Source organism: Rana temporaria, chromosome 2 (genome assembly GCF_905171775.1).
Source record: "Rana temporaria chromosome 2, aRanTem1.1, whole genome shotgun sequence".
NCBI classification, from domain to species: Eukaryota; Metazoa; Chordata; class Amphibia; order Anura; family Ranidae; genus Rana; species Rana temporaria.
The window spans coordinates 20371335-20515513 of NC_053490.1; the positions used below are offsets into that span (position 1 = coordinate 20371335).

At 46.0% G+C, this 144179-nt stretch overlaps 2 protein-coding genes across 2 annotated transcripts; one reads left to right on the plus strand and one right to left on the minus strand.

The window, feature by feature from the left end:
* Positions 1-15631: 15631 nt before the first annotated feature.
* RSF1 (remodeling and spacing factor 1) lies at positions 15632-104149 on the minus strand. Its single transcript, XM_040339951.1, has 16 exons — positions 103734-104149; positions 87697-87788; positions 76429-76521; positions 73320-73525; positions 68948-69093; positions 65599-67661; positions 57471-57674; positions 56879-56983; positions 41818-41897; positions 40696-40750; positions 36191-36297; positions 30597-30667; positions 25140-25419; positions 24811-25022; positions 19129-19341; positions 15632-16823 (listed from the first exon to the last, which is right to left on the minus strand). The coding sequence occupies exons 1-16, from the start codon at positions 103975-103977 to the stop codon at positions 16252-16254; spliced, it is 4743 nt and encodes a 1580-aa protein (XP_040195885.1). The 5' UTR covers positions 103978-104149; the 3' UTR covers positions 15632-16251.
* On the plus strand, positions 45656-48627 carry LOC120928890. Its single transcript, XM_040339952.1, has 2 exons — positions 45656-46076; positions 46227-48627. Exons 1-2 carry the CDS (start codon positions 45677-45679, stop codon positions 47249-47251), a joined length of 1425 nt encoding a protein of 474 aa, XP_040195886.1. The 5' UTR covers positions 45656-45676; the 3' UTR covers positions 47252-48627.
* Positions 104150-144179: the final 40030 nt, after the last annotated feature.

Genomic DNA, 144179 nt, shown 5'->3' on the forward strand with positions numbered 1-144179 from the left:
AAGTGGGACTGCATTAATATACAAAAGTGGGGCTGCGTTCATATGTACAGTGAGGCTGCAATGATGGGCAATGAGGCTGCATTGATCTCTTGTACCATGTCTTCAGTCTATGACCATCTCTTGTACCACGTCTGCAGTCTCTGACCATCCCTTGTACCATGTCTGCAGTCTCTGACGATCCCTTGTACCATGTCTGCAGTCTCTGACCATCTCTTGTACCATGTCTGCAGTCTCTGACCATCTCTTGTACCATGTCTGCAGTCTCTGACCATCCCTTGTACCACGTCTGCAGTCTCTGACCATCTCCTGTATCATGTCTGCAGTCTCTGACCATCTCTTGTACCACGTCTGCAGTCTCTGACCATCTCTTGTACCATGTCTGCAGTCTCTGACCATCTCTTGTACCATGTCTGCAGTCCCTGACCATCTCTTGTACCATGTCTGCAGTCTCTGACCATCCCTTATACCACGTCTGCAGTCTCTGACCATCTCCTGTATCATGTCTGCATTCTCTGACCATCTCTTGTACCACGTCTGCAGTCTCTGACCATCTCTTGTACCATGTCTGCAGTCCCTGACCATCTCTTGTACCATGTCTGCAGTCTCTGACCATCCCTTGTACCACGTCTGCAGTCTCTGACCATCTCCTGTATCATGTCTGCATTCTCTGACCATCTCTTGTACCACGTCTGCAGTCTCTGACCATCTCCTGTATCATGTCTGCATTCTCTGACCATCTCTTGTACCATGTCTGCAGTCTCTGACCATCCCTTGTACCACGTCTGCAGTCTCTGACCATCTCCTGTATCATGTCTGCATTCTCTGACCATCTCTTGTACCACGTCTGCAGTCTCTGACCATCTCTTGTACCATGTCTGCAGTCCCTGACCATCTCCTGTATCATGTCTGCATTCTCTGACCATCTCTTGTACCATGTCTGCAGTCTCTGACCATCCCTTGTACCACGTCTGCAGTCTCTGACCATCTCCTGTATCATGTCTGCATTCTCTGACCATCTCTTGTACCACGTCTGCAGTCTCTGACCATCTCTTGTACCATGTCTGCAGTCCCTGACAATCGTCTACAAACTATGGGATAGACTTATGGCATTTATATTTAAATATTTTTTACTAGTAATGCCGGTGATCATTGATTTTTTAGCGGTACTGCAACATTGCAGCGGACACACCAGACACCTAATTGATTTCTGTAAGCATTACCTTATTTTCTGGCAGTGCCCCTCCCGAGACTAGACTCTGGATCCGCCCTTGAGTAGTAGCAAGGAACTTGATGGACTTGTGTCTTTTTTCAACCTGACTAACTATATGTAACTATGTATAATAACATGATAAGTTCATAATTGACACAATGCAACAGGGCCAGTTCATAGGTGTATCTCCATAATGGATAGGTCAATCAGGGTGCCATTGTGAAGCCTGTAGAGGTCTGTGCGTCCCTCCATGGATATGCCTCCCCAGACCATCACTGACCCACCACCAAACCGCTCATGCTGAACGACGTTACAGGCAGCATAAAGTTCTCCACAACTTCTCCAGACCCTTTCACGTCTGTCACATGTGCTCAGGGTGAACCTGCTCTCATCTGTGAACAGCATGGGGCACCAGCGGCGGACCTACCAATTCTGGTGTTCAATGGAAAATGCCAATCGAGCTCCACAGTGTCCGGCAGTGAGCACACTAGAGGACGTCGGGCCCTCAGGCCACCCCCATAAAGTCTGTTTCTGATTGTTTGGTCAGAGACATTCACACCGGTGGCCTGCTGGAGGTCATTTTGTAGGGCTCTGGCAGTGCTCATCCTGTTCCTCCTTGCACAAAGGAGCAGATACCGGTCCTGCTGATGAGTTAAGGACCTTCTACGGCTCTCCTAGAGTAACTGCCTGTCTCCTGGAATCTCCTCCATGCTCTTTAGACTGTGCTGGGAGACACGGCAAACCTTCTGGCAATAACACGTATTGAAGCGCCATCCTGGAGGAGTTGGACTGCCTGTGCAAACATTATAGGGTCCGAGTATCGCCTTGTGCTACCAGTAGTGACACTGACCCTAGCCAAATGCAAAACTAGTGAAAAAACATCAGTAAAGATGAGTAGGGGAAAAAAAATGTCAAACCAAATGAAAAACCATTTTGGAGGTCGTCTAGAGCACCTGTTGTTAATTTCAATTAACAGCAAAGCAGCTGCGGCTCGGGCCTATCACATCGCCTGAGCCCGCGATACCAGGATGTAACTCCGGGAGTGATGTCAGCGGCCGGTGCTGTGTACAGGCACGGCTATGGGGGCTTCGACCAAGGAGAGTATTACATAATGAGCTAGTATGCTATGCATACTACAGTAGCTCATTGTGCCTTTGTCTTGCAGATATTTTTATTTATTTTTTCTCACTGAGGGATTCCAACCACTTTAAAATCTTACTATTCAAAAGGGGTGTACTCTTTTATGTTGAGCACTGTACATGTTGTATGATCTTTTAAAGGGGTTGTAAAGGTTCGTTTTTTATTTTCTAAAAAGGTTCCTTTAAGCTAGTGCATTGTTGGTTCACTTACCTTTTCCTTCGACGGATCGTAAATGATCCGTGATCCGAACGGGTCACCATATGCGGATCAGCACACCACGTGATCCGCGGAGCTCCGCTGCTGCCTCTGCCATAGGCAAGGCTGAGGCTTCGTCCTAGCTCCCAGAGTGGCAGCCATCTTGGTCCACCGGCGGCAGCCTAGAGCGGCGTGCTGACGTCATCACCCGGCCTCAACTGCTCGTGTTCGGCCGGCTTCTCTGGTAAGACTAAGCAAGCTCTAATCTTCTTATACAGTGGGGGAGATGTCTGTGGATATTACAGTGGGGGAGATGTCTGTGGATATTACAGTGGGGGAGATGTCTGTGGATATTACAGTGGGGGAGATGTCTGTGGATATTACAGTGGGGGGAGATGTCTGTGGATATTACAGTGGGGGGAGATGTCTGTGGATATTACAGTGGGGGGAGATGTCTGTGGATATTACAGTGGGGAGATGTCTGTGGATATTACAGTGGGGGAGATGTCTGTGGATATTACAGTGGGGGAGATGTCTGTGGATATTACAGTGGGGGGAGATGTCTGTGGATATTACAGTGGGGGGAGATGTCTGTGGATATTACAGTGGGGGGAGATGTCTGTGGATATTACAGTGGGGAGATGTCTGTGGATATTACAGTGGGGAGATGTCTGTGGATATTACAGTGGGGGGAGATGTCTGTGGATATTACAGTGGGGGGAGATGTCTGTGGATATTATGCTTAATTTTGTTGAGAAATCACTTTGAACACCATCCCCTCCCCCCCAGCTTTCTTAACTGCAGCCATTTTGAGTGAGAGCAAAGGATTCATGTAGCATGCACTTCCTGAAATCCATCTGCCCTTAGCTCAGGCATGTATGCAGGAGGATGTGCTTAGCTGAGAAAACCCCTTCAAGCTAAAAGTAGAGTTCATCCAATACCGATACTAGTATCAGGACAGATACCAAGCATTTGCCTGAGTACTTGTACTCGGGCAAATGCTCCCGATGCTTCACCCGATACTTGTACTGTCAAGGGTGATCAGTGCATGGGGAAGTTACAGGCACCAATCACCACTATATAGTGTATTCCGGCGTGTATCCCACCGTGTATTCCACTCCACCCCCTGGAACTGTCAGGATGGAGAGCGGGGTAGGAGCCGGTAAATCCAGCTCCTTACTGCTCCGAATGGACAGACTCAGTGATAACTGACTCGGTCCATTCACATAACTGAAACATCGTAAACTGTGATTACAATGTTTCAGTTTATGAAACAAGAGAAGCGGCTGTCTTCTCTCCATTCATTTTCAGCGCAGCTGAGAAAGGGACAGGGGAACATGTGTCCCTAGTCCCTTTCTCTGTCTCAAAGGGGAGATGTCATAGGTCTGTTAAGACCCCCTGATATCTCACCAAATCCCCCCTGTAACGGAATGACCCGTGACACCCAAAGACTTTGTGAGGATGGAGGATACTCCTGCGTCAGCATCACTGATAACTCTTGGGTCTGAGTCCACTCTGTGCCCTTTGGGCATGGGGTGGCAAGTGAATCATAATTCATGTATTACATGAGATGGGACATCACTGATAGTTCGTATTGCAGGATTTTGAGACACTGCAAGATGTTGGTTAATTCTGACCCCAACCAGTCAATAGTGACTCATCTCTCTGTGAAGACTGTTAATATGTTAAATAAGGCTAGCTTTTGAAAGGCCTTTAATTGTGTGATAACACTGTCTAAAACCTATTGATGCTCAGAGGTGTGAATAGGTGTCAAGCTGCATGCGGAGACAAAACGTCTGCCTAGGGAACTGTGTGATGGGTTTGTTTGTTATGCTGTTAATTAAGGAATGTGCAGTGATTAGACATGATAATTATAGGCCGGTGCCGACCTGTCTAGAATGTTTAAGTAATTAGCCTTAGTGTGTGATTAGGGGGGTGGAGATCTCATTGTCCCTTTGAATACTGTCACATGGTTGTACTGTATATAAGACTGAGAAGAAACCATTAAAATTGTCTTCATTTGAAACCAGAGAACATGGAGAAAGTCTTGTTATTCTGGGAAATGGGAGGCCTGCTGGTTTGTCTGTGTGTCAGATAAGCTGTCGTGACTGGGATGGAAGGTCGTAAACGGTGGTGACCGTTAAACCCCCCAACAGGGCTAAAAAAAAAACAAAAAAAAAAAAAAAAGGAAAGAAAAATAAAAAAATTAATAAATAAAGAATAAAAAAAAAAAATTGTAGAAAATAAAAAAAAATAAAAGAAACACACTGACACGGTCCACCACCCCCCCTTAAAAAAAAAAAGAAAGCATTATTTAAAAAAATAAATATTGTAAAAAAATTAAAAACAAATAGTTAAAGATAAAAAAAAAATAAAACTACCGACACATGTGCTGTCACATGAGATTAAAAAAGGAGTATCGGTAATCGCTATCGGCAAGTACTTGAAAAAAAAGTATCGGTACTTGTACTCTGTCTTAAAAAAGTGGTATCTGGACAACCCTAGCTAAAAGAAAAAAAAATGCCCATGGAGACTCCTGGGATGCTCCAGCTGAAAACAATTTTTTTTTTAAAAAATTTGGCCTAGGCCGGGAACCAGGAAGAAAAATGTATAAAAACGAGTAAACATAATATACCTTCCTATTTATTTACAAACGCTAACAGTAAAAGGATTAAAAATAGTTAATGTTGATTTAAGAGCATTTAGTTCTACTTTAATGAGAAAGACAAGAGCAACACACAAGCTTTGCTATAGAGGTGCTTGGCTTAGTTTTAACATTTAATGATAAAAAGGATGTAATGCGTTTGACAGAAACAACGTAAAAAAAAAAAAAAATAAATAAATTGCTCATTATGAGAATGAATGACAAAGACGCATTTTAATTCCCCCTCCATTTTTACATACATCAAAGGGTCCATATTTTGGATTTATTCATGGCCTAAACAAAGTTTTAAATAAAAACTTTATAAAAAAAAACAATAAAATGAAGGTAGAAGAAATGAACACTTGAAGGCGACATGCCACTAATGATTGCTAAAAAAAAAAAAATCAATCTACAAACTACCAAAGAACAGATATTGGAACTGGTTTCTATGTACCCTCTTCAATTTGAAGCAAATACTTTTCAGTACTGCCGTATTACTGCAACCGAGAATCATTGATCCAGATTTAAATAGGCTGTACCTCTTAGGCAAACACGGGGCCTTCTATACAAGCAGAGAATAACTGTATCAGAGCGCCACAATCCAAAAATTATATTCCATTTTAAAAATACAATGCAAAATCTCCCATCCATCCATCTGTGTGCCCATGCATTATTTTGCCCCCCCCCCCCCACTTTGGCATTTCTAGCCACGGCCATTTTGAGTAAGGGCAGAGGATTCATGCAGTATTAACTTGCTGGAATCTGCCCTTAGCTCAGGCATGATGCAGGTAGGAGGGCGTGCTGAGCTGAGAAAATCACTCCTGGGATGTACGACATCTGCCTAGGCCAGAGACTAGGAAGAAACTGAAGAAATGTAAAATAAAAACAAAATCAAACAAGTAAATATGATATACGATTCGATTTACTAAGGCTCCATTCACATCTAGAGAGACAAATTCGCAGCGTTTTGTCCCGCGAATTGCGGCGGCAAATGGCGGCATTTGTACCGCGATTTGCGGCGACAAAATGCCGCGATTGTCCGCCTAGATGTGCCCCTAGATGTGTCCCTCTATGGAGATGGTTCCCGAACGCCGAAAGCCGCCTGAAAAAAAGGTCCGGGACCTTTTTTCAGGCGGCAGGCGTTCGGCGTGGAGATGTGAACCATCTCCATAGAGGGCAATGTCTTTTCATCCCTCTGGCAGCAGCGGCGTCGCACTACAGGCGACAAAACGCCTAGATGTGAATGGGGACTAATGCTTGCAGCATGAGGATTAAAAACAACCAATGTTGATTAAGAGATTGAGGCTAGGTTCACACTGCTGCGAATTCAAAATTGCGGTAAAATTGCGATTTTGCGGCTGCGGTTTTGCCGCGATTTAAGAGACATCTGTGCAGGGTTCAATGTAAATCGCTGCCCAAAATCGCAAAAAGTAGTACAGGAACTACTTTTTGAAATCGGTGCGGCGTCGCACCGATTAGGACGGTGCCATTGCCGACAAATACCGCCGATTTGAGATGCGATTTGACATGTGAAAATCGCATCTCAAATCGTACCCAGTGTGAACCTGGGCTGAAGCTCCGCTTTAAAATTTCTGTTATTCACTGGAAGACCCAGCAGGTCTATATACAACACTTTTTCCTAGTGCCAACATGGCAGCATACATGTGGTAGTATGCTGCCATGGATAGGCGCCAGGAAAGGAAAATTACAGTACTTGGTATAATTTTGCATTTTCCTGGAATCAACATGGCAGCATACTGCCACACACACGTATGCTGCCATGGATAGGCGCCAGGAAAGGCAAATCACGGTAAGTACTTAAAGGAAAACATTTTTTTTTGCTGAAATGACTGTTTACAGGGTAGAGAGACATAATAGTTAACTGATTCCTTTTAAAAATGATTAAAAACAGATAAAAATCAATCATATAAATGTGCCTACAGTTTCTAGTTTCGTTTTTGCATGCGGTTTCCTGCCTCTGTGATGTACAGAGCCACACAGCCAATACAGGGCAGTGATGGTTTGGAAAACGAAACTGATTGGTGCTGAGGGGCTTTAGACACACAGTTATCACACCTCCTTGATAAGTGACCACAGAGAGAAATCTCCCAGTACTGTGGTCATCAGGAAACAGACAACCAGGAAGTGTGGAGGTCAGAGAAGAATTACAGCAACTTGAGAGCAAAAACGAACAATGGGCCAGATTCACATATAGATACGACGGTGTATCTCCTGATACACCGTCGTATATCAGGGTTTGCGTCGGTCGTATCTATGCGACCGATTCATAGAATCAGTTACGCATAGATATGCCTAGATACGCCAATTCACGAACGTACGCGGGCCCGACGCAGTCATTTTACGTCGTTTACGTGAGGGTTTTCCCGGCGTATAGTTACCCCTGCTTCTATGAGGCGCAGCCAATGTTAAGTATGGCCGTCGTTCCCGCGAGGAAATTTGAATTTTTTACGTCGTTTGCGTAAGTCGATCACGAATACGGATGGACGTAATTTACGTAAACGTCAAAACCAATGACGTCCTTGCGACGTCATTTTGAGCAAAGCACGCTGGGAAAATTTCCGGACGGCGCATGCGCTATTCGATCGGCGCGGGGACGCGCCTGATTTGAATAGTACACTCCCCCTAGCCGCGGAATTTGAATTCCGCCGGGGGGATTACGATCCGCCGCCGCAAGTTTTGGGGTAAGTGTTTGGTGAATTGCCCACTTGCCTCAAAAACTTGCGCCGGCAGATCTTAAATCACATAGGTTACGCGGATCTAAAGATCCGCTAACCTATGTGAATCTGGCCCAATGAGGACAAGAAAACAGCACTGCATTAAGGTAAAGGAAGCTATTAAGATTAAAAAAAAAAAAAAAAAAAATCCTTTACAAACCCTTTAATACAATTTTCCATTTTGTAGTAGACCAAGAATCCTCCCAATTCATTCTCTAACTAGAACTATAAAATTAAGATTTCCGGGTATTAATTATTTGATCAGATGGTAGGCTGGGTAGGTAGGTATCCTGTATTAACTGTATGTAGTCTCAGCTATATCCAGTGGGCAGCGTTGTGTTCCGGCAGTGGGCTGGAGAGTTCTTGTTCCAACTCCTGGAACAAAATAGTCGGGCTGAGTGTTGCTCCTCTATTCATGGGAAGCTTTGAATTCTATACATGAGTACAAAGCTTCCCCTAATTGGCCGACGCATAGATTGTGATGTCATCCACCCAGCTCTTTGTCTCAGGTAAGCAGAGGAAGGTTTTTTTTTTTATTCATAGAATACAAAGCATCCTGTGAACGGCTAAGCAGAGCTCAGCCTGATGATTCGATTGTGTTCTGGGAGAGGGACAGGAAGGAAGTTCCTGTCCCAATGCCGGAACACAGTGCTGCATTAGGCTGAGGATATACACAGTTCATATAGCGTGCCCAGCAAGTGCAGGGTCGGCCCAAACAAACTTTTTAAAAGGAACATTAAACATGGTATTGGGCTTATAATTAGAACAGATTTTGGGAGGACATCTTTCCTTTAGACCAGCCCCACATCTTTGTGTGCACAAGGCACATACAGTATGAAATAATGCACCTGCCCCCGAGCACCCTACTTGGCACAGATGTGACTGCAATGAACGCCGCAGCAATGCATGCCAAAACGTGAAAAGCCACACAAAGATGTGAACACAACCTTACGGATATTTAGCGCCAAACCTAAAACTAAAGCCGAAAAACAGCTGCACATCTTAATATGCGAGATAACTTCCAAGACCATCCTAATATGTGATATGACCTCCAAGACCATCCTAGTATGTGATATGACCTCCCAGACCATCCCAATATGTGAGATAACCTCCAAGACCATCCCAATATGTGACATGACCTCCAAGACCATCCTAGTATGTGATATGAACTCCCAGACCATCCCAATATGTGATATGACGTCCCAGACCATCCTAGTATGTGAGATGACCTCCCAGACCATCCCAATATGTAAGATGACTGCCCAGACCATCTTAATATGTGGGATGACCTCCAAGACCATCTTAATATGTGGGATGACCTCCAAGACCATCTTAATATGTGGGATGACCTCCAAGACCATCTTAATATGTGGGATGACCTCCAAGACCATCTTAATATGTGGGATGACCTCCAAGACCATCTTAATATGTGGGATGACCTCCAAGACCATCCTAATATGTGAGATGACCTCCAAGACCATCCTAATATGTGAGATGATCTCCAAGACCATCCTAATATGTGAGATGATCTCCAAGACCATCCTAATATGTGAGATGATCTCCAAGACCATCCCAATATGTGAGATGATCTCCAAGACCATCCCAATATGTGAGATGATCTCCAAGACCATCCCAATATGTGAGATGACCTCCAAGACCATCCTAATATGCAAGATGACCTCCAAGACCATCCTAATATGTGATATGACCTCCAAGACCATCCTAATATGTAATATGACCTCCAAGACCATCCTAATATGTAATATGACCTCCAAGACCATCCCAATATGTGAGATGACCTCCCAGACCATCCCAATATGTGAGATGACCTTCCAAACCATCCTTGTATGTGATATGACCTTCCAGACCATCCCAATACGTGATATGATCTCCAAGACCATCTTAATATGTGATATGACCTCCCAGCCTGGAGCAGTATGGACTCTTGTATGAGTTCTATCAAATGATCTGATTAAAGCAGGAATAAAACCATCCGTAAATCCATTTCATTTCCGACACGTGCCAGAAATGTAACACTCCCATTGGTTGTGCTCTCAACCAAACTGTCAAACCATCCAATGGCTGGTGTCATAACAGATCACATGTGCAGCATCATGGCAGTTGTAGATTAAACAGAGGCAAAGATGGCACCTTCCTTGGCTTAAAACGATAGGGGGAGTTTAATTACACTTTAAATTGAAAGCCAGAAATGTAATATATTGCAGCTTAGCAATCCTTAGATGCTGTGGCTGCATTCATTTTCTTGGTTTTTAGAGCGGCCACAACTCTGGATGAAGGAACAGGGGGTCACATTTGAAGAGCAGCATTGTCAGTCTTGGGGAAGGGGAGTGTAAAGCCCCAGACACACGGTAGGACTTTTTGACAACAAACTTCAAAATTAGCAGGTTTTTCAAAAAAAATCAGACCGTGTGTACACTCCATCGGACAAACTTTTTGGGGTTTCATCGGACAAAGGTTCGCTCTGCAAACAGATAAACTTTCCGGCAACAAAAGTCCTAGGGTGCAAAGTCCTGCCGTGTGTGCAGAAATCCAATCGGACTTAAGTCCAATATACAAGCACGCATGCTCAGAACCAATCCAAAAGATCAGACAACAATACAGAAGTTGACCAGGGGGGCGGTAAAGAGCTGAAAAACCATGTGATTTTGGGAAAGTTTGCTGAAAAAGTCCTGCCGTGTGTATGCATACCAAGTTCACGGCCAACGCCCTTCGAACAAAAATCCACAGAAAAGTTTGTTTGAAGTCCGATCATGTATATGAGGCTTAAGAGCTTGTTCTTTTGAAAAACAGGCTTACTGGCCAGATCACCAGATGGAAATAGAAGAAAGCAAGCCTAAGGCCCCTTATACGCGGCCCGTACAATCAGGGCCACCTGTCAGTTTTTCAAGCAGATGTGATCGGGTAGGTCCATTCATCCCTATGAACCGACTTGTGTTTCTATTAACACCCGCCTACCTCCCGGCCTGCTTAAAAATAAAGGGAAGGGGATCTGTCCTCTTCCGTATAGGCGGCGGCGCAGATTGGAGGGTAGTTGGGTGTAAATGGACAGTAAAGTCAGAGGGGTAGATTCAAAAAGCAATTGCGTCTGCGTAACCATAGTTACGCAGCGCAATTGCTTACTTCTGCCAGCATATCGAATGCTCCTGATTCAGGAACCTCGATACGCCGACTGCAGCCTAAGATATGACTGGCATAAGGCTCCTTATGCCGTCATATCTTAGGATGCATTCTTACGCAGGCCGCTAGGTGGCGTTCCCGTTGTGGTCAGCGTAGAGTATGCAAATTGCATACTAACGCTGATACACAACCGTACGCGCGCCCTGCGTACGCAGTTTACATTGTTTGCGTACGTCGGGTTTTGCGTAAGGCTGCCCCCATTAGCAGGCGCAGCCAATGCCAAGTATCCCCGTCGTTCCCGCGTCGCGAAATTTGAAAATTACGTCGTTTGCGTAAGTTAATCGTGAATGGCGCTGGACGCCATTCACGTTCACTTTGAAGCAAATGACGTCCTTGCGACGTCATTTACCGCAATGCATGTCGGGAAAGTTTCCCGACGGAGCATGCGCACTACGCTCGGCGCGCCTAATTTAAATGAGCTACTGCTCCGCGAATCGAGCATAGCGCAGGTAATTTACGGAGGCGCAGCGGCAAAACGGTGCGCTGCGCCTCCAAAAAAAATTCGCAAATGTACCTGAATCTACCCCCGTATTCTTTGGACCACCCATACAGCAGAACAGGCTCTGTCCATGTTTGCTCTGCAGAAACCTAGTGGACACAAATGTGTCATCCGCCAGCTCTGCTCCGATCAGCAGGAGATCTGTGAAATGATCCCCTACTAATTGGAATGGAATCTGTCCCATGTGAAAGGGGGCCTGAAAAACAAAACAGCCGTCTAGGAGTTGGTAAACTACAATATATTAAAATTTTTGCTTTTGGCTTTATTACCACATTAAAAAACCCTTATTATTTCAACAGTGAAAGCTTGATGCACCAGATTGCTTAAAGGGGAGGTTCACCCTAAAAACGACTTTCTCTTATTACACTGGCCCCCCACATTAGAATACGATTATGCCTATTAGTTTTTTTTTGATGCTGTACATACCTTGGTACAGCTAATTCACCCGTGGCTTCCGGGTCCCGCGGGAACGCCCACTCCCACGGGACTCGCAACCCGGAAGCCACGGGTGAATTAGCTGTACCAAGGTATGTACAGCATCAAAAAAAAACTAATAGGCATAATCGTATTGTAATGTGGGGGGCCAGTGTAATAAGAGAAAGTCGTTTTTAGGGTGAACCTCCCCTTTAAAGTTTTGAGTTTTACTTCTGAACATGTTGAAAGCAAACCTATCATCGCTAACAGTGGGCATTCACCTAAAGGATCAAGTCATATTGCCTTGCCTCCTCCCCCCTTCCGCTCTTGTAACTGAACATGTGTGTGTATTTTTTATTTCAATACTTAAAGGAGTTGTAAAGGAAACATTTTTTTTTTTTGCTGAAATGACTGTTTACAGGGTAGAGAGACATAATAGTTAACCGATTCCTTTTAAAATTGATTAAAAAATAGATAAAAATCAATAATATAATGTGCATCTAGTTTCGTTTTTGCATTGTTTCGTCTTTGCATCTAGTTTCGTTTTTGCGTGTTATCCTGCCTCTGTGCTAGACAGAGCCATAGAGCAGTGATGGTTTGGAAAATGAAACTAGAATCTCCCAGTACTGTGGTCATCAGGAAACAGACAACCAGGAAGTGTCCAGAACAGAGAAGGATTACAGCAACATCAGAGCAAAAACTAACAATTAGGACATGAAACCAGGACTGCAGTAAGTTAAAGGAAGCTATTTAGCCAAAAAAAAAAAAAAAATTCTTTAGTGACCCTTTAAGTATGTAAGTGACAGGGAAGAGCAAGGGGAGAAGATCGCTCTCACACGCACAGGCATCGGAACTGACAGGCAGGGAGGGAGGTGAAGAAGAGACAGCATGACGACAGAGGCACGTAAACTGACCACAGTATCATAGATCAGCAGCCATGATTACCGTGGTCAACAGAGACCAGAGGACACAGAAACAGGCAGCCTGCCCAAGCGGCTGTATATTTACCTGTCGCGATGGAAACCCGTGGATGCTCGAAACGACTTTGACGCATGCGCGGTAGCTTCCAAGCCATAGGTAAGGTGTAGCAAGATGACGGCACCGAATGTGACGAGCGCATGCTCGTCACATTCGTCGTCAATGTTTTTTTCCTGACGAGATTCTGGGCCGTGTGCACAGGGCTACACTCCTAAACCTTGTGGACGGCCTTCACAGAAGAGTTGAAGCTGTTATAGCTGCAAAGGGTGGGCCAACTCAATATTGAACCCTACAGACCAAGACTGGGATGCCATTAAAGTTCATGTGTGTGTAAAGGCAGGTGTCCCAATACTGATGATTGATCAATCAGATGTAGAATATACGGCTTTTAAATGCCTAGACTACATCAGCTAGAGCAGACAGCAGAAGATAATGGCAGCGAGGACAGGGGGTGAGGGTGTAGCGCGTTAGTTCACCTCTTTATAGTTAGTGAAAAGGTGAACTAACCCTTAAACACCCGATATTGCCCTCCCAAAAGTGTCCACAATGCCTCTTGCTTCTTTTTTAACTTAATCATGCAACTTTAGTGGTCCCTAGGTTGCAATTTAGTTCTAAAATACAAAAGCACGTGCAGTCAGCCCAAAGTGTTCGCTACCAAAAGTGAATAGTTTTATGTTAAAGACCCTGTACCTGGGTACTGTATATAGTGTGCACAGACTGAGGCCAGCCAAATAGGCCTTGCTACACCCTACAAAGCACACAGCAGTTTATGTAGGTGCTGGAAGCTGACATCAAGAGGCCTGATGCAATTGTGACGAAGAAAACAACTGTATAAAATCTCAAATACTGTTATTCACAGAAAATTACCTACATTTGTTTTTTTTTTTAAATACACTCGCCAATGTTCAAATTAACCAACTGTGCATTTTCTGTGAACACTTCTCAGTCCGCCTCTATCTGAATAGTCCTCTTGGAAGTACATTCCATTCTGCGACTCCTGGGTTGTACACTGGTTCTTGAGATCTGGAGAACCAAAGCTGAATCTGTCGAGATCTAGAGAACCAAAGCAGAATCTGCTGAGATCTGGTGAAACCGAAGTGGAAACTGCCGAAACCTGGAGAACCGAAGCCGAATCTGCTGGAACCTGGAGAACCAAAAGCCGAATCTGCTGGAACTTGGAGAACCAAAGCCGAATCTGCTGGAACCTGGAGAACCAAAGCCGAATCTGCTGGAACCTGGAGAACCAAAGCCGAATCTGCTGGAACCTGGAGAACCAAAGCCGAATCTGCTGGAACCTGGAGAACCAAAGCCAAATCTGCTGGAACCTGGAGAACCAAAGCCGAATCTGCTGGAACCTGGAGAACCAAAGCCGAATCTGCTGGAACCTGGAGAACCAAAGCCGAATCTGCTGGAACCTGGAGAACCAAAGCCAAATCTGCTGGAACCTGGGAGAACCAAAGCCAAATCTGCTGGAACCTGGAGAACCAAAGCGGAATCTGCTGGAACCTGGAGAACCAAAGCCGAATCTGCTGGAACCTGGAGAACCAAAGCCGAATCTGCTGGAACCTGGAGAACCAAAGCCGAATCTGCTGGAACCTGGAGAACCAAAGCCGAATCTGCTGGAATCTGGAGAACCAAAGCCGAATCTGCTGAAATCTGGAGAACTGAAGCGGAATCTGCTGAAATCTGGAGAACAAAAGCTTAATCCGCCGAGATCTGAAGAACCAAAGGGAAATTTACTGAAATCTGGAGAACTGAAGCATAATCTGCTGAAATCTGGAGAATAGAAGCTGAATCTAGAGATCTGGAGAACTGAAGGGAAATTTGCTGAAATCTGGAGAACCAAAGGGAAATTTGCTGAAATCTGGAGAACCAAAGGGAAATTTGCTGAAATCTGGAGAACTGAAGGGAAATTTGCTGAAATCTGGAGAACTGAAGGGAAATTTGCTGAAATCTGGAGAACTGAAGCATAATCTGCTGAAATCTGGAGAATAGAAGCTGAATCTACAGAGATCTGAAGAACCGAAGGAAAATTTGCTGAAATCTGGAGAACCAAAGGGAAATTTGCTTAAATTTGGAGAACGAAAGCTTAATCTGCAGTTGAGGTCCCTTGTTAGGACGTGTCCTAAAAGGTCAAAGAGCGGTCTCAGACAAGGGAATGCACTTCTGACACATGACCCGCTAGCAGCAAACATAAAAACACATCACTAGGTAACGGGGCACCGGTAAAAGACAGTACGCACCAGGAAGAACGACCTCACAAATCCAGTTTGGTGCCAGTATAAAGTCTATAATATCACATGAGAAGGCAGAAGAGACAGGTAATACACTGTGTGGCACATCAGTAGAAAATATCTTCGACACGCGTTACAACCCCAACCCAAACCCCCCCCCCACCCCTGCGTGCACTTCGACACCCTCAAAACAAAAAGTGGAAACCATTTTCTTTTTTCTGGATCAACTTTTAGAAGTTACAGCAGCAAATTGCAACATAACGTGTAATTAGGCCTTCTGACACAGAAGTGGTTAAATATACATCTTGTGGTCACTGAATTCTAGACTATGTATACAAAAATGGGGCGACCAACCATATATAGCTAAGGACGCACAAAGCATAGTAAAGTAGTTGGTAAATTTTATTTATAACTGCCTGTTTATCGTAACCTAAGTACTGAGTATTTAAATAGAATATATATCTCATATGAAAAAAAAAAAAGGCTAAAAGCATCAAGTGCTTCTTCCCTCCCTTCTCCCATTTGTATTCTGCTTGGATTCAGCTCCCTAAAAACAAAAAATCATTTCTTTTTGGGGAATATCTGGAATGCATTTTGCACCGGCCCCACCCCTATTCACAAACTTCCCGAAGAACCTTCCCGAATAGTTTGTCGTTGATTCTCATATTAATGAACATGGTTTCAGTCAGTGAAATTACCCCATGACCACAAATGCAAAATGAGAGACATGATTTCTTTTTTTCTTTCTTTTTTTTTTTTTTTCTTTAAAAATGTACAGATATTATTTGAGAGTTCAAAAACGTTGTCACTTCACAGAAAGACTGCAGGACTGGTCAAACGTTCGCTTCTAGAAAAAGATAAAATCCAAAGTGAAGTGGGTTTAATTTTTTCCCGAGAATAAAACCGCATTTCATATAACTGGCCCGCTGGTATGAGCTACTGTGGAATAAATTAGCACAAAATATATGGAAGAGGTGGACTTTTTTTTTTTTTTTGTGTTTCTTTTATAACTGTTCGCTATTACAGACATAATCCACAAGGTCAGTTACTCTCAAGAGTTCATCCTCGTCCTCCTCCGGAACGGCCGCCTCCGGCCCGCCCCCAGTCCCGTTGGGAGCCTGGCTAACGGCGGCGGCCGTAGCCTCCTTAGAAGAAGTCTGACTCTTTTCGCTTGGTTTACCGATTAAAGTTTCGATAGTTTTGCCAGGGCTTTGTCCATTAGCGGAAGGCAAATCCACCAAGCTGTAGTCCAGAGGGCTCCCGTCTTTCGAAACATTTTCAAAGTCCTCGTCCTCGTCGCTCTCTAGCCGATAACAAGGCTTCTTAGTGTTTTCCGGGACGGTGCTCGTGGCAGGTGGCTTTTCCTCCTCGGGAGGCTTGTCGCTGCTGTCCACGGGCTTTACGTCGGCTTCTTCGTCCTCGTCGTCCGTCTCGATGCGGTTCAGACGCTTTCGGATAGGTTTCTCGGTCTCTTCCTCCGACAGCTCGTCGTTTGAACTTCGGATGCGTTTTCTCAGCAAGTTCTTTTTGAGACCTCTAGGTTTTTCATCTTCGGAATCTCCAGACTTGGCGCTTGCTGGAAAGTAAATTAAAAAGAAAAAAGGTAATTATGTTGCTGATTGAGAACAAGCATGAAGCAAAAGAAAGGACAGACCTCCATTACTGCTGCAGGTCAGTCAACTCTACCAATACAATACAATACAATACTATTTGTGCCTACAAAGTGTAAAAGTGAACCTTTGTTAAATAGGGGTTGTAAAGACAGGTTTTTTTTTTTATCTTAATGCATTCTATGCCTGTGTGTATGGCTTCTGTGGGGTGTGCATGCTGGAAAAGCAGGCGACCGACTCCCATTCAGTGCTCTCAGCCAATGGCGGAGAGGGCTGACCGGAGTGTTCTGGCGGGTAGGCTACCCCCCCCCCCCATCAGAACACAATAGCTCACCAGGGGAGAGCGCTGTACTAAAGTCTGTTAAATACAGCAGCTCCGACCAGAGGCGTCAGTTTTTTCCGTTCAGGTTGAAAGAAAAAAACAAACATAGTGTGTACGAGGCTTAAAGTGATTGTAAAGTCGTCTCTTTTTTTGGGTTTAAAATAACAAACGTTATACTTGCCTGCTCTGTGTAATGGTTTTGCACAGAGCTACCCCGATCCTCCTCTTCTCAGGTCCCTCTTTGTAGCTCTGTGCCCCCACAGTAAGCAGCTTGCTATGGTGGCACCTGAACCAAGCCACAGCTCCACGAGTCCATCCCAGGCCGTCCCCTTTCTTGCCTCATTAGCTGACTGACATTGATTGACAGCAGCAGGAGCCAATGGCATCACGCTGCCTTTATTGGCGTCAGTGGGAGGAACAGTAACCCATTGTTGGCGTCCGTGGGAGGAACAGTAACCCATTGTTGGCGTCAGTGGGAGGAACAGTAACCCATTGTTGGCGTCAGTGGGAGGAACAGTAACCCATTGTTGGCGTCAGTGGGAGGAACAGTAACCCATTGTTGGCGTCAGTGGGAGGAACAGTAACCCATTGTTGGCGTCAGTGGGAGGAACAGTAACCCATTGTTGGCGTCAGTGGGAGGAACAGTAACCCATTGTTGGCGTCAGTGGGAGGAACAGTAACCCATTGTTGGCGTCAGTGGGAGGAACAGTAACCCATTGTTGGCGTCAGTGGGAGGAACAGTAACCCATTGTTGGCGTCAGTGGGAGGAACAGTAACCCATTGTTGGCGTCAGTGGGAGGAACAGTAACCCATTGTTGGCGTCAGTGGGAGGAACAGTAACCCATTGTTGGTGTCAGTGGGAGGAATAGTAACCTATTGTTGGTGTCAGTGGGAGGAATAGTAACCTATTGTTGGTGTCAGTGGGAGGAATAGTAACCCATTATTGGCGTCAGTGGGAGGAATAGTGCCTCATATCATTGGAAGGAAAAGTGCCCTAAGGGCCAGATAAATGCTAACAAAAGGGCCACAGTTTGGATACCACTGAGGGATGGTGGTCAAAAAACTCTCATTGCAACTGCAATCCACAAATCAGTGTTGCAATGCTTTGCAGGCTCATTCACAAACAAAATAATAAATGCATATTTCCTTTTTGCTGAATATATGGGTGCATTTAAAAAAAATGTTTGGAAAAGGTTGCCATTAATCTCTATCCCTGGAAGACGCCCAGCCTGGGGTAGAGGTTTAAATGGAATTTACATGCAGAGATAACATACTTGGGCTGCCACTGGTGCACTCACATCATCTATCAGTTCCTATATTCCAGATTTTGCTTGCAGCAGTAGGAGAAGATGGATGTAGTGGCTGGTGGTGGAGAAAAGGGGCGACTACAAGTCTAAAGCTCTGACACTCCAGAAAATGATCGATATTCTGACAGATTGGCGGCTCACTTAAAGAGGAAGTAAAGTCTTCCTCTTTAACTGTACTTACAAGTAAGCATATAATAAGGCTTACCTATAGGCACAGTACTGTAAACATCTCCTGGCGGCTCCCAAGTGATGTAAATCGCGGCACCGGCCAATCGTAGCCGGAGCTCGCAAACCTGTAAGTAACTTCGGGAAACGTGTCTGCCCTGTCATCGGTGTGCTGGCGCCAATCCAGGACATCGTTCTAAGGTAAGTATTTCATAATAAGCTAGTATGCAATGCATACTAGCTCATTATGCCTTTGTCTTGCAGAGTTGGAGGTTTACATCCACTTTAAGCAGCACAAAACGCTGCTGTAGATAAAGCCAGTCTAAGTATTGTCCAGATTGCAGCCATGTGATTAGAAGACCATGCCAACGTGGTCCAAGGATTGCAGCAGGCTGATTTTCTAAGCCATTTCAAAGTGAAAGCTTTTTCTTAATACCATCCAAAACAAATATCTTACGGCTGGTGCCGTCTGCTTACCGTTGCTTTCAGAGCTGGAGAATCGACGTTTAAGTACTCGTCTCATCTCCTTCCCTCGTCCCATCTCCTTCCCTCGTGCAAGGCGAGCTCTTCTCTGTGATCCATCGCTCTCGGATTCTTCTCTGTAGTTGACTTGCCTCTTCTGATTTCTCCGTGATCGCCTCCTCCTGGTTTCCAGGTAGTCATCACTGTAAGCACTGCTGTTGTCAGTCTCTGTGGTGAAAAAAGGAAAAAGAGTCGTTACACTAAAAGTGGCAGGTCTGACTCCACAGCAACCACTCACCTGAATGTCTTTGATAACCCATTAGTAATGCCTTGACAAGGAACTACTTAAAAGCGGAACTTCTGCTTTAAGCACTCCGTGCACCCTTGCATGCCACATTTAGCATGTAATTTTTTTTGATGGGAGGGAAGTGGGTGCTTTCTTTTGAGAGGGACTTCCTGTCCCACTTCCGCCTACGGGCCGCCTAGGCGACTCCTCCTCTCCCCCTAGGTGGCCCCTCCCTCTCTGCAATCTTTTGGGACACACGACAGGTCCCAGAAGATTGCCCGTCTCCTGGGAGAGCGCAGCGCGACTAGCACATGCGCAGTGCGTGCCCGGCCGTGAAGACGCAAGCTGTCACGTCCAGGTGCCCACAGCTTCAATGGAGGCGCTGAGGAGGGGGAGAGGAACGAGGCTCAATGCGGACCCATCACTGGACCGTGGGACAGGCGAGTGTCTGTTTATTAAAAGTCAAACAGCTATACTTTTTGTAGCTGCTGACTTTTAAATAAACAGAAAAGGCCTGGAACTCCGGCTTTAAGGCTGCATTCACACCTGAGCGTTTTGTCGCCTGAAGCGCAACGCCCCAAAACGCTAGAGGGGAAAAAAATACATTATTCTCTATGGAGATAGTTCACATCTCCACTACAAAACGCCTGACGCCGAACGCCTGAAGCCCAAACAAGTTCTGGATCCTTTTTCGTCGCTCGAATTTGGGCGTTTTACATTGGTGACCTGTAAAAAATTGCGGTAAAAAACGTTGCGTTTTGTCGCGGCAAATAACGCTGCGTTTTGTCGCTGCAAATCGCGGTAAAAAACGCCGCAAAACGCTACACTCAGGTGTAAATGCAGTCTTAAAGGACAAGTATAGCCAAAGCCAATTTGGTTATACTCTGTAGGTTACATAGTTACATAGTTAGTCAGGTTGAAAAAAGACACAAGTCCATCCAGTTCAACCACAAAAAAAAAAAAAACACAATACAATCCCATACACCCAACTCCATACCCACAGTTGATCCAGAGGAAGGCAAAAAACCCCAGCAGAGCATGAGATCCAATTTGCTACAGCAGGGGAAAAAATTCCTTCCCGATCCCCCGAGAGGCAATCGGATTTTCCCCCGGATCAACTTTACCTACAAATCTTAGTACTCAGTTATTTTATGTACATTTAGGAAAGTATCCAGGCCTTTCTTAAAGCAATCTACTGAGCTGGCCAGAACCACCTCTGGAGGGAGTCTGTTCCACATTTTCACAGCTCTTACTGTGAAGAAACCTTTCCGTATTTGGAGATGAACTCTCTTTTCCTCTAGACGTAAAGAGTGCCCCCTTGTCCTCAGTGTTGACCGTAAAGTGAATAACTCAACACCAAGTTCACTATATGGACCCCTTATGTATTTGTACATGTTGATCATATCCCCCCCTAATTCTCCTCTTCTCAAGAGTGAATAAATTCAGTTCCTCTAATCTTTCCTCATAGCTGAGCTCCTCCATGCCTCTTATCAGTTTGGTTGCCCTTCTCTGCACTTTCTCCAGTTCTCCGAGGTCATAGGAGAACAGTTGGTTCTGCACTCCTGTGATCCATTTTCACCCGAGTGTGGACTAAAGTCCACCGTCATCCCTCAGCCACCCCGATGCCTGGACCAGCAGCTGGCTCAACAAAATCGCTGAGAAGCTCTCACCACTTCCACAGCCTGGTGCTACAGAGAGCTGGAGACGGACAACCATGGCTCTCTGCTCAGAGCGGAGGGGGAGAACTGCGAGATCAGCAGTGTTTGATCACTCATTTCTCACTGCAGAACCGGTGGGGGACAGATGCTGGATCAGATACAGCATTATCCCTGCCAACGCCAGATGGTTCCTCGTGGATCAGTAATATTAAACCTGGAAACAACCAAGAACCGAGGGTGGCAACCCGCTGCTTCTGAAATTGATTACTTTTATCAGAAAGCTGGCTGCCCAATATAAAAATAAATACCAGGGCTATGGCATCTAGCTGCAGCCATAACCCCAGTATTTTACGTCAAAGTGACGTATGTTTACAGTTAGGCGGACAGCAAGTGGTTAAAATTTGCCACAAGACACCACAAAAAATAAAAACTCCCCACAAGCATACATCCCCTTAACATTAGTTGCCCTCTGCTACGGCCAACTGCTGGGCACTTCTGGTAACTTCCAGGTAGTGTCAGAGCTTACTCGCACCCCTTCCACGTTCTTATGGGTTGCCTTACTGGCCAGCAGGAATTTTAGGTGGGAAAGCTTTGGCAGTACTGGCAAGTGATACCCAGAAAGCTCAGCCCAGCATTGGACTGTAGAACAGGGCAACACGATCCTCAGTAGCTACATCTAGTTGACCGCACTTTATACCCCACTCTTTTTTTTGTTTTTTTAACCACTTTCTACCCGTATGACGTCCTCGGGTTGAAGTGGCTGCACCTGCAGTCATCATGCCGGTATCAACATTTTCAGCCGACGATTCTCTAGTCAGCAGAAGTGATTAGAGTGGCTGAATGGTCACATGATCACTTATGCGGGCGGCAGAAAGGGGTCCCCCTCCTCTCACCACCACCGCCCCCTTTCTCGGGGCTCTGCCGTCCAATCACAAAGACTGAGAGCAATGCTTCTGGCGGCACTACACACAGAGAGAGGAATGGACGTTCTTCCTCAATCTCTGTGACCCCAGAAGTGACGAGGATTTCATTAGTTCCAGTTTCGGCTCCTTGCTCTCGATGCTCTCGCGTCCTTCCTGGTTCCAGGTCCGTGGAACGCGAGAGCATCGGTTTCTAGTAAGTCGGAAACACATGCAGTCAAGTTATACATTGCCTGTTGAAGCTTTGTTTTGGTACGCACATATTTATAAGGGGCTACTGTTGGGGGGGCTAGAATAAACTTTCAAAAACTGTACTGCTTTATTTGGAATTGTTTTCTTATATGTGACTGCGGACGCTATAACAAGCAAGGCTGAGTGGTGGATAGTGCAGTATCAGTGACGGATGGTCAACATGGATCTATGCCCATTTTTCCTTACCTCTGGTAAGTGTATCCCCGAAAGGGGAAGGTCTCCCCCCCCGCGTGGTGAACAGCTTTGGGTGAAAGGAGCACTGTGTACTGATGGTCTATTTCATTTCCATCTACATCACTACTACCATCTATACTTCAAGAAACACTAAAAGGCAAACTTTTTTTTTTTTAAATAACAAAACATGTTATACTTACCTCCACTATGCAGCTCGTTTTGCACAGAGTGTCCCCTAACCCTGTCTTCTGGGGTCCCTCGGCGGCTGTCTCGGCTCCTCCTCGCAAAAGCTTTCCACCTTCATGCGAGCGAGCATGGTGGAAAGCTTTTGCGAGCGCGCTCCCGTGATACAGCCGCGGGCATAGCCGCCGACTGTATCACTCGGCCCCGCCCCCCGGCGCGCCGCGTCATCCGATGTGATTGACAGCAGCGCCAGCCAATGGCTGCGCTATCAATCCGTCCAGCCTAGCCAATCAACGGCCAGGCTGGGAATCGAAGAGGATCACATGGACACGCGGGACTTTCGAGGGGTCAGGTAAGTAAAACGGGGGTTCTGGGGGGGGCGGTACAGTCGGATGTTTTTTCACCCTAATGCATAGGATGCATTAAGGTGAAAAAACATTTACCTTTACAACCCCTTTAACATCTATAGAGGATTTTCAAATGCGGGTTTGATTGGAGCGCTGCTACAGCACTATTTTTGGACTCTGGGACTTTCATAGAGTTTCTTTTGAGTTTTGAATATTACTGTTTTGTTTATATACATGTGTGTGATTGGTTCTTTTGAAAGAATACAAAATGTTCTGATTGTGAAGCCACCACCTTCTTTTGTTATTCATGATGACCATATAAACAAATAGAGCTGCTCATGCTATGAAGGATTCTAGTAAGCTCAATGTGATACCAGCATCTGTGTCTGTGTTACGTAGGCTCCATTCACACCTAGGCGTAGGGCGTACAGGCGTTTTTACAGGCGATTTTTACTGACGTTTTTGTCGCGCGTATATGCGCGTTTGCGCGCGTTTTCGCACAGTGGCGTTCGACGTTTTTGTACTTTGTCTTTTTCCATATTAGCCAATAAGAAAAATGATCATCCCTGACATCACTTGTTGCTCTCCTAGGAATTTTTTATTCCTCTTCCTGGGATTTCAGCAACACAGGCGTCAAAACGCTTGTACATGCGCGTGTTTACGCGCAATACGCGCGTATCAGGCGTTTTACATTGACTTCAATGTAAAAAAAAAAACGCTCAAATACGCGCATATCGCGCGCTAGGAGCGACAAAAAAGGGTCCGGAACTTTTTTGAGCTACAGGCTACAGGCGTTTAGGCGTTCAGATGTGAACCATCCCCATTGCCTTTCATTACTTTTCGTCCCTCTGGCATTTGTGCGCGTCGCGCTACAGGAGTAAAAACGCCTAGGTGTGAATGGAGCCTTAGGCTCCATTCACACCTAGGCGTAGGGCGTACAGGCGATTTTTATCGACGTTTTTGTCGCGCGTATATGCGCGTTTTCGCACAGTGGCGTTCGACGTTTTTGTACTTTGTCTTTTTCCATATTAGCCAATAAGAAAAATGATCATCCCTGACATCACTTGTTGCTCTCCTAGGAATTTTTTATTCCTCTTCCTGGGATTTCAGCAACACAGGCATCAAAACGCTTGTACAAGCGCGTGTTTACGCGCAATACGCGCGTATCAGGCGTTTTACATTGACTTCAATGTAAAAAAAAAACGCTCAAATACGCGCATATCGCGCGCTAGGAGCGACAAAAAAGGGTCCGGAACTTTTTTGAGCTACAGGCTACAGGCGTTTAGGCGTTCAGATGTGAACCATCCCCATTGCCTTTCATTACTTTTCGTCCCTCTGGCGTTTGTGCGCGTCGCGCTACAGGCGTAAAAACGCCTAGGTGTGAATGGAGCCTTAGAGATACACGAGCGTGCTTTTCCCGCCATTATACAAGAGAGCTGTATTTGTGCTTTTAAGCGTTCTTATTTGATTGACAGGCTTCCGACGGTCGCATACATCGTGTCACGATTTTCCGAAAGTAGCCGAACGTCGGTGCGCAGGCGCCGTATAGAGCCGCACCGACGTTCGGCTTCTTTCGGCTACTCGTGACGCGATGTATGCGACCGTCGGAAGCCTGTCAATCAAATAGGAACGCCCAGTCCCGAAGACCATACCCGGAAGCGGCAGAGAAGATCGCTCTCTAAAACGGTAAGTACTGCTTTGATTTAAAAAAAAAAAACACCCGATTCCCCTTGACAAAATGAGCATGAATCTAATGTTAAAAAAACTATTTCGGGTGAACTCCCGCTTTAAGCACAGTTATCAAAGGATACATGATTACAGAAAAAGTTATTACAAAACAGTCCAGATTCTAAAAGCAAACCAAAAAAACGTCTCACCTGACTCCCGGCGCTCCTCATCAGAGTCGTCATCATCATCGTCGTCGTCATCATCCGAATACCTTCTTACACGCTTCCTCAGCCGCGTGCTTTTCCTCACTGGCCGCTGGTAGTGCCTCCGAGGCCGCCTTGTGCCGAAGTCGCTGTCATTGGACTGCTGGTCCTCATCGCTTTCTACGTTTTCCTCAGAGACGACAAAATCTTCCTGGGAACTAGGATTTTAGAGAAAGTACAGATAAGGACAAGCCAAAACGTCCATATAATACCCAAAGATTATGTTCCACGATAAATATACGAAGGCAGGAAGTGCGCAACATTCATTCACTGACCCTTCACTGATCCGGAATTCATCTTCACTCTCGTCTTCATCAAGGTTGCTGTCACTGTCCAGATCGTTAAGTCGCCGACGTTTCTTGCGACGTGCGACAACTCTTTGCGGCCGTTTTGCTTCGGTCCCTTCTGTTCCTTCTGTCCCTTCTGTTACTTCTGTCCCTTCTGTTACTTCTGTTCCTTCTGTCTTTTCCGTCCTTTCACTCGCCAAAATGGTGGATATGTCTTTGCCGCGATGACCGATGATATTAGACATGTCTTTTCCATGGCCACCTCCACCTTTATAAAAAAAACACACAACAATAATAATAATTAACATTCTGAATCATCCACCAATCAACATGACACAATACCAGTCATGATTACATGGCATTTCTTAACAAGATTTAGGAAAATTTATGAAATAACGCAAAGTATTTTCTGCAAAAAATTAACTAATCTGCCTGGTTGCAACCCTCTGTAGAATGTACATAAAGCTGGGTAAAAGCACTGGCCAGTAGGAATGACTCCTGTGCATGGGTGGGAGTGACGTCATCTCACGCTGGCCAATCAAGATAGCCGAAGACTGGGACAAGGAAGAAGATGGGGACTAGATGCCGGTGATCTGCCGATATGGTTCCAGCTATCGTGAAAGTTCCCGCGCAGGCGCAATCTGATCTGCCGATATGGTTTCCGGCTAATGAGAAAGTTCCTTAAGGACTGCGCAGGCGCAAACTTGCCGACGGAAATCTCTGAACCTCGGCCGGCATCCAGGACAACGTGGATTTCGAGGAAAGTGGCCAGTCGGCCTCACTTCGCTCGGACGGCTTGCTCCGCTTGCTCGGCCTCCTGGCTCTTTTTTTTAACATCCTCCAATCCACGGGGATGTGAAAGAATGAGCCTGGATGCCGGGCGAGGTTCGGAGTTTTCCGTCGGCAAGTTTGCGCCTGCGCAGTCCTTGAAGGAACTTTCCCGTTCGGGGAACCTTAAGGACAAGTCATCGGCACCAGCGAGGGACCTCTCGGGTGTGTCGGACTGTTGGAGCACAGGTGAGCATTCTTGCCTTTAGTTCCATTTTAAAGCTCCATTCACACACTTGTAGGACTCCAAAGTTCCCCGACTTTGGGAGCAACTTGAATACAACTTTGGCTTCGACCAATGATAATGGACAACCATTGTATTAAAAAACATTCGGCTACGACTTTCATGCAACTTTTGAGGGTGAAGTGAAAGGCCCTCAAGTTACATGAAAGTCGGACCAAAGTAGTGCATGAACTACTTTGAAGTCGCTGTGACCAAGTCATACATATATGAACGGTTATCAGAGGAAAACATGGGGAATGACTTGTCATGCGACTTTGAGGACCACAGTCACATCATGACAAGTCGCACAAGTTTGCATGGAGCCTTAATGAATGCCAAAAATGCATGCAAAAATAATTAAGAAACAAAATTAGAATTGCTGTCAAGTTAATGCCGGTTCACACAGGGGCAACCAGACTTGCAGCGCGACTTTGCAAAACGACGTCAGCGCGATTTGGAGCAACTTAAAGTTGCCTCCAGGACAGGCGACTTTGGCTGTGGCCAATCACAGAAAAATCAGCTCTGTGGGAAGGAGGGGTTTGCCTGAGTAAACTCTTTTCCTGCAAGAGCCGGTTCACACTGGGGCGACTTGTCAGGCGACTCAGCCACCTGACAAGTCGCGTCCCATTCTATTCAATAGAACCGTTCTAATAGGAGGGACGCAAGTCGCTCCGACTTAGAAAAAGGTTCTTGTACGACTTTGGGGGCGACTTGCATTGACTTCTATACAGAAGTCATTTTGCAAGTCGCCTCTAAAGTCATCTTCAGGACGCCTTGCCAAGTCGCCCCGAAGTCGTGCCACCCCAGTGTGAACCGGCTCTAAAGTTGCTTCAGTTAAGACAGTGATCCGACTTTGGAGGCAACTTCCATTGAAATCAATGGGTACAGATTGCCTACAAGTTGCCTTGAAGTAGTACAGGAACCTTTTCTGAAGTCGGAGCGGAGTCTCTTGTCGCGCGACACAAGTCGGATCCCACGTCGCTGTAGTGTGAACCGGAACTTAATGAACGCATACAAATGTTGCTAAATTTGATCCGGTGATCTAGGGTTTAAAGTGTTACTAAACCCAGTAATATGAAAATAGTTCATCTGCCCCCCCACAGTGCCCACAGCTTATAAATCCTCTTTTTACATTAAAATACTGCCACTATATACCTTTTTGGCTGATCTGTATACCACGGTTACATGATAACCTGCAGAATTTATCCAGAGCTCCGAGTTCAGGTAGGAGGAGATTTCCACTATAGGCTGTATACACACCCACATGTGTGATGCCAACATCACGTCACCTACCTAGCTCTGAGAACAAGGAAATGTTCTCTCCAGCAATAGAGACTAAACGGAGCATGTGTAGGTTGGCATGTGTGTGTTACTAGCCAGATCACCAAATGAAAACAGAAGAAAAAAGCCCAAAAAAATAAATAAGCTCATGCAGCCACATCTAATGATTGGCAAGCTACAATATATTTTTTTGGGGGTAGAAAACTGCTTTAAAATTACCTCTGGTCATACTGTGGTGAAAATGATTATTTGAACCCAGCCGGGTTCTACCGCCCCTTCACGTCACGCCCCCCCGCTGTCTTTTGGGAAACACTGTTCGCAGGTGAGAGCGGGGACCAGTGACAGCACGCCTCGCTACTCGCGCATGAGCAGTAGGGAACCGGGCAGTGAAGCCGCAAGGCTTCACTTCCTGATTCCCTCACTGAGGATGGTGGTGGAAGCAGCCGAGGACCGAGTAATTGCTCAGCCTCATCTGCTGACATCGCGGGCGCGCTGGACAGGTAAGTGTCCATTTTTACAAGTTAGCAGCTGCAGTGTTTGTAGCTGCTGGCTTTAAAAAAAAAAAAAAAAAAAAATCGGGTGGCCCTCTGCTTTAACCACTTCCTGACAGCCGTACGACTTTATACGGCCGTAGTGTGGTTCTTAATCTGAGTGGTCGTCTATATACGGCCTCCGCTGCTCTGGGCCACTGGGGGGGCGTGCGCGTGCCCGCCGCATCACTGTGTTGCCGATGCACGTGCCTGGTGGCCGCGATATCCGCCAGGTACCCGCGATCGGTGGTTACACAGACAAGGACATGGATCTCTGTGTGTAAACACACAGATCCACGTCCTGTCAGGGAGAGAGGAGACCGATCTGTGTCCCTTGTACATAGGGACACAGATCGAACGCCCCCCACCAGTCAGTCCCCTTCCCCCACAGTTAGAACACTATGTAGGGTACATATTTAACCCCTCCCTCAACCCCTAGTGTTAACCCCTTCAATACCAGTCACATTTATACAGTAATTAGTGCATATTTTTAGCACTGGATCGCAGTATAAATGTGAAAGGTGCCAAAAATGTGTCAAAAGTGTCCGATGTGTCCTCCATAATGTCGCAGTCCCAATAAAATAAAATAAAAAAAAAAATCGCAGATCGCCGGCCTTACTAGTAAAAAAAAAAAAAATAATAATAATTCTGTCCCCTATTTTGTAGGCGCTATAACTTTTGCGCAAACCAGTCGCTTGTTGCGATTTTTTTTTACCAAAAATATGTAGAATAATACGTATTCGGCCTAGACTGAGAATTTTTATTTTTAAATTGGGATATTTATTATAGCAACAAGTAAAAAAATATTACATTTTTTTCAAAATGGTCGCTCTTTTTTTTGTTTATAGCGCAAAAAATAAAAACCGCAGAGGTGATCAAATACCACCAAAAGAAAGCTCTACTTGTGGGGGAAAAAAGGACGTCAATTTTGTTTGGGAGCCACGTCGCACGACCACGCAATTGTCAGTTAAAGCGACGCAGTGCCGGAAGCTGAAATTTCACCTGGGCAGGAGGGGGGTATATGTGCCCAGTAAGTAAGTGGTTAAACCAAGCTATTTTACTAGCGATTTAAATTGCGATTTAAATCAAATCCCCCCTGCCCCTGATATAAAAAGAGTAATAAAATTTCCTCCTTTTCCTGCAGTTTTTATAATCGTCTCTGCAACACGAAGGTGGGGTGTATTGATTTCGAAGTAGAGAATGAGGGCAAAAGAATGTATGAAAATGTCTGTGTCCCTTCTGTGTAATAGGTCATTAACCACTTACCGACCTGCCACCGCCATTATACTGCAGCAGGTCGGCTCGTTCCCACGGACCGTCGTAGCTGTACGTCGGCTCCTTTAAGCGGGATAGCAGGCACGTGTGCTCGCGGCATCGTGGGTGCGGATGCTCGGGACCGGCGGTCGCGCTAACCGCCGGCCGTGAGCAAACGTAAACACACAAATCCCTGTTCTATGAAGGAGAGACAGATAGTGAGTTCCTAATAGCTAAGAACAACAATCTGTCATGTTCTCTAGGTCACAAGTGTCAAAGACAAGACCCGCGGGCCGAATCCGGCCCTCCAGGCCATTTCATGTGGCCCTCGCACCTCCCCTGCAGCTGCAGGAGAGCTCCAGACCTTCTCTGGTCCTCCTCCAGACCCTTACTTTCTGCTTTCAAGCAATGCATCCAGCTTCTTCCCAGCAGCAGCAAAAGGAAAGGGGGGTGCACTGTGATGTAATGGAGAGTTGGGGACTAAACTACTGATGTCGGGGTGGCTCTTGTCATCTAATGTAAGGGGAGGGAATGCGCTGGACATCTAATCTTACAGATGCAACCGGCCCTTTTGAATGACATCATAATGCTGATGCGGCCCACAATGAAATTGATTGACACTCCTGCTCTAGGTCATTCCCCTCACCCTACAGTTAGAACACACAGTCAGGGAACACAGTTAACCCCTTGATCGTCCCCTTAGTGTTAACTACTTCCCTGCCAGTAACATTTTTACAGCATTCGATGCATTTTTATATTACTGATCGCTATATAAAGGACAATGGTCCCAAAAATGTTTAAAAAGTGTCCGATCTGTCCGCCATAATGTCGCAGCCCTGATAAAAATTGCAGATCGCCACCATTACTAGTTAAAAAAAAAAAAATGCCATAAATATAATCGCCTATTTTGTAGACGCTATAACTTGTGCGCAAACCAATCACTATACGCTTATTGCGATTTTTATTACCAAAAATATGTAGAATACGTATCGGCCTAAACTGAGCAAAACTTTGTTATAAAAAAAATAAAAAAATAGGGATATTATAGCAAAAAGTACAAAATATCATGTTTTGTTTTTTTTTTTTCATTTTCGCTTTTTTTTTTATTTATAGCGCAAAAAAATAGAAACCGCAGAGATGATCAAATACCACCAAAAGAAAGCTCTATTAGTGGGGGGAAAAAAAGGACGTCAATTTTGTTCGGGTGCGACGTCGCACGACCGCGCAATTGTCAGTTAATGCGACAGTACTGAATAGCACAAAACGGCCTGGTCATTCAGCAGCCAAATCTGAAGTGGTTAAAACGAATAGTAGAATTTCCTTCACTACCTCCTCCTCCATCAGCATCCCTGATGTCCTCTTCTATTGCTTCATCGATCGCCTCATCAAATTCATCAAACCTACAAAACAACAAAGTTACAGTTTTATTTAGCAGAACCGACATTAAACATTTATTCATTCCGGCAGTATACACTTTGGCTTATCACATTTAGAAAAGTACATTTTTATTTTTTATTTGCATACGTCTAACTGTTCCTACTTTAAAGTCCAAGTCTACGTTTTGTACCACGTTTTATCTTACATCAACATTTAGAGCCGGTTCACACAGAAGCAACCCGACTTAGAGCGCGACTTTTCAAGGCAACTTCAGCGCGACTTTAACCACTTAAAGCGGTGGTTCCCCCTTTTTGGGCAAAACGTCAATCAACAGCATGTGCGGAACGCCCACTCCCGCGGGACTCGCAACCCGGATGCACGGGTGAATATGCTGTAGTAAGGTATGTACAGCAGGAAAAAAAAAATATGTGCCTTAATCGTGATGGAATGTGGGGGGGGCAGTGAAATAAAAAAAAGTTGTTTTTAAGGGGGAACCACCGCTTTAAGGACCCCTTCACGCCAATATACGTCAGCAGAATGGCACGGCTGGGCACATCCACGTATATGTACGTGGCTCTTTAAGCATACGCGCGCCCGTGGCCCATTCCGAAGCTGCGGGACCTGATCGCCGCTGGAGTCCCGCGATCGGTCCCCGGAGCTGAAGAACGAGGAGAGCTGTGTGTAAACACGGCTTCCCCGTTCTTCACTGTGGCGGCGTCATCGATCGTGTGATCCCTTTTATAGGGATACACAATCGATGACATCACACCTACAGCCACACCCCCCTACAGTTGTAAACACACATGAGGTCACATATAACCCCATCAGCGCCCCCTTGTGGTTAACTCCCAAACTGCAATTGTCATTTTCACAGTAAACAATGCATTTTTAATGCATTTTTTGCTGTGAAAATGACAATGGTCCCAAAAATGTGTCAAAATTGTCCGGTGTGTCCGCCATGATGTCGCAGTCACAAAAAAAATCGCTAGTAATAAAAAAAAAAAAAAAAAAAAAAAAATTATAAAAATGCAATTAAACTATCCCCTATTTTGTAAATGCTATAAATTTTGCGCAAACCAACCGATAAAACGCTTATTGAAATTTTTTTTACCACAAAAAAGTAGAAAAATACGTATCGGCCTAAACTGAGGAAAAAAAATGTTTTTTTATACATTTTTGGGGGATATTTATTATAGCAAAAAGTAAAAAATAGATATTTTTTTCAAAATTGTCGCTCTATTTTTGTTTATAGCGCAAAAAATAAAAACCGCAGATCAAATACCACCAAAAGAAAGCTCTATTTGTGGGGAAAAAAAGGACGCCAATTTTGTTTGGGAGCCACGTCGCACGACCCCGCAATTGTCTGTTAAAGCGACGCAGTGCCGAATCGCAAAACCTGGCCGGGTCCTTTAGCTGCATTTTGGTCCGGGTCTTAAGGGGTTAAAGTTGCCTCCAGGACAGGCTGCGGCCAATCACAGAATAATCAGCTCTGTGGGAGGGAGGGGTTTGCCTGAGTAAACTATCTTTATCGCCCTGTTACACATATAATTCTCTTTGAATTCACAATTCTATATAATTTAGATATTGTTTTATTAATCTTAACTCATGATTTCATATAACATTTAAAATATCCTGTGCATATTTATATTAATTTAAAATTCCTATGACATATCAAAGTCCCATTTTATATATGCATCATTATAATGAGCATAATGTGCATGTCTAGCGCCATCTACTTGTATAACAAGTCAATTAATCTTTATACTTTAAACATATCGTTTTTGGTATTAAAACTACTGTATATTTGAATTTCTTAATAGGCATCACTCTGGCAATTGCTTTGCTGGGCTCCCCCTCCACCTGTCCGGCCCGCACTCTCTGACTGGACCTTTGGATTTTTTTCCCAGTTATACTGTGGGTCCCTGCAGGCCATTCTTGTGGGGCATCGTCGAGGCCTTTTTGGGGGTGCTAACCACCCGTATGGAGAAAAGTAACCAGGGATCCTCAGGATTATAACCTTACTCTGGTCCAAATAGAACTGAGAAACACAATCTGTGAGTTGATAACTATATACTTTAAATTTATTTTTCACCTAAATTGTACTATGTATCCATGTATTCTATTACCATATATTTATTCTCTGTTATAGTTTGTATCATATACCCTTTCCTCTGAAGAAGACCCATATGTGGGGGTCGAAATGCGTCAGGAACAACTTGACCTGAAGATCAGCCATTCATGTTGATCAGTGTCATGTAATTTTGGTGCTATATTCTCATATGTATGTGTCCTCAGTATAAACTGTACCAGAGTTCATTGTTTTACGACTTTGTACTTATTAAATAAATTTTTTTACTTTTTTACAACAAATTGGTACGTCTCTGTAATTGTTTATATAATTTTTGCTGCCTAAAAACCCCACTGGGGAGCCCTTACTTTTTCATTGCCTGAGTACACTATTTTCTCTTTCTGTAAAGTTGCTTCAGTTAAGACAGAGATCCGACTTTGGCGGCAACTTCCATTGCAATCTATGGGTACAAGTTGCCTAGAAGTCGCCATGAAGTAGTACAGGAACCTTTTCTGAAGTCGGAGCGACTACAGTAGTGTACATTAAGATGGCTCCATTCACTTCAATGGAATTTCTCATGTCGGGCGACATAATTTGGATCCCAAGTCGCGGTAGTGTGAACCAGCACTTAGGGTGGAACATCAAAACATGGTCACATACCCTGCTCCCCAAATCCCACAGTGCCCTCCATGATTTTTTCTATTACAAGGGATGTTTATATTCTTTGTACTAGGAATAAGAGTGACTCAAAAACATAAAAAAAAAAAAAAAAAAAGAAGAAGAAGGACCGTGTAAAAAGTGAAATAAATAATAAAAAAAAATTTAAGCGCGCCGCGCTAGCATGCATAAGCGAATGCTTACGCACGTCGCGCCTGCATATGAAAACGGTGTTCAAACCACATGTGAGGTATCGCCACGATCGTTAGAGCGAGAGCAATAATTCTAGCGCTAGAACTCCTCTAAACGCAAAACTGGTAACCTGTCGATATTTTTAAACGTCGCCAATGGAGATTTTTAAGTGCCAAAGCTTGTCGCCATTATCCAAGCGGGCGCAATTTTGAAGCACGACATGTTGAGTATCAATTTACTCGGCCTAACATTATCTTTCACAATATAGAAAAAGATTGGGCTAACTTTACTGTAATCTTATTTTTTTATAAGAAAAAAAGTTTTCCCCCCAAAAAATTGCGCTTGTAAGACCGATGCGCAAATACGGTGTTGACAAAGTATTGCAACGACCGCCATTTTATTCTCTAGGATGTCTGTAAAAAAATATATATAACGTTTGGGGGTTCCAAGTAAATTTCTAGCAAAAATAAATAAATAAAAACTGATTTTAACTTGTAAACCCCAGATCTCAAAAAGAGGCTCTGTCCTTAAGACCCCTTTCACACTGGGGCGTTTTTCAGGCGCTTTAGCGTTAATAAAAAGTGCCTGTAAAGCGCCTGAAAGAAGCTGCATCTGCAATCCCAATGTGAAAGCCAGAGTGCATTGTGGGTGCATCCAAAGTCTCAGGGAGAGGAAAGACAAATCCAAGGATTAATGTGCCTCTAATCTGAAGCAATTTGAACCCAGCATAGAGAAAGGAGATTAGACATTGGCACACGCCAGATACATTGTAGGAGCATCAAAACAAAAACATTTGCGAAGTCTAAGAGCCGGTTCACACTGCGGCGGCACGACTTCGGGGGCGACTCGGCAAGGCGTCCTGAAGACGACTTCAGAGGCGACTTGCAAAATTACTTCTGTATAGAAGTCAATGCAAGTCGCCCCTGAAGTCGTGCAAGAACCTTTTTCTAAGTCGGAGCGACTTGCGTCGCTCCTATTAGAACGGTTCTATTGAATAGAATAGGACACGACTTGTCAGGCAGCTGAGTCGCCCGACGAGTTGCCCCAGTGTGAACCGGCTCTTGCAGCGTTTTTTTATTTTTAACCACTTCCATACCGGGCCTATTCTGGCACTTCTCTCCTACATGCAAAAATCATCATTTGTTTGCTAGAAAATTACTCAGAACCCACAAACACTATATATGTTTTTTTAGCAGACACCCTAGGGAATAAAATGGCGGTCATTGCAACGTTTTATCTCGCACGGTATTAGTGCAATAATTTTTCAAATGCCTTTTTTGGGGGAAAAAATGGTTTCACAAATTAAAACAACACAGTAAAGTTAGCCAAATTCTTTTGTATAATGTGAAAGATGAAGTTATGCCGAGTAAATAGATACCCAACATGTCACACTTTAAATTTGCGCACATTCATGGAATGGTGCCAAACTTCCATAATTAAAAATCTTCATAGGTGTCGCTTAATTTTTTATTTATTTTTTACAGGTTACCAGTTTAGAGTTACAGAGGAGGTCTAGTGCTAGAATTATTGCTGGCGCTCTAACGCACGCGCCGATACCTCACATGTGTGGTTTGAAAAGCGTTTACATATGTGGGCGGGCAGAGCTTTTTTTCTCAGAAAATAGGTGCAGGAACTCAACCACCACCCCGTTGAGATTTCACAAACAGTAGAAGGGTCTTAAAGGGGCATTAAATACCAGGATTGCATTACATACAAAGTGCAGAGTTCAGGAAGTTACACACAGAGTGCAGAGCTGTTACGTGTAAAGACAGAAAGCGGACTTCTGTGTTTACAAGTGATTGTAGTGAGCAGGCACCAAAAGGGTCTGAGCCAAAAGGTGGTGGAACTGGGTTCCCCCTGAAAAAAAGGCCTGTGGGCGGGACTTGCGTGTGTGTCCGCTTCTCAGCGTGAGCTACCAGGGACAGGGGCATTTAAAAAAATATATATATATTTTACTTTATTTAATTTTTTTAACACTTTTTTTCACGTTTTTAATTTTTTTATCACTTTTATTCCTATTACAAGGAATGTAAACATCCCTTGTAATAGGAAAGGTGTGCGACAGGTCCTCTTTATGGAGAGATGCGGGGTCAATAAGACCCCACATCTCTCCTCCAGGCTGGAAAGCATGAGATCGTGAAAAAAAATTCACGGATCTCACATTCCGGTACCCGGACGTGACATCATAACATCGCGCCTGGGCCTCCGACGATCATAGAGATGACTCCCATCCGGCGCTCGGCAGATCGTTTCTCCGGGTCCCCAATGGCACGGGAGAGCCCGGAGAAGCACCGAATGGAGGCGGGGGGGATGGGACGTCACCTCCTGTCGCCTATAAGAATGATCAAGCAGCGGAACTGCCACTATGATCGTTCTTATGGTGCGCAGAATCGCCTGCTAAAGAGATGGATATCTGAATGATGCCTGTAGCTGCACCCATCATTCAGATATCCCCACTGATCTTTGCTAATTGCAGAACTATAGGTCAAACAAAGTACGGAGTGTGTTGAATCTCTGAAATGAGACCCCCCCCCATGGACAGCAGGGGTAATTTGTACTGTGCCCAATTTCTTTCAGGATGCAGTATCTGCTTATACAACCCGCTGCAATTTTGTAACACACGCCTCACCTGTAACTGATGAATTTCCTGGTCCTTGTTGACCGCCTTTCCAATGGTTTAGACTTTTTCTTCTTTTTTTCTTCTTTTTCTATAATTTCTGGGACCTCTTCTGTATCCTACAACAATGAAAAACATTCCATGTTTAATGCTAGTACCACCAAATCAGGCTTAAAGTGAACAATTAACCTGTTTAAAAGAAGTATGGGAATCCGGTTTTCTCCGGTAGAATACTTACATCTGTCCCCCGGCGCCTCTGCACTGAGTACTGAGCGATCAAACACTGTTGATCGCTTGGTTCTGACAGTTCCCCGAGCAAAGAACTGCTGACTGTCAGTCACAGCTCTCTGCTCTTCCACCCTCCTCGATCATAGCAACGCTGAGATGTGAGGGTGGGCGGATCTGTCGGCTCAGGCTCACCGAAAGGCTGAGATGGGAGTCGGGCCAGGCACCTGGTGGAAACCAGACTTCCATTGTCGGGATGACGCGGTACCTGGACTGACTTCTGTAGCATCAGAGAGTGGACTTCAGCCTGCTCTCTGCGCAAAACGGGTCACAGGGGTGCAAAACGGGTCACAGGGGTGCAAAACGGGTCACAGGGGTGCAAAACGGGTCAAAGCCTGGCCTGTTATTGGGCACGGGTCACAGGAGTGCAGAAACGGGTCGCACTTCTGTGATCCATAGAAGTACAGCCAAACAAGCTTTGGTTATACTTCTCCTTTAAGTTAATAGTGTTAAAAAGTAAGCACCCTGCAGTGTTTGCAGGTACCCAGTTGGAGCCCTTGGATGCTGAGCCTAGGCTGCATGAGGCTCCAACTGCTGCTCAATGTAAAATTATGCCCCCCCTGTCCTGTCCTTTCACCAATCCCTGAACGCCACTGAAGTTTTGGTATTCTACCATTTAATGACAAGGTTGGGTTTTGATGATGGGGGGGGGGGGGGGGACCTTAAAGCAGCACCCACCGCTGCAAAAAATAAAAAGCCAGCAGCTACACATGCTGCAGTTGCTGACTTTTAATAGGATACTCGCCTGTCCTGGAGTCCAGTGATGTCAGCACCACAGCTGATGTTTCCATCAGCTGTCGAGTGCCATTGCCGGTAAGGGAACATGGCAGTGAAGCATCACGGCTTCATGCCGGGTTTCTACTGCGAACGCGCATGGCACTGCAGCGCTCGCCAACTGGCCTGGCAGCAGGGGGGAGCCAAACTGTTGATGTAATGCGCCGTGGCCCAGTCTCCCAGTAGTGGGGACAGGATACCTGTAATAGGTATCTGTACCAACCCGAAAGGTGCCAAATGTGGCACCAGAGGGGAGGGGGATAAATTAGCGGAAGTTCCACTTTTGCAAGGCACTGAAAATATATATGGAGCGAGAGGGGATTAGGTGGAGGGACAGAACTGCCTTAGAGCTTGTTCACATGGGCAGCCAAGATGGCAGTAAAAGCAGGTAGTCGAGCCGTGGTTATGCGATTTAAAGCAGTGGTCATCAACCCTGTCCTCAGGGCCCACTAACAGGCCAGGTTTGCAAGATAACTGAAATACATCACAGGTGATATCATTTTCTGCTCAGTGATTGCAGTATTCTAGTCTGCATCTCGCCATGGTAATACATAAAGCCTGGCCTGTTAGTGGGCCCTGAGGACAGGGTTGATGACCACTGCTTTAAAGCACAAGATTTGATTTTTTGTTAAGGGCATTGCACCCATGATAAGCAGATCCTGGGTGTAATGCCACGGTCCTGCAGACTTCTCTGTGTATCCGCTGGCCCATACCTCCAATACGGGCAAGCAGTTACACTTCAGACAAGAAGCTCCATGAACTATCTAGAGCAGTGGTCATCAACCCTGTCCTCAGGGCCCACCAACAGGCCAGTATTACCTTAGGGAGATGCAGACTAGAATACTGCAATCACTAAAGCAGCAAATTATCTCACCTGTGATGTATTTCAGTTATCTTGCAAACCTGGCCTGTTGGTGGGCCCTGAGGACAGGAGTTGATGACCACTGATCGACAGTGCCGTGGTAGTTTACTGAGAAATACAAGCCGACAGCCGCAAAAGGCTGCCAGACCTTGTAGTTTTCCCATTGACAGAACACTGTGAATGGATGCCACGGCCAGGCTGGTGGAGCCCCACACAGCCACATCTTTTTGAACCGCTTCCGGACCAGCCGCTGCAGTTAAACTGAGGCAGGCTGGCCCCCCTGCGCGAGCCATCGTAGCTGTACGTCGGCTCTTTAAGACGCCTCCGTCGGCGTGCGCGCGCCTGCCCCTGGAGCTGATGCGAGTGTCTGGCGGTAAACACACACATCCTGGTTCTCTCAGGGGCAAAGAGACTGATCGTGTGTTCATACAATGTATAAACACCGATCAATCCCTTCCCCTAGTCGGTCCACTCCCCCTCTCAGTTAGAACACACATTAGGGAACACATTGATCGCCCCCTAGTGTTAACCCCTTCCCTGCCAATTTTACAGTAATCAGTGCATTTTTATAGCACCGATTGCTGTATGCCAATGGTTCCAAAAACGTGTCCCCCATAATGTCGCAGTCCTGATAAAAATCACAGATCACTGCCATTACTAGTAAAAAAATAAAAATTATATATATATATATGGAGAGATAGAGATAGAGATAAAATAATAAAACTTCCCTCTATTTTGTAGACGCTATAACTTTTCGCAAACCAATCAATATACGTTTATTGCGATTTTTTTTTTTACCAAAAATATGTAAAAGAATACATATCGGCCTAAACTGAGGAAAAAATGTGGGGGTATTTATTATAGCAAAAAGTACAATGTATTGCGTTTTTTTTTCTAAATTGTCACTCTTTTTTGTTTATAGCGCATAAAATAAAAAATTGCAGACACAATCAAATACCACAAAAAAAAAAAGCTCTATTTGTGAAAAAAATAAAAACACGTCAATTTTGTTTGGGTACAGCATCGCACGCAGTGCCAAATCGCAAAAAATGGCCTGGTCATTGAGCAGCTAATTTTTGGGGGGGCTGAAGTGGTTAGGATTGTGACAGCTAGCCAGGGGAGAAGCCCCCCGCTAGCTGTCAGAATGGGGGATCAGGGGAGAGCGGGGGCTGGTGCAAATGTAACATGTGACAAAAGATGAACTTATCCTTTAACCACTTGCCCACCAGGTAAATTCTGGCACTTCTCTCCTTCATGTGAAAATCACAATTTTTTTGCTAGAAAATTAATCAGAACCCCCAAACATTATATATTTTTTTTTAGCAGACATCCTAGGGAATAAAATGGCAGTCATTGCAATACTTTTTGTCACACCGTATTTGCGCAGCGGTCTTACAAGCGCACTTTTTTTTGGTAAAAATCACTTTTTTGAATTAAAAAATAAGACAACAATACATTTTGCCCAATTTTTTTATATATTGTGAAAGATAATGTTACGCCGAGTAAAATGATACCCAACATGTCACGCTTAAAAATTGCGCCCGCTCGTGGCATGGCGTCAAACTTTTACCCTTAAAAATCTCGATAGGCGACGTTTAAAAAATTCTACAGGTTGCATTTTTTGAGTTGCAGAGTAGGTCTAGGGCTAGAATTATTGCTCTCACTCTAGCGATCGCGGCGATACCTCACTTGTGTGGTTTGAATACCGTTTTCATATGCGGGCGCTACTCGCGTATGCGTTTGCTTCTGCGCGCGAGCTCGTCGGGACGGGGCGCTTTAAAAAAATTTTTTTGGGTTTTCTTATTTATTTTTATTTAGTTTTATAATTTTTTACACTGAAAAAAAAAAAAAAAAAATTGATCACTTTTATTCCTATTACAAGGAATGTAAACATCCCTTGTAATAGAAAAAAGCATGACAGGTCCTCTTAAATATGAGATCTGGGGTCAAAAAGACCTCAGATCTCATAATTAGACTTAAATGCAAAAAAAAAAAAAAAAAAAAAAAAGTCATTTTTTCAAATGACAAAAAAAAAAAAGTTTCTTTAAGAGGCTGGGCGGGACTGACGTTTTGACGTCACTTCCGCCCAGCAGAGCTATGAGGACGGGTGAAGGAGATTTCTCCTTCAGTCCCGTCCCCGCTCAGCTGCCGGACACATCCGATCCCCTCCGCCGCTACCGACGGCTCCGGTAAGCGGCGGAGGGCGCGGGAGAGCGGCGGGCCCCTCTCCCGCCACCGATAACGGCGATCTCGCGGCGAATCCGCCGCGGAGACCGCCGTTATCGTGTACACCACCGCCCCCTGAAAAGATGAATATCTCGGTTGTGGCAGCAGCTGCTGCCGTTATCGAGATATTCAACTTTAAAAAGGAGGACGTCTTTTTGACATGGGGCGGTGGTCAAGAGGTTAATCTAGACTTTGACAGGAATTAAGGCTCCAAGTCCTGCCTAAAACTAGGATCCAAAAAGGTACTGATATGGAGACAAAAAAAATAAAAAAAAGTATTTGCAGCCAATAGAATTACTTTGCAAAAAAATATAAAAAAATTGGGTCCGGTCAGGTTCACATTAAAATCATGCATGGCAATTAAACTTACTTGTGTAGGAATGATGTTTTCAATACTGATTCCAACGTAAACCAAACGCTCCTTCCTGCAAATATACAATACGCTCAGTCAGGGCATGTAAAAAAAAACAGCAGAGGGGATGGTGGAGAAGGAATATTTTAAATAGAGGTGCATTTACAAGTGATTTTCAGGAAAACTGGGAAGGCGCACTGGAGAGAACCAGGGCTAAATCTTTGAATCTGTTGAACAAAACTGCAGCCATGAACTTGCTTTAACACCTTTACAGCCTTTGGCGTACAAGAGAGGTCCAAAGAGATCAATTCATTACAGGTACTCCAATATGATGCGAGCCTGGGGAGCCTTAACAGTACAAAGTGGGATGCATTAATTTTGGAAGGAAGATTATATATAAAAAAAATTGAAAAAAAATCTAGTGATGCCCCAAATTGTCGGCCACCAAAGACTATCCGTCAAAAATACGTTTTTTTCAGCGCTGTGTTGAAAACAAAAAAGATGCCGATAATGACTGCCGAAAAGGCCTGCGATTTTGCCCCGATTTTACAATGCTTGTGGTGTGTTTCATAGGTCACGTGATTCAAAAAAAAATGTATCAAAAACACGACACGGGTGCATTTTTGATGCATTCTTGCTGCGTTTTCAATGCATTTCAATGGGGAGGTGCTGACCAAATATGCACCAAAAACACAAGCAAGCCGGATTTTTAGATCCAGCCATGCAGCATTTACTTACCTGGCACCCCTGCATTCCCCTGCAACAGTGCTGGTGCTTATGCAAATATGGCAGCCCTGATCCCCCCCCCCCCCATACATGCATTTGCCTGGCTTGTCAGTGTAGGCTGCTATGTTTGCACGGCCTCTCCAGCATCCCTACAGATGTGCATTTGCCTGCCATGTCAGTGTAGGTTGCTATGTTTGCACGGCATCCCTACAGATGTGCATTAGCCGGGCTTCTTTGCATTCTTTGCATCCCGAGCTGCATGCGGCCCGCAGGTTGGACACCCCTGGTCTAGTGGGAAACATGCTAAAACCAGGAAGCACATTTCATATTACAGATTAGACAGATGGTAGATACAATAACAGCCAAAACATGAGATACCTACAGTAGGTAACCAAGGGTGGTTAATAAGATTACCTTCTCTCTGCCCGTTCTTTCTTCTTTAGTACCACGTCTAAATTCTGTAATTGCTCATCCAGTTTTTCACACAGTAATTTCTGTTCATAAAAGAAAGATTTGATCAGCACAATCTGGATCCTGTGTAGATACAGGAAATCTGTACACACCGGGTGGAGGAGTTCTCAGTCATTCTCCACAGAGCAGTCTCTAGACAGCACCACATGATATCAGTGCATAGTATGATTACTACAAGATATGCCCTTAGTAGGGCACCTTTGTGATAGGAAACCAGGGTTACTTTATGATATCATATCATCTTTATATTAAAATATATATTCTCATTTTGCTTAGTACATAAAAAAAATATATAGATAAACTCTTATCAACTTTTAAATTACATGCAAAGGCTTGAACTGAATAAGTTTAAACAGGAAACTTAAAAGTTTGTGGCTTAGAGCAAAAGAAACCACAGGCGTTGTAAAGAAATTTCTATTTTATATCTGTCTCCAGGCGAACCTTGTACAAAAGTATACTGCAAGATACTGTAATATGATTGGTTGTTCCACAAAGGGGTGCCTCCCATGCACAGACAATAAAACCGGCCAGTATCTTATAATAAACTGTAATCTTGCAACATGATACTCGTGTTTGTGTCTTGCTGATTACCCGATCGATCGTAGGACTCCTCGCACCCAGAGCAAAGATAGCAAAACAGAATAGGAACAGAATAGGAACTTACGGGTGAACTTACAGGTGATCACAGACCATTAAATAAGAGCTGAATGATCAGATACCTGTCCTGCCCACAGCTCTGCCCATTCCCATTAGACCTTGATGGTTGTCTTTATTTTAAAAAAGGATAAATGCACTACAAATCACAGCACAAAAAACATGGATGAGCATCTGACGCGTTTCGCTAGTTGATCGTGCGAAACGTGTCAAAGTCTCATCCCTGTATTTTGTGCTGTGATTTGTAGTGCATTTTTTATTTATTTTTTTAAATAAAGACAAGCATCAAGGTTTTTTGGAGTGCGGCTGTCCATATTTTTTTTTCTACTAGTTGCCTTGTGCATTGCCAGCAGCCTTGATTTCATGAGAGGACACTGATCACTTAAACACATCCACCTGGAGCGGTAACTCCCATTCCCATTAGAGCATGTGAGGCAGTACCACACCCTGCTAGCTTTTAACCACTTAACAACCGCCGCATGTACATATACGTCCACAGAATGGCACGTACAGGGAGATGGGCGTACATGTACGTCCCTGCCTTTCCGCGGGTCAGGGGACCGATCGGGACCCCCCCACCCCCGGTACATGCGGCGGTCGGAAATCGTCTGGGAGCGATCCGGGATGAGGGCGCCCCATCGCGATCGCTCCCCGGAGCTGAAGAACGGGGAGAGCCGTATGTAAACACGGCTTCACTGTGCTTCACTGTGGAAGCTGCATCGATTGTGTCTCCCTATAAAAGGGATGACACGATCGATGACGTCAGACCTAGTCACACCCCCCTACAGTTGTAAACACACACTAGGTGAAACATAACTCCTTCAGCGCCCCCTGTGGTTAACTCCCAAACTGCAACTGTCATTTCCACAATAAACAATGCAATTTAAATGCATTTTTTGCTGTGAAAATGACAATGGTCCCAAAAATGTGTCAAAATTGTCCGAAGTGTCCACCATAATGTCGCAGTCACGAGAGAAAAAAATAAATAAATAAATAAATAGCTGATCGCCGCCATTCGTAGTAAAAAAAATGTTTTTTTATAAAAATGCAATAAAACTATCCCCTATTTTGTAAACACTATAAATGTTACACAAACCAACCGATAAACGCTTATTGCGATTTTTTTTTACCAAACATATGTAGAAGAATACGTATCGGCCTAAACGGAGGAATTTTTTTTTTTTTTTTATATATTTTTGGGGGATATTTATTATAGAAAAAAGTAAAAAATATTGATTTTTTTTCAAAACTGTCGCTCTATTTTTTTATAGCGCAAAAAAAATAATAAAAAAAAACACTAAAAACCGCTTAAATACCACCAAAAGAAAGCTCTATTTGTGGGGAAAAAAGGACGTCAATTTTTTGTTTGGGTGCCACGTCGCAGAATTGTATGTTAAAGCGACGCAGTGCCGAATCGCAAAACCTGGCCTGGGCGTTTAGCTGCATTTTGGTCCGGGGCTTAAGTGGTTCTAAAGGCAACATTTTTTTTTTTTTACTTTAATGCATTTTCTGCATTAAGGTACAAAACATTGTAGCTGCTGACCTTTAATAAGGACACTTACCTGTCCAGGGAGCACACAAACATGTCACCACCATACCCCCCTCCCCCCGTCCGATCCGTCCATCGGACCGCGTGCAGGTGCCGCCATTGTAACTAAGGAAAACCGGCAGTGGAGCTTTCAGGCTTTACAGCCGGTTTCCTACTACGCATGCACGAGTTGCGCGGCACTTTCTGAATGGCCCCAACATCTTCTGGGACCTGTGTGTGTCCCAGAAAATGTTGCCGCCATTCAGAAAGCAGGGCTCGCCGCTGAAGAGGAAATTACGCACTGCGTCTCGGCCAGGCTGGGACGGAAGTACACCTTCGTACTTTTGTAAAGGTAAGAAAAAAATACTTATCCAAAACGAGGGGTGGTCTTTACTTTAAGTCCACTAAAACACCGCTTTAAGTCCACCTGATTTAACGTATTTTGAGTTTTCTGTGATCTCCTGCAGCCAGATTCCAGAAAGCTTCCCCTAGCCTAGATCACTGGGAAACCGACTTCTTGCAGCGTGTGCGCTGCTTCATGTAATTGCTTCCACTTGCAAACTTACTAACTCTTTCCTGCCCAGGCACAGCATCCTTTTAACCACTTAAGGACTGAGCCTGTTTGAGACTTCTAACACCCTAGCTTATATTGCAGCCCTCCTGGAAAATAGTGCTAGGTCTTTTTTTTCGGGGTAGGTCTTATTTTTCGGGGAAACACGGTAAATAAAAAACAGAAAAGTTAACCCAATTTTTTTTATATTGTGAGGGGAGGGAGACAACCAGAAAAAAAAAAAAAAACAGGAGGTGCCACCGGACAAGAGGAGATTAAATTGCGGCCTGGAGTACCGCCTGCCCAAAAGCTGAATCAGCGTTCCTCCTAACGTCCATTTGATAACATTTTGCAAATGTGTGGACAGATGACCAGGTCGCTGCCCTGCAGACCTGAGCCATAGAGACCTGGTGATACGCTGCCCAAGAGGCACTCATAGCTCTAGTGGAATGAGCTTTAACTGACAAGGGTGGACTCTTCCCCTTCAGGCCATAGGCCTGTATAATTATTTGCCTGATCCACTTAGAAATAGTGGCTTTAGACGCTGCCTGGCCCCTCTTAGGCCCTTCTGGCAGAATGAACAAGACGTCAGTCTTACGAATCTGAGCTGTAGCTTTCAAGTAAATCTTTACAGCTCTAACCACATCCAAGGAATGTAGTAATCTCTCTTCCTTAGAAGAAGGTTTTGGAAAAAATGATGGAAGAATCAAATCTTGATTAAGGTGAAAATTAGACACCACCTTGGGCAGAAAGGACGGAAGCGGCCGCAAAACGACCCTGTCCTTATGCAGTAATAAATAAGGCGCCTTACATGACAAGGCTGCCAACTCCGACACTCTTCTGGCGGATGCCATGGCCACCAGAAACACTAGTTTCCTAGTCAACAGGACCAAAGGGATCTCAGACAAGGGCTCAAAGGGCTGCCTTTGCAAGGCAGACAGAACCAAATTTAAATCCCAAGGATACAGGGGAGCTTTGATCGGGGGATTAACCCGAATAACACCTTGTAAAAAGGATTTCATTAAAGAGCGGCGGTGACATCTCAGAAGACACGTCTGCTCTGTGCTGCAATGGAATTTTACCTGCGTCAGCTTATGGACAGGGCCGCAGCACCAGGCGGAGAAGAATGGATGAAACTTTGCCTTTCTCTGGCTCCTCCATCCTCGGTTTTGCAGGAAGCTGATGAGGCAGTGTGCTCAGCATCTATGTCCCTTCCTGCTACAGCTCCGCCCCCGGTTCCCGGGTTATTCCTTCCTCATGTAGATCGAGGTGACAGGCAGGTTGATCTGCCTATGGGTGTGAATGAGGTTGGACTTGCTGCGTCATCGGCCCTCCCTCCTCCAGAAGTGAATGACGATGTGCAGGTTAATGCAAATACTGTTGCTGGCAGAACTGGCAGGTCGGTTTACAAGAGGACACAGAAGCTGCGCAGATGTTATTCTCCATCACCTCCAAAGAACACTAAAAAGGGTAAGGGTGGTAAAAAAGCTCCTTCCCAAATTATTTCAGTGCAGTCTTCTCAGACCAGAGAAGATTTTCAGACAGCTTTGTGTGATGTTTTTAATCCTTTAGTTGGTACTACTGATTATCCTGCTGTCTCTAATGTTGTTTCTCATGCAGGTCGCTCTGATAACACTTTAACTGTTTCAGCACCAGCACAATGTCCTATTCCTGTGGTGACAAGTGATACTGCTCCCACACAAAGAGGTGAGTCTCTCGACTCGGCTGCTTTATCTGATATCATTTCTAACTTTTCTTTAGTGTCTGGGCAATTGCAGCAATTACTGTCTAGAACTTCATTGCCTGCTATGGATGTTTCGCACGCTTGGTCTAACCAGCAATCTGCCCAATCTACATGTGTGCCTAGCCAGGTAATGCAGGTGGAACCGATTGCTAATGTGCATGAAATTGCTAATGTTCCTGAAAGTTGTTTTAGGGAGGCTATGGCGTGTGAGTTGTCCCCGCTGGGTTTTCATTTATCTGCTAATGTCAAAGCTAAGATTTGGAAGGGGGATTATATGGATATTTTGTCCCTTTTACCAGCTGCAGAAGACAGACCTCTGAGGAGGGATCAAGAAAAGGTTGTAGATGATAAGCGTAAGATTGTGCCTAGATCCTTCAATAACTGGCTTCAGGCCTTCTGTATTTACGCTAGTGTGATGGGCGAAAAACATCCTGAGATTTGTTATAAAATGTTTCATCATGTGGAAATCATATTGGAAGCGTATAAAAATTTTCCAGGCTTGGCTTGGTTTACTTATGATGAATCTTTTCGTCAAAAACTAGCCGTTCATGGATCGTTACGATGGGGAACAAAAGACGTCGGATTGTGGCTCAATTTGTTGTTGCCTCAGAGACCGATGGTTAGATCCCCTCCGGTACAGACTGGGCCTTTTCGCAAGGGCCTTTGCTTTAGCTTCAATGAGGGCCAATGTAAGTGGCCGCATACGTGCCGTTTTAGACATGAATGTTCTAATTGTTCGGGAGTACACCCGGCTTCTAGATGTTTCAAAAAGGTGGCGTTGACCCCGCAGCCTCAGCCTAAGGATACTTTTCGTAAAAGCAGTAACCCCGGTGAAGTTGGTAGAAATGTTACCTTATCTACGCATTTGGCCGCGTCGTCAGGAGGCGGACTTATTAATTAAGGGCTTTTCGTTGGGTTTTTTACTTCCATCTTTTTCTGGAGTGGGTTGTTCGGTTGTGAATAATTTACCCTCTGTTAGCAGGTTTAAAGAGGTAGTTAGGAAAAAGATAGAGAAGGAAGTACGGGCTGGCAGGGTTGCGGGTCCTTTCAAGGACCCCCCTTTTGTCAATTTCAGGATATCTCCATTAGGCATTATTCCTAAGAAGGATACTAAGAGTTTTAGACTGATTCATCATTTGTCATTTCCTGCTGGCTCTTCTTTAAATGATGATATTGATCCTGAAGTCTGTACGGTATCTTACAGTTCGTTTGACGATGCTATTTCTTTGGTTCGTTCGGTTGGTGGTTCGGTTTTTTTGGCTAAGGCTGACATTAAATCGGCATTTCGGTTGTTACCCATCCACCCGTCTGCTTTTGATTCGCTTGGCTTTTATTTTGATGGTAATTTTTATTTCGATCGTTGCCTCCCGATGGGCTGTTCTATGTCTTGTTGCTATTTTGAGACTTTCTCGTCATTTTTGGAATGGTCGGTTTCGCATGTCACGGGTTCTCTTAATTTGGTGCATTATTTAGATGATTATCTTTTTATCGGGGCTTCTTCTGCAGATTGTTTGTTTTTGTTTACAATGTTTAGGATGCTTTGCAGGAAATTTGGAGTGCCTCTAGCGGAAGAGAAATCGGTCTGGCCTACGAAATCGTTGGAGTTCCTAGGTGTTACGATTGATGCTGAGAGAATGGAATTTCGTTTGCCTCCTGATAAGGTGTGTCGTATGCGCTTTTTGGTTTCTTTTGTCTTGAGCAAAAAGAAGGTTACACTGCGTACATTACAGGCTCTGTTGGGTCTGTTGGCCTTTGCGACCAGAGTCATAGCTGTTGGGAGGGTTTTTTCGAAGAGGTTGTACAGAGCGTTGGCAGGATTGAAGGACCCTCGGCATTTTGTCAGGATTTCCTCAGAATTAAGAGATGATTTGAAGGTTTGGGATTGTTTTTTGTTACATTTTAACGGTTGTTGTTTTTGGCAGTCTCCATTTTGTGATGCTTCGGCACTCTCTCTGTTGACAGATGCTTCGGGATCTTATGGTTATGGTGTATACTGGGATGGACATTGGTCAGCTGCTCCTTGGCCGGCGGGTTGGATGGAGAGGGGTTTGACTTCCAATATTGTATTTTTGGAAATCTTTCCCATCTTGGTGGCTCTGGAATTGTGGGGTGACAGTTTTCGTAATATGAGATTGCTTTTTCATTCGGACAACAAGGGTGTGGTTTTTTCCATCAATTGTATGTCTTCCAAGTCTCCACCTGTGGTTGCTGTTCTTCGGCACATTGTTTTTAAATGTCTCCTTTTGAATGTTTGGATTAAGGCTAAATATATACCTGGTCATGTTAATGTCGATTACAGCAGGAACGTTTCAGGACACTGGTGCCAGAAGCAGATCTTCTTGGTCTTCCGTGCCCTATCCATCTGTGGTCCATCGTCTAGAGAAGGTTCAAGTTGCTGTCCTGAACTCGTTGGCTCCTTCCACGTGGGCAAATTACAAGGCCGCGTGGGATAGCTGGCAATCTTTTTTGTTTACGCAGGGTCATCATCAGGATGAGTACAGTGAGCATCTGGTTCTTTCTTTTTTGGACTCCTTGATGGGTTCTAATTATTCATATTCGCATGTTGTTAAAATTTTGGCTGGGGTTTCTTTTTTTGTTAAATGGCGGAATTTACCGCCTTGTTCTAGTTTTTTTTCTATACAACAAGTATTGAAGGGTTACCGGAAATGTTCCTTTTCTGTCGATACTAGGGTTCCGATTACTGTGGAACTGTTGCGAGCCTTACTCTCAGTGACTGATTCGATATGTTCGTCTAATTATGAAGCCGTTCTTTTCAAAGCTTCTTTTAGTGTTTGTTTTTTTGGAGCTTTTAGGATTTCGGAATTGGTGCCCAATTCCTCCTTTGCTTGTAATGGCCTGCTCTATTCGGATTTGTCTTTTTCTGACAGTGGGGTTCAGTTTTTTTTGAGGCATAGTAAAACTGATCAACTGGGGAAGGGCCGAATTATTAGTATTGCTAAGATTTATGACAGTTCTATTTGTGCTTGTCACTTTATGTTTAAGTATTGTTCCATTCGTCCTAAGTGTGGATCTCATTTATTTGTACATGTTGATGGGCTTCCGCTTACCCGTTTTCAATTTTCTGCAGTCCTGAAGAAGTGTTTAGTCAAGCTGAATCTTGACCATTTGCATATTACCACTCACTCATTTAGAATAGGTGCAGCTACTGAAGCTTCTAGGCTTGGTTTGTCTGCATCTGCGATCCAGGACTTGGGTGGGTGGAAGTCCAATTGTTTCAAGACTTATATTAGGCCTAACCTTTGCCATTTCTGAATTCCAGGTGCATCAAAGCATAATGTCTGGATTTTAGGACATTCTTACGTGTTCTGGGCTAAGAAACGTGCTTCTATCCGTTCGTATGGTAATAATTTGGGTTTGGATGGTGAGGATGTTTTTATTTGTTGGTTTGGTAGGCGCGGAATGTCTTGGTTTGACTTGCGCCCTACTTTAAATAGATTATATTCTTCATGGCCTCCTCCGAATGCTGTAGTTTTCCATCTCGGGGGTAATGACTTAGGTCATTATAAGACACTTGATTTATTAAGTAGGATTAAAGTTGACCTCTATCAATTGCATTTAATTCTTCCTAATACAGTTTTAATATTTTCCGAAATTATTCCAATACTTTCTTGGTTTTTATCTCCAGATCTACTGTTCTTGGAGAAAATTAGAAAGAAAATTAATAGGGCCATGGCTAAATTTATGCCTTCAATTGGGGGCATGTCTTTTAGACATGTTGAATTGGAAGGTAGAATTCCAGGTTTTTATCGGTCAGACAATGTTCATTTGTCTGATGTGGCCCTGGATATATTAAATTTGGATTTGCAGACTAGTGTGGAATTGGCCGTGGCCAGGGTGGGGTGCCAGACTTGTTAATCAAGTCTGGCGGGTGGGGATATTTGTGTGTAAGTTTATGGTATATAGTTTGAGCTGTAAGGGCTAAACTAATTTATGGGAATAAGTAAGAGTATTGGCAAGTAATGTTTTGGTGATAATACGTTTATTATAAATACCAACAATGAAAGAGCTACGGCCAATTATTTCCAACAAATAAAATATTTTATCAAAATGATAATTTCTGGTTTCATAGTATTTATTTATAGAAGGTTAAAGATTTCTGTATTCATTCCCATGGGAGAGGGGAAACAATTAGTTTCCCATCAATATGGGAATGAGACAGAATCAGGTAATAAAGTTAATTAAAAAAAAAAAAAAAAAAAAAAAATATAAGATAGATTGTTATATAGGATTGGTTAATAAGGCAATAAGATGATTGGTCAGTAAATAAGCACGAGCCCTTGGTCAGTTGTTAAGCCTGGAGAGCCTATAAATACAAGTGGACATCTAGAAACCGTTAGCAGAGCGGCGGTGACATCTCAGAAGACACGCCCTCCCTCCCTCCCTTTGTCGTAGCTCTAAGTTGTGTGGTTGTTTATGTCCCTTCCTAAGAAGGGGATATTTGTGTGTAAGTTTATGGTATATAGTTTGAGCTGTAAGGGCTAAACTAATTTATGGGAATAAGTAAGAGTATTGGCAAGTAATGTTTTGGTGATAATACGTTTATTATAAATACCAACAATGAAAGAGCTACGGCCAATTATTTCCAACAAATAAAATATTTTATCAAAATGATAATTTCTGGTTTCATAGTATTTATTTATAGAAGGTTAAAGATTTCTGTATTCATTCCCATGGGCAGCCAAAGGTCTCTGGAAAAAAAACCGACAAGGCAGACACCTGCCCTTTGATTGTGCTAACTGCCAAACCTTTTTCCACTCCCAACTGTAAAAACTCAAATGGCATATTTGCGGGGGTGCCATTTCTTGGTCTCACACCAGGCAATATAGGCCTTCCACACCCTATAGTATATTAACCTGGAAACTGGCTTTCTTGCGTTGACCTGACCCGAAAGGCCTCTGTTTCTGAGAATCAGGGATTCAGCCGCCAGGCCGTTAAATTTAAGGCCTGTAAAGCAGGATGGGAGAACGGCCCTTGTGAGAGGAGGTCCGGACGTAGAGGGAGGACCCAGGGCTCCTCTACCGCCATCCTTTTTATCAAGGAGTACCAAGGCCTCCGGGGCCACGCAGGGGCCACTAGAATTGTTGGCTTGCGCTCCCTTTGAATTCTGTGAAGAAGACGGGGTAGCATCCGTAGCGGAGGGAAGGCATAGATTAGTGCAAACTGATGCCAAGGGCATACCAAGGCATCCGTCCCGTAGGCCAATGGATCCCTGGTTCGAGAGACAAACTTTGCTACCTTTGCATTGACTCTGGACGCCATAACATCTACCTCCGGAGTTCCCCACCTCTGGCAGATGTCCTGGAACACCTCGGGATGGAGGGACCATTCCCCTGGGGACATCTGTTGGCGGCTGAGGAAATCCGCCTGCCAATGGTCCACCCCGGGGATAAAGATTGCTGAGATGCAGGGGACATGGGTCTCTGCCCAAGAAAAAATGCGATCTACCTCCCTTTGGGCTGCCAGACTTCTGGTGCCGCCCTGGTGATTTATATAAGCCACGGCAGTGGCATTGTCGGATTGTACCCTTACTGGGGAGCCCTGCAAAATCTCCGTCCAGCCCAAAAGAGCCAACCGAGCCGCCCGGATCTCCAAGACATTTATGGATAGGGCTGATTCTGCCCTTGACCATTTCCCCTGTTGGGTTAATCCGTCTAGGACTGCACCCCATCCCGATAGGCTGGCATCCGTGGTTACTACCCTCCATGAGGGGGGACAGAACGACCTTCCTTTCAGAAGATTTTTTGGGACTAACCACCAGCACAGACTCTGCCTTACCGCATAGGGAAGAGAAATGGGAAGATCCAAGGCCTGGAGCCTTTTGTCCCAGGCCGTGAGAATCGCTCTCTGTAACCCCCGAGAATGGATCTGGGCATATGGCACTGCTTCGAAGGTAGCCACTAGCTTTCCCAATAGGCGCATGCAGAGGCGTATAGACGGCCTTGTGCTGCTTAGAATTATCTGGATCAACTCCTTTATTGAATCTACCCTGGACTGGGGCAGGAAGATCCTTTGTTGGCTCGTATCCAAAATTAAACCTAGATATTCCAACCTTCTTGTGGGCTGCAAGGCTGATTTGTCCCGGTTTAGGATCCAACCCAGGGACTCTAGGCAGTTTACTACCAGCCATACCGCCCGATTTAAGTCGGCCGCTGAGTGGTCGACTACCAAAAGGTCGTCTAAGTAGGCCATGACCAGAATGCCCTGTTCCCTTAGGATGGCTAACACAGGGGCCAGATCTTCGTAAAAAACAGAGGGGCCGTGGCTAGCCCGAACGGAAGGGCCATGAATTGATAATGCCGATGGTTTAGGGCAAACCGCAGGAACCTGTAATGGCTGGGGAAAATCGGAACGTGCAGGTACGCGTCCTTTATATCGATGGAGGCCAAGAACTCCCTTCCTTGAAGGGCGGCCACCACCGAGCGAATGGATTCCATTCGAAAGGAACGGACTCTTAAAAAGCGGTTTAATAACTTTAGGTCCAGTATAGGCCTGACGTCGCCGTTTGGCTTCGGGACAACGAAGAGGTTTGAGTAAAACCCTTGTCCCTGTTGCCCTGCTGGTACCTCCATAATCACTCCTTGAGATAGGAGTCGATCTAGGGCGGACAGAAGCGATGCTTGCTTTTGAGGATCGCCTGGAAGTTTTGATGCCTGAAAGTGAGGAGGGGGGAACTCCCGAAACTCTAGCTTGTATCCCTGAGCCACTGAGGACAGAACCCACTGGTCGGTGATTCTGGCCCCCCACAACTCCGAGAAATACCGGAGCCTTCCCCCCACCCGAGAGAGTGGGGGCGCCCCTTCACAAGGCCGATTTAGGGGCAGCCTTAACCGGCTTGCGATTCCATGGTCTCTTGTTCCCTGCAGCTTGCCCCTGTGGCCTGTTTGCAGCTGCGCGTCCAGGGGGCCGTCGATACTGCCTAGAGGATGAGGGCCCTGGGACTGGAGAGGTTGGGCGCTTAAAAGAGGGCCCCCAGAATCTTTTCTTAACCGGCAAGAGGGTGCTTTTACCACTAGAAATCTTTTGAATATATTTGTCAAGATCCTCTCCAAACAATCTCTCTCCCTGAAAGGAGAATCCTGTAAGGAGCTTCTTGCAGGGGGTTTCTGCAGACCAGTTTTTTAACCAAAGTAATCTTCTCATGTGAACCAGAAACAGGGATAGGCGGGAAGCTTGTTGGATCGAATCCTTGATAGCGTCTACCGCGAAACATAAAGCTCTAGGTAGGTCAGCCAAGTCCTGAGCCTGTTCAGCCGGGAGGTCCTTCAGGGCCTGCTTTGCCTGGTCCTTTAAAGCCTGGCAGACGCCAATGGCGGCTACGGCTGGCTGGACCACTGCCCCCGCTGTGGCAAAGGATGCCTTCAGTAAGGTCTCAAGTCTTTTATCCACAGGATCTTTGAACATGTGAATATTGTCCACTGGACACGTTAAAGCTTTATTGACACATGATATGGCTGCGTCAACAGTGGGGACAGCCCATTTTTTCGAAAACTCCTCCTCTAAGGGGTACATAACTGCGAACCTTTTAGGAGGCAGAAAAATCCTATCTGGCTTAGCCCAGTCCTGAAATATCAGGTCCTTTAACAAAGGATGAACCGGGAACACCAAGTTGGCTTGGGGCGCCTTCAGGGAGCCCAATGAGGATACAGCGGAAGCTAGAGGCTGAGGCAAAGGCATTTTAAAAGCTGACCGCACCATATCTGTTAGGGACTGAACCCACAGTTTTTCTGCGTGAGAAGCGGAAAAGGGTTCCTCTATAGTAGAATCCTCAGAACCTAAATGGTCCAGGTGATCCTCGGTCTGGTCTTCTGGATCTTCCAATTCCTCAGGGGAAAGGACATCTTCCTCAGGAGATTCAAACCTGGGAGACGGGGACCTAGCCCGCTTCTTCCCTGATAAAGAGGCCGTAATAAAAGCGGCCATCCTCTTTTCAAATCCACCCAAGGTGGAGGCTAACATCTCTTCCGTCACATAGGAAGGAGTTGGTTGAGTAGGGCCAGCCGTAGCACCTAGCAACCCTGATGGCTCACCCAGGGCAGCAACCTCCGGATCCTCCGGAGAGGTAGGGGCAGCTGGATTTTGAGGAATATCCTCAGAGCCCGATGGGGAACCCTTTGGCTTTTTAACACCTTTAGCATTTTTAGCGTTCCCTGCACCCTTAGGAGCCATAATAAACAAATCTGAGATACTCCGCTAATATACAACAAACTGTAATAGCTGGAGAAAAAAACACATTTAAATAAATGAGGAAAAAAATAGGCTAGGGTAATGTTAGACAGAACCTAAACTTCCCATAACCTAACAAGAGATAACAATACTGTGCCCCAAGGGCTTAACATCAAGCTTAGTATTGCTTCCCTTAATGCTGGGCTAGGAGAGCACCTAATAATGAAAAGTACTCTGACTGCTGCTTAGTACACCGGCTTTCTAGAGAAATATGAGCTAAAAGAGCTCTTTAGTAAGGTGTGTATAACAAAACGGCCACTAGGTGTCACTGTGTCAGCATAACATAGGCAAACCTATCCTGCTCAGCTCAGCATCGCTGCTCCGTGTCCCTCCACAGCCTACAGCAGACTGACAGGCTAAAAAGAGTTTTCCCCCTCTGACGTACAGAGAGGAGGGGACTCCCCGGGCTTCCCCCCGCCCCCTCCACGCAGCGTCGGCGCGCCCCGCCGTCTATTACAGTGCGCGCGCGCGCTCTCCCGACGCCGCCCAGAGGAAGCAGGAAGCCATGCGGGGAGAGAAGCCCAGGAGCTGCTGGAAAGACACAAACAGGTAACCAGGAAGTACTACTTCCAACCGTGGAATGCCCCTTTACAACTTTATGGAGCAAACACCCACCTTGTAGCAGCAGCAGCAGTTCACTAGCCCAGCCAGAGGAACACTATACCTGGGTGTCTGAGCCATCCAGTCATACAGACTTTGTGGTTTCTCTTTTTGCCCATGCACAGAGGCATAAAAAGGCTTACACCAGAGTCCCCTGTGGGGGGCCCACTGACAAACCAAGTTCCGTAGGCCCCCCGCTTACCTTTTCCACGCCGCAGGGTATTGCTCATGCAAGAGGCCCAATCTTCCCCCTTCACCGTGGGTATGGTCATAGACCTTCAGGGACCGGGGTCCAAGTCAGGAACACCACACACCTGGACCTATACAGCACTACTGGCAGCAGGTATCCATAGGTTAAAAACCCAGTCCTGGAACCCAGAGTCCAGCTCTCCAAGGAGAGGCATTATAGGCAAAACCCCATCCACGAATTGGGGACCGGGTACCGTCCACTTTGGCTATGAAGCACCTTGGACGGATCCGGTCGGCTGGCCCTGGTCCCAAGGACAAACTGCAGGCACAACCTTCAACGTGCACCAACACCTAAGACACTGGCGAAAAAACTGAGGTACTCCCACTATGGGTGGGGGTTATATAGGGAGGGAACTTCCTGTCGGAGAGTGCCAGTGTCCATCACCTGAAGGTACACTATATAACCCGTATGTAATGGCTATGCTGCTCTGTGTCCCGTGATGTACGATAAAGAAAAAGCATGACAGGACCTCTGGGGTCAAAAAGTCCATGATCTCATATTTACACTAAAATGCAATAAAAAATAAATAAAAAAAGAGCTATGGGCACAAGTGACGTTTTGACGTCGCTTCCGCCCTGCAATGTTTTGGAGCTGGGTGGGGGCCATCTTCTCCTTACTCGTCTCCATAACCAGCACAGAAGAGGACCCGATCGCCGCCTCCGCCGCTACCGACGGTTCGGGTAAGTGGTTGATGGCAGCGGCGGGAGGGGGCCCCCTCTCCCGCCGCCGATAAAAGTGATCTTGCAGCGTATCCGCCACAGGGACTACTTATCTTAAACCGGACCGCTCACTGAAGAAGGTGCCCACCTCATTTAAAGTCCCAGGGAAAATGTTTTGTTTTGTTGCTCACTGAAGAAGAGAATAGGTGGGTTATGGCAGCTAGTTGCTGCCATAACAAAGATATCCCTCTTCAAAGTGCCGACGTATATCGGCGTGAGCCTGCCCGTGAGTGGTTAATAGAGTCTGCAAAACTGATTGACTGTCCCAGTGGTCACATGGTTGCGAGCCGATCCTGCCTGTTAGTGGGTGCCAAGAGTTTGGACTCTGCAGTGAGTGCGATCTCAACACACAAACTCTGGCTGCCAATGGACGCATGTGTATGCCAAGTCCATCCTTTAACCACCACGTGTTACGTACACGCCAACAGGTTAACACCTACTGATATTTTTGCCTGCATCAAGCTTTCAGACCCGAAGGCAAGAATGCAGTGGATGCATTTGGGACATCCTCTCTTGTATTAGGTTTAGGGGTTCTAAGGTCACCAGATCAACAAAAGGGAGCGAGTGGACTGGGGAACTAAAGCAATGCCTGAATGAAAAGCTGGAACCTATAGCAGTCATACTGCATTTCCCAGGTGTGAGGCTTTTTTTTTTTTTATTCGGTCCTGAACATTAAAACGTAGAGGATAAGTAAAGAATATAATCATATACATACATGTTGGCAAGGAGGACAATACCATTCTCCATCCGGGATCAACATGAGCGGTGGGCGGAGACACGCCGTATGGTAACCGCTATCACACGAATCGCACAACAAAATCTGTAATTAGAAAAAAAAAAATCAACGACCCTGCCAGACAGATTCAGAAATGACCCTTTGCATGCTCTCTTCACTTGCTTACACTCTTACATCAGTCTTCCAAGGTACCCCAACAAGTATGTTGGTAACTTGACCAGGTGCCAATATAGTAAATGGGCCTCTTTTCACTTAGTTGAAAATGTCACATGAGTTTGCCCAGTTTTCCCCTGTTGCACTACAGAACACCTCCCCATTCATCTCCAAAACATAAGAGGAACGGGTTCTGTAGTCCACCAGAAAAAAAACACAGGGCAGGGCTAACACTACTATAGCAGTAGCACTATAGTGAAAGTGAGAGAGCAGACAGTTCTTGGCTCACTAGGGAAATTAGAGCTACAGGACACATTAGGTCAATACAGAGATGTTCAGATATGTGTACTGCATATTTGCCTTGAAATCAGTTTTAAACATATCAAATTATTTTTAGTCTAAAGTCTGATGTACTAACCAGCTCAGGGTGGTTGGGAAGTCCACACTTCTTGCAGGGTTCTTCGTCTTCCCCAGGAACCGCCTCTTTTTTTCCCTCATTTTCCGAGTCCTCCTCCGACTCTTCCTCGCTGTCCGACTCCTCAGACTCGTCCTCACTGGAGGATTTAAGTTTGCGCCGTGATCTTGTGTTGGTCCACCGTGCCCTTCGTTTTTGTTTTGGCTTCTATAGACATTATAAAAAAAAGAGGGGAAAGTAGTAAGGAAGGGTTTGTCTGCAATGTCAGATGTCCTGGATGTAAAATATTCACACATTTCAATAAGAGATCTTTAATTACTCATATTTTTACACCGAAAAGTCTTCTCTATAGACCAAGCTCATTCAACAGTCTCAGAGTTTCATTGACCACTTGCTTACTGGCCACTTATACCCCACTTCCTGCCCAGGCCAGTTTTCAGCGCTGTCACGCTTTGAATGACAATTGCGCCATCACGCAAACCTTTTTATACTTTTTTCCACACAAATATAGCTTACTTTTTGGTGGTATTTAATCACCAATCAATAAGACCAACAAAATTATAAAATTTTGCAAGCAGATCATTATTCTCCTTCGCTGATGAGGCAACACTGGTGGGAACAGATCGGTACCGATGTCCCTGTAACAGAAGACGGTTATCGGCTTTTTTTTTTTCTACTCCTGATCAGCGTGAGGAGAATATAAAAAAAAAAAAAAAAAAGGTAACCAGCATCTGTTATAGGGACATCTGTAATTGCCATTGCCGCCAATCAGAGCCTCATCAGTAGTGAAGGAGAAAAATTACCCGTTGGCAACATTTTATAACAAACTATAAAATAATTGATTTTTTTTTTCCCATTTCTTCCCAGTGGTGATTACATACCACCAAAAGAAAGCTCTATTTGTGTTAAAACCAGCTTCTGTTTACTTCCATGATCAGCTGTCATTGGCTGACAGCTGATCACGTAGTAAAGGGCTGCTGCGATTGCCCTTTACCCTGTTCTGTGATCAGCCGAGTCCAAAGACCTCGCCGGACATAGAGCGTGCTACCCACGCATGATCACTGGAGGACATCTATTGCAGCCCTCCCAGCACTGGAAGCCCGCACTGTAGCAGTCTTTCAGCTGTAGCATGGACGGAAAGTGGTTAACCACTTAAGCCCCGGACCTTTAGGCAGCTAAATGCCCAGGCCAGGTTTTGCGATTCAGCACTGCGTCGCTTTAACAAACAATTGCGCGGTCGTGCGCCGTGGCTCCCAAACAAAATTGGCGTCCATTTTTCCCCACAAATAGAGCTTTCTTTTGGTGGTATTTGATCACCTCTGCGGTTTTTAGTTTTTGCACTATAGAGCGACAATTTTGAAAAAAATTCAATATTTTTTACTTTTTGCTATAATAAATATCCCCCAAAAACATATATAAAAAAAATGTTTTCCTCAGTTTAGGCCGATACGTATTCTTCTACCTATTTTTGGTAAAAAAAAAAAAAAATCGCAATAGGCGTTTATCGATTGGTTTGCGCAAAATTTATAGCGTTTACAAAATAGGGGATAGTTTTATTGCATTTTTATTATTTTTTTTTTTTTTACTACTATTGGCGGCGATCAGCGATTTTTTTCATGACTGCGACATTATGGCGGACACTTCGGACAATTTTGACACATTTTTGGGACCATTGTCATTTTCACAGCAAAAAAGGCATTTAAATTGCATTGTTTATTGTGAAAATGACAGTTGCAGTTTGGGAGTTAACCACAGGGGGCGCTGTAGGAGTTAGTGTTCACTTAGTGTGTGTTTACAACTGTAGGGGGGTGTGGCTGTAGGACTGACGTCATCGATCGAGTCTCCCTATAAAAGGGATCACTCGATCGATGCAGCCGCCACAGTGAAGAACGTGGAAGCCGTGTTTACTTACGGCTCTCCCCGTTCTTCAGCTCCGGGGAGCGATCGCGACGGAGCGGCTATAAACGAATAGCCGTGCCGTCGGAGCTGAAGAACGGGGAGAGCCGTATGTAAACACGGCTTCCCCGTGCTTCACTATGGCGGCTGCATCGATCGAGTGATCCCTTTTATTAGGGAGACTCGATCGATGATGTCAGTCCTACAGCCACACCCCCCTACAGTTGTAAACACACACACACTGAACCCTAAATGTTACAGCGCCCCCTGTGTTTAACTCCCAAACTGCAACTGTCATTTTCACAATAAAGAATGCAATTTAAATGCATTTTTTTGCTGTGAAAATGACATTTGTCCCAAAAATGTGTCAAAATTGTCCGAAGTGTCCGCCATAATGTCGCAGTCATGAAAAAAATAGCTGATCGCCGCCATTAGTAGTAAAAAAAATAAAAATGCAATAAAACTATCCCCTATTTTGTAAACGCTATAAATTTTGCGTAAACCAACCGATAAACGATTATTGCGATTTTTTTACCAAAAATAGGTAGAAGAATACGTATCGGCCTAAACTGAGGACATTTTTTTTTTATATATATGTTTTTGGGGGATATTTATTACAGCAAAAAGTAAAAAAATAAATAGGATTTTTTGTACTCACCGTAAAATCCTTTTCTCTGAAGTCCATGGACGGACACAGCTCCTTAAATCTTGACAAGTGGGTTATGTTCCCTGTTTACAGGAGAGGACTAGGCAGAAACATGTTAAATAGTTAAATACATGTTACATTAACAGAGTTGAACAGCCCCGCCCAGGGGGCGGTCCCTCCAGACATAACCCTCCTCACTGCAGCTTGCAGCCTCAGTTCGTAACAAGCAGTACAAACCTAAAAAGGAGGGGTGGGAGCTGTGTCCGTCCATGGACTTCAGAGAAAAGGATTTTACGGTGAGTACAAAAAATCCTATTTTCTCTTATCGTCCATGGACGGACACAGCTCCTTAAATCTTGACAAGTGGGACGTCCCCAAGCAGTGTCAAAAAACGAGGGGTGGGAAATATATCAGCAAAAACAATTTTAACTTCACCCCAAAACAAGCAGAACTCCTCAACGGAGGAGGTGCAACTTTAAACAGCCGCCGGCAAAAACTAGCGGCTGAAAAAAACATCATAAGATGCACTCACAGCAACCATGTAAATTCTGGAAAAAGTGTGAACGGACGAGCAAATCGCCGCCTCGCACACCTGTGAGACCGACGCATGATGTCGAAAAAAAAAAAACCCAGGAAGCACCAATTGCCCTGGTCGAAAGTGCCGTGACCGGAAAGGGGGGCCCGCCCTTAGGAGCATAGGCCTGTATGACGGCCTGCCCGATCCACCGAGAAATGGTGGTCGACGAGACCGCCAGGCCCTTTTGTGGACCAGACACCGACACAAAAGAGAGTCAGAAGCTCCGAAATGGAGCCGTAGTAGGCTGGTATACCCGCAAAGCACGTACCACGCCTAAAGTATGAAAGGCCAAAACCTCCTTCGGAAGAAGGGAAGGTCGCGGGCGCACCATCACCTAATCCTTATGGGGGATCAAGCATGGCGAATTAAAGAGAAAACCGCCAACTCAGAAACCCCTCTAACAGAGGTAAAGGCCACTAAAGGGGCCACCTTCTGAGATAGTGTCAAGAGAAAATCTCTCTGATGTTTCCAAAAGGAAGGTTCCTGAAGAACCGAGAGCACCAGAGTCAAAACGCATGGGGGAAGAGATGGGCCAAGAGGGGAAAGTATATGACAAACCCCTTGCACACAAAAAAAGGGGACCCACCAGGGAACGGGCCGCAAAAAGGCCACTAAAAGAACACAGCCAAGGCTGAAATCTGCCCCCAAACGGTGCTTTAAGCAATTTTTAGATCCAATCCAAGCTTTAAAAACAGCAGGACCCTGGACACCGAGAGTACACCCGTGGACGTCACTCCAGCCCTTCGCACCAAGAGAGGTGCGACGGTAGATCCTCCGGAAGAAGACTACGGTGCCCTGTTGAGATGACCGAGTCAGACAGACCCTGGTCACCTAAAGTCTGGCTTCCAATAACCATGTTAAGCAAGTCAGTGACTGTACAACAGGAGGAAGTATGGGACCTTGAGAAAGGAACCTCCTGTACCAGGCGCCCGATATCAGCGTACCAAGGACGCCGAGATTAATCTGGAGCTTTTAGAATCATCGGGATCTCCTCAGCATCCACTCTGTGGAGCGGCCGAGGAAGCAACTACCATGGAGGAAGGGCAAAAAATCACCGATACAGACAACACAGGGCCACCAGCGCGACTGACGCGTCTGTACAAGATCACTAGACCTGGCCACTAACCGACACCCTTGCGGCGGAGACAAGCTGCCAGGAGATCCATGCCATGTGAGGCTCACCTCCTGTAAGGGAGCCGAAACACCCCAAGCACAAAGACCAGTCGCCCTGGTCCAGCATCTGGCGACTCCAGTAGTCCGCCTGCCGGCATACCTGATGGTAGACTGAAGCCACGGCCGTGGCGTTGTCCGGCTGAAACCAGATCGGTCGACCACAAGGAGAAGCATAGCCTGATCGCCTAAAATAGTAGGACAATGAACAGTAGACAGCACCTGGTATTCCCAGGCGGTCTCCCACCAGGCACTAGCCAGGCCCGACCCTGTGTAGCTACCGAGACCAGACACATTCAAGGAGGTGTGGTCATAGGTCCACGCAAGTCCAGCGACTCAGGGCCGACTGGACCCCCCAGTTTTGTGAACCTCCAGGTTCACAACCCGTGAGCTGGCATCCGTCGTAAACACCGACCACTGGAAGGAAGGAACAACTTCCCGGACCGAAGAGTCGGGAATCTCTGTCACCAACTCAGAGAGACTCTGACTAGGTGGCGCACAGGAATCTAATGATTTCAGAGACAAGAGATTTTTACCACCTGGACAGTAGTTCCACTGGAAAACCAGGGTGTGGAACTGGGCATACAGTACCACCTTGAAGGAGGCTACCCACAGACCCCGAACCAGCAGGCGCCCGGAGAGAAGACCGATTGCGTGATGCCAATACCTTCTCTGCAGACTGAAGAGTCTGCAATTTCTCCAGGGGAAGAAGGACCTTTGCCACTGAGGAGTCTGGATCAACACTAGATACTCCAACGCTGAGTTGGAACCTAGCATGCCCATAATTTGAACCCTGGGTCGCACACATGGAGGGCAGGCTTGCTGCCACTGAGCTACACTTTCTGGCCTAAACATTTAACATCCACCCGAATCTTCGGAGGGTCTGAATGGGAATAACCCATCCACTAGGTCGGAGACAGAAGCTGCTCTCAGAAGAAAGTCGTCAAAGTAGCCAATGAGGCAAAGCCTCGCTGTCCCAACAAAATTCAAATAAGTGCGAGCTCCTAGCTGAAAACCCATGGTGCTGACGCCAGATCAAAAGGGAGGGCCACAGGCTGACAGAGACCCTTCTCTCATCACGAAGCACAGAAAAAAACACTGTGACATGTGCAAAACGGGACATGCATGTATGCGTCCCTGATGTCCGAGGACGTCATGACATCCCCCGGATGAAGCGCAGCTACCACCGAACAAATGGATTCCATGCGGAACTACCCGACGTTCACAAAGGTATTTAGGGCCTGAGGCCCATAGAAAACCCCCAAAACTCTCGTCCTGCAGGAAAGGTAAAATTACCTTGCAGCTTAGCAAATCCCACACTGCCCAAGGCAGACCGACGGGCCGGGAGGGGAAGACACAAGGACAGAACTTTGTTCTGTGGATAGGAGGAAACCCTATCTAGTACTCCGAAGAGACCACCTCGCAGACCCACTAGTCGGAGAGCAGGGAGGTTTCACTGAATTGTGAACCTGCAAGCCGCCCCTCCCACCTAGAGACAGGGAGGGAAGGCTACATACATTGTCAGGATTTGGGTGCCGGCGTGATCGGCTTATGCACCCAAAGACAGATTAGTCCCCCAGCTGGGCCTTTGACGGCCTGGGAGGGTTGCCCCTAAATAATACACACACATAGTGTGTATGTATATTATGTAGGTGTATGCACACATGTCTTTGGAGGAAACCGGAGTACCCGGAGGAAACCCACGCAGACACAGGGAGCGACAATGCAAGCTCCAGGCAGATTGGCGTCAGTGTGCAGATTGGCGTCAGTGTGCAGATTCGAACCAATGACTCTTTTGCTGCCAAGTAATGGAGTTAAGCACTACACCACCGTGTGCATAAAACCATTCTGAAACAGACGCCCTGGATAACAAGGGCGCAGCATTCAATGAAGCATCACAGACCTATATGAGGCCCTGGACCAGCTGGTCCGCTAGGCTAATAACCTCAGGAGAGAGTCGGTGCTCCTCCACTGTCTGGTGCAAAATGCTCACTCTGTGAGTTGTATACAGCACTAGGGGTCAGGACTACTCCAAGATGGCCGCCGAGCGTTCAGAACGCGGCCACAGGAAAATGGCCAGCACAATGTAAGCTGCGCCATAGCGTGGCTACGATAAAATGGGCGCCAATGGGAGTTTTCAATGTAATTGAAACACCTCCCAAAAAATAGCGCCAGCGACCACTGAGATCCCAGTGTAGTGGCCACAATAGGCCGCAAGCCAGACCCCAGCATGGTAAACATGGAACGGGTCAGTACTTCGGATCTTCTATCAGTCAGATCCATACAAGCAGGAGCTCCCGCCCGGCGGTGAGGGACTACAAAAGCCCTCAGTGGCTTTTCTCACTCCGCATCTCAGAAATTATCAAAGAAGGGCAAAGAAGGAAAAAACCTACACAGCGGTCTGATTTGCGTGATCCAAAAAAGACCGAGCCCTCGGCGGAAACCCAGCTGCACTATGCAGCTTAGGAGAGTCCCTTGCAGCAGTAAAAAGCGCACCCATAAATGCCTTATTCTGCCTTTTTTTTTTTTTTTTTTAACTAGGTACCTAGTCCATGGCTCCATAACAGAGCATTCCCCAGGGGATAACGGGGAAGGGGGCACTCTTTTACCGCCCGCCCGCAGTCCACCCCCACCCTGGCACAAACTGTGTCCAGGACTAACAATAAAAACTCTGTGGGAATCCCAGGTGCTAACACCTGCCCCAATACAAAAAAGAAAAAGCACAGGCCAGATAACACAGTCCCCTCAGGAAGGCCCCCTCCCCCCTGACAGCTGGCAATGTTAGCAATGCAGCAAGGGAAAGGAGCAGGGAAGTAAGGGGAAGGGACCCCCGAACCCCAGGAATGCCCAGCCGTACCAACCCACCGAAGCAGGAGGTACTGTACTTACCCGTCCAAGCGAGGACTCGCTGACGCATTCCTGACAGAACTACAACCGCAATGGAGGTAGCTGTCGGCCCGGTCCACTGTGAGTGAGACAACACCACAGCCCAGTCATATGTGGACCTCGGAGCAAAGCTCACTGGCCCCCCCAGGAGTCATGGGGTATGGCGTGGCAGACCAAGCCTCTTTGCATAGGTGTGCCCACGCTTGCTGGTCGGACTGAGTAGACTACAAGGATCTATAATATCCAGCCTGTCTCTCAGCCAACAGTTGAAAGAAGATTCTTCAAGAAAAAGTGAAAATAAAATAAAATAAGATAGAATAAAATAAAATTTCTCCTCAGGGCGCTGGGCCCAAAGGGAGCCATACGTCCTTCTCCTTTGCTAGGCAGAACGAAACTGAGGCTGCAAGCTGCAGTGAGGAGGGTTATGTCTGGAGGGACCGCCCCCTGGGCGGGGCTGTTCAACTCTGTTAATGTAACATGTATTTAACTATTTAACATGTTTCTGCCTAGTCCTCTCCTGTAAACAGGGAACATAACCCACTTGTCAAGATTTAAGGAGCTGTGTCCGTCCATGGACGATAAGAGAAATTGCATTTTTTTCAAAATTGTCGCTCTATTTTTGTTTATAGCGCAAAAAATAAAAACCGCAGAGGTCATCAAATACCACCAAAAGAAAGCTCTATTTGTGGGGGAAAAAAAAGAACGCCAATTTAGTTTGGGAGCCACGTCGCACGACCGCGCAATTGTCTGTTAAAGCGACGCAGTCCCGAACTGTAAAAACCCCTTGGGTCTTTAGGCAGCATATTGGTCCGGGGCTTAAGTGGTTAAAGGAAATGTTATATATACTGTACAAGTGTTAGAAACGCCTTGCATTCTGATCACATATATGGTACAAAAAGAAAAAAAAAAAGAAAACGCTTATAAAAAAAAAAAGGAAAACAATTTGGACAAGTTACCTGTTTTACTTTCTGGCTCGGCTCCTTCTCGACTTTCTTCTCCTCGCGGGCTGGTTTTGCAGGTGCAGGCTTCGCCTCCTCATCATCGCTTTGCTTTTTCTCAGGCTTGCGTTCTTTGACCTCTGTCTTTGTGGCGGGTCTTGAGATCCTGGGAGATCGTCTCAGCCTCCTCCCAATACAGTCCTCGTTCTCAGCATCCTCTGCTTCATCTGCGGCCAGCTCCACAGGCAGTTCCGACCTCCTCTTCTTGTTGGAGATGCGGATTGTCAATTTGAGGCCATCTTTTTGCCTCTCGGATGTCATCTCTTTGCTCTCCGATCCACTGTTGTCCTCCTCTGCCAAGGGCTCTAGCCTATGTTTATTTCTGGAAACTAAACTGGGCTTTTCTGACATTTTGTCCTTACCGTCCTTTTTTACCTCCGGCTCTTTAGACTCGGAAGTTTCATTGGAGTGATCGATTTCCTTTGCAGCTGGTTTTTCCCTCCGTGTGCTCCTTAAGCTGAATGTTTTCTTTTCCGTTTCGGGAGGCTTCCTTACTCGTTTCGCCTTTGCTTCTTCTTGTTTCGCCTTTGCTTCTTCTTGTTTCGCCTTTGCTTCTTCTTGTTTCGCCTTTGCCTCTTCTTGTTTCGCCTTTGCCTCTTCTTGTTTCGCCTTTGCCTCTTCTTGTTTCGCCTTTGCCTCTTCTTGTTTCGCCTTTTCCTCTTCTTGTTTCGCCTTTTCCTCAGCTTTATCAGAAGACACCGGCTCACATTTTCCCTCATCTTCTTTGTTACTTTCTGTGGACTTCTCTTTGCTCAACATAGAATTCTTTGCCGCGGCAGATGCTCTTCTGGATGCGGCCAGTTTTGATTTTGCAGTTCCGCTTGCTTTCTTTCTTGTATCTCTTGTCTTGGATTTAGGCTCCTCAATAATATCTTCTGCATCTGGTTTTTCAGAGTCGCACGGTTTCTTGTCTTCAGATGCACACAGCTCAGTTTTCTCGGCCTCGGATAATTTCTCATCATCTGGGATGTCTGAAGTGGCTACTATGGCAGGTTTCTTCGGGATCTCAGTCTCCTTTACAGACTCTGAATCATTGGTGTCAATTTTGCAGTCTTTCTTAGTCTTGGCTGTCTTTTCCTTCTCAACAGAAGACAGCAATTCTTTTTTCTCTTCTCCTTTGGAGTCCACCTTGGCTTTGTGCGTTTCAGACACAGATGCATCTTCTTTTGAGGAGGTCTTTGGAGAAGTTTCCTCCGATGAAGGAATAATAATGTCTTTGTTGAGGTCTTTTGCGCTTTTTTCCAAATTCTCAGGGATTCTAGGTCTGCTGTTTTCTTTAAGTTCATGCAAACTTTTGATGACACTGGAAGTTCTCTTCTCGACTACACCATTCTCTTCCTTTGTTGTGCTGATGATGGATTCTCTTGGGGTGGCGTTACTGTTCTCCACCTTCGCTTTGTGTGATTTGTCCCCGTTAATTTCCCCGTTCACCAACTGCTTCCCTTCAGAAACCGTTGCAGGAGCAGCAGACGTCTTTGTGCCATCGTCATCGAGTTTCTCTTCCTCCTTCTGAAGTAGCTCTTTTGTAGGGGTCTTGGACTTGCACAGCGACGTTTTAACTGGTCCGTCAAAGTCGTCAGTGAGCTTGAGTTCACGTTTTTTCAAGGGGATCTTGGCCTGTTGGTCGTTCTTCATTTTCTCAGAATCCTCAACGGATTTTTCAACATGATCTTCAGTGCGCTTGACAATAACGGATATTTCTGAGTGCTCGGGCTCCTGTGTCGGAGGGATCTTTTCGGCAGTCCCTTTTAATTCCTTCAAGTCTTTAGGTTCTGCCTTATTTTTTAGATCAACCTTCACAGGCTTTACGTTCTCCTTGAAGGAGTCGCTTTCTTCTTTGGTAGCCTTTTGACCCTCCTCCATATCAGGTGGTTCTGTTTTTATTTCACTGATTGTTTTTAGGGGTTCCTTATCACCAGGCTTACAAGTGTTACCATTTTCTGTTGGACAAGAGCTTGTGGTATCATCTGCTGCGTCTAGCTTCTCTTTGATTCCTTCTTTTGTGTCCTCTTCCAACTTCTCTGTAAGTCACGGACATAGAAAAACACAATTAAAAAAAAAAATGGCAAGTATAAGTTGGTATGAATCTCTGCAATAAATTATAAGGATACCACAAAAGTTACCACAAAGGGGTTCTAGAACAGTGTTTCCCAACTCCAGTCCTCAAGGCACACCAACAGGTCATGTTTTCAGGATTTCCCTCAGATGAAACGGCTGTGGTAATTACTAAGGCAGTGAAACTGATCAAATCACCTGTGCAAAATAATGGAAAGCCTGAAAACATGACCTGTTGGTGTGCCTTGAGGACTGGAGTTGGGAAACACTGTTCTAGAAGAAGGGGGAAAAAAACAACAACGCACAGCTTTAGTGACTAGCTAAATGGCCGACACAGGCAAAACGTAATAATGCAAAGCAAGAAAACGTCATCTCATAGACTAATATGTTTTTTAAAAAATCTGTATCTTTAACCACTTGCTGACCAGGCTTTTACTGGAATTTTTTGCTTACACGTTTAAATTATTACTTTTTGCTAGGAAATTACTTAGAACCCCAAACATTAAATTTTTTTTTTTTTTTACAGAGAGACACTTGAGAATAAAATCGCAATCATTGCAAAATTTATATCACACTATTTGCACAGCGGTGCTTCAAACGCAATATTTTAGGAAAAAATACAATAAAAGAGTGGACAAAAATCAACGATATAAAAATAAAAAATTCGATTTTTTTGTATTTTTATCAAAAATGTAATAGAATGCTTTTGGAGTAAAAATCTATCCAAAAAAAAAAAAAAAGATTGTAGTGCATTTACTATCCACGAGAGGTCTCCATTGAGCATTTTGTATGAGTTACTTACTAATGATTTACTAATTAGTTCCATCTGAGATGCATCGATATAGATGGATATCTCTCTCCCTCCCCCCCCCTCCCTCCCCCCCTCCCATCATGCCTCTGCCTCTAGGTGTAATACGTATGGCTCTCAGAGTCTTGCAACAACTGGAGGGCCACAGTTTCCATATCCCTGCTATAGACTCACTTGACACTGCCAACATTCCATCCAAGATGGCAGCACCCAGCAGCAGCATTTTACAGAACATGCCTAAAATATGTTAAATGCACATATAATCTTATGGGAAGATTTTTGCAGATATATGCGCCGGCAACAGGGTTTATAAATCAAAAGTTATACTTCCAGAAAAAAAAACAAAAAAAAAAAAAAACACACGGAACATGCTCTAATGCACGGCTACTTGCACCATTCATTGATAAAGACCATAAAATGTTACACAACGGAATCCCATCATACCTCCGCTCTCTTCTTTTTTCAGTTCCTCGTCCTCTGGATTTGGGCATTCTTGAGATGAACTATCCTGTGGCTCAGATTTCTTCAGTAAAGCTGGGTCTATTTGTGCTTTTAAAAGTTCCAAAGTTTCTGCCAGCTCATTCCTGGTCCTACAACGAAAAATATAATTTACCATTATTATGGATTTGTTCTGAAACATCTGCGAGGCAAAATCTACCAGGATGCTAGCAAGCACTTTTAGGGTACCTAAAAAAACAAAAACAAACAACCTTAAGAATAAGTGCTTGGCTCCCTAAAAGCTCCTGTGACAACAGAGAGGTGATGTTTTTAGGCTTATTGGGCCAGATTCACGTACAATTGCGCCTTTGGAAACTTAAGCCATTTAAGTAACACCGCCGTAAGTTTTCAGGTTTAGTGCTCAATCCACAAAGCACTTACCTGGAAACTTGCGGCGGTGTACCGTAAATGCGTCCGGCGCAAGGCGGGCCAAATCGAATTTGGGAGTTTCCTAACTCCCGCCGTGCTTTGCACGAAGTGACGTCATTTTTTCGAAGGGCGACGCTCATAGCGTACTTCCGTATTCCCGGACGGCTTACGCAAACAACGTTAAATTTAGAATTTCGACGCGGGAACGACGGCCATACTTTAGACAGCAATACGCTTGCTGACTAAAGTTAGGGCACCAAAAAAAAAAAACTAACTTTGCGACGGGAAACTAGACTAGCAGCGACGTAGCGAACGCGAAAATCCGTTGTGGATCCGCTATAACTCCTAATTTGCATACCCGACACTGGTTTACGACGCAAACTCCCCCCAGCGGCGGCCGCGGTACTGCATCCTAAGATCCGACAGTGGTAAACAATTACACCTGCCGGATCTTAGGGCTATCTATGCGTAACTGGTTCTATGAATCAGTCGCATAGATAGAAACAGAGATACGACGGCGTATCAGGAGATACGCCGTCGTATCTCTTTTGTGAATCTGGCCCATTGTCTCTTTAGCTCCTGGGATATCAAAAGTGGCATTTCAAAAAGGAACTGAAGTGTGGACCCAAAAAAAGTAGAGCACAAAGGATCCCTCACCAGTATTGCCTATGAGCTCCTTGTAGCTGATCTTCTCCCTCATTATTGACTTGCTATGCCTTGTTTGATATTGGAGTCAATATACTAAAACCAGGGAGTGCAAAATCTGGTGTAGCTGCGCATAGAAACCAATCAGCTTCCAGGTTTTAGGCTGGGTTCACACTGGTACGACGCGACAGTCGTCCTTGCTTTGGATCAGACTTTGCCCTTCGACTTGCGTCCGACTTCAATGAACAGGGATCCGACTTCTATCCCCGACAAAACCAGGCACTGTGTCTGTTATGAATTTTGAGGGGGAACTCCATGCCAATAAAAAAAAAAAAAACACAGCACGGGTTCCCCCTCAAAGAGCATACCAGGCCCTTCAGTCTGGTATGCATTTTAAGGGGAACCCCCTACGTCGAAAAATTGGCATGGAGGTCCCCCCAAAATCCATACCAGACCCTTATCCGAGCATGCGCATGGATGGGTCTTCCAGCATGACAATGACCCAAAACATACCGCCAAGACAACAAAGGAGTGGCTCAAGAAGAAGCACATTAAGGTCATGGAGTAGCCTAGCCAGACCTTAACCCTATAGAAAATGTATGAGCTGAAACTTCGAGTTGCCAAGTGACAGCCAAGAAGCCTTAAGGATTTAGAGAAGATCTGTAAAGAAGAGCGGACCAAAATCCCTCCTAAGATGTGTGCAAACCTGAACTACAAGAAACGTCTGACCTCTGATTGCCAACAAAAGTTTTTCAACCAAAAACCAAGTCATGTTTTGCTTGGGGATCAAATACGTATTTTACTTCCTGAAGTGCAACTTTATTTATAACATTTGTATCATGCGTTTTTTTTTTTTCTGGATTTTTAGTTGATATTCTGTCTCCATCATTTAAAATACACCTATGATAAAAATTATAGACCCTTCATTTCTTTGTAAGTGGGCAAACTTACAAAATCTGCAGGGGATCAAAATATTTTCCCCACTGTATGAAGCTGTGGGCATATGGAGTAGATTGCCATTTTTCAGTAGAAATTTAAAATAATTACATTATTAGGGATCTGAAGAGACACTAAATGTCTGATTTAACCCCTTAACGCCCGCCGCACGACTATTTACGTCCGCAGAATGGCACGGACAGGCAGAAGGACGTATATATATGTCCTTGCCTTCTAGCGGGTGGGGGGTTCGATCGGGACCCCCTCCGCTGCGTGCGGCGGGCTCCCTCGGGGAAGCGATCCGGGACGACGGCGCGGCTATTCGTTTATAGCCGCTCCGTCGCGATCGCTCCCCGAGGCTGAAGCACGGGGAGAGCCGTATGTAAAACACGGCTTCCCCGTGCTTCACTGTGGCGGCGTATCGATCGAGTGATCCCTTTTATAGGGAGACTCGATCGATGACGTCAGTCCTACAGCCACACCCCCCTACAGTTGTAAACACACACTAAGTGAACACTAACCCCTACAGCGCCCCCTGTGGTTAACTCCCAAACTGCAACTGTCATTTTCACAATAAACAATGCAATTTAACCACTTAAGCCCCGGACCATATTGCTGCCTAAAGACCCAAGGGGTTTTTACAGTTCGGGACTGTGTCGCTTTAACAGACAATTGCGCGGTCGTGCGACGTGGCTCCCAAACAAAATTGGCGTCCTTTTTTCCCCACAAATAGAGCTTTCTTTTGGTGGTATTTGATCACCTCTGCGGTTTTTATTTTTTGCGCTATAAACAAAAATAGAGCGACAATTTTGAAAAAAATGCAATATTTTTTACTTTTTGCTGTAATAAATATCCCCCAAAAACATATATAAAAACATTTTTTTTCCTCAGTTTAGGCCGATACGTATTCTTCTACCTATTTTAGTAAAAAAAAAAATCGCAATAAGCGTTTATCGATTGGTTTGCGCAAAATTTATAGCGTTTACAAAATAGGGGATAGTTTTCTTGCATTTTTATTAATTTTTTTTTTTTACCACTAATGGCGGCGATCAGCGATTTTTTTCGTGACTGCGACATTATGGCGGACACTTCGGACAATTTTGACACATTTTTGGGACCATTGTCATTTTCACAGCAAAAAATGCATTTAAATTGCATTCTTTATTGTGAAAATGACAGTTGCAGTTTGGGAGTTAACCACAGGTGGCGCTGTAGGAGTTAGGGTGCACCTAGTATGTGTTTACAACTGTTGGGGGGTGTGGCTGTAGGAATGACGTCATCGATCGTGTCTTCCCTATAAAGGGAATGACGCGATCGATGCGCCGACACAGTGAAGCACGGGGAAGCCGTGTTTACACACGGCTCTCCCCGTTCTTCAGCTCCGGGGAGCGATCGCGACGGAGCGGCTATAAACAAATAGCCGCGCCGTGGTCCCGGATCGCTCCCCGAGCGGACCCGACCTCCGCATATAGGGGGGGGGGTCCCGATCGGACCCCCACCCGCTAATAGGCGAGGACGTACATGTACGCCCATGTGCCTGTACGTGCCATATTGTGGACGTATATGTACATGCGGGGGTCGGGAACTGGTTAAATGCATTTTTTGCTGTGAAAATGACAATGGTCCCAAAAATGTGTCAAAATTGTCCGAAGTGTCCTCCATAATGTCGCAGTCACGAAAAAAAATCGCTGATCGCGGCCAATAGTAGTAAAGAAAAAATAATTAATAAAAATGCAATAAAACTATCCGCTATTTTGTAAACGCTATACATTTTGTGCAAACCAATCGATAAACGCTTATTGCGATTTTTTTTTACCAAAAATATGTAGAAGAATACGTATCGGCCTAAACTGAGGGAAATTTTTTTTATATATGTTTTTGGGGGATATTTATTATAGCAAAAAGTAAAAAATATTGATTTTTTTTCAAAATTGTCGCTCTATTTTTGTTTATAGCGCAAAAAATAAAAACCGCAGAGGTGATCAAATACCAACAAAAGAAAGCTCTATTTGTGGGGAAAAAAGGACGCCAATTTTGTTTGGAAGCCACATCGCACGACCGCGCAATTGTCTGTTAAAGCGACGCAGTGCCGAATCGCAAAACCTGGCCTGGGCATTTAGCTGCAAAATGGTCTGGGGCTTAAGTGGTTAAAGTGGACCCTCACACATTGCCTCCCATCCACCCTTCCTCAACTCACTGCAGAAATTGGGCTTTTTTATTTATTTTTGTAGAAAAGGCTTGAAGATTTCATGGGGGATTTTCAATTGGTCTCTATGGGTTACAGAATTTGGACAAATCATTGCACTTTACACTACATAACTGGACAGGCACAGCAATACAATGAAGGACCCCCACACACAAAACCAACCTGACTATGCATTTCCACGTAGATCCGTCTTGGTCATCCTGTTCTTCGATGTAAATTCGGACATTGTGGTCCTGATCCAGCTGGTACCAGTACATTAAGCCGTCTTTATCTTTTCCGATTGGTTGGATGCGCATTAAATCGGCATCCTCTTCATTAATGGCATTCTTAAACTTCAGATTGTCGTCAAACTGACACTCACATAAGTGCTGCAAAAAATAAATAGGTATTAATAATAATAATAATAATAATAATAATAATAATAATAATGCGCAACTAATTTTTACCAACTTTGTGATTCGTGTCATCAACAATTTTTTTTTTTTTTTAAAGAACAACACCTTTAATCTTTTAAATACTTAAAATGCCCAGTTGCATGAGAACTATAAACAGATAACAGCTGTAGTGTCTTTATTTTTACAGTAAACGCGGAGCTCCACCCTAAAGTGTAACTTCCGCTCATCAGAACCCTCCCCCCTCCGGTGCCACAATTGTCACCTTCCACAATTGTCACCTGTCTAAGACAGGTATTTGCACCCACTTCCGGGCACACAGTATGCGGGTAGACTGCGGGCAGAACGTCAGTTCCCGTCGCCCCCCGTTGTGTTCTGGGAAACACGCAAGACACCAAAACTGTTAGTACTAAAAAGGTTTTTTTTTTTTACAGGAATGCGGGTCCACATTAGGGGTGCGCGCTATACGCCGGAGCGCGCAATACCCTGATAAATACAGTAATCGCTACTGTAAGGGGTTCATTTTTTTTACTGTGGGACAGTGAAAGTAATATTTACAGTAGCGATTTGCTTTTTTGTACTATAAAAGGGCTAATTTTAGTTTTTTTAACCCCATTATGTTACTGGCTGATTAATCGATTATGAAAATTGTAATCGATTAATTTCATAATAGGTTAGCTGTCGATTAATTGATAAGTTGCTTCGGCCCTAGTGGAGGATACACATTTCTGGCACGGAGTCAATTGTCTTAAAGGCCCCTCTTCACTTTATCTGGAATCTTGTGTGCCTTTTTATTTATGAACTCCCCCCCCCCCCCCCCCTATTAACGCTGCACTATTTTGTCCTTCATTCATCAGCTGCTATTATGCATTTTTGTTTTACATCTTTTTTTGCACTGTTTTTTATTATCAATTATTGTGCTTTCCCTACAGTCTAATTACTACCTTCCCCTCCCTCAAGTGACTGTGTTTACACCTGCCGATTGACTGCTCAGGTCTGAGCACTGCATCCCGGGAGGAATCACATGCGCTTCTATACCCAAGCACTGGGCATTCCCCAAGGGCTGAGGGAGAGACATGAGATTATTACCATATAGCCACTAGCAATAATCACTGTGTTTTGGGGTGGATCCCTCCACCGGGAGACAACAATAGCTGCACAGGAGGGATTCCCCCATCAATAATGACTGCTGATGGTGAAAGCCAGCTACAGGAAATCCTTGAATTGCGATTAACGCGGTATAGGAGCGTTTCACAACACAATTTTTTATTTACGATTTGATTTGTGATCGTCGTCTCTCAAGATGAGCAGGATTCAAGCCGCTGGGGTGTGCATGCGGGGGGGGGGGGGGGGGGGGGGGGGGGGGGGGGGGGGAGATGCTCCGTTCCCAAGTGGCGTATTTAGACTAATTGATTTGCATAAGTTTATCCATACTGAGTATTGGGTATATTCAGTTCTTGATATTATATATGTCACATATGGTTGATTGTGCACTAAACCAGTTCACAGTTCACATCTCCAGAGATTGAATCCTCTGGATAAATTAGATCAGCGCAGTAACACTTTTCTTTTATATGCACATTTAACCCTTTTTAGGGTCTACACAGTACTGCAGCAGACCACAGATTTTTTTATTTCTTTTGCGCCGGTGACACTTACTATAATTTGTACGCAATGTTAAGTATGGACGTCGTTCCCGCGTCAAATTTTGAATTTTTTACGTCGTTTGCGTAAGTCGTTCGCAAATAGGGCTGGACGTAATTTACGTTCACGTCGAAACCAGTACGTTCTTGCGGCGTACTTTGGAGCAATGCACACTGGGATATGTACACGGACGTCGCATGCGCCGTTCGTAAAAAACAATCACGTTGGGTCACCATCCATTTACATAAAACACGCCCCCCTCATCCTCATTTGAATTAGGCGTGCTTACGCCGGCCCCATTTACACTACGCCGCCGTAACTTAGGAGGTAAGTGCTTTGTGAATACAGCACTTGCCTCTCTGATTTACGGCGGCGTAGCGTAAATACGATACGCCGCCGTAAACAATGTGCCCGGCTACCTGAATCTAGCCCAGTATGTTTGACAAAGAAATTATTGTGGGGTTGATTTACTAAAACTGGAGAGTGCAAAATCTGGTGCTGCTCTGCATGGTAGCCAATCAGCATCTTTAAAGAGGAGTTCCACCCAAAAATTGAACTTCCGCTTATCCCACTCCTCACCCCCTTACATGCCACATTTGGCATGTCATTTTTTTTGGGGGGGGGGGGGGAGTGGGGGCTTCAGGAGAAGGGGACTTCCTGTCCCACTTCCTCCTTCTGCTGAGGGGCTGCAAAAGCGATTAAGCTTAATCGCCTTTTGGCAGCCCCTCCCTGTAGGCGATCGCCTAGGACACGTGACAGGTCCTAGGCGATCGCCTGTCCAATCAAACAGCGCAGCGCCGAGCGCGCATGCGCAGTGCCGCTCGAGCATGCGCAGTGGGTGTCCGGCCGTGAAGCCGAAAGCTGTCACGGCCGGGTGCCCACAGTGACAATGAAGACGCCGGCCGGGGGGGAGAGGAGCGGAGCGGAGCGGACCCCCGGCCGACACGTCGCTGGAACGCTGGAGCAGGTAAGTGTCTGTTTATTAAAAGCCAGCAGCTACACTTTTTGGCTGGAACTCCCCTTTAATTAAGCTTTGACAAAAAAAAAAAAAGTGGAAGCCGCTTGGTTCATATGCACAGCTGCACCAGATTTTGCATTCTTCAGTTTTAGTAAACCAACCCCTGTATATTTCCATTAACTACAATGGAGGTGAGATACCTGGCTGTACTGTCTGGCAGTACAACTCCTTTGGCTGGTAATACCATTTCCATATATGTTTTTCAACTGCGTCTTACCTTCAGCAGACCCACTTTACACTCCACACTCATCTCCAGGTATCCTTTCTTCTCCATCTCCCAGGCCCAGGTACTGTTATAGTCCTGACAGATCTGGAATTATGAAGAGAAAATAAAAGTTACCATGAACTTACTTCTTTGAAAAGCAGCGCAATTTGTAGAATATGTCTAGAAATATCACCATCACTTAGACCAGGGGTGTCCAAACTTTTACCGAAGAGGGTCAGATTTGATGAGGTGAACATGCGTGAGGGCCGAACATTTTGCCTGAGATTCTTTGAACCGTTAAAATTCGGTCTAAGTGCGTTCATCCGATCAACTAATACACAGCCCAACCAGAACTCTCTTCCCCGTGTGCTGTGTGTGGGGAAGAGATGAGATCTGCGTGATATTTGGATATTCCGTATAAACACAAACCTTTATTTTAAGGGGGAAGTTTCAGGGGGGAAAAAAAAAATGGGGGGGGGGAGAGAGAGAGAGCGAGAGCGCGAGCGCGAGAGAGAGAGAGCGCGAGAGAGAGAGAGAGAGAGAGAGAGAGAGAGAGAGAGAGCGCGCGAGAGAGAGAGCGCGCGAGAGAGAGAGCGCGCGAGAGAGAGCGCGCGAGAGAGAGAGCGCGCGAGAGAGAGAGCGCGAGAGAGAGAGAGAGCGCGAGAGAGAGAGCGCGAGAGAGAGAGCGCGCGAGAGAGAGAGCGCGAGAGAGAGAGCGCGAGAGAGAGAGCGCGAGAGAGAGCGCGAGAGAGAGCGCGAGAGAGAGAGAGAGCAATTCAGCATGTCGTCAGAGGTGGGCGGGACCCAGCAGCTATCCAGCCAATGATTGGGCTGTTTAAGAAATGGGAGGGTCCACACACGTAGTGGCCCATCCAGATCCCATTGGCTGGTGTTGGATAGCTGGGTCCCGCCCACCCCCGACATCCAACCTCAATTTTGACAGCTTCTCTCTCCATACAGTTTCACATACTGTGTCGCTGCTCTGCCAACAGAGTGTGGAGAAGGGAGGAGGAACCCCATGCTCCTCCTCACTTCTCCAGAGGTCCGTCCAGTGTTCAATATCGGCCCAATTTGGATAATAATCGGCCGATTTCTCCAAAATGGACAAATATCGGTCGACCTCTAGTCACGATTAGCCCGCGGGCCAGACTTTGGATAAGGCCTGCCTTACACTCGAACTATCACACAAATTTTAACCAGCATGCGATTTTAGTTGTTGCATCTGATTAACCACTTGCAGAGAAAGCCTTTTCAGGAACTTTTTTGTTTACAAGCAAATAATAATTCAGTATTTTTTGCTAAAAAAAAAAAAAAAAAAAATATGTATAGAATCCCCAAACATTAAATAATTTTTAAAGAAGCCTTCGAGATTAAAATAGTGATCATTGCAATTTTTTTTTATTTCACAGGGTATTTGCGCAGCAGTTTTTCAAACACAATTTCTTTGGAAAAAATACACTCATGCATTTTAAAGCAAAAAAAAATATATAAAAAAAAAAATCTCTCTCTCTAGCTATAAATATATATAGCCGGTTCACACTGGGGCGAACTCAAGACGCCTGACAAGTCGCGTCCTGTTCTATGCAATAGAACTGTTCTAATAAGAGCGACGCAAGTCACTCCTACTTCGAAAAAGGTTCTTGTACGACTTTGGGGGTGACTTGCATTGACTTCTATACAGAAGTCATTTTGCAAGTCGCCTCTGCAGTCATCTTCAGGTCGCCTTGCCGAGTCGCCCCCGAAGTCGGGCCACCCCAGTGTGAATGGACTCCAACTTAATTATTTAGTAAAATATAAAAGGTGTTAGCAAATAGATACCCAACATGTCACAATTTAACCACTTACCTACTGGGCACTTAAATTTCCCATTCCCGACCAGGCCAACTTTTAGCTTTCAGTGCTCTCACGATTTAAGCCCCAAGCCTCTAACCCCGAAATATATATATTAGGGCTGTGCAAATTAACTTTTAATCGATTAATCTTAAATTTTTTTGATTGATTAAAATTCTTTTGATTGGTACTCACCTCTCCGCCGGCTTCTGGGCCTTCAGGGAGTTCCGTCGGAGATCCAGTAACGTCACGGACACCGGCGGGGCTTGCCGTGTCCATCTGAAGGGCTCCTTTGCTGTGCCTTCATATCTGCATGCCGGCGGGACCTTACTATCTGCCACACGCAAGGGCAGTTACACTTCCCTCTATCAACCTGGAATTCTACAGCCATCCACTGGGAGTTGTGATAGTTCCCTTCATGGGACATCTACATGCTGATGGACTGATGTTAACCTCTCCTCATCTGGATTCAGCAGTGGTATCGTTGTACACATTTTTATACCAGTATCATACTTAGCTACATGTTTTTATGACTGCTTTTGCTCCCGTTTGGTATTACTCGCACCATTTTTACAGTTTATGTAGCTACATCGATTTTATCTTCAGTGCAATATTTATTTTGTTACCTACTGAGCATTGCCTTTGTGTGTTTTTTGTATCCTGCTATCCATTTTTCCAGTGGTTGGTAGCTGCACTGGGAATCAGCCTGCAAGGAGATCCGCTAAAAGTAGTTGGATCTGTATGTGTGTTATAATTAATCGAAATTAGTCGATTAAAAAAAAAAACACGATTAATCAAACAGAAAAATGTATGTATGTATGTATGTATATATATGTATATATATATATATATATATATATATATATATGTATATGTATGTATGTATGTATGTATGTATGTATGTATGTGTATATATATATATATATATATATATATATATATATATATATATATATATATATATATATATATATATATATATATATATATATATATATATATATATATATATATTTTCCCTAGAGAATAAAATGGCGGCTGTTGCACAATTTTTTTTATATATTGTGAAAGATAACTGTTACGCCGAGTAAATTCATACCCAACATGTCACGTTTCAAAATGATACCCACTCGTGGAATGGCGACAAACTTTTACCTTTAAAAATCTCTATAGGAGACATTTACAAATACTTCTACAGGTTGCATGTTTTGAGTTACAGAGGAGGTCTAGAATTATTTCTCTCATGCTAACAAATCGCAGCGATACCTCACATGTGTGGTTTGAACACAGTTTTCATATGCGGGTGTGACTCAAGTATGCTTTCGCTACTGCGCGCAAGCTCGTCAGGACAGGTCGCTTTAAAAAAAAAATTCCTATTTTACTTTAATTTTGACACTCTAAAAATAATAATAATTTTGGGTCACTTTTATTCCCATTACAAGGAATGTAAACATCCCCTTGTAATAGAAAAAAGCATGACAGGTCCTCTTAAATATGAGATCTGGGGTCAAAAAGACCTCACATCTCACATTTACACTAAAATGCAATACATTTTTTTTTTTTATGTCATTTAAAAACGTCGCTTCCACCCTTCAGCGGTATGGAGATGGGTGAGGGCCATCTTCCCCTCACTCGTCTCCATACCCAGCCGGAAAGAGGATGGCTCTGGCAAACGGTGGAGGGCACCAGAGAGCGGCGGGGGGGCACCCTCTCCCGCCGCTGATAAAAGTGATCTTGCCGCGTGTGTCCGCCGCAGAGACCACTTTTATCAGAAAGAGGACCGCCCGCTCTTGAAGAGGATACCGGGGGTTATGGTAGCTTGCTCTTCAAAGTAGCGACGTATAACAACGGCGGGTGGTCCGTAAGAGGTTAAATGACAATTAGTCAGGCAACACTGTACCCATATAAATGGGTTTTTTCCCCACACAAACAGAGCTTTCTTTTGGTGGTATTTAATCACCACTTGGTGATATAAAAATGAAAAAAAAAAAAACACATAAAGACTGAAAATTGTGTTTTAAAAATAAAATGCATTTTTTTCGTTTGAAATTTTTCTTCATAAATTTGGCTAAAAGTTATACTGCTCCATATTCTTGGTAAAAATAACCCAAATCAGTGTATATTTGGTCTTTGTGAAAGTTGGACCCCTTTCACACTGAGGCGGTTTTCAGTGCTAGAAATGGCCTCTAAATATAGTGCCTCCCATTCATTTTAGGGCCGAAACAACGAATCGATTATGAAATTAATCAATTACAATTTTCATAATCGATTAATCGGCCAGTAACATAATGGGGTTAAAAAAAACTAAAATTAGCCCATTAGTACAAAAAAGCAAATCGCTACTGTAAATATTACTTTCACTGTCCCACAGTAAAAGAATGAACCCCTTACAGTAGCGATTATTTGCTCTTTGTACTTATATTTTTTTTTTTTTAACCCCCATTATGTTACTAAACATCTCAGGCCTGGGTCACACCTGTTTTTTGCAGAAACACACTACAGTTCATATACATGTTTTCCTATGGGACACGTTCACATATACGATTTTTTTTTCAGCTGCTGCGTATTTGGAAAGGGCGAGGACTTTTTAACACAAAACGGTGCCATTTTGTTTTTTTTGGTTCAATATACTTAATGGAGAAGCTGTGTTTTGTAATCTGCCCAACAACAAATTGGCCCCAAAAATTTTTTTTAAATGCTATTTTTTTTTTAAAGGCTATTATCCGATTAATCAAAACAATAATCGGGCAACTAATCGATTATTAAAAAATGATAATTGTGGTTGGAACTCCGCTTTAAGTTGTATTTTAGGGCGACTAAATCAGTGTTTCCCAACTCCAGTCCTCAAGGCACACCAACAGGTCATGTTTTCAGGCTTTCCATTATTTTGCACAGGTGATTTGATCAGTTTCACTGCCTCAGGCTGGGTTCACACTACTACACTACTTTCATCCTACTTTGCTCTGCTACATTGGTCCTACATCCATCCTACTTTCATGAACAGGATACTACTTTGGTCCGACTTCAATGATATTCAATGGGCCTGAAGTAGGATCAATGTAGGACCAAAAGTAGTACAGGGAGCATTTTCAAAGTCGGGCCGACTTGTGTAGGACGCTACAAGACGCTCTCATAGGGAAACATTGAACACAGAGCAAAGTAGGATGAAAGTAGTGTAGTAGTGTGAACCCAGCCTTAGGCTCTCCATTGTCCTACATTGGGAGCCTCATGTAGCATGACGTGTGAAAATCAATGTTTCCCTATGAGAGCCGTCTTAACTGGTCCTACACAAGTCGGTCCGACTTTGAAAATGCTCCCTGTACTACATTGATCCTACTTCAACCCATTGAATATCATTGAAGTCGGACCAAAGTAGTATCCTGTTCATGAAAGTAGGATGGATGTAGGACCAATGTAGGATAAATGTAGGATAAATGTAGGACCAATGTAGCAGAGCAAAGTAGGATGAAAGTAGTGTAGTAGTGTGAACCCAGCCTTAGTAATTACCACAGCCATTTCATCTGAGGGAAATCCTGAAAAATGACCTGTTGGTGTGCCTTGAGGACTGGAGTTGGGAAAACACTGGACTAAATTAACACTGCTGGCCACATAGAGAGGCCCAACATGCAGGAAGCACCATCAGGTGTTCTAGGGACATAAATTACACATCTAATTTCTTGACTGCCAATTTCACTTTTAAAAGCTCTGCAGGACCAGGACAGTGGAAATGCCCACAAAATGACCCCATTTTGGAAAGCAAAACATCCCAAGGTATAATCTATGAGGCATAATAATGAGTGTTTTGAACAGGTAATTTTCCCCCCCACGAGTTTTTGGAAAATGTGGAAAGAAAATTAAAACACCTTTTTTACGGCATGGATGAGGATCCGCTGATAGGGTGGCACTGTAGGGCACTCATGGGAAGATAGAAAACCTTTGGGGTGAATTAGAGAGGAGATTGTGAGCCAGGCCTTCTTATCCAAGATCAGTGCCTGACCTCACAATTACACTTCTGGAAGAATGGTCAAACATTCCCATAGACACTCCTAAACCTTGTGGACGGCCTTCCTAGAAGTGTTGAAGCGGTTATAGCTGAAAAGGGCGGGGACAACTCAGTATTGAACCCTACGGACTAAGACTTGAATGCCATTAAAGTTTATGTGTGTGTAAAGGCAGGCGTCCCAATACTTTTGGCAAAATAATGCATGTATAGCAGTTGGCAAGTGGTTACAGGTTACCAACTCTCAGATGCGATGGCTGCATTCGTTGTCTTTCCCTTTAGTTTTTTCACCTGGTGATCCAGTAACTATGTTATTCAAAAGAACAATCTAAGCTCTCTTGCAGGTAGCAGATGGAGGGATGAGAAAAACCATTTACCACTGACTAACAACGATCAGCTTTTATTTATTTATGTAAAACCTTGAACCCCAAGAGGAAAAAATAAATAAAAAATCTGTTGCTGTAACCGCTTGTGAGCTGGAGTTTGGCTTCAATTTGTTATTGTGTCTAAATCTGCTAATACATCCAACACTTCCCTCCTCCCAGACTGACAATGCTGCTGTCCCACCTTGATCCAGAGTGGGGGAGCTCTAATGGGTGTGTTACTGGCCCGATCACCAGTTGAAAAGAGAGGGGGGTGGGGGGGGGGGGGGAGAAGCCAAAGAAACGAAATGCAGCCACCACATCTAAGGTTTGTTAAGTTGCAATTAGGGCTGTCCCGACACCACTTTAAGACCAAATACAAGTACAGATATTTCGGTAGCGATTACTGATACTTGTTTTAAATCTCATGCGACAATGGCACATTTGTCAATATTTTTTTTTTTTTACAATGTTTTCTTTTTTTTTTTAAAGGGGGGGGGGGTGAACAGTGTCAGTGTTTTTTTTTTTATTGTTTTTTTTAAATGTTATTAATTGCAATTTTTTTATCAGCCCTGTTGGGGGGCTTTGGTGAGATATCGGGGGTCTTAACAGACCTCTGACATCTCCCCTTTGAGACAGGGAAAGGGGACTAGGGACACAGATTCCCCAGTCCCTTTCTCAGCAGCCTCCGCTGCACTGAGAGTGAATGGAGAGAAGACAGAGGCTCCTCTCCATTCATAAACTGAAACATTGTAAAACACAGTTTATTCACCGGCTCCTACCTCCGCTTTCCATCCTGACAGATCGAGGGGGACAGCAGCACAGAGGGGGGGGGGGGACTGGAGGAGGATATGGGGACAGTCAGCGGTGATCGTGTGTGGGAGAGTTACAAGCACCGATCACTGCCGATTTCGATAAAGCAGCTGAAAGCCGCGGGGGGGGGGGGGGGGGGAACAGACCGGCTGTCAGGCTTTGAAACCTATACGCACTGATCACCCTGACTGCCCAAGTATCGGAGTATTTACCCCTGAGTACTTGGGCAAATACTAGTATCGGGACAACCCTAGTTGCAATAGATTACATACATTTTTGGTTTTGGCGTTAACCTTTTTTCTCATATATATCGTATTTATCGGCGTATATCGCGCACTTTTTTGCCCTTAAAATCGTGGGTGCGCGATATACGCCGATACTCGCTTCCCGCACTGTGTTTGAATTCGCCGCCGACATATACCGAGCGCAGTACACTCGGCCAGGCTCGGCTCCCCTCGCGGTTATGCGAGAAGAGCCGTGAGGAGCCGAGCGTGCCCGAGTGTACTGTGCTCGGTATATGTCGGTGGCGGCGTTCAAACACAGCGCAGGAAGCGGGGATCGGTTCAGAGACAGCGCGGGAGAAGCGGGGAGGACACCACGAAGGCCGCAGACGGACGCCGGACAAGGCCACCAGGGGGCAAGACACCAAAACTGTAAGTAATAAAAAAAAAAAAATATTCCAGGAATTTCGCATCTAGATGAGGGGTGCTCGCTATACGCCGGTGCACGCTATAGGCAGATAAACACGGTATGTAAAACATTACATTTATTTTAAGGGGAAAAAATTTAATAAAAAGCACACAATGATAGGACCTCCATGTAACTTGGAAAATCATTCTTCAACACATGGGAAAGTACTGGGAATTGTTTACCTCTCTCCATGTGCACCAGAAGACTGAAAGAAATTTGTTTATAAAGGCACGATATATGTAATCTAGTACCAGGTTTACGCGATCGCCAAAAGGAGGGAGGGGTTCCATTGTAATAAAAGTATTTATTTATTTTTTTAATTGGTTTCTTGCCATTTATGACCTATTCACAACAGAGCATTTTAACAACATCAGCCCGGAAGATTTTCTCCCTAATGACTAAACCATTTTTTTTTTGTGGTACGGCACTGCGTCGCTTAACTACTTGCCGACCAGCCGCCGTCATTCTACGGCGGCAGGTCGGCTCTCCTGGGCGAGAGCACGTAGTATAACGTCAGCTCTTCGAGCGGCCACTAGGGGCGGGTGCGCGCCGCCGGAGGCGCGCGCGCCCCCGACTCCCGTGCCCGGCGGGCTTGATCGCCGCCGGGCACACGCGATCGCTCGTTACAGAGCGGGGACCGGGAGCTGTGTGTGTAAACACACAGCTCCCGGTCCTGTCAGCAGGGGAAATGCTGATCTTCTGTTCATACAATGTATGAACCGAGGATCAGTGTTTCCCCTAGTGAGGCCACCCCCCCTACAGTAAGAACACACCCAGGGACATACTTAACCCCTTCCCCGCCCCCTAGTGTTAACCCCTTCCCTGCCAGTGGCATTTTTATAGTAATCCAATGCATTTTTATAGCACTGATCGCTATAAAAAATGCCACTGGTCCCAAAAATGTGTCAAAAGTGTCCGAAGTGTCCGCCATAATGTCGCAGTACCGAAAAAAAAAAAAAAAAAAAAAAAAAAAAAAAAACGCTGATCGCCGCCATTACTAGTAAAAAAAATATATTAATTAAAATGACATAAAAATACCCCCTATTTTGTAAAAGCTATAACTTCTGCGCAAACCAAACGCTTATTGCGATTTTTTTTTACGAAAAATACGTAGAAGAATACGTCTCGGCCTAAACTGAGGAAAAAAAAAAAATGTTATATATTTTTGGGGGATATTTATTACAGCAAAAAGTAAAAAATATTCATTTTTTCAAAATTGTCGCTCTATTTTTGTTTATAGCGCAAAAAATAAAAACCGCAGAGGTGATCAAATACCACCAAAAGAAAGCTCTATTTGTGGGAAAAAAAAGGACGCCAATTTTGTTTGGGAGCCACGTCGCACGACCGCGCAATTGTCAGTTAAAGCGACGCAGTCCCAAATCGCAAAAAGTGCTCTGGTCTTTGACCAGCAATATGGTCCGGGGGTTAAGTGGTTAAACTGACAATTGCTTGTTTGTGCGACGATGTACCCAAACAAAATGTATGTGCTATTTTTTCCCCACAACTATAGCTTTCTTATAAACAAGAAAAAATGTGATACTGCGCTAAACTAACTAAAAAACAAATCTGAATATATGAGCTGCAACAAAAATTGTGATATACACACAATAAAATCAAATACAAAACAGATAAGTTGCGCTACGCTATAGCTTTCTTTTGGTGGTTTGATCACCTCTGTGGTTTTTATTTATTAATCACTTAAGGACTGGACCAATATGCTGCTAAATGACCCAAGGGGTTTTTACAATTCGGCACTGCGTTGCTTTAACAGACAATTGCGCGGTCGTGCGGTGTGGCTCCCAAACAAAATTGGCGTCCTTTTTCCCCCACAAATAGAGCTTTCTTTTGGTGGTATTTGATCACCTCTGCAGTTTCATTTTTTGCGCAATAAACAAAAATAGAGCAACAATTTTGAAAAAAATTCAATATTTTTTACTTTTTGCTATAATAAATATCCCTCAAAAACATATATACATTTTTTTTCCCCTCAGTTTAGGCCGCTACGTATTCTTCTACATATTTTTGGTAAAAACAAAAAAAAAACAAAAAAAAAAAAATCGCAATAAGCGTTTATTGATTGGTTTGTGCAAAATGTATAGCGTTTACAAAATAGGGGATAGTTTTATTGCATTTTTATTAATTTTTTACTACTAATGGCGGCGATCAGCGATTTTTTTTCGTGACTGCGACATTATGGCGGACACTTCGGACAATTTTGACACATTTTTGGGACCATTGTCATTTTCACAGCAGAAAAATGCATTTAAATTGCATTCTTTATTGTGAAAATGACAGTTGCAGTTTGGGAGTTAACCACAGGGGGCGCTGTAGGAGTTAGGGTTCACCTAGTGTGTGTTTACAATTGTAGGGGGGTGTGGCTGTAGGACTGACGTCATCGATCGAGTCTCCCTATAAAAGGGATCACTCGATCATGCGCCTCTCCACAGTGAAGCACGGGGAAGCCGTGTTTACATACGGCTCTCCCCGTTCTTCAGCTCCGGGGAGCGATCGCGACGGAGCGGCTATAAACGAATAGCCGCGCCGTCGTCCCGGATCGCTCCCCGCGGGAATCCGACCGCCGCATGTACCGGGGGGGGGGCGATCGGACCCCCGACCCGCGGAAAGGCATGTACGCCCATATGCCTGTACGTGCCATTCTGTGGACGTACATGCGGCGGTCGGCAACCGGTTAATTGGTTTCTTGCCATTTATGACCTATTCACAACAGAGCATTTTAACCACATCAGCCCGGAAGATTTTCTCCCCAATGACTAAACCATTTTTTTTTTGTGGTACGGCACTGCGTCGCTTAAACTGACAATTGCTCGTTTGTGCGACGATGTACCCAAACCAAATGTATGTGCTTTTTTCCCCCCCACAAATAGAGCTTTCTTATGGTGGTTTGATCACCTCCGTGATTTTTATTTATTAAACAAAAAAAAAAAAAAAAAAAATGTATATATATATATATATTTTTTTTTTTCTTTACCAAAAATATGTAGAAGAATAAACATTGGCCTAAACTGATGAGGTTTTACTGATGGGGGGGGGATAGTTATAGAAAAAAATATATATATATATATATATATATATAACTATCCCCCCCCCATCAGTAAAACCTCATCAGTTTAGGCCAATGTTTATTCTTCTACATATTTTTGGTAAAGAAAAAAATATATATATTAAAAACCGCAATAAGCATATATTGATTGGTTTGCGCAAAAAAGTTAAAGCGTCTACAAAATAGGGGATAGATTTAGGGTATTTTATTATTATTTATTTAATTTTTAATAGCAGTGGTGGTGATCAGCGATTTTTAGCGGGATTGCGGGCGACAGATCGGACACTTTTTTGGGACCACAGACATTTGTACATCCATCAGTGCTATAAAAAAAATAACAAAATGTGGAAAAAGTGAAGCGCTGTGAATACTTTCCAGATGCACTGCACGTGTTAGCAGTAAAGAAAAATGTATATCTGCAAATTAAATGCGTGAAAACTCTTAATAAATGAATTTTAACAGTTTACCTATAAAAATGACAATACAATCACAACAAGGGTATCACAATTTTATTTGTATAGTACCTTGATCAGATATTTCTCCCATCTGTCAAAAGTGACGGATTTCCCGATCTTCCGCATCAATTTCAGATGAAGTTCCACCAGGACTCTGGACACTGAAAATAGAAAAAGCAAATAATGATTCCTCTGGACATGGAAAAGTCTGACCCAACTCCATACAAAACACAGGCCAACAATCTGGCCACCAGGCCAAGAGCCTCCCCTTCAGTTCTACAGGCTCCCCTATTGTACAGAAATGGATTCCTCCGATTTCACTGCACACTGTGAGCTGCTCACATACCGAAGCTGTGGCAAGTCAGAGAGCCTGGCTGAAGGATGTCCACCGTCATGTAGCTCTCCCCTCCCCAGCCTGACTGCTTCAACCCTGCCCCTTTCATTTACTGGATTTTAGATCTTTCAATTCTTGATGGGCACAGGTCAGGCGGCACCGGTGGGCACAGGTAAAGTTGTTAATATTTATTTTTGTAACTTAATTCTGCATAAATTACACATTTATTAGGGGTGGGGCATGGTAGTGGTTGGGTGGGGCAACTGGTGGCAAGTAACCCTTAATCCAGGGTTTGACAAATTTGCTTGGAATCTGGGAGCCAGCTAAAAAAGTTAGGAGCCAGAAAACGCACCCCGTCCCGACGAGCTTGCGCGCAGAAGCGAACACATAGGTGAGTAGCGCCCGCATATGTAAACTGTGGTCAAACCACACACGTGAGGTATCGCCGCGATTGGTAGAGCGAGAGCAATAATTCTAGCCCTAGACCTCCTCTGTAACTCAAAACATGCAACCTGTAGATTTTTTTAAACGTCGCCTATGAAGATTTTAAAAGGGTAAAAGTTTGTCGGCATTCCACGAGCGGACGCAATTTTGAAGCGTGACATGTTGGGTATCATTTTACTCGGCGTAACATTATCTTTCATAATATTAAAAAAAATGGGGATAACTTTACTGGGGTTCCAATTAGAGGGAAGGAGATGGCAGTGAAAAATTACATTAGAATTGCTGTTTAACTTGTAATACCAACGGCTCACCACCAAATGGCGCCAGCTCACAAAAAAAAATGGCGACCTGGCGCCCGGGATTTGTCGAGCCCTGCCTTAAGGCCTGGCCTTAAAATGCTGAGACTTGTTGTTACAATAGTTTATATTGATCCAGCTTGGACCATTGTAACCATGTGTATACCAGATCAATACATAAATCTTCCAAAATTCATTAAAAAAAAAAAAAAAAAAAACACACAATGTGCATCTAACCAAGGTTAAAGTGCATGAGTATATACACAACATAAAATTATAGACCATTAATTAATCCATAAATAATGTAAAAGTTCCACCAATTCATAAAAAGGCTTCCACCATTAACCACTTGCCCTCTGGAAGATTTGCCCCTCTTCATGACCAGGCCATGTTTTGCGAACCGGCACTGCATTACTTTACCTGACAATTGCGCGGTCGTGCGACACTGTAACCAAATAAAATATATGTCCTCCCCCCCACCCACAAATAGAGCTTTATTTTGGTGGTACTGTATTTGATCACCCCTGCGATTTTTTGCGCTATATAACAAAATGACCGACAATATTATGAAAAAAAAAAACAAAAAACAAAACATTATACCTTCTGCTAGAAAACATGTCCAATAAAAACAAAAATCTAAATATTTTCATTTAGGCCAATAAGTTTTCTTGCTACATATTTTGGTAATAAAAAATCCCAATAAGCATATATTGATTTGTTTACTTTGTGCAAAAGTTATAGCGTCTACAGACTATGGGATAGATTTATGGATTTTTTTTATTGATTTTTTTACTAGTAATGGCGGCAACCAGTGACTTATAGGGGGACAGCGACATTGCAGTGGACAAATCAGACACCTTTTGGGGACCAGTGCCACCAATACAATGATCAGTGCTAAAAATATGTGCTAAAGATGATGCACAAAAAAAAACCACAAACAGTTTGCTGAAGACAAGTAGACTAAGAATATGGATTACTGGAACCATGTCCTGTGGTCTGATGAGACCAAGATAAACTTATTTGGTGTCAGATGGTGTCAGGCGTGTGTGGCGGTAACCAGGTGAGGAGAACAAAGTCAAGTGTGTCTTGTCTACAGTCAAGCATGGTGGTGGGAGTGTCATGGTCTGGGGCTGCATGAGTGCTGCCAGCACTGGAGAGCTACAGATCATTGAGGGAGCCATGAATGCCAACATGTACTGTGACATACTGAAGCAGAGCATGATCCCCTCCCTTCAGAGACTGGGCCGCAGGGCAGTATTCCAACATGATAATGACCCCAAACACACCTCCAAGATGACCACTGCCTTGCTAAAGAAGCTGAGGGTAAAGGTGATGGACTGGCCAAGCATGTCTCCAGACCTAAACCCTATTGAGTATCTGTGGGACATCCTCAAATAGGAGGTGGAGGAGTGCAAGGTCTCTAATATCCGCCAGCTCTGTGATGTCATCATGAAGGAGGGGAAGAGACTCCAGTGGTAACCTATGAAGCTCTGGTGAACTCCATGCCCAAGAGGGTTAAAGCAGTGCTGGAAAATAAAGGTGTCCACACAAAATATTGGCACTTTGGGCCCAATTTGGACATTTTCACTCAGGGGTGTACTCACTTTTGTTGCCTGTGGATTTAGACATTAATGGCTGTGTGTTGAGTTATTTTGAGGGGACAGCAAATTTACACTGTTATACAAGCTGTACACTCACTACACAACATTGTAGCAAAGTGTCAATTCTTCAGTGTTGTCACATGAAAAGATAGAATAAAATATTTACAAAAATGTGAGGGGTGTACTCACTTTTGTGAGATACTGTATATATAGTATATGAACAGCAATCAGATAAAAAAAAAAAAAATAATAATCTATGTGTATCCAACCAAGGTTAAAGTGTATGAGTATATATTCAACAGTTATAGAAAGTTAATTGATCCATAAATAATGTAAAAGTTTCACCATTTTGTAAGAGGCTTTCACCATTATCTGTTTAAGTAGAGAAAAGTGCAGGGACACCCAGTGTGCGCAACCCGACATCACTCCGCACTCACCAGCATATATGGCAGAACACCACCAACCAGGATATATGGCACACAAACACCATCCGCCCGCACTTGCCAGGATACATGGCACACCATCCGCCCGCACTCGCCAGGATACATGGCACACCATCCGCCCGCACTCGCCAGGATACATGGCACACCATCAGCCCGCACTCGCCAGGATACATGGCACACCATCAGCCCGCACTCGCCAGGATACATGGCCCACCATCACCCTGCACTCGCCAGGATACATGGCCCACCATCACCCTGCACTCGCCAGGATACATGGCCCACCATCACCCTGCACTCGCCAGGATACATGGCCCACCATCAGCCCGCACTCGCCAGGATACATGGCCCACCATCGCCAGGATACATGGCACACCATCAGCCCGCACTCGCCAGGATACATGGCACACCATCAGCCCGCACTCGCCAGGATACATGGCACACCAACACCCTGCACTCACCAGGATACATGGCACACCATCAGCCCGCACTCGCCAGGATACATGGCCCGCACTCGCCAGGATACATGGCACACCATCAGCCCGCACTGGCCAGGATACATGGCACACCATCACCCTGCACTCGCCAGGATACATGGCACACCAACACCCTGCACTCGCCAGGATACATGGCACACCAACACCCTGCACTCACCAGGATACATGGCACACCATCAGCCCGCACTCGCCAGGATACATGGCCCGCACTCGCCAGGATACATGGCCCACCATCGCCAGGATACATGGCACACCATCAGCCCGCACTCGCCAGGATACATGGCACACCATCAGCCCGCACTCGCCAGGATACATGGCACACCATCAGCCCGCACTCGCCAGGATACATGGCCCGCACTCGCCAGGATACATGGCCCGCACTCGCCAGGATACATGGCCCGCACTCGCCAGGATACATGGCCCACCATCGCCAGGATACATGGCACACCATCAGCCCGCACTCGCCAGGATACATGGCACACCAACACCCTGCACTCGCCAGGATACATGGCACACCATCAGCCCGCACTCGCCAGGATACATGGAACACCATCAGCCCGCACTCGCCAGGATACATGGCACACCATCAGCCCGCACTCGCCAGGATACATGGCACACCATCAGCCCGCACTCACCAGGATAAATGGCACACCAACACCCTGCATTTACCAGGATACATGGCGGCTTGGCGCGTAGCAGCAAATCAGTAGGTGGCTTCCATCAGTCAGCTCAGTGCGGCGCAGTGAAACCCTGGGGAAACCTCATCCGGCAGAGAACGGATAGGGACGACCACCGATTAATTCCACATTTAGAGAAGCCGTGGGACTTAACCTCGTCGACCAGCTGCGGTGATCAGATTCTGACTTGGATGGTGGCGCCTCATGTAGTGGTCGTTGTCTTAAAGGGACAAATAGCTGGTTTAAGAAGTGGAATCCATCTGGGTAATTTATTAAAGGACATTTGCTGATACACTCCTGGCTAGTGTGGAGTGTTGGTGTCGAGTTGTGCACGCTTTAGGAATTTTTACATTTATGGATTATTATTTTTTTTTATAATTTATGTTGTATACACTTTAACCTTAGTTGGATACACTTTTTTTTTGTTTTTTTTATTAACCATCAATACATGTATTTACCGGATCATGCTTTTGACACATTTTGGAAGATGTGGTTTTGCACAACGTTTAGGCACCGCATTTTACATCTACTTACCTGGGGGGTTTTCTGCATACTGACCTCATTTGCTAGCGGCCATCTTATATGAGCGCTGACATATTTAGTCAGCTGCGGAAGATTTTACTCCCTTCATGACCAGGCCATTTTTGCTAATTCAGCACTACTTTAACGGACAATTGTGCGGTCATGCAACACTGTACACAAATGAAATTTAAATATATTTTTTTTCACACAAATACAAGATTTTTCTTGGTGGTCTTTGATCACCACTGGCCTAAAATTGAACTTTTTGGCCTAAAAGCAAAATTCTATGTGTGGTGGAAAACCAACACTGCCATCACCCTGAACACACCAGCCCCACCGTGAAACACGGTGGTGGCAGCATCATGTTGTGGGGATGATTTTCTTCAGCAGGGACAGGGAAGCTGGTCAGAGTTGATAGGAAGATGAATGGAGCCAAATACAGTACAATCTTAGAAGAAAACCTGTTAGAGTCTGCAAAAGACTTGAGACTTAGGCCTCGTACACACGACCGGACATGTCTGCTGAAACTGGTCCGACGACCATTGTCAGCGGACAGATCCGATCGTGTGTACAGGCTAGCGGACAGATTTTCAGCGGACAAATGTTTCTTAGCATGCTAAGAAACATGTCCGCTGGGAAGCTGTCCGGCGGACATGTCCGCTGGTTAGTACGTCTAACCAGCGGACAGAAATCCTGCGCATGCATCGAATTGATTTGACGCATGCGTGGAAGCATTGAACTTGTGCGATAGAGAACGTTGGTGTCGTCTACGTCACCGCGTTCTCTGTCCGCGCGGATTTCGGTTTGATGGTGTGTACAGCCATCAGACCGAAATCTCCCAGCGGACATGTCCGATGAAAACGGTCCGGCAGACCGTTTTCATCGGACTGTCCGCTCGTCTGTACAGGGCCTAAGGATGAGCTCCAGCTTGTTCGCAAACCCCATGTGCAGAGCCCGCCAGGAAGTCGGCACTGCGCTAATCACAGGCAGGGAGTCACTGTCCTAATGCACAGAACGGGAAATGTCTCACTGCCTGTGATTAGCGCAGTGCCGACTTCCTGGCGGGCTCTGCACGTGGGGTTTGCGAACACGCCGGAGCTCATCCTTACTTGAGACTGGAGCGGAGGTTCACCTTCCAGGAGGACAAAGACCTAAATCCCATTGAGAATCTGTGGCAAGAGACTTGAAAAAATTGCTGATCACAGACACTCTCCATCCAATCTGACAGAGCTTGAGATATTTTACAAAGAAGAATGGGCAGAAATGTCCCACTCTAGATGTGCAAAGCTGGTAGAGACATCCCCAAAAAGACTTGCAGCTGTAATTGCAGAGAAAGGAGGTTCTACAAAGTATGGACTCCGGGGGGCGCCATACAAATGTACGCCCCACACTTTTCACATATTTATTTGTGTGTAAAAAAAAAAAAAAAAAAATTGAACCATTTATCATTTTTCTTCCACTTCACAATTATGTGTCACTTTGTGTTGGTCCATCACATAAAAAGCATTTAAGGTTGTAACATGACAAAATGTGGAACATTTCTAGGGGTACGAATACTTTTTCCATACACTGTACAACAATGGAAGAAAAAACTAAAATGACTTTTTTTAGGACTGCAGTTTACCACAATGCAGCAGGATGCCCATTCACATTGAACGTCACCACGCTGCACCACAGGGAGGAGCATTTAACAAAATGTAAGTTTCCTGGCTCTTATTCCAATACTTACGTTCTTTACCTGAACAAGCATATAAATAAGGCCCCGTGCACACGGGACTCCGGTGCAAACTCCGCTGAACACACGTTAAAGGCTAAAAATCTGCGTTTATAAACATCCGTTTTGCCGCGATTTTTGCAGCGTTTTACCGGGTTTGCGTTTATAAACGTTTAGTTAAGAAACATAAGACCCTCCCTAAGCTCAAAAAACAGTATTATTTAACTATTTCAGCCATTTTGTGAGATCAGAGTGAGTAGCAGCTGAGAGAGCAGCAGTGTACTTGTATTTAGCGTGTCACTTGTCACAAGTTGTGGATTGTCACCTGGCCACGTCACCCGCCACAAGTTGTGGATTGTCCACTGGCCACGTCACCCGCCACAAGTTGTGGATTGTCCACTGGCCACGTCACCCGCCACAAGTTGTGGATTGTCCACCTGCCACAAGTTGTAAATTGTCCACTGGCCACAAGTTGCGGATTGTCCACTGGCCACGTCACCTGGCCACAAGTTGCGGATTGTCCACTGGCCACAAGTTGTGGATTGTTCACTGGCCACATCACCTGCCACAAGTTGTGGATTGTCCACGTCACCTGCCACAAGTTGCGGATTGTCCACTGGCCACAAGTTGCGGATTGTCCACTGGCCACAAGTTGCGGATTGTCCACTGGCCACAAGTTGCGGATTGTCCACTGGCCACAAGTTGCGGATTGTCCACTGGCCACAAGTTGCGGATTGTCCACTGGCCACAAGTTGCGGATTGTCCACTGGCCACAAGTTGCGGATTGTCCACTGGCCACAAGTTGCGGATTGTCCACTGGCCACAAGTTGCGGATTGTCCACTGGCCACGTCACCTGCCACGTAACCTGGACACATCACCTGCCACAAGTTGTGGATTGTCCACTGGCCACAAGTTGCGGATTGTCCACTGGCCACGTCACCTGCCACAAGTTGTGGATTGTTCACTGTCCACGTCACCTGGCCACATCACCTGCCACAAGTTGTGGATTGTCCACTGGCCACGTCACCTGCCACAAGTTGTGGATTGTCCACTGGCCACAAGTTGCAGATTGTCCACTGGCCACAAGTTGCAGATTGTCCACTGGCCACGTCACCTGCCACAAGTTGTGGATTGTTCACTGTCCACGTAACCTGGACACATCACCTGCCACAATTGTGGATTGTCCACTGGCCAAGTCACATGCCACAAGTTGTGGATTGTCCACAATGCAATGCAAGCAATTAGTTTTTTTTTATGGTTTTTCATCATTTGCCATCATTTTTGAGATTTCTAATGTAAAAAAATAGGTCTCCTTTAAAAACGATTATAAACTAAATCACGGCAAAACGCCGGTACCGCGTTTAGCTGCGTTTCTCTAAATGGCTGAGGGGGAAGAGGACTGATGACGTCACACTTCTCATAGTCAAATCCCGTGACAAGGGAGCCAGGCCAAGCCACGTTGTCTGTGTCTGGTGAAACAGGAAGCCAGGCTCAGGAGTAAGCCCACGAGTGTGACCCCATAGCAAGTGGCTTGCTATGGGGGCACACTCACAAGAAGAGGAACACGGAGCACCATGGGAGGAACCCAAGAAGAGGAGGTTTGTATATAAAATTATTTTTATTTATTTTAAATTTATACTTTACAAATCACTTTATTGTATTCTAAGTTTGTCCCTTTAAATGTACTTTGAAATTCTTACAAATAGCTTGCAGTCCCATCTTTAAAGCTGACTGCCAGGTATGGGAATTGAATTGCGTCAAACATTCCCATAGACACACTCCTAAACCTTGTGGACAGCCTTCCCAGAAGAGTTGAAGCTGTTATAGCTGCAAAGGGTGGGGCCAACTCAATATTGAACCCTACAGACTAAGACTGGGATAACATTAAATTCATGTGTGTGTAAAGACCGGCGTCCCAATACTTTTGGTAATCTAGTGTATAGTCATCACGACAGACTGACTGTGGAAAATGTTGCATTTCATTTGGAAATCAAGGTCCCAGAGTGTGGAGGAGGAGTGGAGAGGCACAGAATCCAAGTTGCATGAAGTCCAGGGTGAAGTTTCCACAGTCAGTGATGATTTGAGGAGACGTGTCATCTCCTGGTGTTGGTCCTCTGTGTTTTATCAAGTCCAAAGTCAGCGCAGCCGTCTACCAGGAGATTCTAAAGCATTTCATGCCAACCTCTGCTGACCAGCTTTATGGAGATGTGATTTCATTCTCCAGCAGGACTTGGCACCGGCCCACAATGCCAAAAGTACCAATACCTAGTTTAATGATCATTGTATCACTGTGCTCGATTGACCAGCAAACTCGCCTGACCTAAACCCCATAGAGAATCTGTGGTGTAGTGTCAAGAGAAAGATGAGACACACCAGACCCAACAATGCAGAAGAGATGAAGGCCGCCATCAAAGCAACTTACTGTGGTCGAGGCTCCTTTTGCATGAATTACGGCATCAATGCGGAGTGGCATGAAGGCGCATAACACCTCAGCAGTGCCACAGGATGATCGCCTTTCATGCCACGCCGCATTGATGCAATAATTCATACAAAAGGAGCCCCGACCAAGTATTGAGTGCATACTATACTGTACATGGACATACTTTTTAGTATGCCAACACAGGGCTCGACAAAATCCGGGCGCCTGGTCGCAATTGCGACCTGGCACCCAAGGAAGCTTAGGCCTGCAGAAGGTCGCAAAGCTGCGGCCTCAATTACCTGCCGGCACGTTCGCAGCGGGCCCGCGCCCGCCGTTAATTGAGGCAGTGGCTTTGCGGCCATCACAGAAGGAAGCTTAGGCCTGCAGAAGGCGGCAAAGCCGTGGCCTCAACTACCTGCCGGCGAGATCGGACGCCATCTTGTGGTGGCCGTTGGCATTACAAGTAGGGTTGTCCCGATACCGATACTAGTATCGGTATCGATACTGAGCATTTGTGCGAGTACTTGTACTCGCGCAAATGCTCCCGATGCTTCCCCCGATACTTCCTCCCCCCCCCCCCGCCGAGAGGGGGCGGAGCAGAGCAGTCCTCGGGTATGGAGGAGAGGAGACCCGCTGCCGCCTAGTCCCCGAAGTGAAAGCCAAGCCCCCCCCGCCGCTGCCGACATCTAGTTGATCAGCGCGGGGAACATAACAGCTTTCATTTGAATAGCTAGCGCGGGGAACATAACAGCTTTAATTTGAATAGCTGTGTGTTCCCCGCGCGCCTCGTCGTGTATAGCCCCTCCCCCTTGTCCGGGCACGTTGATAGACATATCACCCGTCCCAGGATTGGACGGGTGATATGTCTATCAATGTGCCCGAGCAAGAGGGAGGGGCTATACACAACGAGGCGCGCGGGGAACACACAGCTATTCAAATGAAAGCCGTTATGTTCCCCGCGCTGATCAACTAGATGTCGGCAGCGGCGGGGGGGGGGGCTTGGCTTTCACTTTAGTTTGACTTTGCACATTTAACCCCGCGATATACAGAGGGACACTGACAGCCAGAGGAGTGATGTCACCGGGGTTAGCTCCCTCCCCCCCATCCCCGTACACACCGCGCCGTCCCACGGCTTAACCCCTCACCTCCCGGCCCCGATCATCACTTCTCTTCTCACGGATGGCTCCGGGACTTGTAGTACGGGGATCTCCCCTCCCCCACTGGGTCCAGACAGAAAGTTACAGTGTGTGTAATCCCCCAAAAGTCCACTGCACAGCATCGGTCCCTGGATGGGGGGCGCTGTTCCCAGTCAGAGCTCGTCCTCTGATAGGATGACAACACTCACCATCTATATAGAGGAGCAGGAAATGTGTTATCACTACAGACCCCCCCCCCCCCCGGCCCCCATGTATAATATAAGGAGGAGGGGAGGTGTGTGTGGTGTAGAGATGGCAGGGGGAAGTCATTACCCAGAGGAGAGGATCAACACTCAGAAATCAACAGGTCCTCTTCTCAGACACATAGAAAGAGAGAGAGAGAGAGAAAGCAATGTGTACTTCTATGGCTGATCACACTGAGCCCCCACTAGTGTAGTCCATTCCATCCACACTGAGCCCCCACTAGTGTAGTCCATTCCATCCACACTGAGCCCCCACTAGGCTGCATTTAGGCTGCATTTGGGGACATGGCTGCATTTGAGGACATGGCTGCATTTGGGGATACAGGGCTGCATTTAAAAAAAAAAGTATCGGTAATCGGTATCGGCGAGTACATGAAAAAAAGTATCGGTACTTGTACTCGGTCCTAAAAAAGTGGTATCGGGACAACCCTAAATTACAAGTAGTTACATTACAAGTGGCAAAACAGCAGTTCTAATGTGTTTTTCACTGCCATCTCCTTCCATCTAATTAGAGCCCCCAAACATTATATATATATTTTTTTATTCTAACACCCTAGAGAATAAAACGGCGGTTGTTGCAATACTTTATGTCACACCGTATTTGCGCAGCGGTTTTACAAGCGCACTTTTTTGAGGAAAAAAATACACTTTTTTAAATTAAAAAAATAAGACAACAGTAAAGTTAGCCCAATTTTTTTTTATATTATGAAAGATAACGCTACGCCGAGTAAATTGATACCCAACATGTCACGCTTCAAAATTGCGTCCGCTCGTGGAATGGCGACAAACTTTTACCCTTTAAAAAATAATAGGCGACGTTTAAAAAAATCTACAGGTTGCATGTTTTGAGTTAGAGGAGGTCTAGGGCTAGAATTATTGCTCTCTCTCTACCAATCGCGGCGATACCTCTCATGTGCGGTTTGAATACCATTTACATATGCGGCCGCTACTCACGTATGCATTCGCTTGGCGGGACGGGGCGCGTTTTTTGGCTCCTAACTTTTTTTTAGCTGGCTTCAAGATTGCAAGCAAATTAGTGAAACCCTGTGCCAACATTTCTGTATTAAAAAAAAAAATCTATGTTTATTTATTGGTCTTATGTAATATTCTTATTTTCTAAGTTACTGAATTTTGTGTTTTCACCATCTATAAGCCATAATCATCAAAACTAAAAGAAAAATGCTTGAACTATATCACTCTGTGTGTTACTCATCTATACAAAATATGCGAGTTTCACTTTTTGAATTTAATTACTGAAATAAAATTTGTTTTTGAAGCAATTTAAATTTCATGAGATGCACCCGTATATTGTATCTTTTTCTCCTAATCAAAGAACGACGTAAATAAAGTCTGAAAAGTAAAGAAGAAGCAGACAAAGTGAGCACTCAGGTCAGCAGCTGTGACTTCTGGGAATAATTCGGATCTTAATACCACTTGAACCCCCCCCCCCCCCCATGACCCCCAGTTTTTAAACTGGCTGAGACTGAAGTCACAGTAAGTATTATTACAACCATTACCGTTTTGGACAAAGTGTACACCAGGGTGAGAACTAGCGGAAAAATGTACTTTTGAAACAAAATCTCACAACAACCACATTCCTAATTCTATCATTACTTATAGAAAAAATAAAGAGAGAGACTTCCGATTGGCCGATTAAGCAACGACATCACTCCCTCTCTGCTACAACATACAGAAAAGTATAAGATGATAATTTGTCTTTTTTTTCGAATGGGTGACGTAGTTGGAAGGTGCTGGATTGTCACAAGAAATGCAACAAGTGCTTCACCCTGCCACCAAGCAGAGGTCAGGGGTACGGGCAGTACTAGGGTGATAGGAGAAAGGATGTATGGGTGACGGCAGTCAAAGTAATGTATGCTGCAGGAGGATGATGCTGTGAAGGGTCAGGATAGAGATGGTGGTGAGAACAGCAGTGACCATGATAATATTGGTTGGGGGACGGAGGAGGAATGGGCTGACAGGGCCAAGAAAAGGATGGTGGTGAAGAATGGAAGAGAGAAGGGCAGTAATAGTTTGAGGATAGAGGAATTAACATCTGTGGTGGTCGGGGATGTATGGATAGTGATAGGGAATGGAGAGGGTACGGCTGGCTGTGATGGTCAGGACAGGGATGGAGGAGGTGTGGGAAGTGATGGTCAGGATGGAGATGGTACTGGTCGGAATGGGGAATGGAGAAGGTACTGATGGGGAATGGAGAAGGTACTGATGGTGCTGGTTGGGATGGGGAATGGAGAAGGTGCTGATGAGGAATGGAGAATGTACTGATGGTAATGGTCAGGATGGAGAAGGTATTGATGGTGCTGGTCGGGATGGGGATGGAGAAGGTACTGATGGTGCTGGGAATGGAGAAGGTACTGATGGTGCTGGTTGGGATGGAGAAGGTACTGATGGTGCTGGGAATGGAGAAGGTACTGATGGTGCTGGTCGGGATGGAGAAGTAGAAGGTACTGATGGTCAGGATGGAGAAGGTAGTGATGGTTAGGATGGGGAATGGAGAAGGTGGTGATGGGAAATGGAGAAGTTACTTACTGGTCAGGATGGGAATGGAGAAGGTACTGATGATGCTGGTTGGGATGAGGAATTGTGAAGGTACTGATGGTGCTGGTTGGGATGGGGAATGGAGAAGGTGCTGGTCGGAATGGAGAAGGTACTGATGGTGCTGGTCGGGATGGGGATGGAGAAGGTACTGATGGTGCTGGTCGGGATGGGGATGGAGAAGGTACTGATGGTGCTGGTCGGGATGGGGATGGAGAAGGTACTGATGGTGCTGGTCGGGATGGAGAAGGTACTGATGGTGCTGGTCGGGATGGGGAAGGTACTGATGGTGCTGGTCGGGATGGGGAAGGTACTGATGGTGCTGGTCGGGATGGGGAAGGTACTGATGGTGCTGGTCGGGATGGGGAAGGTACTGATGGTGCTGGTCGGGATGGGGATGGGGAAGGTACTGATGGTGCTGGGAATGGAGAAGGTACTGATGGTGCTGGTTGGGATGGAGAAGGTACTGATGGTGCTGGGAATGGAGAAGGTACTGATGGTGCTGGTCGGGATGGAGAAGGTACTGATGGTGATAGTCGGGATGGGGAATGGAGAAGGTAGTGATGGTTGGGATGGAGAAGTAGAAGGTACTGATGGTGATAGTCGGGATGAGGGGTGGAGAAGGTACTGATGGTGAATGGGGAAGGTACTGATTAGGGTTGCACCAATACTAGTAATCGGTGCCGATACCGAGTATTTGCACAAGTATCGGTATGCGTGCAAAGGCACCGATACTTTCAGGCTCGGTTCTTTGAGCTGTCAGTGGGTCTCCCCTTTTGACAGCTGAAATGTTAAAAAAAGTCTGGTAATTGGAGCCTCAAATAAAAAACAAAACAAACAAAGCAGCTGCCAATGTTTAACAACAACATTGCTCAGCCCCGAAACACTAAAATAAAAAGAAACATTGTTTTTGTAACTTTGTTTCTTCATCTGCAGATCAAAGGGATGAACACAGGTTCCTCCGTGTAACCCCTTATTAACCCTTAATGCACTCTAATCAGCCTTAATTAACTCCCTATTCTCCTCCAGGTAATTATTATTTTCCCGCTTTTTTTGTTCACTTTTATTTTATAATCAAATGAAAACCTTTTTTGTTTGCTTTGTTAGTGAATATTTGTACACACAATACATATCAACAAATATTTACACTTCACATTGAAAAAGCGCAAAATTAAAAAATAAATCAATTTATTTATTTTGTAAATAACTTTTCAATGCTTTGTAACATTGCTGACAGGAGAAGTGAAAACAAAGTTATCGGTAATTTGTCACGGCGAGTACTAAAAAAAAAAGGGTATCGGTGCATTCCTATTACTGATGGTGCTGGTCGAGATGGAGAAGGTACGGGTGGAGGGGGATGGGGATGATGATAAGAGTAGTGATGGAGAGGATGGGGATGATGATAAGAGTAGTGATGGAGAGGATGGGGATGATGATAAGAGTAGTGATGGAGAGGATGGGGATGATGATAAGAGTAGTGATGGAGGGGATGGGGATGATGATAAGAGTAGTGATGGAGAGGATGGGGATGATGATAAGAGTAGTGATGGAGAGGATGGGGATGATGATAAGAGTAGTGATGGAGGGGATGGGGATGATGATAAGAGTAGTGATGGAGAGGATGGGGATGATGATAAGAGTAGTGATGGAGAGGATGGGGATGATGATAAGAGTAGTGATGGAGGGGATGGGGATGATGATAAGAGTAGTGATGGAGAGGATGGGGATGATGATAAGAGTAGTGATGGAGAGGATGGGGATGATGATAAGAGTAGTGATGGAGGGGATGGGGATGATGATAAGAGTAGTGATGGAGAGGATGGGGATGATGATAAGAGTAGTGATGGAGGGGATGGGGATGATGATAAGAGTAGTGATGGAGAGGATGGGGGCGATGATGATGATAAAAGTAGTGATGATGATGATGATGATGATGATGATGATGATAATAAGAGTAGTGATGGAGAGGATGATGAGAGGAGTGATGAAGAGGATGGGGATCATGATAAAAGTAGTGATGGAGAGGATGGGGATGATGATAAGAGTAGTGATGGAGGGGATGGGGATGATGATAAGAGTAGTGATGGAGGGGATGATGATAAGAGTAGTGATGGAGAGGATGATAATAATAATAATAATAAGAGTAGTGATGGAGAGGATGATGATGATAAGAGTAGTGATGGAGAGGATGATGATGATAAGAGTAGTGATGGAGAGGATGATAAGAGTAGTGATGGAGAGGATGATAAGAGTAGTGATGGAGAGGATGATAAGAGTAGTGATGGAGAGGATGATAAGAGTAGTGATGGAGAGGATGATAAGAGTAGTGATGGAGAGGATGATAAGAGTAGTGATGGAGAGGATGATAAGAGTAGTGATGGAGAGGATGATAAGAGTAGTGATGGAGAGGATGATAAGAGTAGTGATGGAGAGGATGATAAGAGTAGTGATGGAGAGGATGATAAGAGTAGTGATGGAGAGGATGATAAGAGTAGTGATGGAGAGGATGATAAGAGTAGTGATGGAGAGGATGATAAGAGTAGTGATGGAGAGGATGATGATGATAAGAGTAGTGATGGAGAGGATGATGATGATAAGAGTAGTGATGGAGAGGATGGGGATGATAAGAGTAGTGATGGAGAGGATGGGGATGATGATAAGAGTAGTGATGGAGAGGATGGGGATGATGATAAGAGTAGTGATGGAGGGGATGGGGATGATGATAAGAGTAGTGATGGAGAGGATGGGGATGATAAGAGTAGTGATGGAGGGGATGATGATGATGATAAGAGTAGTGATGGAGGGGATGATGATGATGATAAGAGTAGTGATGGAGGGGATGATGATAAGAGTAGTGATGGAGAGGATGGGGATGATGATGATAAGAGTAGTTATGGAGAGGATGGGGATGATGATGAGAGTAGTGATGGAGAGGATGGGGATGATGATCAGAGTAGTGATGGAGAGGATGGGGATGATGATGAGAGTAGTGATGGAGAGGATGGGGATGATGATCAGAGTAGTGATGGAGAGGATGGGGATGATGATGAGAGTAGTGATGGAGAGGATATGGATATCAATAATAATAATATGGATAAGGGGGGTGGGGTGATATGTCCCGGATTTAGGTATCTCTCCCCGGTGTCCGGTCCCCTCTCTCTCCCCGGTGTCCGGTTCCCTCTCTCTCTCCCCCGGTGTGTGTGCCTCACCTGCTTTGGTCTCCTCCAGGGCCTCCTCCAGCTCGGGGAAGGTGATCTCGGGCAGGTCCAGGGCGGCTCCGTACCTCTCCATGAAGGAGCAGAGGACGGCGTAGTCCGGAAACGATCCCGCTTTCCCGGGCCCCGCAGGACCGAGCACCGGGGAAGCCGGAGCCTCCTCTCCAGCCTCCGCCATCTTGGAGTTTGGAGGCGGAGCGCGGTCCCGCGGGGAGGAGGGTGCGCGCTCCCCCTCCATAGCAGACACAGGCTCGGTGTCCGGGGGCGCGCAGGAAGGGGTAGTCGGGCACGGGGGTGGAAGGAGGACCGCGGTTCGGTGTGAGGAATAAGAAAAGGCCGAAATTTCTCCGGTGGCGATCTACACCGCCTCCTGACTGGAGCCCACCATGTCCCACAATGCACCGGGCACGGACCGTGCGTCCCCGCCCCTTCCTCTACATGGCCACTCCCCCCTCCTCCTCATCATTGTACTCAACACAACAAAGAGAGACACGTTTTTTTTTATTATTTTATTTTTACTCCTCAGTTAACTTTATTGGTCATTCCGGTACGGGTTACGATGGTGAGGGGAGTCCCGGTGCGGGGCTGTCACGGAGCTCCCCTCCCTCTCCGTTCATCTAGGTGACGGGCGGCGGAGGATCGCGGACACCAGCGCCTCCTAATTATGTTTAAAGCGCGCGTCTCCCGCACGAGCTTGCTGAGGGGGTGTGGCACAACTGACGTCAGCCAATAGGAAAGCAGCAGGGGGGCGACGTACCAAAGCGTAACGGTCGCTGCAGATCAAGTCTACAGCAAGACCTAGAAGTAGTAGAGGGGAGGGGGATTGTCAGTGCGGATCACTCCTCTGATTGGTTTCTCCATATTATCTAAGCTCCTCCCACACGGCTAGATAGCAATCACCTCAATACCAGGATGATGATGTTACACCGAATACATTGATACCCAACATGTCATGTACGAAAAATTCATTCGTTTTCGTTTTTTTTTTTCGTTCTTTTTTTTTTCGATAATAATGTAAATTTGAAATAATAACTATTAAATTGTAGGTATTGGAAATTCCTTTTCGAATTTATCTGAAGTTACGAATTATTCCAAAATAACGAATGCCGCATCTAAACGAAATGGAACTAGTTAATAAAAATTAATAATAATAAACGTTTTTTTTTTTTATTATTATTGTTATTATTATTAATTCGTTACATTCCATTCGTTTAGATGCGGCATTCGTTATTTCCGAATAATTTGTAACTTCCGATAAATGCGTATTGGTTACGTTCACTCAGGCTGCATTCACACCTTTGCGTAGGCGTTTTTCGACGTATTTGCGGCGACAAAAAATAGGCGTTTTGTCCCGCGATTTGCGGCGACAAAACGCGTCGTATTTAACCGCGCTTTTTTTTTTCACATTCATTGTCGGCTACGCCGAACGCCGAAGCCGCCCGATACGCGCGTCGAAAAAGGGTCCTGGACTTGTTTGAAAGTCGTCGTTCGGCGTTCTATCGACGTACGGCGTTCTGCGTTAGGAGATGTGAACAGTCTCCATAGAGAACAAAGCAATTTCGACCCTCCGGCGTATATTGTAGCGTCGGGCTTCAGGCGTAAAAACGCATAGGTGTGAATGGAGCCTAAGAGCCAAATTTGAAAGGAAATCCCCATACCTACAATTTAACCACTTAAGACCCGGACCTTTAGGCAGCTAAAGGACCCGGCCAGGTTTTGCGATTCGGCACTGCGTCGCTTTAACAGACAATTGCGCGGTCGTGCAAAGTGGCTCCCAAACAAAATTGGCGTCCTTTTTTTCCCACAAATAGAGCTTTCTTTTGGTGGTATTTGATCACCTCTGCGGTTTTTATTTTTTTGCGCTATAAACAAAAATAGAGCGACAATTTTGAAAAGAATTCAATATTTTTTACTTTTTGCTATAATAAATATCCCCCAAAAATATATAAAAAAAAATGTTTTTCCTCAGTTTAGGCCGATACTTATTCTTCTACCTATTTTTGGTAAAAAAAATCGCAATAAGCGTTTATCGGTTGGTTTGCGAAAAATTTATAGCGTCTACAAAATAGGGGATAGTTTTATTGCATTTTTATTATTTATTTTTTTTACTACTAATGGCGGCGATCAGAGATTTTTTTCGTGACTGCGACATTATGGCGGACGCTTCGGAGAATTTCGACACATTTTTGGGACCATTGTCATTTTCACAGCAAAAAATGCATTAAAAATGCATTGTTTACTGTGAAAATGACAATTGCAGTTTGGGAGTTAACCACAAGGTGGCGATGAAGGGGTTAAGAGTGACCTCATCTGTGTTTCTAACTGTAGGGGGTGCGGCTGTAGGTTTGACGTCATCGATTGTGTATCCCTATAAAAGGGATCACACGATCGATGACGCCGCTACAGTGAAGAACGGGGAAGCTGCGTTTACACACGGCTCTCCCCGTTCTTCAGCTCCGGGGACCGATCGTGGGACTCCAGCGGCGATCGGGTCCGCGGGTCCCGCGGTCCCGTAGCTTCCCGCGACCCACGGCTGGGCACTAGCACAGGACGTACCTGTACGTATATGTGCCCAGCCGTGCCATTCTGCCGACGTAAATGTGCAGGAGGCGGTCCTTAAGTGGTTAATAGGTAGTAATAGTTATTATTATTAGGGCCCTTTCACACTGGTGCGTTTTTGCCGCGTTTTTGCGGTAAAAATAGTGCTATTAAAACGCCCATAAAACTCTCCCCATGCCCCCTCCATTGAAATTAATTAAAAACCGCTGTACAAACGCGGTAAAAATGCGGCAAAAACGGAGCGTTAAAATCGCTATTTTAATTCATTTCAATGGAGAGGGGCATGGGGGACGTTTTAATAGCGCTATTTTTACCGCAAAAACGCGGCAAAAACGCACCAGTGTGAAAGGGCCCTTAGTTAGTTATTATTTCAGATTTTCGTTCTTATTTTTCGGATTTTCATTCTTATTTCTGAAATTTCGAATTTGCCAAATTAACAAATTTGTCTAAATTAGAAAATCCTGCCGGACTGGCGGTGCGTGCGCACCCGCCGCAGAGTCCGTGAACAGTGCCCGCGGGACCCGCAGACTTGATGTCCACCGGTGTCCCGCGATAGTGAAACAGAGCAGCAGAACAGGGAGATGCCTATGTAAACAAGGCATTGCCCTGTTCTGCCTTGTAACAGGACACTGATCTACTGCTCCCTGTGATTGGGAGCAGTGATCAATGTCATGACACTGGTAGCCCCCCCCCCCCCCACAGTTAGAATCACTCCCTAGGACACACTTAAAAGAGTTGTAAAGGAAAAAAAAATTCACCTTAATGCATTAAGGTGAAAAAACATCTGATGATGATGCCGCCCGAGCCCCCGTTTTACTTACCTGACCCCTCGAAAATCCTGCGCTCGTTCCCGAGATCCTGTTCGCCGCTCAGCCTGGCCACTGACTGACAAGAGCGGATGGATTGAGAGCAGCGCAGCCATTGGCTGGCGCTGCTGTCAATCACATCCAGTGACGCGGCGGGGCCAAGTGATACAGCGAGCGGCTGTGGCCGCTCGCTGTATCACGGGAGCGCGCCCGCAAGGACTCATCACCATGCGAGCTCTTTCGCATGAATGTGATGAGTTCTTGCGGGGAGGACCAGAGACAGCTGCCGAAGGACCCTAGAAGATGAGGATCGGGGCCACTCTGTGCAAAACGAACTGCACAGTGGAGGTAAGTATGATATAAATAAAAATTAAGCTGCGCTGCGCGAACAGTGGATCAAATAAGGTGATCAGTATGCCAACATAGATTATATTACATATAATGCTGGTAAGTACGTGACAACCATGCAAATAGTGATGATCAAAAGTTCATATGAAAGAAAACTTGAGTAAAGTGACATGTGCATGCATGAACCTCAGTGCAAAACACATGTAATAAATCCCAAATAAAAGTTCATAAAATGTTCAATCTCCGTGCAAATTCAAATGCAAGTCGCAGGAAAGTGCTGAAAATATCCCAGGAAACCGTGTCTGTATAGCAGAATAGATGAAAGCCTCCACCTCTAATCTGCTTACCGAATTGAGTGGATCCCTAATGAAAGAGATCATGTGCACATTTGGCTCATCAGCCCTGTTGATTCTCAGTCAATCCAGCAAAAAGATCTCCACCTCAGTATTCACAATGGGGTAGATTCAGAAAGCAATTGCGTCTGCGTAACCATAGTTACGCAGCGCAATTGCTTACTTGCGCCGGCGTTTCGAATGCTCCTGATTCAGGAACCTCGATACGCCGACTGCAGCCTAAGATATGACTGACATAAGGCTCCTTATGCCGTCGTATCGTAGGCTGCATTCTTACGCAGGCCGCTAGGTGGCGTTCCCGTAGTGGTCAGCGTAGAGTATGCAAATTGCATACTAACGCCGATTCACAACCGTACGCGCGCCCTGCATACGCAGTTTACGTCGTTTGCGTTCGTCGGGTTCCGCGTAAGGCTGCTCCTGCTATTAGCAGGAGCCGTCGTTCCCGCGTCGCGAAATTTGAAAATTACGTCGTTTGCGTAAGTGAATCGTGAATGACGCTGGATGCCATTCACGTTCACTTAGAAGCAAATGACGTCCTTGCGACGTCATTTACCGCAATGCACATCGGGAAAGTTTCCCGACGGAGCATGCGCACTACGCTCGGCGCGGGAACGTGCCTAATTTAAATGCTCCACGCCCCCTATGGGATCATTTAAATTACGCGCGCTTACGCCGGGCAGTTTTCCGGAGCGCTCACGCAAATTACGGAGCTACTGCTCCATGAATCAAGCGTAGCGCAGGTAATTTACGGAGGCGCAGCGGCAAAACGGTACGCTGCGCCTCTGTAAGAAAAGCGCAAAGCTACCTGAATCTACCCCAGTGTAACTCTTGCTCCGCTTGCCAAAACTTTAAACTTTAGAAAACTTCAATAAACAATCACCTTCTCATGGGGTACTGCTGGCTTGCTTGCCTGTGAATGCTCAATACCATATATTCTGATTTCAATACCTTGCGGCATTGTTTTAACATCTACATCAATATCAATTCCACACCTTTATAGACCAGCGCAGTATCACCCCATTACACTTTGTAAGTATGATATGTTTGTTATTTTAAAGAAAAAAATAAATTCCTTTAGTGACCCTTTAACCCCTTTCTCGCACGATAAAAATCGCAGCTCGCCGCTAATAAAAAATAATAATAATAAAAATGCCATAAATCTATCCCCTATTTTGTAGACGCATTACTTTTGCTCAAAGTAATTAATAAACGCTTATTGCGTTTTTTTTCTTCACCAAAAATATGTAGAAGAATACGTATCGGCCTAAACTGAGAAAGAATTTTTTTTTTTTTATAGATTATTTAGGGATATTTATTATAGCAAAAAGTAAATAATATTGCTTTTTTTTCAAAATTGTCGCTCTTTTTTTGTTTATAGGGCAAAAAATAAAAACCGCAGAGGTGATCAAATACCACCAAAAGAAATCCCTATTTGTGGGAAAAAAGGCAAGTCAATTTTGTTTGGGTACAGGATCGCACGACCGCGCAATTGTCAGTTAAATCTACACAGTGCTGAATCGCAAAAAGTGCTCTGGTCAGGAAGGGGGTAAATGCTTCCAGGGCTGAATTAGTTAACCACTTGCCTACCGGGCACCTTATCAATGCCCACCAGTTCAGCCTATTAGTGAAGGAGAAAAATTTCTTATTTACAAAATTTACTGACAGAGGGGCAGATCCACAAAAGAATTATGCTGGCGTATCTATTGATACGCCGGTGTAATTTAAAATTTCCCGCGTCGTATCTTTGTTTTGTATCCACAAAACAAGATACAACGGCATCTCGGGTCGATCCGACAGGCGTACATCTTAGTACGCCGTCGGATCTAAGCTGCAATTTTTCGGCGGCCGCTAGGTGGTGTTTTTCTGTCGAATTCCGAGTCGAGTATGCAAATTAGCTAGTTACGGCGATCCACGAACCTACGTCTGGCCGGCGCATTTTTTTACGTCGTTTGCGTTCAGCTTTTTCTGGCGTATAGTTAAAGCTACTATTATGAGGCGTACTCAATGTTAAGTATGGCCGTCCTTCCCGCGTAGAAATTTGAAATTTTTATGTCGTTTGCGTAAGTCGTTCGCAAATAGGGATTTGAGTAGAATGATGTCACCGCGGGGCCGCCCTGGGAGCGCGATACCGGGGGGCCCTACTGACCTCCCTCCGGAGACACTCATTGCCCCCCTCCATGCAGCGGGCAGTTGTCGTGGTGATTCCCAAACCGGGGAAGGACCCTGCACTCTGCTCGTCGTACAGACCGATTTCGTTATTGAACGTTGACGCAAAGATATTTACTAAGGTATTGGCGAATCGGCTCGGTACAGTGATACTTTCTTTGATTAATGGGGACCAGACCGGATTTATGCCGGGCAAAGGGACGGACATAAATTTACGAAGGCTGTTCACGGTTATTGATCGTGTGGCCGGGAGGGGGGGAGAGGAGGTTATTGCCTCCCTCGACGCCGAGAAGGCCTTTGACTCGGTGGAGTGGGAATACTTGTGGGAGGTCTTACAGAGATTCGGCCTAGGTCCACAGTTCATCTCTTGGCTCAGGATGTTGTACGCCAATCCGACGGCGAGGGTTCGGATAAATGGCTCCCTCTCTGCATCCTTCCCACTCCATCGAGGTACAAGACAGGGGTGCCCTCTCTCCCCGGTCCTGTTCGCCCTTGCCATCGAGCCACTGGCTATTATGCTTCGCTCCACCCCTGAGGTTACCGGTATTACGGTCTGCTCTGTTGTCGAAAGGGTGTCTATGTATGCGGACGACACTCTCCTCTACCTTAATGACTCAGACAGCTCCCTATCCACTGCGCTTTCAGTTATTAACACGTTTGGCAGGTTTTCCGGTATTCGGATCAATTGGGACAAGTCGGTCCTTTTTCCTCTGACGCGATCGCCCCCTCCCGATGATCTGCCGGCTCCGCTTCAGTGGGTCGACAGTTTTAAGTATCTGGGCATCATGGTTCGCAGAAACCTGTCTGAATACATCGAGGCCAATGTGAACCCTGTTCTCCAGAAGTTTCTCCATAGATGCGCGGCCTGGAAGACCCTGCCTCTCACACCTGTTGGCAGGGTTAACTTGGTTAAAATGTCCTTCCTCCCTAAGTTTCTATACGTCTTTAGACATACACCGGTGACTATCCCTAAGTCATTTTTTGATAGACTGGATCAGGCGGTGGGTACGTTTGTTTGGCAGGCCTCGGTCCCGAGGGTGGGAAGGCCCATACTTCAGCTCCCCTTGTCGGAGGGCGGTTTAGCCCTTCCGAACTTTAGAAAGTACTATTGGGCGGCAGTGTTGGTATCTGTTAGATGGTGGTTTGCTCAGGATCACAATAACCCGTCTGTTAACCTTGAAGCAGCAATAATGGGATCCTATGCTGGACTGAGCAACTTGGTTTACCAGGGTGTTAGAGTTAACACCCAGATTACTGCACCAATGAGGGCCACAGTGGTGGTATGGAGACAGGTCTCGAGGCTACTGGTTGAGCCCGGATCTTTCTCCCCCCACGTCCCTTTGTGGGGCAACCCATCCTTGTCCCATCTGGGGACTGTGCCGGATCCGCAGCTGTGGGCGCGATATAACATTAAGACACTGAGAGACGTCATGCCGGAGGGTCGTTTGCTCTCTTTTGGCGTGTTAAAAACTAAGTTTGGGCTTCCCCCCTGGATGTTCTTCAGATTTCTTCAGCTTCGGCATGCGGTCCGGGCGCAGTTTCCGGACCCTATCAAGGTGGAGCCCCACTCGGTGGAGAGGCTCCTTACCTCACGTGTAGTGGACGGGGTGCTCTCTTCTGTCTACCTTCGGTTGGCCTGTGCTGGGGGGGCCGGGGCCTCACGGGCATTTTCGGCCTGGCAGCGGGACTTGCCGGCCCTCACATCAGAGGACTGGTCGGAGGGATTGCAGCAGTACATTCCCTTCATGATATCGGCAAAGGAGCGTTTCATCCAGTTGAAATTTATTCTACTAATCTACTATACGCCTCAGAGGCTGGCGGTTATTTACCGCACCTCTGAGGATAAATGTCCCAGATGCAACCAGGACGTGGGGAATTTCATTCACATGGTCTGGCTCTGCCTGAAGATCCAGGAGTTTTGGCGTCTGGTGGCGGCGGAGATTGAGTCGATTGGCGGCGTGGCTGTTGGGCTGAACCCCTTAATCCTACTGCTGGGTATTACTGATAACCTCCCCACCTCCACACACAAAAAGCTTTTTATCTTCTATACAGCTTTCTACGCTCGTAAAGCGATCCTACTCCAATGGAAGGCGGCTGACCCGCCTGGTCTACCTGCCTGGCGGAAACTGGTGAATGACATCCTCCCCATGTATAAGCTAACGTACATGGGGCGTAACTGCCCCAAGAAGTTCGACAAGGTCTGGGGGGCTTGGGTGGCGGCCAAGAGACTGACGGTATAATGAGCTTGGGTCTAGCTGTTTGCCCCCCTCTTCCCCGGGGCGGTCCCGGGGTTCCCCCTTATCCCTCCTGGGTCCGTGATTTGGGTTAGCGGAGCCCCCACGATTGGGTTCTTTGGTAGGGGTGTTATGCTTGGGAGACACAGTGGGTGCACGGTGTGTTCTGCGGTATGGTCACCCCATATGGCTTGCTGGATGGGATGTGCCCCCCCCCCTCCCTACCTCTCCCCTTTCCCCCTTCCTGCCCTCCTCTCCGGTCTGGATAAGTTTTCATGATGTCCTCTAAATGCAATTGGTTTTTCCTGCACTGTCTGTAACCAATGATTGGGCCTTGCGGCCCTCTTTGTATTATTTGAATGATATGAGCATGTAACCGTTTCATTTTCTTGAATAAATATTCCTTCTGTTAAAAAAAAAAAGAATGATGTCACCGTCGGAAGCATTGGCTTGTTCCGGGTTAATTTCGAGCATGCGCAGTTAAAAAAAACGTCGTTTACGTCGGGTCACAACGTATTTACATAAAACACGCCCCCATCACAGCCATTTGAATTCCGCGCCATTACGCCGCCAAAGATACACTACGCCGCCGTAACTTACGGCTCGGATTCTTTGTGGATTAAAAAAAAAAGTACGTTACGGCGGCGTAGTGTATCTTAGATACACTACCCCTGGCGCATAAATGCGCTGCTGTACGAGGATCTGCCCCAGAATTAAGAAAAATAAATAAACAACTCAGCAGTGATTAGATACCACCAAAAGAAAGCTCTATTCTTGTGAAAAAAAATGATAACAATTTAATTTGGGTACAGTGTTGCATGACCGCGCAATTGTCATTCAAAATGCAACATCGCTGAAAGCTGAAAATTGGCCTGGGCCACGAAGGGGGTAAAAGTGGCCGGTAGGCCAGTGGTGAAGCAGACAATCAGCTATGGGTGGCAAGGCCAAAGGGGAGGGAAGAGAAAAGAAAAAAAAAAACTATATAAAAAAAAAAAAAAAAAACGACTAAGTCAGCTAATTTCACGAAGGAAAGGATAATGGGCAAAATTCCCTGTCCCCTTAGAGGTCTAAAAAAAAAAGCCAGAGATGTGCAAGAAAAAAGGCCGACAGAGCACACTACCGCTCAGCTCCCGACATGAGGAAAAAATAAATAATTAAAAAATGTAATTTCTTCCCTTCCCCACTCCTTCTAATTATCAAAATATCGAAGTCTTCCTCTCTTTTTAGGGTCCTCTCATCAATCCCTTTGTTCTCTCCTCCCTTTTGTAGATACTTGTTGCTATCTTTCTCTGTTTTCCAGGTTATTCATGTGGTCCAGCAGAGAGTTCAGTGCTTCTTCCTGCTTCTTTGCCCTTTCTTGGGTATCCACCACTGCCTGTCTTATCTCCTCTTGGCCTGTCTCCAATTCTTCCACTCTCCGTTCCAGCCCTATTACATCCTCTCTTAACTCCTCCACCTCTTGTTTACATGAAGCTTCCACTGCAGATATAAGCAACTGGATATCTGTCAGGTATGTATTCACCGAGGCCGAGATGCCAAGAGCAGCTCACCTTTGCGACTCAGCGCACTCCGCCCCCTGGAGGTGAGACAGCGGGGGAGGGCGCAAAGAGGCACCGGTTACCAGCAGAAGGCTGAAAGTTGATAGTAGATCAGGTGGCGCTGGTCAGCGAGCTCAGTTGGTAGGAAGTAACGGGAACAGGCCGTAGGTCAGGTACCAGAGAAGTTTCAGACAACTGAGAGCAAGTTCAAGGCTAAGACTGTAAGCAGGTCCTGGATGCAAGCCAGGGTCAAGGGGCTGGAGAAGGTAACAAGTCCGAAGTACAAGCCAGAGGTCAGGGGTTGGAGACAGCAGCAGATCCAGGGAGACAAGCCAGGGGTCAGGTTCAGGAGAGAGAGCAGAGTCGTCGGGTCAATCCGGGTCAAGCACAGGTACAGGAAGAATCAACAGGCAGGAGCTGACAACAAACCAGCAACCTGTCATGAGACTGGGGCTGGTTTAAGTAGGCAGGCCAGGACTCTGATTGGTGCACGTGGATGCGCTCGCGTGCGCGCGCCGTCCCGCAGAACCGCGCATGCGCACACGCCGTTCGCGCACGGGCATGCGTGAACGGCGGCTGGCCATGCCAATCCTCTGACAATATCATTCTTTGTTGGAAGTGCTCTCAGATGTTCTCTCAGATCCCAATCCATTGTAAACTCTGGTTACATTGTAAACTCTGATTGAGCACTTCAGCCCAGGACTTTCTTTTCAGAGGCCGTGAAAGTGGGCTTCGTCACATCCCTCCTTATTGAGGAACCGCAAGCTTGGGCTCATGGCCTAATGGAGCAAAGAAGCCAAGTGCTGGATTCCATTGACACCTTCTTTGAACATATGGCAAAGCTTTATGACGATCTGCAGCATACAGCTACTGCTGAGGCCACCCTCCATAGCCTAAAGCTGGCCTTAACCCGCCCAGACAGCAACCACAATCTGTGTGGGAAGTCACTTAGATGGCCGCGGTTGCTTGGGGCAGGAGTCAAGGAGCTCCAACAGAGAAAAAGCACTGCTCTGGAGATCCCAGGATATGAGCACACCGAGAGAGAGATCAGAAGGTGGTTGAGAGCTCTGGTCCCAGGACACTGGGCCTACAAGTCAGGGTACTACTAGAATGGCAGGAAGGGGTACCCCTTTCCCCCTTCCTGCCCTCCTCTCCGGTCTGGATAAGTTTTCATGATGTCCTCTAAATGCAATTGGTTTTTCCTGCACTGTCTGTAACCAATGATTGGGCCTTGCGGCCCTCTTTGTATTATTTGAATGATATGAGCATGTAACCGTTTCATTTTCTTGAATAAATATTCCTTCTGTTAAAAAAAAAAAGAATGATGTCACCGTCGGAAGCATTGGCTTGTTCCGGGTTAATTTCGAGCATGCGCAGTTAAAAAAAACGTCGTTTACGTCGGGTCACAACGTATTTACATAAAACACGCCCCCATCACAGCCATTTGAATTCCGCGCCATTACGCCGCCAAAGATACACTACGCCGCCGTAACTTACGGCTCGGATTCTTTGTGGATTAAAAAAAAAAAGTACGTTACGGCGGCGTAGTGTATCTTAGATACACTACCCCTGGCGCATAAATGCGCTGCTGTACGAGGATCTGCCCCAGAATTAAGAAAAATAAATAAACAACTCAGCAGTGATTAGATACCACCAAAAGAAAGCTCTATTCTTGTGAAAAAAAATGATAACAATTTAATTTGGGTACAGTGTTGCATGACCGCGCAATTGTCATTCAAAATGCAACATCGCTGAAAGCTGAAAATTGGCCTGGGCCACGAAGGGGGTAAAAGTGGCCGGTAGGCCAGTGGTGAAGCAGACAATCAGCTATGGGTGGCAAGGCCAAAGGGGAGGGAAGAGAAAAGAAAAAAAAAAACTATATAAAAAAAAAAAAAAAAAAACGACTAAGTCAGCTAATTTCACGAAGGAAAGGATAATGGGCAAAATTCCCTGTCCCCTTAGAGGTCTAAAAAAAAAAAGCCAGAGATGTGCAAGAAAAAAGGCCGACAGAGCACACTACCGCTCAGCTCCCGACATGAGGAAAAAATAAATAATTAAAAAATGTAATTTCTTCCCTTCCCCACTCCTTCTAATTATCAAAATATCGAAGTCTTCCTCTCTTTTTAGGGTCCTCTCATCAATCCCTTTGTTCTCTCCTCCCTTTTGTAGATACTTGTTGCTATCTTTCTCTGTTTTCCAGGTTATTCATGTGGTCCAGCAGAGAGTTCAGTGCTTCTTCCTGCTTCTTTGCCCTTTCTTGGGTATCCACCACTGCCTGTCTTATCTCCTCTTGGCCTGTCTCCAATTCTTCCACTCTCCGTTCCAGCCCTATTACATCCTCTCTTAACTCCTCCACCTCTTGTTTACATGAAGCTTCCACTGCAGATATAAGCAACTGGATATCTGTCAGGTATGTATTCACCGAGGCCGAGATGCCAAGAGCAGCTCACCTTTGCGACTCAGCGCACTCCGCCCCCTGGAGGTGAGACAGCGGGGGAGGGCGCAAAGAGGCACCGGTTACCAGCAGAAGGCTGAAAGTTGATAGTAGATCAGGTGGCGCTGGTCAGCGAGCTCAGTTGGTAGGAAGTAACGGGAACAGGCCGTAGGTCAGGTACCAGAGAAGTTTCAGACAACTGAGAGCAAGTTCAAGGCTAAGACTGTAAGCAGGTCCTGGATGCAAGCCAGGGTCAAGGGGCTGGAGAAGGTAACAAGTCCGAAGTACAAGCCAGAGGTCAGGGGTTGGAGACAGCAGCAGATCCAGGGAGACAAGCCAGGGGTCAGGTTCAGGAGAGAGAGCAGAGTCGTCGGGTCAATCCGGGTCAAGCACAGGTACAGGAAGAATCAACAGGCAGGAGCTGACAACAAACCAGCAACCTGTCATGAGACTGGGGCTGGTTTAAGTAGGCAGGCCAGGACTCTGATTGGTGCACGTGGATGCGCTCGCGTGCGCGCGCCGTCCCGCAGAACCGCGCATGCGCACACGCCGTTCGCGCACGGGCATGCGTGAACGGCGGCTGGCCATGCCAATCCTCTGACAATATCATTCTTTGTTGGAAGTGCTCTCAGATGTTCTCTCAGATCCCAATCCATTGTAAACTCTGGTTACATTGTAAACTCTGATTGAGCACTTCAGCCCAGGACTTTCTTTTCAGAGGCCGTGAAAGTGGGCTTCGTCACATCCCTCCTTATTGAGGAACCGCAAGCTTGGGCTCATGGCCTAATGGAGCAAAGAAGCCAAGTGCTGGATTCCATTGACACCTTCTTTGAACATATGGCAAAGCTTTATGACGATCTGCAGCATACAGCTACTGCTGAGGCCACCCTCCATAGCCTAAAGCTGGCCTTAACCCGCCCAGACAGCAACCACAATCTGTGTGGGAAGTCACTTAGATGGCCGCGGTTGCTTGGGGCAGGAGTCAAGGAGCTCCAACAGAGAAAAAGCACTGCTCTGGAGATCCCAGGATATGAGCACACCGAGAGAGAGATCAGAAGGTGGTTGAGAGCTCTGGTCCCAGGACACTGGGCCTACAAGTCAGGGTACTACTAGAATGGCAGGAAGGGGTACCCCTTTCCCCCTTCCTGCCCTCCTCTCCGGTCTGGATAAGTTTTCATGATGTCCTCTAAATGCAATTGGTTTTTCCTGCACTGTCTGTAACCAATGATTGGGCCTTGCGGCCCTCTTTGTATTATTTGAATGATATGAGCATGTAACCGTTTCATTTTCTTGAATAAATATTCCTTCTGTTAAAAAAAAAAAGAATGATGTCACCGTCGGAAGCATTGGCTTGTTCCGGGTTAATTTCGAGCATGCGCAGTTAAAAAAAACGTCGTTTACGTCGGGTCACAACGTATTTACATAAAACACGCCCCCATCACAGCCATTTGAATTCCGCGCCATTACGCCGCCAAAGATACACTACGCCGCCGTAACTTACGGCTCGGATTCTTTGTGGATTAAAAAAAAAAAGTACGTTACGGCGGCGTAGTGTATCTTAGATACACTACCCCTGGCGCATAAATGCGCTGCTGTACGAGGATCTGCCCCAGAATTAAGAAAAATAAATAAACAACTCAGCAGTGATTAGATACCACCAAAAGAAAGCTCTATTCTTGTGAAAAAAAATGATAACAATTTAATTTGGGTACAGTGTTGCATGACCGCGCAATTGTCATTCAAAATGCAACATCGCTGAAAGCTGAAAATTGGCCTGGGCCACGAAGGGGGTAAAAGTGGCCGGTAGGCCAGTGGTGAAGCAGACAATCAGCTATGGGTGGCAAGGCCAAAGGGGAGGGAAGAGAAAAGAAAAAAAAAAACTATATAAAAAAAAAAAAAAAAAAAACGACTAAGTCAGCTAATTTCACGAAGGAAAGGATAATGGGCAAAATTCCCTGTCCCCTTAGAGGTCTAAAAAAAAAAGCCAGAGATGTGCAAGAAAAAAGGCCGACAGAGCACACTACCGCTCAGCTCCCGACATGAGGAAAAAATAAATAATTAAAAAATGTAATTTCTTCCCTTCCCCACTCCTTCTAATTATCAAAATATCGAAGTCTTCCTCTCTTTTTAGGGTCCTCTCATCAATCCCTTTGTTCTCTCCTCCCTTTTGTAGATACTTGTTGCTATCTTTCTCTGTTTTCCAGGTTATTCATGTGGTCCAGCAGAGAGTTCAGTGCTTCTTCCTGCTTCTTTGCCCTTTCTTGGGTATCCACCACTGCCTGTCTTATCTCCTCTTGGCCTGTCTCCAATTCTTCCACTCTCCGTTCCAGCCCTATTACATCCTCTCTTAACTCCTCCACCTCTTGTTTACATGAAGCTTCCACTGCAGATATAAGCAACTGGATATCTGTCAGGTATGTATTCACCGAGGCCGAGATGCCAAGAGCAGCTCACCTTTGCGACTCAGCGCACTCCGCCCCCTGGAGGTGAGACAGCGGGGGAGGGCGCAAAGAGGCACCGGTTACCAGCAGAAGGCTGAAAGTTGATAGTAGATCAGGTGGCGCTGGTCAGCGAGCTCAGTTGGTAGGAAGTAACGGGAACAGGCCGTAGGTCAGGTACCAGAGAAGTTTCAGACAACTGAGAGCAAGTTCAAGGCTAAGACTGTAAGCAGGTCCTGGATGCAAGCCAGGGTCAAGGGGCTGGAGAAGGTAACAAGTCCGAAGTACAAGCCAGAGGTCAGGGGTTGGAGACAGCAGCAGATCCAGGGAGACAAGCCAGGGGTCAGGTTCAGGAGAGAGAGCAGAGTCGTCGGGTCAATCCGGGTCAAGCACAGGTACAGGAAGAATCAACAGGCAGGAGCTGACAACAAACCAGCAACCTGTCATGAGACTGGGGCTGGTTTAAGTAGGCAGGCCAGGACTCTGATTGGTGCACGTGGATGCGCTCGCGTGCGCGCGCCGTCCCGCAGAACCGCGCATGCGCACACGCCGTTCGCGCACGGGCATGCGTGAACGGCGGCTGGCCATGCCAATCCTCTGACAATATCATTCTTTGTTGGAAGTGCTCTCAGATGTTCTCTCAGATCCCAATCCATTGTAAACTCTGGTTACATTGTAAACTCTGATTGAGCACTTCAGCCCAGGACTTTCTTTTCAGAGGCCGTGAAAGTGGGCTTCGTCACATCCCTCCTTATTGAGGAACCGCAAGCTTGGGCTCATGGCCTAATGGAGCAAAGAAGCCAAGTGCTGGATTCCATTGACACCTTCTTTGAACATATGGCAAAGCTTTATGACGATCTGCAGCATACAGCTACTGCTGAGGCCACCCTCCATAGCCTAAAGCTGGCCTTAACCCGCCCAGACAGCAACCACAATCTGTGTGGGAAGTCACTTAGATGGCCGCGGTTGCTTGGGGCAGGAGTCAAGGAGCTCCAACAGAGAAAAAGCACTGCTCTGGAGATCCCAGGATATGAGCACACCGAGAGAGAGATCAGAAGGTGGTTGAGAGCTCTGGTCCCAGGACACTGGGCCTACAAGTCAGGGTACTACTAGAATGGCAGGAAGGGGTACCTATGTGCTTTCAGGAGGAAGAGGTATGTCTGGCTGAAGGGGTGATTGCTAAAGTGTTCCCAATCAAAGGGGGGGCAGAATAAGAGGCAGCCCTCAACCAGAACTCAGGAGAAGGGTCCCTTACCTGCTCGCTCTTTCTACACGGATATGAGCCAAGTGGTTGATGGCTTAGTGAAGAATGTATCTGGAAATGCCAACCAGAGCCATCAAAGTCTTATGCCGCGTACACACGGTCGTTTTATGTGATGAAAAAAAATGACGTTTTTAAAAACGTCACTTTAATTGACCGTGTGTGGGGGAAAACGTTGTTTTATGTCTTCTAAAAAACAACCAAAAAAAATTGAAGCATGCTTCAATTTTATGTGTCGTTTTTCAAAACGTCAACTTTTACTTCACAGAAATTGACCGTGTGTAGCAAAAACGTCGTTTAAAACAACGTTTTTTCACCCGCGCATGCCCAGAAGCTACTTATGAAGCGAGCTTCAATGGAAAAACGTAGTGAACGTAACCTCGCTTTGCTAGAACATTGTGAGAAAAACTATGGTGTGTAGGCAACTTCGTCTTTGAAAATTGAAGTTTCAAAAACGTCGTTTTTTACTTCACAGAAAATGTCGTTTTTTTTCATCACATAAAGTGATGGTGTGTACGCGGCATTAGGTTCTTCTCAGGACAACTGCCAACTCCAGTGGGAGAAGACGAGTTTGAAACGTTGATGAGTACGGCTCTGCAGGCTATGGAAGAGTGGAGTGTTTCAGAGGCTGTGAATCGACAACGGCTTAGTGAGAGTCTTCGAAGCCCAACAGCTGATGTAATCCGTAATCTGAGGATGGGCAAGAAAACTTGTGGCGCCATAGACTTCATAGATGTTCTGTACGCTGTATTTGGGAGGGTTGAAACTACCGCAGACTTATGTACAAATTCAATCACACCCATCATCTGAAGGGAGAGAGTCTGTCTGAATACATCTCTGGAGTAGACAGGATGCTGCATCAAATTATCCTCCATAATTGGCCTGCCTGGACCGGGTTCTGCAAGGGGCTTGGCCAAATCATCCTATTGTATTACATAGTTACATAGTAGGTGAGGTGGAAAAAAGATACAAGTCCATCAAATGCGTGTGATTATATGTCAGTATTACCTTGTATATCCCTGTATGTTGTGGTCATTCAGGTGCTTATCTAATAGTTTCTTGAAACCATTGATGTTCTCCGCTGAGACCACCACCTGTGGAAGGGAATTCCACATCCTTGCCGCTCTAAGGCCCCATACACACGATAGAATCCATCCGCAGATAAATCCCAGCAAATGGGTTTCTGCGGATAGATCCTATGGTGTGTACACGCCAGCGGATCTTTTTCCGCGGAGAAATCTCCTCTGGGATGGATTTCAGCAGATCGAATATTTGCTGTGCTGCACAACAAATCCATCTGCTGGAATCCATTCCAACGGATGGATCCGCTCGTCTGTACAGACTTACCGGATCCATTCGTCCAAAGGGATTCCCCGCACGCGTCGTAATGATTTGACGCATGCGTGGAATTCCTTATATGACAGCGTCGCGCCCGTCGCCGCGTCATAATCGCGGCGACGGCGCGACACGTCATCGGCAGAGGATTTCCGCGGGGATTTCAATGCGATGGTGTGTACACTCCATCCCATCGAAATCAGCGGAAATCTTTGAGAGGATTTATCCGTGGAAACGGTCCGCTGGACCGTATCTGCGGATAAATCCTCTCGTGTGTATGGGGCCTTACAGTAAAGAACCCTCTACGTAGTTTAAGGTTAAACCTCTTTTCCTGTCATTTTAATGAGTGGCCACATGTCTTGTTGAACTCCCTTCCACAAAAAAAGTTTTATCCCTATTGTGGGGTCACCAGTACGGTATTTGTAAACTGAAATCATATCCCCTCTCAAGCGTCTCTTCTCCAGAGAGAATAAGTTCAGTACTCGCAACCTTTCCTCATAACTAATATCCTCCAGACACTTTATTACCTTTGTTGCCCTTCTTTGTACTCACTCCATTTCCAGTACATCCTTCCTGAGGACTGGTGGCCAGAACTGGACAGCATACTCCAGGTGCGGCCGGACCAGAGTCTTGTAGAGCAGGAGAATTATTGTTTTATCTCTGGAGTTAATCCCTTTTTTAATGCCAATATTGGGCCAGATTCACAGAAGAGATACGCCGTCGTATCTCTTGTCCTATCTATGCGGCTGATTCATAGAATCAGTTCCGCATAGATAGCCCTAAGATCCGACAGGTGTAATTGACTTACACCGTCGGAATCTTAGGATGCAAAACTTAGGCCGCAGCTGGGGGGATTTTGCGTCGTATTCCAGCGTCAGGTATGCAAATGAGGATTTACGGCGATCCACGAAGGTTTTCGCGTTCGTTACGTCGTCGCTAGTAATTTTTTCCCGACGCAAAGTTACACCTGCTTTAACATGGCTTAACTTTAGTCGAGCCATGTTAAAGTATGGCCGTCGTTCCCGGGTCAAATTTCAATTTTTTTTTGTTTTGGCGTAAGACGTCCGGGAATACGAATGGACGCTACACACGTCGCCGTTCTAAAAAATTACGTCACATCGCGCAAAGCACGGCAGGAATTTCTAAACTGAGCATGCGCAGTACGTCCGGCGCGGGAGCCGCCTAATTTAAATGGTACACGCCCCATTTGAATTGGGCGGGCTTGCGCCGGACGTGTTTACGATACACCGCCGCAAGTTTACAGGTAAGTGCTTTGTGGATCAGGCACTTACACTGAAAACTTGCGGCGGTGTAACGTAAACGGGTTACGCTGCGCCGCCGCAATTGTACGAGAATCTGGCCCATTCGGTTTGCTTTGTTAGCAGCAGCTTGGCATTGCAAGCATGGGGGTGGGGGGGCCTCAACATATTTTCTATTAGGTGGATTCAGAAAGACTTAGGCCGGTGTATCAGTAGATACGCCGGCCTAAGTCTGAATTTGCGCCGGCGCTAATTTAAGCGTATTCTGGAAACCAGATACGCTTAAATTAGGCTCAATTACGAGCGGCGTAAGTGTCTTACACCGTCGTATCCTAAAGTGTAATTTTTAGGCTGACCGCTAGGTGGCGCTTCCATTGCGGTCGGCGTAGAATATGTAAATCACTAGATACGCCTATTCACGAACGTACGCCTGGCCGACGGAGTACAGATACGCCGTTTACGTAACGCATTATCAGGCCTAAAGTTATTCCATCAAATAGCTGGAATAGTAATGTTAAGTATGGTCGTCGTTCCCGCGTCGAAATTCAAAAATTTTACGTCGTTTGCGTAAGTCGTCCGTGAATAGGGATTTACGTAATTTACATCCACGTTGAAACCAATAGCACCGTGCGGCGTACTTTGCTGCAATGCACACTGGGATATGTACACGGACGGCGCATGCGCCGTTCGTAAAATACGTCAATCACGTAAGGTCACCCCCCATTACCATAAAACACGCCCCCTCAGCTAAATTTGAATTAGGCGCCATTACGCCTGCCCGATTTACGCTACGCCGCCGTAACTTAGCAGGCAAGTACTATGTGAATCATGTACTTGCCTCGCTAACTTACGGCGGCGTAGTGTAAACACGATACACTACGCCGCCGCAACGATACGCCTGCCTACCTGAATCTAGCTATATGTGCTTGGGTGTAACTTTCATTTTTTACAATATTTTTTTTTTTTTTTTTACTTAACTTTTTTCATCACATAGGGGACAAAAAGTCCCTTTTTTGCATAATATAACTGAAAACATTTATAGGTAAAGTTGATCCAGGGAACAACCAATTGCCTATTGGTGGATCAAGAATTATTTTGTCCCCTGCTGGAGCAAATTAGATCATGCATTGCATACATTTTTCTTTAATTAGTTGAACTAGATGGACTTGTGTCTTTTTTTAACCAGACTAACTATGTAACTAAACTATATTACCAAAAGTATTGGGACACCTGCCTTTACAAGACATTTTAGACAATTTCATGCTCCCAACTTTGTTGGAACAGTTTGGGGACGGCCCCTTCCTGTTCCAATGTGACTGTGCACCAGTGCACAAAGCAAGGTCCATAAAGACATGGATGAGTGAGTTTGGGGTGGAGGGACTTGACTGGCCTGCACAGAGTCCTGACCTAAACCCTATAGAACACCTTTGGGGTGAATTAGAGCGGAGACTGCAAGCCAAGCCTTCTCGTCCAACATCAGTGCCTGACCTCACAAATGCGCTTCTGGAAGAATGGTCAAACATTCCCATAGAAACACTATGGCCTGGATTCAGAAAGAATGGCGTAACTTTCGGTGGGCGTAGCGCATCTCATACGACGTAAACGTAACTTACGCACAGCCGGTACTTTTTTCAGCTGCTCACTGTGGTCCCTGATAACAAGGTGGTTTGTCCCTTAGTGGCGACAGCTTCCCCTCTATCTCCGACCACAACAGGTTCTCTGGCCGGCAGAACCGTCACTTCTGGTCGGACTACAAGCCGCAATCCCAACCCTGCGCTGCTCTCTTGCTTCTGGATAGGCCCTCAGACAGCCTGGCAGCCAGATGTCCCCAGGATAGGCCCCAGGCTCTGACCTAGCAGCCCGTGGCAGCACAACACACGTCCACCCAGACAGCCAACCAGGTGGCACAGAACCCTGATCACCTGACCTCACCCAAATAAATCGGCTCTCCCAGCAGGCCAAGGGACCTAAAAAAATCCCTGCCCATTGGCTGAGATACCCCATCTTTTCCTAATCTGTCCTTGCAATGCCCTTGTCTTATCAAATGTCACCAGATACCTGGCCACCTAGTGACAGAAGAGAGAAGTGCAGCAATTCCAGAATTAGGGTGAAATCGATTGACCTCCTCAATTGGCCAAGGCAACTATCACTTGCAAAATAAATTTATTAGCAACCCTGCCTAAACATCAGGGTGCTACATACATTTCCCAAGAGGCATTGCAAGGCTGGCAGTTACAATTACTCCCAGAGGCATGATGTGACTTGTAGTTCTGCAACAGCTGGAGGTTCACAGATTGCCTACCTCTGCGAAAATATAGGGCCAGATTCTCGTAGGCGCGCGTAACTTTGTGCGGGCGTAACGTATCTGATTTACGTTACGCCTCCGCAACTTAGACAGGCAAGTGCAGTATTCTCAAAGCACTTGCTCCGTGAGTTGCGGCGGCGTAGCGTAAATCGGCCAACGTAAGCCCGCCTAATTCAAATTGTGAAGAGGTGGGCGTGTGTTATGTAAATTGTCCATGACCCCACGTGATTGACGTTTTTCACTTACGGCGCATGCGCCGTCCGTGGAATATCCCAGTGTGCTTTGCATCAAAGTACGCCGCAAGGACGTATTGGTTTCGACGTGAACGTAAATGACGTCTAGCCCCATTCATGGACGACTTACGCAAACGGCGTAAAAATTTCAAATTTCGGGGCGGGAATGACGGCCATACTTAACATTGGTGCGCCGCACTTACGCCACCATATAGCAGGGGTAACTTTACGCCGGGAAAAGCCTAACGTAAACAATTTAACTTTACTGCGTCGGCCGGGCGTACGTTCGGGAATTTGCGTATCTAGCTGATTTACATATTTTGACGCGTAAATCAGCGTACACGCCCCTAGCGGCCAGTGTAAATATGCAGTTACGATCCGACGGCGTAAGAGACTTACGCCTGTCGGATCTAATAGATATCTGGGCCAGATTCACGTAGATCAGCGGATCTATAGATCCGCTCGATCTACCTGATTTAAGATCCGCTCCCGCAAGTTTGAGAGGCAAGTGGCTAATTCACAAACCACTTACCTCCAAACTTGCGGCGGCGGATCCTAAATCCCCCGGCGGAATTCAAATTCCGCGGCTAGGGGGAGTGTACTATTTAAATCAGGTGCGTTCCCGCGCCAATTTAAATGCGCATGCGCCGTCCGCGAAATTTCCCGGCGTGCATTGCTCCCACTGACGTCGCTAGGACGTCAGTGGTTTCGACACTTACGTAAACGACGTCCGTCCGTATTCGAGAACGACTTACGCAAACGACGTTAAAAAATTCAAATTCGACGCGGGAACGCCGGCTATACTTAACATTGGCTGCGCCTGATAAAAGAAGGGGTAAGTATACGACGGGTACGCCGCTACGGAAACGTCGTAAGAAGACTGCGTCGGGTCCGCGTACGTTCGTGAATTTGCGTATCTCGCTGATTTACATATTATTTATCGTAAATCAGCGGGAACGCCCCCGGCGCCATTTTTAAATGGAAAAAAAGATCTGACAGTGTAACACAGTGTAACACTGTCGGATCTTAGCCCTATCTATGCGTATCTGATTCTATGAATCAGGCGCATAGATAGGACCAGTGTAAGTCAGAGATACGACGGTGTATCTGTAGATAGACCGTTGTATCTCTTTGTGAATCTGGCCCCTATGCGTAACTGATTCTAAGATTAAGGCGCATAAATACGACCGGCCGGACGAAGAGATACGACGGCGTATCTGGAGATACGCCGTCGTATCTCCTCTAAGAATCTGGCCCATAGTGTACATGCACATGGGTGATTTGGTCAACCAGCATGAAACGCCAGCGTTTCCGGGGCGTGGCACAGGTGCAGCGTCCAGCCCATCTGCCAGCAGCCTGTCAAAGTCTACTGCCAGCTGAAGTACACAGTGGCTGGACACTGTACCAAGTGGAGCTTGCCTTTTAGAGCTGAGTGCATTCAGGGGCATGTGCCCCCCGAACATAGAATTCCAGAGGCCTGGTGTGTGCCGTGGAGGAGACACTCGGGCCCGTCTCCGCAGTATTTGTGAGCTGTGGTCAGAAGGTTTATTGCTTGTGTTCCTTCTCTCGCAGGGATGAAGGGAGGGAGTAGATACGCTCCTAGCCGCCAGTGTTTTCCGCAGAGCTGGAGATGTGGCCTATTTATCACATCCCCTCTATAATAAAATTGTCTTCATGTCTTCTCAGCCTCCACACTGCAGAGCCAGGCTGAGCTCCTCTACACATCGTACCGGCGTCATTATACCGGCAAGATTGTAATGAATCGTCTCTATGGCGCAATGTATATCTCAACTGTGTAACGTTAAGGAATGGCCTTATTTTGGGAGCAGATATATGTCCATTATAATGGGGCAGATTCACAAAGATCTGCACCCGCGCAGCGTATCTCAGATATGCTACGCCGCTGTAACTTACTTGGCAAATCTTTGGGCCAGATTCACGTAGATCAGCGGATCTATAGATCCGCTCGATCTACGTGATTTAAGATCCGCTCCCGCAAGTTTAAGAGGCAAGTGGCTAATTCACAAACCACTTACCTCCAAACTTGCGGCGGCGGATCCTAAATCCCCCGGCGGAATTCAAATTCCGCGGCTAGGGGAGTGTACTATTTAAATCAGGCGCGTTCCCGCGCCGATTTAAATGCGCATGCGCCGTCCGGGGAATTTCCCGGCGTGCATTGCTCCCACTGACGTCACTAGGATGTCAGTGGTTTCGACGTGAGCGTGACTTGCGACGCGCGTGTTTGTGAATCGGCGTACGCAAACGACGTTAGAAAATTCAAATTCGACGCGGGAACGCCGGCTATACTTAACATTGGCTGCGCCTGATAAAAGCAGGGGTAAGTATACGATGGGTACGCCGCTACGGAAACGTCGTAAGAAGACTGCGTCGGGTCCGCGTACGTTTGTGAATTTGCGTATCTCGCTGATTTACATATTATTTATCGTAAATCAGCGGGAACGCCATTTTTAAATTGAAAAAAAGATCCGACAGTGTAACACAGTGTAACACTGTCAGATCTTAGTCCTATCTATGCGTATCTGATTCTATGAATCAGGCGCATAGATAGGACCAGTGTAAGTCAGAGATACGATGGTGTATCTGTAGACACACCGTCGTATCTCTTTGTGAATCTGGCCCTCTGAATCCAGAAAGAATTTGCGCCGTAAGTTACGGCGGCGTAGTGTATCTCTTGCGGCGTAAGGGCGCGGAATTCAAATGCAGCGAGTAGGGGGCGTGTTTCATTTAAATGAAGCAGTTCCCCGCGCCGAACGAACTGCGCATGCCCCGTCCGTCAAAACTCCCAGGGTGCATTGCTCCAAATGACGTCGCAAGGACGTCATTGGTTTTGACGTGAACGTAAATGGCGTCCAGCCCCATTCACGGACGACTTACGCAAACTAAATAAAATATTTCAAATTCGACGCGGGAACGACGGCCATACTTAACATTGAGTATGCCACCAGATAGCAGCTTTAACTATACGCCGAAAAAAGCCGAACGGAAACGACGTAAAAGAATGCGACGGCCGCTCGTATGTTCGTGGATCGTCGGAAATAGCCAATTTGCATACTCGACGCGGAAAACGAGGGGAACGCCACCCAGCGGACGCCGAAGAATTGCATCTAAGATTCGAAGGTGTACGAAGACGTACGCCTGTCGGATCTAACCCAGATGCCGTCGTATCTTGTTTTGAGGATTTAAAACAAATATACGACGCGGGAAATTTGAAAGTACGCCGGCGTATCACTAGATACGCCGGCGTACTTTCTTTGTGGATCTGCCCCAATGTCTTTTTGGACATCTCAAACGTCTGTTTGTCTATCTATCATTGAGAAAGTGATATATGGTTAACCACTTCAATACCAGACACTTTCACCCCATTCCTGGCCAGGCCCAGTTTCAGCTTTCATCGCTGTGGTGCGTTGAATGAAAATTGCGCAGTCCTACAACACTGTACCCATATGAGATTTTTATCTCACAAATAGAGCTTTCTTTCAGTGGTATTTAACCGATTATGGACCAGCCGCAGCGGTAAAACTGCGGCAGGCTGGCTCCGCTGCACAAACTTTCGTAGCTGTACGTCGGTTTATTTAAGCGGGCTAGCAGGCGCAGGCTAGCAGTCACACACGCGCCCGCTGCATCACAGGGGTGCCGATGCTCGCAGGGGCGGACTGACAACTCATGGGGCCCCTGGGCAATAGATTATGGGGCCACACAGTATACACACACACAGACACACAATATACATACACACTGAATACACACACTGAAAAGGTACTGGTACAGTGAGGAAATGCAGATCGTGAGTTCCTAATAGCTAGGAACCACGATCTGTAATTTCCTCTTGGTCAGTCCCATCTAGGGTGACCACGTGTCCCGGATTGCACGGGAAAGTCCCGCATTTTGCAGGTCTGTCCCGGGCACATTCATTCCAGCACAATACAGTGTCCCAGAATGAAACTGACACAGCCACCCCCCCCAGGGCCAATCTGATGCCCCCAAAAAAGGCCGCCACATCACCGCTTTACTCACTGACAGTACTTGTCCTGGCCGGGAATGCCTGGGAGAGCACAATCCTGCCCCCTGCTTGTGATTGGAGAAATCATAAATCCCGCCTCTTGTGTCCAATCACTGTACTGTGATTCATTACAGCAGGGCTTGACAAATCCCGGTCGCCAGGTTGCCACGGCGACTAGAAATAGCATCCTGGCGACTTGGCTTGAAAGGTGGGCAAAAAATATTTATATATATATTTTTTTGTGAGCTGGCGCCATCTGGTGGTGAGCCGTTGGTATTACAAGTTATTACCACCAGATGTGTGCGCTGGCGCCATCTGGTGGTGGCCGTTGGTATTACAAGTTAAGCATTACAAGTTAAACAGCAATTCTAATGTAATTTTTCACTATTTTCACTGCCCTCTTCTTCCCTCTAATTAGAACCCCCAAACATTATATATATTTTTTATCCTAACACCCTAGAGAATAAAATGGCGATCGTTGCAATACTTTCTGTCACGCCGTATTTGCGCAGCGGTCTTACAAGCGCACTTTTTTGGGGAAAACCTACACTTTTTTTAATTAAAAAATAAGACAGTTAGGTTATCCCCAACCTACAGGTTGCATGTTTTGAGTTACAGAGGAGGTCTAGGGCTAGAATTATTGCTCTCGCGGCGATACCTCACATGTGTGGTTTGAATACCGTTTACATATGCGGGCGCTGCTCACGTATGTGTTCGCTTCTGCGCACAAGCTCGTCGGGACGGAGTGCGTTTTCTGGCTCCTAACTTTTTTAGTTAGATTCCTAGATTCCAAGCAAATTTGTCAAACCCTGCATTACAGTGCAACCTTATCAGTGCCCATCAGTGCAACCTTATCAGTGCAGCCTTATCAGTGCCCATCAGTACAGTCCCATTAGTGGCCATCAGTACAGTCCCATCAGTGCAGCATTATCAGTGCCCATCAGTGCAGCCCCATCAGTGCAACCTTATCAGTGCCCATCATTACAGTCCCATCAGTGCCCATCAGTACAGTCCCATCAGTGCCGGCTTATCAGTGCCCATCAGTGCATCATATCGAACAGAAACTGAAGTGGTCAGAAGTGCCCAAGAGGTATAAGAATACCTGGCTGTCCTAGTGGTTCCCCCATCCTCCTCTTGCCTATCGTAAACACACAAAGCCCGGCTGGGAGCTTGGAGGAAGGAAGTTGCTATAGATGCCGCGGAGGAGGGTAGGACCAGCCTCCGCCAGTTGCTTTAAGTGCCACCGATTTGGGCAGTCACCAGCCACTTATGGGGGCTCCAGTCCCAGTCCCTCCCCCTGGCAAAGTCAGCACCAATAACAGCGCCGCTACAGGCTACAGCAAGCCCCCTGCCACCAGCTGGGGACTGTAGCTGGGGCAGTTTGTGTACGGGACTCGGAAGAAGGGGAGGCTCTTTTCGTGCGGGGGATTGTGCCCCCCCGGCAAAGTGCAGCCCTTGTCAGCCTAGGCCAAGACACAGCACTGCCTCTGTGCATTACATATTCCTGACCACACACCATGGACCCCTACAGCGTTATGTATCCCAAACCCGACACTGACAGCAGCACTTTCCACAGCAACAGACCAGACCTACAGGGAGATGGAGATTGCAGCTGCAGGCATGTATGTCCTCTCCCACCTCCTGCTCGCTCTGCTCCCCCCTCTTCTTCCCGCTCGGGTTTACAGCTACATAAAAGTGACTGTCAGTGTCTCCTTTCCCTGCTCCCCCCACTCACCTTCTGTAACAGCACGAGAGATGGGAGAGAGGGCAGCTCTGTGGATTCTGGCTGCCGAAGCTGCAGTACCCCTCCCCTCCCATTGGCCAAGGGGAGGAACCAATTGCAGGAGATTAGCAGAGGACCATGGGACATGAAGTGGCAGGTGACATGGCAATCCACACCTGGTGGCAGGTGACGTGGCAAGTGACAAACCGCATCTGGTGGAAGGCGACGTGGCAAGTGACAAACCGCATCTGGTGGCAGATTCTGCATTATGGTGAGTTTTGAAATATTTCATTTTACATTACAATGCAATGACAAATAATGCGCTTCAATCATCCCAACACCATATCAGCCGATGTTCTGTGATGATTGAAGCGCTAACACTAGCCATTTCCTCTAAAAATTGCCTGCGAAAAGCTACATAACAACCCAACCTGATGTGTCCGCCATAATGTCGCAGTCACGATAAGAATCGCTGATCGCCGCCATCACTAGTAAAAAATAAAAAAATATTAATAAAAATGCCATCAAACTATCCCCTATTTTGTAGACGCTATAACATTTGTGCAAACCAATAAATAAACGTGTATTGCGATTTTTTTTTACCAAAAAAATTTAGAAGAATACATATCGGCCTAAACTGAGGAAAAAAAATATGTATTTTATTTTTTGGGGGGATATTTATTACAGCAAAAAGTAAAAAATATTGCATTTGTTTTAAAAATTGTCGCTCTATTTTTGTTTATAGCGCATAAAAAATTTAAACCGCGATCAAATACCACCAAAAGAAAGCTCTATTTGTGGGAAAAAAAGGACGTCAATTTTGTTTGGGAGCCAAGTCGCACAACCGCGCAATTGTCAGTTAAAACGGCGCAGTGCCGAATCGCAAAAAGTGGACCGGTCTTTGGCCAGCCAAATGGTCCGGGGCTTAAGTGGTTAATGTTAATTTTCCAAAGTCTATTTCTAATTCTGTCCTCTGTTAGCCATGAGGGTGCTTCCTGTGATGTGTCATGAGGACAAACATTGCAGTTTTGGTTACTGAAGCCCCCCCAATTCTCTTGTGAAGACCGAGGAGAATAATAGATTCAATACCTTCGCCATCTCCCCACCCTTTGTAACCAGATGTCCTTCCTCGTTCTTTATGGGGCCAATATAGTCTGTCCTCCCTTGTTTTTATTGTTTATATACATATATATATGTTTCTTGGGATTTTTTTTGCTCTCCTCCGCTATGTGTCTTCCGTGTTCTGTCTTAGCCGCCTTGATTGCACTCTTACATATCTTGTTGCATTCTTTGTAAAGTCTGAATGCTGACGATGATCCCTCAGCCTTGCATCTTTAAAGGCTTTCTCCTTTGCTTTTATATGCATTGTTACATTGGAGTTAAGCCATCCAGGACTTTTGTTCGCTCTTTTACATTTATTTCCCAATGGGATACACTGGCCAATGTCCTTATTTAATATGCTCTTAAAGCAAACCCATCTCTCCTCAGTGTTCTTTGTTTCTAATATTTTAACCCAATTTATATCTTCTAGGAAGGTTTGTAGTTTAGGGAAGTTGGCTCTTTTGAAATTCAGTGCCTTTGTATTTACAATGGGGTAGATTCAGATAGATTAGCGGATCTTTAGATCCGCGTAATCTATCTGATTTACGATCCGCCGGCGCAAGTTTTTGAGGCTAGTGCTGTATTCAGAAAGCACTTACCTCAAAACTTGCGGCGGCGTATCGTAAATCCCCCGGCGGAATTCAAATTCCGCGGCTAGGGGGCGTCTACAATTTAAATCAGGCGCGTCCCCGCGCCGATCCAACAGCGCATGCGCCGTCCGCGATTTTTCCCAGCGTGCATTGCTCCAAATGACGTCGCTAGGACGTCATTGGTTTCGGCGTGAGCGTAACTTGCGTCCGGCCGTATTCTGAATCGACTTACAAAAACGACGTAAAAATTCAAAACTCGGCGCGGGAACGACGGCCATACTTAACATAGGATACCCCTCACATAGCAGGGGTAACTATACGCCAAAAAAAGCCAAACGCAAGCGACGTACAAAAAACGAAACGCCACCTGTCGGCCAGCGGGAGATTGCAGCCTAAGATCCGACGGTGTAAATCACTTACACCTGACGGATCTTAGAGAGATCAATGCGGAACCTGATTCTATGAATCAGTCGCAACTCAGAGATACGACGGCGTATCAGGAGATACGCCGTCGTATCTCTATCTGAATCCGGGCACTTATGTTTCCTATTTGTGTGATTTATACTGAAGCCAATTGACCTGTGATCGCTGTTTCCGAACATGTATGCTGAAACTGGCCCGCGGACCAGTTTCAGCATACATGTTTGGTCGTGTGTACGGGGCCTTAGACGAATGCTTGGTTCCTTCCGTCCAGTCTATGTCTGGATAACCACTTAACCCCCGGACCATATTGCTGCCCAAAGACCAGAGCACTTTTTGCGATTCGGGACTGCGCCGCTTTAACTGACAATTGCGCGGTCGTGCGACGTGGCTCCCAAACAAAATTGGCGTCCTTTTTTCCCCACAAATAGAGCTTTCTTTTGGTGGTATTTGATCACCTCTGCGGTTTTTATTTTTTGCGCTATAAACAAAGATAGAGCGTCAATTTTGAAAAAAATGAATATTTTTTACTTTTTGCTGTAATAAATATCCCCCAAAAACATATAAAAAAACATTTTTTTCCCTCAGTTTAGGGCGATACGTATTCTTCTACATATTTTTCATAAAAAAAAATCGCAATAAGCGTTTATTGATTGGGTTGCGCAAAAGTTATAGCGTTTACAAAATAGGGGGTATTTTTATGGCATTTTTATTAATATATTTTTTTTACTAGTAATGGCGGCGATCAGTGATTTTTTTTCGTTACTGCGACATTATGGCGGACACTTCGGACACTTTTGACACATTTTTGGGACCATTGGCATTTTTATAGCGATCAGTGCTATAAAAATGCATTGGATTACTATAAAAATGCCACTGGCAGTGAAGGGGTTAACACTAGGGGGCGGGGGAAGGGGTTAAGTATGTCCCTGGGTGTGTTCTTACTGTAGGGGGGGTGGCCTCACTAGGGGAAATCACTGATCTTCTGTTCATACATTGTATGAACCGAAGATCGGCATTTCCCCTGCTGACAGGACCAGGAGCTGTGTGTTTACACACACAGCTCCCGGTCCCCGCTCTGTAACGAGCGATCGCGGGTGCCCGGCGGCGATCGAGCCCGTCAGGCACACGCACGGGAGTTGGGAGCGAGCGGGGGCGCCTAGTGGCCGCTCAAAGAGCCGACGTTATACTACGGGCTCTCGCCCAGGAGAGCCGACCTGCCGCCGTAGAATGACGGCGGCTGGTCGGCAAGTAGATAATTAAAATCATGATAACACTTCCCGTCCTTGCTGCTAATCCAAATTGTGATAGGAGGTCTGTCCCCCCTCAGGTTAGGGGGTCTATAGCATAGTCCCAGTATTATTTTCCCCTTAGTTTCATCCCTTTGGAGCTCCACCCATAAGGATCCCACCTAGCTCCCTTTTTGGTGTCATCTCTCACATTCACTTGTACATTATCATTGATATGTAGACATACCCCTCCCCCTTTTTTTTACCCTCTCGAACCCTGCAATAAAGGGAATACCCTTGAATTGTTGCCAGCCAATCATGAGAGCTGTTTAACCAGGTCTCTGAAATTCCCACAAAATCTAAATCCTCCTCGTTCAACAGTATCGCTAGTTCACCCATCTTGCAAAGCCTGTTCTGTATATAGGAGGTTTAATGCAGTACTACACTCCCTGTAAAGAAGATACGATGTATTACTGCCTGAGAGGTTGCCACCTGGTGGCCACACAAGCGGTACTGCAACACTTGTATATTACAATGATAGATTCTACGTATTATGGCCAAGGGGCGACACCTGGTGGCCAGTCTGAGGTACCTCACCCTCTATAAAGTAGGACAACAGACACTGGGCCAGATTCAAGTAGATTTGCGCATTTATTACGGAGGCGCAGGGCAACGATTTTGCCCTGCTCCCCCGCAATTTTTTTGCGCTGCCCTCGATTCACGGAGCAGAAGCTCCGTAAATTGCGCTGGCCCGCCGGAAAAATGCCCGGCGTAAGCGCGCGCAATTTAAATGATCCCGTAGGGGGCGGGAATCATTTAAATTAGGCGCGTTCCCGCGCCGATCGTAGAGCGCATGCTCCGTCGGGAAACTTTCCCGACGTGCATTGCGGCAAATGACGTCGCAAGGACGTCATTTGCTTCAAAGTGAACGTGAATGGCGTCCAGCGCCATTCACGAATCACTTACGCAAACTACGTAAAGTTCAAATTTTGCGACGCGGGAACGACGGGTATACGTAACATTGGCTGCCCCTGCTAATAGCGAAAACCGCCATATGGAAACGACGTAAATTGCGTACGCAGGGCTCGCGCAACGTTGTGAATCGGTGTTAGTATGCAATTTGCATACTATACGCTGAGCACAACGGCAACGCCACCTAGCGGCCATCGCAAGAATGCAGCCTAAGATATGCGGGCATAAGAGCCTTATGCCGCGCATATCTTAGGCTGCAGTCGGCGTAACGAGGTTCCTGAATCAGGAGCATTCGTTACGCCGGGGCAAGTAAGCAATTGCGCTGTGTAACTATGGTTACACAGGCGCAATTGCTTCTTGAATCCAGGCCATTGTGTATTAATTCCTGCTGGGGCCCCACCTAAGGGGTAAATTAGGGTACTGCACTCTCTGTAGAGTACTATATGCAGTATTGCCCTCTTGCCTCTAGATGACACCCTTCAAGCAATAATACATAGGGGGAGATTCAGATAGAGATACGACGGCGTATCTCCTCATACGCCGTCGTATCTCTGAGATCCGACGGTTGGATCTATGCGGCTGATTCATAAAATCAGGTTCCGCATAGATCTCCCTAAGATCCGACAGGTGTAAGTGACTTACACAGTCGGATCTTAGGCTGCAATCTCCCGCTGGCTGCTAGGTGGCGCTTCCATTTGTATACGTGACGAATATGCAAATGAGGAGATCCGCCGATTCATAAACGAACGCCCGCCCATCGCTTTTTTTTACGTCGTTTGGGTTCGGCTTTTTCCTGCGGATAGTTACCCCTGCTATATGCGGCGTATCCTATGTTAAGTGTGGCCGTCGTTCCCGCGCCGAGTTTTGAATTTTTACGTCGTTTGCGTAAGTCGTTCGCGAATACGGATGGACATAATTTACGTACACGTCAAAACCAATGACGTCCTAGCGACGTCATTTGGAGCAATGCACGCTGGGAAATTTAGCCGGCGGCGCATGCGCAGTACGATCGGCGCGGGGACGCGCCTGATTTAAATAGTAAACTCCCCCTAGCCGCGGAATTTGAATTCCGCCGGGGGATTTACGATCCGCCGGCGCAACTTTAGAGGCAAGTGCTTTCTGAATACAGCACTTGCCTCAAAAATTTGCGCTGGCGGATCGTAAATAAGATAGATTACGCGGATCTAAAGATCCGCTGATCTATCTGAATCTACCCCATAGAGTCTGTCATTTGACTTTATAGGGGGAGAGGTACCTCAGTCTGGCCGCCAGGTGTTGCCTCTTAGACAATAATACTGTAGCGCCCTGCTACTTTCATAGCTGGTGCTGCCTTAAATTTAGAGGGTGTCAGAGATTTAGTTGCCCCTGGCTGTGTTGTTTCGCCAAATTTGGGCCTCTGTTCCAGCCATGGCTGTACTGTGAGTGACCACTATTGCTGTCTAGGGTGCCTGTACCACCCCAGGCCGAGGGTGGCAGCAGTCTAAGTTAGGGCGTATTGGGTGTCTTTCCTCAGCAGCCAATCAGTGGGGGTTGATCGCCTCGCTGTGCATGCTGGGGGAGGATACATAACCACTTCCCGACCTCCTCATGTACATTTACGTCGGCAGAATGGCACGGACAGGCACAATCACGTACCTGTACGTCCCTGCCTAGACGTGAGTGGGGGGTCCGATCGGGTCGGGTCCGCTCGGGGAGCGATCCGGGACAGCGGCGCGGCTATTCGTTTATAGCCGCTCCGTCGCGATCGCTCCCCGGAGCTGAAGAACGGGGAGAGCCGTATGTAAACACGGCTTCCCCGTGCTTCACTGTGGCGGCGCATCGATCGGGTGATCCCCTTTATAGGGGAGACTCGATCGATGACGTCATTCCTACAGCCACACCCCCCTACACTAGTAAACACATACACAGTGATCCCTAAATGTTACAGCGCCCCCTGTGGTTAACTCCCAAACTGCAACTGTCATTTTCACAATAAACAATGCAATTTAAATGCATTTTTTGCTGTGAAAATGATCCCAAAAATGTGTCAAAATTGTCCGAAGTGTCCGCCATAATGTCGCAGTCACGAAAAAAATCGCTGATCGCCGCCATTACTAGTAAAAAAAAAAAAAAAAAAAAAAAAAACTATCCCCTATTTTGTAAACGCTATAAATTTTGCGCAAACCAACCGATAAACAATTATTGCGATTTTTTTTTACCAAAAATAGGTAGAAGAATACGTATCGGCCTAAACTGAGGAAAAAAAATGTTTTATATATGTTTTTGGGGGATATTTATTACAGCAAAAAGTAAAAAATATTGCATTTTTTTCAAAATTGTCGCTCTATTTTTGTTTATAGCGCAAAAAATAAAAACCGCAGAGGTGATCAAATACCACCAAAAGAAAGCTCTATTTGTGGGGAAAAAAGGACGCCAATTTTGTTTGGGAGCCACGTCGCACGACCGCGCAATTGTCTGTTAAAGCGACGCAGTCCCGAACTGTAAAAACCCCTTGGGTCTTTAGCCAGCATATTGGTCCGGGGATTAAGTGGTTAAGGGACAGATGTCATTGGTTCGCGGTCGTAGATCGCTGGTCTATCGTCCCACCACCCCCCCTTGTGTGGCCCTCCTGGCCGGGGGTGCATGTTCAAGTGTTCCTGGCTCCGGGACCACGTTGATCTACTGTGTGGGCCCGGTAGTCAGACTGGGTCTACGTTTGCAGAGTGGTCCTGCGCTGTCCGTCCTGAGGGAGGAAGCCACCCGATGAAGAACCTTTTTTGGAGAGCACCGAGCACGAGGCTGGTATCTCAGGAGAGGCCTTGAACTTCATTGAAGGACGCACCATTACTGAGAGGCTGAGTGATGGTCGCCTGTCAGTTCTGAATTTACCCACGTTTACTGAAGAGAGAGATCTGGGTGCTTAATCCTAAGGATTCTGGACCGAATATATCGCCACCTTTGGGAAGATCTGTGGCAGAGACTTTGCTAAAGTTTCCGTGTGTCACCCTGGCTGCTAGAGTGGCGACGAAAGCTACATTGCTGGAAGCAGGATTGTTTCCGAACAAAGTTATACACCTGAACCTACTACCCACTATCCTTTCTGGGCCATATTCTTATAGATCTCCGGCGGCGTAACGTATGTCCTTTACGTAACTCTGCCGCAAGTTTAACTGGCAAGTGCCTGATTCCCAAACCACTTACCTGTAAACTTGCGGCGGCGTAGCGTAAAGTCCACCCGCGCAAGCACTCCTAATTCAAATGATCCTGGTAGGGGGCGTGGATCATTTAAATTAGGCGCGCTCCCGCGCCGATCGTAATGCGCATGCTCCGTCGGGTAAATTACCCGACGTGCATTGCGCTAAATGACGTCTCACGGACGTCATTTGTTTTGACGGTAACGTAAATGGCGTCCAGCGCCATTCACGGACGACTTACGCAAACGACGTTAAATTTTCAAATTTCGACGCGGGAACGACGGCCATACTTAACATTGAGTACGCCACCTAGGGGGCATGTTTATCTTTACGCCGCGTATCGCTTACGGAAACGACGTAAAATCACTACGACGGGCAAGCGTACGTTAGAGAATCGGCGTGACTAGTCATTTGCATATTCTACGCTGACCGCAAAGGAAATGCCACCTAGCGGTCAGCGTAGATATTGCAGCCTAAGATACAACGGCGCTGGCCGTCGTATCTTAGGCATGTTTAAGTGTATCTCAGTTTGAGAATACACTTAAACATAGGACGGCCTTAGAATCGGACTTACGTCGGCGTATCTGCTGATACGCCGGCGTAATTCTTTGAGAATATGGCCCAATACCTCTACAACTATTACTTTTATTATTTTACCCCGTTGGATAATAAAGCACAGAAAAAAAACACTTAAAGTGTGGACATTGCAGTTCTTCTCAGCTCTCATCGTGTACCCTGGACGGCGACGGAATAGAGGGAACATGCCGCCCAAAACAAACCAGCATACTTTACAGGGAGTGTAGTACTGCGCTATGGCCGGTAGGTGGCGTCCCCTCAGGCAATGATACATTGTATTATATAGAAGGTGCAGTACCACCCCAGGTCACCTCTCAGGCAATGATGCATAATGGGCCAGATTCACAAAGAGATACGACGGTGTATCTACAGATACACCATCGTATCTCAGACTTACACTGGTCCTATCTATGCGCCTGATTCATAGAATCAGTTACGCATAGATAGGGCTAAGATCTGACAGTGTTACACTGTGTTACACTGTCGGATCTTTTTTTCAATTTAAAATGGCGCCGGGGGCGTTCCCGCTGATTTACGATAAATAATATGTAAATCAGCGAGATACGCAAATTCACGAACGTACGCGGACCCGACACAGTCTTCTTACGACGTTTCCGTAGCGGCGTACCCGTCGTATACTTACCCCTTCTTTTATCAGGCGCAGCCAATGTTAAGTATAGCAGGCGTTCCCGCGTCGAATTTGAATTTTTTAACGTCGTTTGCGTAAGTCGTTCTCGAATACGGACGGACGTCGTTTACGTAAGCGTCGAAACCACTGACGTCCTAGCGACGTCAGTGGGAGCAATGCACGCCGGGAAATTTCGCGGACGGCGCATGCGCATTTAAATCGGCGCGGGAACGCGCCTGATTTAAATAGTACACTCCCCCTAGCCGCGGAATTTGAATTCCGCCGGGGGATTTAGGATCCGCCGTCGCAAGTTTGGAGGTAAGTGGTTTGTGAATTAGCCACTTTCCTCTCAAACTTGCGGGAGCGGATCTTAAATCACGTAGATCGAGCGGATCTATAGATCTGCTGATCTACGTGAATCTGTTACACTGTCGGATCTTTTTTTCAATTTAAAATGGCGCCGGGGGCGTTCCCGCTGATTTACGATAAATAATATGTAAATCAGCGAGATACGCAAATTCACGAACGTACGCGGACCCGACGCAGTCTTCTTACGACGTTTCCGTAGCGGCGTACCCGTCGTATACTTACCCCTTCTTTTATCAGGCGCAGCCAATGTTAAGTATAGCAGGCGTTCCCGCGTCGAATTTGAATTTTTTAACGTCGTTTGCGTAAGTCGTTCTCGAATACGGACGGACGTCGTTTACGTAAGCGTCGAAACCACTGACGTCCTAGCGACGTCAGTGGGAGCAATGCACGCCGGGAAATTTCGCGGACGGCGCATGCGCATTTAAATCGGCGCGGGAACGCGCCTGATTTAAATAGTACACTCCCCCTAGCCGCGGAATTTGAATTCCGCCGGGGGATTTAGGATCCGCCGTCGCAAGTTTGGAGGTAAGTGGTTTGTGAATTAGCCACTTTCCTCTCAAACTTGCGGGAGCGGATCTTAAATCACGTAGATCGAGCGGATCTATAGATCCGCTGATCTACGTGAATCTGGCCCAATATCTGTCATTGTATAGTGCTTACCTTGGATTACAAGCATAATTCGCTCCAGAAGAATGCTTGTAATCCAAAGCATTTGTATATCAAAGCAAGTTTCCCCTAGAAAGTCAATGGAAACTCAAATAATTTGTTCCACAAAGACTTCTATTGTATGCAGTACTGTAAATGGGCAGAGCTGGGGGGGGAGGGGGGCACCGGAGACACTCGAAAACCGTTCGGAGCCGCTCAGATGCACTTGGGAACAGAGGGCCAGATTCACAGCGGAGATACGCCGTCGTATCTCTCAGAGTATCTATGCGACTGATTCATAGAATCAGTTACGCATAGATATCCCTAAGATCCGACAGGTGTAATTGTTTTACACTGTCGGATCTTAGGATGCAATACCGCGGCCGCCGCTGGGGGGAGTTCGCGTCGTAAACCAGCGTCGGGTATGCAAATTAGGAGTTGCGGCGATCCACAATGGTTTTTCGCGTTCGCTACGTCGCCGCTAGTCTAGTTTCCCGTCGCAAAGTTAGTCGTCGTTTTTGGTGCCGTAACTTTACACAGCAAACGTATTGCTGTATAAAGTATGGCCGTCGTTCCCGAGTCGAAATTTGAAATTTTTTCCTTCTTGCGTAAGACGTCCGGGAATACGGAAGTACGCTACGCACGTCGCCGTTCGAAAAAATGACGTCACTTCGCGCAAAGCATGGCGGAAATTTCGAAACGGAGGATTGCGCAGTAGGTCCGGCGCGGGAGCGCGCCTAATTTAAATGGCACACGCCCATTTAAATTACGCGGGCTTACGCCGGAGGCCGCCGGCGTAGGTTTTCATTGCAAGTGCTTTGTGAATCAGGCACTTGCGATGAAAACTTGCGGCGGTGTAACGTATCTACGATACGTTACGCCGCCGCACTTCTACGTGAATCTGGCCCAGAGTGTTTCCAAGTGGCTCGGAGTGCATCTGAACGGCTCATTTTGCGAGACAACGTTCGCAAACTGAGTCAGAATTTTAAAAAAACATTGCTTCGTATTGTGAAACGCTCATTAACCGCGTTACTCGCAATCAGAGGTATTACTGTGCTTTATAGGGGGTGCAACACCGTGCTTTGGTCACAAGGTGGTGACCCCTTAGATCAGTGGTTCTCAACCTTCCTAGTGCTCTGACCCCTTGATAAAATTTCCCAGGTTGTGGGGACCCCTAACAATAAAATTATTTTCATAGCGTGGGTTGTCAGCACCCAAGGCAAGATGGGTAATTTGCGCCCCTAACCTATGAACATTTAGAGCTCCCAAGGTTCCTTTCCACTTGTACAATAATAAAACCCCTTTGCGGTGTCTTGTAGCAGTGACACCATTGCCGAAATCAGGAGATGGGGTCTCCTCCAGCCCCTCCCACTTCACATTCCTCACCAGTCAGCTGATTAGTCTCTGCCCCCAAGCCATGCCGTGAACTGAATGGGCGGCTGCAAAGAGGCTGAGTGGGCGGCCGCGGGTTCCAGAAACAGCCACTCTGGGCGGCGGCAAAAAGGCTGGGAGAGTGGTCTTCTGGAACAGCCCAGGATTTGGTGACCCCTGGCAAATCATTTTTTGACCCCCGAGGGGGTCCCGACCCCCAGGTTGAGAACCACTGCCTTAGACAATAATACATAGCATAGGTCACTGTATTATACAGCCAATGCAGTAGCCAGCTTTGTACCCTACTTATACATTTTTGACTGAGAGACCCCCACCTGAACCCCACACAGCGGTACTGCAACGTTCGTATAATACAATGATAGATATAATGTATTATTGCCTTAGGGGCAAAACCTGGCGGCCAGACTCAGGTACCTCACCCCCTATAAAGCAGAACGACAGACTATGTATTATTGCCTGATGGGGCACCACCTGGTGGCCAAATTAAGGTACTGCACTCCCTGTAAAGTACTTTATATGGGGTGCAGTACCAAGCTTTGGCACAAGGTGGCGACCCCCTCAGACAAATATACATAGCACATGTCACTGTATTATACAGCCAATGCAGTATCCAGCTTTGTACCCGGCTTATGCATTACTGCCTGAGAGACTGCCACCTGGCGGCCACACAGTGGTATTGCAATGCTTGTATAATACAATGAAAGATTATTGCCTAAGAGCAAGGGTATTATTTAACCACTTGCTTACTGGGCACATATACCCCCTTCCTGCCCAGGTGAAATTTCAGCTTTCGGCACTGTCACGCTTTGATTGACAATTGCGCGGTCGTGCGACGTGGCTCCCAAACAAAATTGACGTTTTTTTTCCCCCACAAATAGAGCTTTCTTTTGGTAGTATTTGATCACCTGTGCGGTTTTTATTTTTTGCGCTATAAACAAAAATAGAGCGACAATTTTGAAAAAAACACAATATTTTTTAGTTTTTGCTATAATAAATATCCCATTTTAAAAATATATACCGTATTTATCGCGGTATAACGCGCTCTGGCGTATACCGCGCACCCCCAATTTGGCCCCCAATCCTGTGGGAAAAAAAGATTTTTAGTTTTTTTGTACTTACAGTTTTGATGTCTTGCGGCCTCGTCGGGTCCGGCGTCCTTCTGCGGCTTCGGGTGTCCTCTTCGGCGGGTCCGGCGTCTGTCTTCGGCGGGTCGGGTGTCCATCTTCGGCGGGTCGGGTGTCCATCTTCGGCGGGTCGGGTGTCCATCTTCGGCGGGTCCGGCGTCCATCTTCGGCGGCGTCCTCTCGCTCGTTTCCCGCCACGACTTTGAATACTGCGCCCGCATATAGCGAGCGCAGTACACTCGTGAATCTTCGGGCAGGCTCGGGCGCCTCTCGCACTGACGTCCTGTACGCTCAGGACGTCAGTACGAGAGGCGCCGAGACTGGCCGAAGATTCAGGAGTGTACTGCGCTCGCTATATGCGGGCGCAGTATTCAAACTCATGGCGGGAAAGCGGGTATCGGCGTATATCGCGCACCCACGATTTTGCCCTGATTTTCAGGGCAAAATAGTGCGCGGTATACGCCGATAAATACGGTATATATTTTTTTCAGTTTAGACCGATACATATTCTTCTACATATTTTTGGTTAAAAAAAAAATCACAATAAGCGTATAGTGATTGGTTTGCGCAAACGTTATAACGCCTACAAAATAGGATATAGAATTATTACTTTTTTTTTATTTATTTTAAATTTTTTTACTAGTAACGGCGGCGATCTGCGATTTTTGTCATGACTGCGATATTACGGCGGACACATCGGACACTTTTGACACATTTTTGGGACCATTCACATTTATACAGCGAACACTGCTATAAAAATGCACTGGTTACTGTATGAATGTGACTGGCAGGGAAGGGGTTAACACTAGGGGGCATCAAGGGGTTAAATATGTACCCTGGGAGTGATTCTTACTGTGGGAGGAGGGGGACTGACTGGGGGGAGGTGACCGATGGTTTTCCCTATGTACAAGGGACACACCATTGGTCTCCTCTCCCTGACAGGACGTGGAGCTCTGTGTTTACACACAGAGCTCCACGTCCCTGGCTCTGTGACTGCCGACCGCGGGTGCCTGGCGGACATCGCGGCCGCCAGGCACGCGCATCGGCACCTGTGTAGCCAGAAAGGCTACAAAAAAATTTGATATATATTTTTTTTTTATACTTACCAGAAGTGTCTGTTACTAGGCAGATCTCCTAATCTGCCTCTTCCTTGTCCGCTGTGGTCTTCTTTCTTCTCCTCTTTGCGCTGCCTCCTGGGAAATGGGTAG

Bases quoted from the DNA above. Each gene is read 5' to 3' on its own strand.
- LOC120928890 (XM_040339952.1), top strand. From the start codon at position 45,677: ATGGAATTTTACCTGCGTCAGCTTATGGACAGGGCCGCAGCACCAGGC. The intron at 46,077-46,226 runs GTAAGGGTGGTA...TTTCTCATGCAG, and splicing joins TCCAAAGAACACTAAAAAGG to GTCGCTCTGATAACACTTTA.
- RSF1 (XM_040339951.1), bottom strand. From the start codon at position 103,977: ATGGAGGGGGAGCGCGCACCCTCCTCCCCGCGGGACCGCGCTCCGCCT. The intron at 87,789-103,733 runs GTGAGGCACACA...TTCTATTTTCAG, and splicing joins CCTGGAGGAGACCAAAGCAG to TGTCCAGAGTCCTGGTGGAA. The intron at 25,023-25,139 runs GTCAGTGAATGA...CTAAAATCCTAG, and splicing joins GAATTCCGGATCAGTGAAGG to TTCCCAGGAAGATTTTGTCG.